This window comes from Eubalaena glacialis, chromosome 10, assembly GCF_028564815.1.
Source record: "Eubalaena glacialis isolate mEubGla1 chromosome 10, mEubGla1.1.hap2.+ XY, whole genome shotgun sequence".
Taxonomy (NCBI): Eukaryota; Metazoa; Chordata; class Mammalia; order Artiodactyla; family Balaenidae; genus Eubalaena; species Eubalaena glacialis.
Window position 1 is genome coordinate 77,172,251 of NC_083725.1, and position 104,637 is coordinate 77,276,887.

General features: G+C 41.6%; 2 protein-coding genes and 1 pseudogene across 2 annotated transcripts; all 3 read left to right on the forward strand.

Annotated features, from left to right (window-relative positions):
* Positions 1-2,892: 2,892 nt before the first annotated feature.
* Positions 2,893-85,820, forward strand: LOC133099889 (ferritin light chain-like; annotated as a pseudogene).
* On the forward strand, positions 84,396-85,563 carry LOC133099393 (ras-related protein Rab-9A-like). Its single transcript, XM_061203011.1, has one exon. The coding sequence runs from the start codon at positions 84,640-84,642 to the stop codon at positions 85,243-85,245; it is 606 nt and encodes a 201-aa protein (XP_061058994.1). The 5' UTR covers positions 84,396-84,639; the 3' UTR covers positions 85,246-85,563.
* An 8,690-nt stretch (positions 85,821-94,510) lies between the features above and the next one.
* LOC133099890 (programmed cell death protein 5-like) lies at positions 94,511-104,103 on the forward strand. Its single transcript, XM_061203737.1, has 2 exons — positions 94,511-94,546; positions 103,675-104,103. The coding sequence occupies exons 1-2, from the start codon at positions 94,511-94,513 to the stop codon at positions 104,023-104,025; spliced, it is 387 nt and encodes a 128-aa protein (XP_061059720.1). The 3' UTR covers positions 104,026-104,103.
* The last annotated feature ends 534 nt before the right edge of the window (positions 104,104-104,637 follow it).

The following is a 104,637-nucleotide window of genomic DNA, read 5'->3' on the forward strand; positions in this document are numbered from 1 at the left end:
AAGAAAAAGAAATAAAAGGAATCCAAATTGGAAAAGAAGAAGTAAAACTGCCACTGTTTGCAGATGACATGATACTATACATAGAGAATCCTAAAGATGGTACCAGAAAACTACTAGAGCTACTCAATGAATTTGGTAAAGTAGCAGGATACAAAATTAATGCACAGAAATCTCTTGCATTCTTATACACTAATGACGAAAAATCTGAAAGAGAAATTAAGGAAACAATGCCATGTACCATTGCAACGAAAAGAATAAAATACCTAGGAATAAACCTTCCTAAGGAGACAAAAGACCTGTATGCAGAAAACTATAAGACACTGATGAAAGAAATTAAAGATGATACAAACAGATGGAGAGATATACCATGTTCTCAAATTGGAAGAATCAACACTGTGAAAATGACTATACTACCCAAAGCAATCTACAGATTCAATGCAATCCCTATCAAGCTACCAATGGCATTCTTCACAGAACTAGAACAAAAAAATTTGCAATTTCTATGGAAATACAAAAGACCTCAAATAGCCAAAGCAATCTTGAGAAAGAAAAACAGAGCTGGAGGGATCAGGCTCCCTGTCTTCAGATTATACTACAAAGCTACAGTAATCAAGACAGTATGGTACTGGCACAAAAACAGAAATATAGATCAATGGAGCAGGATAGAAAAGCCAGAGATAAACCCAGGCACATATGGTCACCTTATCTTTGATAAAGGAGGCAAGAATATACAATGGAGAAAAGACAGCCTCTTCAATAAGTGGTGCTGGGAAAACTGGACAGCTACATGTAAAAGAATGAAATTAGAACACTCCCTTACACCATACACAAAAATAAACTCAAAATGGATTAAAGACCTAAATGTAAGGCCAGACAGTATAAAGCTCTTAGAGGAAACCATAGGCAGTACACTCTATGACATAAATCACAGCAAGATCCTTTTTGACCCACCTCCTAGAGAAATGGAAATAAAAACAAAAATAAACAAATGGGACCTAATGAAACTTAAAAGCTTTTGCACAGCAAAGGAAACCATAAACAAGACCAAAAGACAACCCTCAGAATGGGAGAAAATATTTGCAAACGAAGCAACTGACAAAGGATTAATCTCCAAAATATACAAGCAGCTCATGCAGCTCAATATCAAAAAAACAAACAACCCAATCCAAAAATGGGTGGAAGACCTAAATAGACATTTCTCCAAAGAAGATATACAGATTGCCAACAAACACAGGAAAGGATGTTCAACATCACTTATCATTAGAGAAATGCAAATCAAAACCACAATGAGGTATCACCTCACACTGGTCAGAATGGCCATCATCAAAAAAATCTACAAACAATAAATGCTGGAGAGAGTGTGGAGAAAAGGGAACCCTCTTGCACTTTTGGTGGGAATGTAAATTGATACAGCCACTATGGAGAACAGTATGGAGGTTCCTTAAAAAACTAAAAACAGAACTACCATATGACCCAGTAATCCCACTACTGGGCATATACCCTGAGAAAACCATAATTCAAAAAGATTCATGTACCACAATGTTCATTGCAGCTCTATTTACAGTAGCCATGACATGAAAGCAACCTAAGTGTCCATCGACAGTTGAATGCATAAAGAAGATCTGGCACATATATACAATGGAATATTACTCAGCCATAAAAAGAAATGAAATTTAGTTATTTGTAGTGAGGTAGACTGACCTAGAGACTGTCATACAGAGTGAAGCAAGTCAGAAAGAGAAAAACAAGTACCGTATGCTAACACATATATATGGAATCTAAAAAAAAAAAAAAAGGTTCTGAAGAAGCTAGGGGCAGGACAGAAATAAAGACGCAGATGTAGAGAATGGACTTGAGGACACGGGGAGGGGAAGGGTAAGCTGAGTCGAAATGAAAGAGTAGCATTGACATATATACACTACTAAATGTAAAATAGATAGCTAATGGGATCAGCTGCATAGCACAGGGAGATCAGCTCTGTGCTTTGTGACCACCTAGACCGGTGGGATAGGGAAGGTGGGAGGGAGATGCAAGAGGGAGGGGATATGGGGATATATGTATACGTATAGCTGATTCACTTTGTTATACAGCAGAAACTAACACAACAATGTAAAGCAATTATACTCCAATAAAGATGTTAAAAAACAAAGAAGGGCAAACCGTAAGGTGTTGTAGGGCATAGCGTATGTGAAAGGAGTCACAATAGCAAATGCTTACACAGTGCTTACTGTGTGGCTTGCACTATTCTCTGTGTGTGTACATTTATTTTATTTTTACTTTATTTTATTTTTTTTTATTTACTCACTTGATTCTCATAGCAACCTAATGAGATAAGATGATCATCCCCATTTTACAGATGAGAAAATCAAGTCACAGGCAGTATAAGCAACTGCCGCAAATCACACAGCAAGTGACAGAGCCAGGATTTGTACCAAGACAGGCTAGCTCTGGAGCATACACTCTTAACTGCCACGCTCCACTACCTTTGTGATAGATTATTGCAACAAGCCATGCTTAAGGAGATTCGATGTTATCATGGAGGGCAAAGGGAGCCACTGAAGAATTTTATACAGAGAGAGGCACCATCACACACAGAGTAGAGGGGGCAGATTTAAGGGTAGGAGTAGCCCTTAGAAGATTGATAGTAGAACGAGAGAAAGAAAAGTCTGAACAAGGGTCATTGTACTAAGGGTGGAAAGGAGAAGATGAACTTGAGGAAAATTCTGGCATTTGTATTAACAGGACTTTGTGATTGATCAGAATTGGGCATATGGGGTGGAGTCAAGAATGTCACCCAGAGTTCTAATTTGGATGGAAAACAGAGTTAAGGGGGAGGGATGATAGTCAGTTTTGGACAGGCTGAGTTTGGGGTGTCTGTGGGCACCAGCGGGGATGGAGGGCAGTCAGCCGGACGTGTGGACACTTCTACAGTGGCAGTGTGGTCAACAGCTTTGTGTGAGTGGAATGGAGGAGGGGGTGAGGATAAATGCTAAAGTAAGTCCCATAGCCTATGTATCCCCATACCTCTGAGTACCTCTCCACAAAATGGGTTGTCAGCATCTATCACTTGTCAGCCTCTCCAAGGTACTGACACATTCATTTTTAGCCGACATTCAGCTATTTCTCTACAAGCAGGCAAAGTTAGATTTTCACTTATCAAACTCTATTCATTATTCTAATTTAACTTCTCTGCAACCAGAGTTAGAAGCTGTTTTTAAGTGGAAGGTTATGCTGATCTGAAAGACACAATTGCTTCATACCATCATGACAGGTCAATTTAAGAATGCAAGAGGCTGATAGCATAATTTCCAGGCTCATTTCTGAGAGCTCAAACTCATTCCAGCGGTTTGGGGCCTCTCAGGCAGTTTGGTTAAGTAGCAAAACTCCTTTGACTGCTGTTGCAGATTCAGGTCAGGGCATCTTAGCCAGAGAAATGGCTCCCAAATACTGATTACCTCCTGGTGTTCTCTATAGCTTTCCCCATTTCAGTGGAAGACAGGAAAAGTGGCTTCTCTGCAGTAGACAGGTCTGTCATGTGCTCCATTCCCAAAGCCAACCCCAGGAAGCCACTTCCTTCCGAGTCGGCCTCCAATCAGCTCAGCCACTCCATCTCATCTCCGTCTGTCACCCTTTTAGTCCCCACTCATCACACCAGGAAAACAAATCAACATTAATCCTGCCACTGAAAACCATGGTATCTCATCTTGTACCACAAAACTCTGTCATTGGTTCAGCCTGACCGCTCCCTCACCCATCTTTATTTTTAAACAGATGTAGGAACACTCAAGGTGGTGGGAAGAAGGTAACATTCTATCAGGTGTATCGTTACAATGATTGCTAGTTTTCTACACAATAAGCACTCTCCCTTCCTGTTCTGCAGGGGGCAGCAAAACGCCCAGCTAGCAGACTGGAGGGGTCTCAACAAGAGGTAAGTGGCCACGGTTTCTTACTCAGCTGATAGTAAATACCTTTTGTCCCTTCATCCTTTCTCTTCTTCCTGCTGGCATATTGAGGTGACAGCTGGAGCTCCCCAGCCCTAGCTGCTGACCTCCAGACTTCTTTTACAAGTCAGAAAACAACCTGATAATGTGTTTAAGCCAGTGTATTTGAGTTTCGGTTCCTAGCAGCTCTGCTACTATGAGTCCCTCTGAGACCATGGAAAATAAGGAGACCTAGAATGGCCTTCCCCAGCCTTGGCAGATGTTTCTTTGAGAACAGCCACTAGAGCACTGCACTGTCATTACCATTATGTGTGCTTGTCTTCCACCCTAAATAGTGAGTTCCTTGAAGGCAAACACTTACTCACAATTATGTAGCAGCACCTTGCAAGGTGAGAAGTCTGCAAATGTATGTTGAATGAACAAGCGGAAACTGCACTGGGGTCTTGTATTGATGACTGAGTCCCGGGAATTGGCTAATTGATGACGCTATGCACCGTCAGCCTTGTATGCAGGATGCTGCCATTGTTACCAAAATGCAAAAGCCACCAGGCCCATTATCTCCACGCAGTGGTTGTTGAATCAATACATCCTTGGGATGAGAAGAAACCCCTCTTAGGCATTCAAATATTCTGCCATGGTTAGTCAACTCAACAAAAGTGCATTATATATCTTTGCAGACTAGTCCATTTTCATTAAATTTTTATGGAGGATCTTCCAGCACATGATAATTAAGCTTAACATCTGCTTTGTGAGTTAAATGTCCTCATTGCCCCCATTTTACTGATGAGAAGCCTGAGATCCAGAGGTTGAAATGACTCGCCCAAGGTCATGTGCCATTCCAGGTAAGGCAGGGATCTGAACCCAGCTCTGTCCACACTATTCCTAGTTACCTTGCTGCCTTTCTACTTCATAGCCGTTTTAGATCTGAGGCTGAGATGGTCTCAGTTCCAAAAGGGAAAACATGGGGCACGAAAGGAGGCCTTTGCTTCTGGCCCTGTGATCTCTAGGCTCTTCCAGCCCCAAGTGGAAAAACAGGGGTGGGGAAGGAGAAAGGCCATGAGCCACTGGCAGTCCAAAGCCTCAGAGTCCCTCCTAAGACCTGAAAAATGTGTGCAATTACCCAAATTAAAATCAATATGCTGCCTGGCTGGAAGGCTGCACAATTGTTTTTGAAGCTGGGTATATTATGTTCTAAATGTTTAATCTGGCAGAGGCCATAAACGACGAGTTCCAGTCCATTTGGAGTTTATATTGCCAACAAGATGGTCTAGGAGGCAGCTAAAACCAAAAAAAATGACAGCAATCCCAACAGAGTGGCACAGACAAATTGATCTGGTTCAGACATGGATGCTAGGCAGCAATTTGGGGTGAAAGAGACTCCTTCTTTGACAGGAGAAAGGCAGTGATAAAAGCAAAATTGTCGGCCGTCAGATCTCGCTTCCTGATGCTTGGGGAGGCTTCCCTGAGATGGCAAGAAAACTCATTATAGCCAAGGCAGACGTGTTGATTTTTGGCACCAGACAATCAAGAAAGGCAATCCTACCCTCCAGATATTAAGAGATGACCATTTAGCTTATATAAGTCTGATGCACGGCACGCCCCAGAGGGCACATCCTCCCAACCCGAAGCCTGCAGCTGAAATAAACACATATATATTCCCAGCCAGGGATTCTCCTCTCAAGGGGGAATGTATAGTATGGTGGCTAAATGCTCAGGCCTAAGTGTCAGAGAGATGTGGATTCAAATCCCAGCTTTTCTACCTACTGAGCACACGCCTCTTTGTACTCTGTCTAGGCCTCTGTTTCCTCATCTAGTCTATTCCTCTGAGGAACAGAAGGAGTACTGGTCTACCAGCACTGCGGTGAGAATTAAATCAATAATTGGCACCGTCGATGGTATAGAGTTAAGTGTTGAATAAATGTGAGCTGTTCATACTGTTTCTCAGTGCGCCACAGAGCACGGACCAGGCATAACAATATTTAAATGCCAGGCAAGGTCACAACCCAGCTTCTCCTTTCTGTACTGCAGGAATTAGGCACATTCTTGGCAATGGACTGGCATCTCTCAGTTACTATTATGCCAAGGGTGTGGCCTGAGGGCTTCAGAGCAGGGCGGAACTTGAGCTTGAAACAAGCTCACTGAAATGTACTCAGGGTTTATCAGATTGAACCCTCCTTCCGGAAATATCCTCAGGGGATGAAGACCATCACAGACTGTACCCTCATTACATGCCAGACACTATATCAAGCACTTCACAGCTATTTACACTGATTTCTCACAGCACTGTGAACTAACTGAGGCACAGAGAGGGTAGGAAATTTGCCCACGATCACACAGCAGCCTTGGAAGGAGGCAGAAACCACGAGTTTTCCAAATTTGGATTTCTAAATCCAGTATTCTTTCCACCACATCACAGCTGTGCCTTTATTTATAGAAGCATAAATAAGATTGCAAAGGAAATGTTTAGCTTGCTTAAGAAAGCCAACAGTTTTTGAGTCTATAAAATTAATTTAACCCATCTGTCTACAGAAACTTAGCATTAATTACAAATGTTGTTACCTGTTCAGTTAAAAAAGAACAAATATGTAAAATTGCTACTTGTAATGTGATATTATGTCAATAGTGCACATCACCTAGTTTTTTTCACTGAGAGACATCACTGTGTAGTAGAAAATATGGGAGCTTTGAAGTCTGAAAATGGGTTCAAATCCTGGCTCTACCACACACCAGTTCTGTGGTTTTGGACAAGCTCCTTAATGTCACAAAACCTCAATTTCCTCATATGTAAAAGGCAGTTATTAATACCCATTTCAGTGTTGCTTGGAGGATTAAATGAGATAGTATACCTAATTAAATAAGGCATCTAATACGATGCCTGGTACCTAGCCGATTCTAAATAATGGGAAGATATCATTATTCCTAAGAAATAACAATACTTCTGTAAAATATCCTCCAATTCAGACATAGTACTAGTTCAAATAAGCAAGTTTCACTAAAAGCAGCCTTCTGATAAGCCAGAAATTCTACTTCCAAGAATCCAGTCAAAGGAAATGTTCACATCTGCAGAGAAAGATATGTGTATGATATTAATTACACATGGTTTATAACAGTGGGAAAATGGGAAACAACCTATTTATGTATCAAAAGAGGAATGGTTAAACAAATTTTGATTTATCTATATCAGAGCAAACTTTTCCTATAAAGAGCCATAAACAATTTTAGCCTTTGTGGGCCATATAGCCCATGTCACAACTACTCAGCTCTGTTGTTGTAGCACTAATCACTCATAGAAAATGCGTAAAAGAATGGACATGGCCATGTCTTTAAAAAAAAAACCCACTTTATTTACAAAAACATATGGAAGGCCAGATTTGACTTCAGTGTTTTCTGGCCTCTGATGTGTATGATTGAATACTATGCACCACTGAATAATAAATAAAGTAGACCTGCATGTATTTAGACAGAAAGATATTCACAAGGACTCCTACAAATCATAATCATAAGAAAAAGGTAAAAATGCAATAAAAATTGGGGGAAGAATATGAACAGGCAATTCATAAAGGAGAAAATGCAAGTAGCCAGCTTGAAAAGTTGTTCAGCCATCTAATTGATTAACTTTTTCAAATGCAAACTAAAACAAGAAGATTCTATTTTTCACTCATCAGATCTGCAAGAATTAAAACACTGACAAAATCAAGTGTTGATGATACTGTAGAGAAAAGAGTACTCTCATACACCACTGGGAGAAATATAAAGAGGACAATCACTTTGGATAGTTCCTTGGCAGTCTATTAAAAACTGCAAATGTGTATATCCCATGATCCAGCTTTTCCTCTTCCTGGGTCTCTACCCACAGGGAACCAGTTTCACATGTATGCAAGAAGACTGGATAAGAAAACTAAGTGAAACATTATAATAGCAAGAAATTGAAAGTGACCTAAAGGTTCACCAGTAATGGAATGGATAAATATGCAATACACTCACGTGACAGAATGCAATTCAGCAGTTAAAAGGGATAAACCAAATCTATGTTCATGAATGTAGCTAGATCTCAGAAATACAATACCAAGTTTCAGAACAGTCCTTGCAATATGACACAAATTGTGTAAGCACTTGGACACAAGCAACAAACAACACTGCACATTTACCATGGGTACATGTGCATGTGTGCAAATGTATTTAAAATCTGGAAAGATACACACTAACTCACGCAGTGGTTATCTCAAGCCATAGAGAAGAAGATCAGGATTAAAAGTGGTGGTCAAAGGAGACTTTAGCTTTACCTATAATGTTCAAACTTTTTGAAAAGAATGTATCTATGTATTATTCAATAACTAAAATAAATTTAACAAAAAAGTTGTTCATGATATATTACATGAATAGCAAGTTACAAAACCATATATATTTTATGATGGCATTTTATTTTTAAAAGTATTATGAATTGTGTTTGTGTGTATGTGTCTGTTTGTCTGTCTATCTGGAAGGGTATATACCAAATAGGTAACAGGTCGTATGGTTGTGGAATGGGAATTGGGGTCTGGGGAAGGAAAATATATTAGTCGTTTTGCTCAGGTTGCTATAACAAAACACCACAGACTGAGTAGCTGAAACAACAGAGATTTATTTCTCACAGTTCTGGAAGCTGGAAGTCCAAGATCTAGGTGCCAGCGAATGCGGTTTCTGGTGAGGGTTCTCTTCCTGGCGGGTAGGTGGCTGTCTTCTTGCTATGTTCTCACATGGCCTTTTCCTTATTGCGTGCTCCCAGCAGAGTGAGGGGTGAAACAGGCAGAAGGATGGAGCTCTGAGGACATTAATCCTATCTGATTAGGGGCCCACCCTTATGACCTCATTTTAACCTTAATTAACCTTGGAGGTCCATCTCCAAATACAGCTATGCTAAGGATTGGGGCTCCAACATATGGATTTTTGAGGGAACACATTCAGTCCATGATAGATACTTTCCCTCTATTGATGAGAGTACAGTGTGGAAACCTACTGCAGCTGGATTGGCTAGGACCTAACCCCAGCTGTGCCACTTCAAAGCTGCATGGCCATGGGAAAGTCAACCTCAGTTTCTTCATCTGAAAAATCAGGATAATAACATTATCTAATATGGTGCTTACTATGTGCCAGGTACTCGTGTATATATGTATTACCTCATTTAACCCTCACTTTAACCCTATGAGGGGGGATCTTATCCCCATTTTAGAGATGAGGAAACTGAAGTTCAGTGACTTACCCAAGTCACAACGCTAGAACATGGCAGAGCTGGCTCCAGAGACCACAATCTTGAGTCATAATCAGTACTCTAAGTGTAAGTTATTGCTATTTTCACTTTATATAATATATACAAACATGTATAAATTTTCTAATCCTTGAATTTTATAACTTACAAGATATGTGTATACTGTGTATGTATACATATATATATGGAGTATTAGTTTCCTATCGCTGCTGTAACAAATTGCCACAAACTTAGTGCTTAAAACAATAAAAATTTATTTTCTACAGTTATGAAGGTCAGAAGGTCACCACCGAGGTGGTGACATCACTGTTTTCCTTCTGGGGACTTTAGAGGAGAATCCGTTTCTTTGCCCCTTCCAGCTTCTAGAGGACACCTACATTCCTGACGCATGGTCTCTTTCTCCATCTTCAAAGCGCATCACTCCACCCTCTGGCTCCGTCACCACATCTCCTTTTTCTGACTCTGACTCCTCCTGCATCCCTCTTGTAAGGACTTTACCATTACATTGGGCCTACCTGGATAGTCCAAGATCATCTCCCTACCTTGAGATCCTTAAATTAAACATCTACAAAGTCCTTTTTGCCATGTAAGGTTACATGTTCACAGATTCCAGGGATTAGGAAGTGATCATCTTTGGGGGCCATTATACTGTCTAATATTTCTATATACATATACACACATACATATATATATACAGTTTAGTGGAGGAAATCTGACATATAATCCACATTATATAATATATACTGATTAACAGCACATATGCCTTCACAGCACATTAGACATAAACTATATTTCCATATATATACTTTTTTAATGGACGAAATCTGAGTTCAAGAAAAGAGAATCTGGCTGAACCTCCTGCCCAGGAGATAGGGGGGCCCCAAGGAGCTCAGGTCTCATGTCTGCCCGTGTGGTTGGGAATCACTGATCTAACCCAACACAGCAAGTCAGAAAAAAGTGGTGACTCACTGGACACACAAATCCCCTGGCCCCAAAGCACTGCAGATGTTTGATTTGGGACGATAGGAGTCCACCTTCACCAGTGGGCCCGGCAAGCAGATGCAGATAGAGTCCAAGGGCGGCTTGTCCAGACTGGTCCCAGGGCTGGATCTGCATCAATTCTGACACAGCTCTCCGACATCTCGCTGCTCAGGCTTTGGCAATGTCTCCTAACATAGCTTTACTCTAACCAACCTAAGCACTAAACCTTCTGCTCCAGAACAGAAGAGAGCCTTGCGGTTTCCTTGAAAAATCCTTGCATCTGGTGTTCAGCTGTAAGAGACTCAATGCTGTCCCTTAGTCGATTCTATTTCTTCCTGAAAACACTCCCCATGCAATCCCATGCATTTTAATTTCCAATCAGCAATGCTTTGTCAAGGTAACCGTGGTGCTGTTGAGTGACAAGTCTCAGCGGCTGCTGTACAGACCGTCAATTACCTCCCAGTTGAGTCTGTTTCAAGAGACCGTCTACAGTTCTGAGTTATACATGCCCCACCCCCCCACCCCATGCTGTGTTACCTGGACTGACCCAGCTCCCTCCATGCATGAGCCCCACCAGGATATTCCTCTGCTCTGACTTTCAGTCTCTGCCAGACCATTTTCCAGTAGTTGAAGAGATAAATATGGTAGATCGGTAAACATGGTCAACTCACAGTCTGTCACTCTAGCTGCACTGGGCAGATGAATCCAGGCCACAACAGGAGGGCAGAGGGGGAAGGTCAGAAGCCAGAGAAGCCAATCTTCATGCATGCCCTGCTGCTGCCAACTGGTCAAGAGAGAGGCAGGTGACACCCAAGTGCCATCTGGGGCATGAGCCTTGAGCAGACTGAGACAATGTCCCTGTCACTAACCCTGTCACCACACCTTGAGCAAGCCACTCCTATTTACTGAGTCTGAGTCTCCTTATTAGATCAGTTTATGGGGCAATTAACATCCTGGGTAACAGCCCATGGCACTGTCACTTGCATTTATTACAGATCATCATTAAGATTTCTTCCAGCTCAAAGAATCTACAACATTTTATTGAGGTAGCTCTAAATTATGCATGGAAAAAAAAAAAAAGAACCTAGACCATGATTTTTTTAATCAAAATTGTTCAAAATGAAAAGTTTGCACCACTGACAATTTTCAGTGTTGGTCAAGAATGTGATTGTTTAAACATGTTTTCCATTCCTTCATTCTTACACAAATCTTTTAAAGGAAATGGGTGTTGAAAACTGACAAACAGTATATTCTATCTGAAGTCAACTTGGAATTCCTGTCTTGTAAGACATAACACACCTCTGGATACTATAAGCCATGTGACTGAGGGTTTTTCTTCCTTATTTTAAATATGATTTGGATCTATCAAATGTAACAGTTTTTCACAGGGCCCAAGACATAGCAGCATAGAAAAGAGAAGGAAGGGCCATGCATTAAGGAAAGGGAAATGGCTACTGCAGGGGTCCCCAGCCCTTGGGCCGGGGACCAATACTCATTCGCGGCCTGTTAGGAACCAGGCCGCACAGCAGGAGGTGAGCAGCAGGTGGGCGAGCTGCTCCCCATCGCTCGCATTACCGCCTGAACCATCCGCCCAGCCCCGTCCATGGAAAAATTACCTTCCACGAAACCGGTCCCTGGTGCCAAAAAGGTTGGGGACCGCTGGTCTACTGAACACCTATTGTGTATCAGGTGCTATACCAGACACTTCCTATGAGACAGATGTTACCCTTAAATCCCAAATGATGAAACACACTCAGAGATATTATTAAGTGACCCAGGTCACACAGCTAATTATGCAGATGTGGGATTCATAATCTATCTCTAAATTCCATGCTATTCTTTTTATATCATGCTGTCTCTCCAGCATGTTAAAGCAGGATAAGTTTTCAAGCAACCACAGAGAAGAGGATGTTGGACGTGACCATAAAATCTGCAAGTGAGCAATATAAAAGATTATGACAGATAGAGTTAGTTAATCATAAAACTGAACTTCAGTTCTCTCAGCATTTAACTGAACATTTATATTACCCAAGGGAGAGAGTCCAAACTTGTAAGCCTATTCTTGGAATTGGGCTGTGGAAACGAAGTCAAAATTCAATTTTTTTTCCCCAAAATACCCAGAGGTTTTTAATGCCTCCCATAAGTCTGTTTCTCCACCTCCATCTTTTTCCCCCAAACAGCACAGGCTCAGCCTATACCTTTCAGAGTCTTGACAGCTGAAGAGCTGGAGGCATCACAGGGGACAGTGAGAAGGAGCTTGGCAATGACTTGCGACTGAGTAGCATCATCCCCAAGAAGGTGCCAAGAGGTGGAAGAAGCAGGGTTTGTGTGGATCCTCGGTCAGGGCTCCATTTCACTGCATCATCCACACTTGCACTGCTGCCTTCCCAGGGCTTACAGGACTACAAAGAACTCAGCATTGCAAAGAATGGCCCTACTCTCTTTTCCATACTACTGTGTCTTAGATCCTGTCAAAAAAATTGTTATGTTTGATGAATACAGAACATATTTTAAATGAGGAAGCAAAAAAACTCATTCAAATATCTTATGGTATCAAAAGGGATGCTACCTCTCACAAGACAGGAATTGACTCTAGATTGAGGTGTATTAACCTTGTGATTAGTGACATTTTAAGCCAGATAATTCTTTGTGAGAATTACAAAGTGGAGTGGTCTGTATCCCTCAATCCCAACCCCCTTTCCCTGGTTAACTCCTACTCATCCTTTAAGTTTCTGTTTAAATATCACTTCCTCTGGGCGGTCTTCCCAGCCTTTCTGAAGTTTGGATGACATACCCCTCCAACGTGCTCCCCAAACACCTTGAACTTCCCCCACATGTTGTAATGGTCTGTTTACTTAGATGATACCGCCGAGAATTTATATAATGTTCTGATCCATGGTCTTCTGTTTGTCGCTTTCCCAGTCTAATTCCTCATTCATTGGTTTTGTCCCCCTATAGCATCTTTGCCAAATTGTCATCAAGCCTCTACCTTCATGCCTTTGATAATGGAGAACCCACTACTTTTCAAGACCTCCATCTTATGCTAAAGAGTTAAAAGTGTGTACTTATAGTAACCCCCAGTCTTTCTTTTTTTCATCTCTTCTTGATCCTAGCTTTACCCCTAGGGGCCACCACTTTCAGAATGACAGGTAGATGTAGGCAACTCAGAATTGTTTAGTATTCTCAACTCAAGCTGGCCTCTGCCAACCATCCAATCGCTTTTGAGCTCATATCTGCTTGGCCAGTCAGCTGTGCTTATTCAGGGAATACAGACTCTTGCTTTCTGAATGAGATGTGCAATGAGAAAGGCAAACCCCAGAGGGATGAATAAATGTCTTCCAGGCCCAGCCTCAGAGATTGGATCTGGGTCTGGGTCCCTGACCCCACTTAGCAGGGAGCAGAGTATCAACTATGCAACATCTGGAATCAGATGGAAGCCCCTCTGGAAGCCCCTCTGCTCCTGCCTGAGTTTTATGAATGCTCTCGAGATACCAAGTAGAAGCAAACTCTGCATATACCTTTGGGAAATCCAAAGGTGTGTACCAAACCTCAAATCTGGCCATTTGCTCAGTGCAGGTGAATGTTTTTATCCCCCCCTCAAATTCATATGTTGAATCGCTAACCCCCAGCATGATGGGGTTTTTTGTAAATGGGGCCTTTAGGAGGTAATTAGGGTTAGAGTAGTTCATGAAGATGGAGGCCTCATGATGGGAAAAGTGGCCTTATAGGAAGAGGAAGAGGAGAGAGATCTCCACACGCACTGAGGAAAGGCCACATGAGGACATCGTGAGAAGGAGGGCATCTGCAAGCCAGCAAGAGAACTCTCACCAAGAATCAAATTGGCTGGAACCCTGATCATGGACTTCCCAGCCTCCAGAATGGTGAGAAATAAATTTCTGTTGTTTAAGTCACTCAGACTATGGCATTTTATTCTGGCAGCCTGAGCAGACCAATACAGGGAACCCAGAAAGAGGTTCATGCATATAAAACAGCAAAGTCATTGAGTCAGCTTTCTCACCTCAAGACTCACCCCGCTCGGGTCACCATCAGCCCACCTTCATACACACAGGCTGCTCAAGTAAACAGATTTCTCTCTCCAAATGACAGTTCCCCTGGTACTGTGCAAGGCTCTTTGCTTTCCCTGAAGCCAATTTCAGACCTTCCAGCACCCTGCACCCCAGAGATCCCCACCATTTCTCAGAACAGAGCAGTTAGATGTGCATCTGGCCAGCAGCACCCGTATTACTTTAGATGCAATTTCAGGGTTTCGTGGAAGAAAACCTTATCTTCCCCAGGGGCTCCTGTCTTCATTCTTCCTCCCTCTAAATTATTCTCCACACTGCTGCCGAAGGGGTCTTTCTAGAACACAAATCTGATCTTGCTACTGCCCTGCTTAAAGCCCTTTGAATGACTGCCCACTACATTTAGGGTAAAATACAAACTTCATTATCAGATTCCTTTGTACTCTCCCTGCCCTCTTCCTGGGCAGTCACAGCTGACCACTCACCATGTGTACCCTATATTACACGTCTCACCCATCTGGAAATTCCCTAAAGGTACATGCTCCCTAGTACTGTTGTACCCTTGTCTGTGCCGGTCCCCCTGTCTGGGATGACACCCTCCCCGCATCCTCTTCACCTGGAAGAATCCTTACTGGTCCTTTAAGAATCAGCTCCACTTCTCTGGGAAGTATTCTGCGACCTGCCCACCCCACTTCCTACCCACCAGGCTGAACTTGTTGCCTCTCCTCTATATTCCCACAGCTCGTATGCTTCCCCTAATATAAAAACACGTCACAAACTTCTGTATCTGTCTTTTAATCTGCTCATTTCTCCACCTCACCTTCAAACCCGGACAATGGTTAGTCTTTATTTATAGCCTTCGTGTTCAGTGCAGAGCCTGGAACATAGTAGGTGCTCAATATATAGGTTTTGAATGAATGAATGATGACTGAGATAATGAATAGTCTCACCATTACGATAATTCCTGCACCCAGACCGCAATCTGGTTAACACTATATTAACATCTCTTGTATATCCCCTTCCAACTGAATTATGCCTCTCTACCCAAAGCGGGTGGATACTCATCATCACCATCATTATCATAATGATAATCACTAACACTTAGGTAGCATTACTATATACCAGTCACTGCTCTAAGCCATAAGCTGTATACATATGACTCATTAATCAATTACTTGACAAATATGACAGCATTTCCCAGTGACCTAACACTAGTATTTCTGTTCCAGAATTAGGGTACCTTGGAAACCTGCTTTAGAAGTCCAGAAGTTGCCTGGGGGGCACTGACTGCTGTAGTGGACATCCATGGCGTATCCAGTACTCCCACATCACCTTATCCAATTTACATAGTTCCTACGGCAGCTGCTGAGCTCTTGCATTTACACACCATGCTCGCTTTCTCCTCAGGACTTTATTTTTTTTTCTTTTTAAATTAATTTTTATTGGAATACAGTTGATTTACAATGCTGTGTTAGTTTCAGGTGTACAGCAAAGTGAATCACTTATACATATACATGTATCCCCTCTTTTGTAGATTCCTTTCCCTATAGGTCATTACAGAGTGTTGAGTAGAGTTCCCTGTGCTACACAGTTCCTCAGGACTTTCTTGAACAACCCTCTGATTTTCTGCTCTACTGAATGGTCAATGATGGAAGGGGCTGTGTCTGTTTTCGTCACTTCTTTATTCCCAGGGACTAGCAAAGTGTATGCCATACAGTTGGTGCCCAATAAATATTTATGGAATGAATTCATGAGTCAGCACATCAACAGAAATGGTAGAGTTCTGAAGAACTTCCCACCCAACCACTGTGAGCATCTGCGAAACATTCCAGCCTACAACAGAAGGGCTTCTCTAGGGCAAGAATACTCTGTCTGCCTGGTTTTCAGACCCTCTTCCTCTGACGATGCTGAGCACTCAGTGACAAATCTGGTCATAAGGGGCTCCCCGCTGCAAGCTCATCGCAGACCAGCTTTCCCTATTAGCAAGATCCAGCTGCCATTAGGTTTCAGCTGCAGCCAAGCTAATGCACATAAGGATGTGAGATTCTCCAGCTTGACTGAGGCTTGATAGACTTGATACTCCGAAACTCCTCTTTACTGACTGCCTTTTACTAGGCATTTAGTAAAATGCCCATTTTATGAACTCTCGGGACATTTCTAGAGAGTGTAGGTCTCATTCCATGACATTTTTATTCGTCTTAATTCCACTCATAGAAGGTAATCTTGACTTAAAGGTCTAAGGTTTCTGTGCCTGTACTCACTCATCATTGGAATCCCCATAATTGAAATAACTACACCAGCAGCATCAGCGGAGGCGGCCACAGCCCCAGTGATGGGGTCAAGACCATCAATAGCCCTTCTTCCACAGTGGCAGTAGCAAAAGCAAACTCAAGATAGGGTGGAAAATAACAGTTCATTGAGATCTTTTTGTCTTCTTCATCATTTAAATCCATGCAGACTTCTTTTATCTACCCTCCTCCTCTTTGCCCCCTGCCCTGCCCTCTCTTCACTTTCCTGTGCTCTCAAGGTCACCGCTAAGGTGGCATTGGAGGTTGTTGGGGATCAGAGGAGAGGAAGGAGAGGTCACAAGGGAAAGTGCTTGAATCTCTCCTCTCTCCTGCACTCAAGTGTTCTCTTTCCCCAGGTCCCACTACTCCCCTGCCCCCGCTCGCCCCCCATCCCAACCCTCCTTCAGCAAGTTGGCACATGGCTTCTGGCTCCCCTGGCTCCAGCCCAACTTCCAATGTCCTGCTTTGATGCCAGATTCCTGGGCTTTGCAGCTGACAGTTTGGAGCCCTTGGCTGGCAGCCAGGGTGCTCCATTTCTCATTACTTTTCTCACTGCAATTCATTTCTTTGTGATTGGAGACAATTAGGATGCCAGCAAATGGCTGGCCCAGCTCTGGTTGGCAGTTACATAACCACAAACATGTGTGCCCTGCCCCATCAGAAGCAGCGGAGTTGCTAAAGAGGAGGGTTAATTACAAAGTGTGGGTCACCCCAGCACAGCCCCTCACTGCATTTCACACAATGTTGGAGAGAGGCCAGGCACTGAAGCCTCGGCTGCAAGGACCAAAATAACTGAACAGTGGTCCTTTTGAGGAGAGAACTGCCGAGCCCTGTTTATGGGGGCAGAAATGGGTGGGGAGGGGCACAGCTCTCTAACATGCCCTGTCCCTGAGAACCCTGTGGCATAATCCCCCAAGGTTACCCCAACAGCTGTAGAATCACAGGCTTTGGACCTCTTGGCCTGCTTGCTATACTCTTCCTCCTTAGGTTCCCCTGAATGACTCATGGCTTTGAGTCCCTACTCTTGTTTCCTGCTTCAAGATACTGAAATACATCCTAGGAGTGTCTTTGATGTTGTTCAATTCTCCCACACCTCTTAGTGGACTGTGCCCTAATGAATCACTAGCCAGGCATACTGAGTGTCCTGAAAAAGCAATGTAAGGGCATCTCCATTCAACACCATCTGTGGACTCCTAGCCAGATCTTTTCCAGCCAGCCATATCTGTGCTTAAAGTTTTCCCTTTGACACCTTTCTATAAAAACCTAAACAAGAGCAGCTTCTTTGATTCCTTACTTTCTCCCGCTCCAAGCTGCCACAAGTTGTGTCAACCATCACTTTTGACATCAAAAATGGAAGACATGTCCCAATGTCAGAAGTTGAAAGAATTAGGGGAATTCCCTGGTCGTCCCGTGGTTAGGACTCCATGCTTCCACTGCCGGGGGGCCCGGGTTCAATCTCTGATTGGGGAGCCAAGATCTTGCAAGCCACGCAGTGCAAAGAAAGGAAGGAAGGAAGGAAGGAAGGAAGGGAGGGAGGGAGAGAGGGAGAGAGAGAGAGAGAGAGAGAGAGAGAGAGAGAGAGAGAGAGAGAGAGAGAGAGAAAGAAAGAAAAAGAAAGAAAGAAAGAAAGAAAGAAAGGAAGGAAGGAAGGAAGGAAGGAAGGAGAGAGAAAGAAAGAAAGGAAGGAAGGAAGGAAGGAAGGAAGGAAAGAGAGAGAGAAAGAAAGAAAGAAAGAAAGAATTAGCAGAAAATCTTTGTTCTGAGCATGAGATGAATTGGGCATGTGGCTCAGAGTTAAGGCTGTAAACAATGTGAATCGACTGGAAGCCCACTTTGTAATGGGGAGCAATTCTGATGGCCGCAGGAATCTACCAGACCTTGGTTCCTATTTGCATCACTTGAGAGTTTTTGTATGATAGCAAAAATCTTCTTCTCCAGTTCATTTTTGTCCATTCCCCCCTCACACATGGACAAGATGAGACTAATCCCTCCACGACTTCTTTCTTAGCCTCCAAAACTATCCCATTTTCCAATGTGCTTGCTGTACTTTTGATTGACTAATAATGTACCAGTAAACGTTTTCAGATTTATTATCGTGACTGTGTCTATTTTTATCAAATGCTAAGAAATATACTTTTCTAAAATACTATAAATGTTATCTATTAGCAGGAATCTGATGGTCCCACCATATTCCCTTTGGCTCTTCATTTTCAGTTTACAATATGAACTTGGTTCCTTCTCCCACAAGGATATGACCTCTGGCCTTGTAAGAAAAGTATTTATATATTTCAGTTATCTATGACTCAAATGCTTCTAATGGTGGGAAGTTAAATCAGTTTTAAAGGTAAGGACCAGATCGTATACTGTGAAAGGCAGGGAGTGGCAGAGAATGAGCTTGATGGAGTAAGTGGAGGCCAAATGATGATGGCTAAAAAATGTGTACCCTATCTTGTAGACAAGTAGAATGCTTAACATCTTTTTTCTGTAGACAAATGATGACACTGTTCAGATGCACAATGACAAAGGCATATCCAGATTTACACACGATTCCCCAACTACTAGCTATAAATCCCCCCTTCCGCTCCCCATCAAGGAGCACCTCACTGCCCAAGTGATTTAGCGTAAAGTTATTGTAGAAATAAATATGTATCCACTATAATAATCAAACAGATAAATCACTCACAATCTTCAGGACTTTAACTCTTATTACTAACAAGTTTCTGACAACATGCAGAGATTTTTGTCTATTTTGTTTATTGATGTACTCCCCAAATACCTACAACTGTAACTGACACATAGTAGCTGCTCAATAAATATTTGTTAGATAGATGGATAAGTCTGCCTTACAACTGATGTGACAAACCGGTGTGTTATGACACCAGAGGCTGAGAACACTGCCACTGAAGGCTTTTAAGTAAAGGGTTGACAGGATCATATGCATGTTTTCGAAAAATCACTCTGCCTGCTGTGTAGAGGAAGAGCCCAGCAGCAGGAAAACCCATTAGGAGGTGATGCAGTGATGCATGTAGAAAATGATGAATTCCTGAACCATGACAGTGGTGATGGGGCTGGAGAAGAAGGAATGGATTCAAGAAATATTTAATAAAACTGAACAGAACTTAATCAAAGAAACTCTTTCCCACTGTGTCTTTGAACAGGACCAATTATGTAGTACAGAGCCAAGCACCAGTAATGCTCATCATACTCAAATCATAATGACAAAGTCCAAAAACCATTATGTGTAGATACAGTAGGAAGTCATCTCTATATTAGAATGTCAGGAGCACATGGAGGAGCCACAATCCAAAAATATCTATTCCACCCACTGCCTGAAATTACACCATGAAAGCTGCATTCCTTGGCTTTAATCCTTACCTCTGTAGATGACTTTAAAACATGTTAATATACTCGAGAAGGGGGAAGAGGAAAGTTTATTGAGTGCAAACAATATGCAAGGCACTCTGCATACTTTTAGTGAATCCTCACAAGGATCTTGTGATTTTAATATTGTTAAGGGGAGACTGAAGCTCAGAGATACACAGGTAGTAAGCGATGAAGCTGAGATTTGAACCCACGTCTTTGTAGTTTCTTTTCTTGGCTGAATCCTAACCAATACCATCATTATTATTAATTAACTATTTCGATTTTGTTCCTTTTACAAATATGAGAGTAAAGGGCCTAAGAGAAGAGGAAGTGGTGGAGGCTCTGAGAGGTGTGTATGATGCAGACGAGATAGAATCAGTTCGTAGATAACAAACTTGTTCAACTTCACAACTTGCCCTAAGACTACACTTGGGTGCAGGCCTGGATTGGGAAGTACCCAGAAACAATCAGAGCCAGACAGACTGGTGTGGTCTGGGATCCCGAGCACACTCATTCTCATGAGCTACAAGCTAGCAAATCACAGCAAAATCTCTCAGTAGAAGATTCCCGTGATCTTGAAATAATATAATTAATCATCAATAATAATAATAAACCCAGAGCAGGGAGCTGAAAATGGAGACAAAGAAGAGTAATTTCCTCCATTTCTACCAGAATAACGGAAGGAAACTAGCTGGCTCTGACCCTAAGAGGGATGCTCCCCACATTTAGAAATTTACTTTTCTTTTGCAGATCTTCTCATTTTACTAATTCTACCTTACTTCTCTCCTCCAGAACTCAGTATTCTTCTACATCTGAGCAGTCCTCCAGTCCCACTTCAAAGCTCCCAGAATTTTGCTGTCTTCTTATTTTTTCACCTGGACACCTATAACATCTAAAAGAGTTGGACTGTAATATCACACTTCATCAGTAGGATCTGCCAACTATGCTGACGTAAGGTTGTCCGCAATGTCATCAAACCTAAAATAAATTAATTTCAGTTTATTGACACGAAGAGGTACCCTTAATGGTTCTTAAGTTTGAAATCTGTGCATTGAGTTTACTGCGTCAAGACACAGAATGAGAAAAAGGGAGATGGGACATTAAGCTGAGAGGGAGGAAGGGCCAAGGTCAGAAAGTGGAGAGAAAGTAGGCAGGACCAGCTGAGTATCCTGAGTGAGAGCAGAGTGAGAGCTGGGTCAGAGTCAAACAACGGACTGAGGGTCAGTGAGAGACCAAGGTGCATCAGACACTCAGCTGGTTAAACTTGTCAGCTCTCGCAGAACTGATCAGGTTCAAGAGCTCTAATTCATGCCAGCCAAACTTATGAGACACTGATTGATAAACCAAGTGCTACGCCATTCATTTTCAGAGAAAAATGTAAGTGATAATTGGTCTGGAACCCAGGACCTCCCCTGGACAGTGCTAGAGATAAGCTGACAGTATCTTGGTCTTTGGCTCTCAATTTTTCTAGATCCTTTAAAACTCTTTCCCGCTGTGAGCAATACTAAACAGACGCTGCATGCTGGTACGGCTGGCAAGGTTAATGCCCTTTCTAGCCAACACATTCTAGAAAAACCTTCCTGAGACTAACCTGAGTTCTCATAGCAGTTACATCCATCCTTTCTTTCTTTCATTCAATTAAAACTTATCAATGACTGCTATATGCCCAGCAATGCGCTAGCAGCAGGGGATATAACTGGTAAATGAGAGGTGTGGCCACAGTTCTTGTGAAACTTGCATGAGTTTCAAGAAGACAGACTACCACAGGGAAACAAAATCACCACGAAGTGTGTGAGGGGTATGAAGGCATAAGATATTGCAGAAAAGGATAATGGAGGGCCTCCTTAGATAGGATGTAAACGTAAATTTTAACTGGAGACCTGAAGAAGCCAATTTTACAAAGAAAGACAGAGAACATGGGGTAGGGGCCAGGATTCCAGGCAGGGATAAGACATGTACAAAGCCTCTGAGCTGGGGAAGAACTTGGTATGAAAGATGATCAGTGTTACTGGAATATCATGAGCACGGGGGGGAGAGTGGCATGAGATGAAGCTGGAGAGAAAGTCGGGGACGGATCATTCAGAGCCTCGTGTGCTCTGATAAGGAGTTTGGAATTTATCTGAAGTGAAATGGAAGTCATGGAAGAATTTTAAGAAGTAGGGTGATGTGATGTGAGTTGAATATTTAAAAGATCACCCTGGCTGCTCTGTGGAGAATGTATTTTGCCTTAGGTGAGTGTGGTGTCAGTCTAGATGGAGGGAGGTAAATTGAACTGAGAGACTGTTGGGAAGGAGAATTGACAGACTTATGCATGGATTGGATGCAGAGGAGGAAGAAAAGATAAAAATGACTCTTAGGTTTCTAGTAGGTGGCGAGATCTAAGAGAAAGACAAATTATTTTCTAGGAAATGTTTCTTCTACTAAGGTCAATGCTTTACGCTCTCAAAATTCTGGAGGCAAGCCTCTGTGTACTACTAGAGATTCTCCCTAAAGAATCTCTGGATCTGTTAAAATCAACTTAAAGAGCCTGTAGCTAGTAGGTGGCGATCGTGATCTTCCTAAAGAAACATCAGCTCGAACAACAATGTTGAGGACCAACTCATTCCCATTTTAACCTCTTAAGTATGATGGAGCAATGCAGCACATTTTAAATTTACTGTCTCAATTAAATCATAATATTAAGGTCACTCTTTAGACACACAGACACATTATTAAATCCTATCCACTTATCATTATTATTGTTGCTGTTATTAAAACTTTATAGATGTCTCTGGAGACCTTTGAATGAACAGCAAATTCAGAGGAAATTAAATCTTATTTTTATGAAAATAAATTTTGCTATTCAAGAACTAGAATTGGATAAATTAACCATAAAGAATAATTTTCAATAGTTTTCTTTACTTATCCACCATTTACTGATTTCCTACTGTGTTCCAAGCACTGCTAGACCTTTACAATCCCTCCCTGAAGTATCATTGTTCTTACTTGAAGCTTGAGAAAATTGAGGCCCACAGAGGACATGACTGAGCCAAAGTCACGAGCAGCGATTGCACTAGGGCACCTTGGACACAATAGCCATGCTCTTTTTTCACTATGCTCTTCTGAATGTACTTCTATTTATGATTTCCTCAGGATTATCAGCAACCTCATGCATAAATGACATCATTTTAAGTATCAGGAAGAAGGAAGCCATATGCCAGGGATAGCAAAGTCAAGTGCCTACTGGACTCAGGCAGTTGCTATTAATTAGTGAACAGGCCTGATAGAAGGAAACACTGGGAGTCACAGGGACTGCGGCAAACTGGGCAGTAAAAACCCCTTCCAAGGAAGGCAGCCCCTTCCCATCCCCACACGACGGCCTCTGCTGGGAATGTGGCCCATGCAGCCAGACCTTCTGCCTTATCAAGGAAGCAAGAAATCCAGATTTCCATGTGAGCTCTCTCAAGTTGTAAAAGTTTGCAACAAAACTCAAATATTCTTAAAAATACTGGTGTGCCAACACCAAACAAGCCTAATCAATGGGTATGTGGGCAGAATCCAGTCTACAGGCTGCCAATTTCTGACCTCTACTGTACAGATTATTGAAGCACTATTTGTGATCTGGAAGAATTTTAAACAATCTTAATGTCCAGTGATGTGAGTTGGCTCAGGTATCTGTGATACAGCCATCTGATTGAATTTTTAAAGCCTTTAATAGTCAGCAGTATGAAGACCATATAGCATACTAAAAAAATTCTTAGGATAAACAGCAGGGTAGCATGATTCTGATATGACATTAAATTTAAAAAGCAAACTAAAAAATGCTACCCAGTCAAGTGTTTTATATCTTGAACTGGGGTGTGGTTACAAAAGTGAACACATGGAAAATCATCAAGCTATACAGTTATGGGCACTTCACAGCATGGATATGTCATACCTCAATAAAAAAATTAATGATGCCTGAGTTATGATTACCCTTCTGTACATTATTGCATGAATACGAACAAGAATTTCTAGGAAGCATGGGCAAAGAAAACAATTTGATTGTGTTGTTTCCGGGATAATGGAACACTCTTTTTGCTCTTTCCTACATGTTGATTTCTATCTCTATTACTGTAATACAGTATTTCTTTGGTTGGGGGGGGGGAATCCTCAAAATATATTATTTAAGAAGAGTAAGAGTAGAACATAAACTGATTAAAAATAAAGAAGTCAGTAAGTAAACTTTCCCATTTCAATGTAAGTTGAAAGCCCAAAAGAGAATTCACTGTTTACTGTTTGATATGGGTCATTCTCCATCCTTTCCCAACTAGACAAACTGAGGGCCCCACCTGCTGCCTCAGCTGCATCCCTGAGCAGGTCAGAAGGTAAAACTGGAGCCCCAGCCCTACAAAGTAACTAAGGGACATGATGTTACCTGCCCACAGGCCCTTTTACTGGAAAGCCTCCAGCAAGCCAGAGGCACCTCTATACCCACTGAGCATCCACTATATCCCCTGTATCATTAAGGATGATATCTGCTGCAAGTAATAGAAAATGCAACCAAATGGCTTAAATATTGGAAAAAGTTCATTATTTCATGTACTCAGAATTCCAGGTAGGGTACAACCCAGAGAACCACAACGAGCAACTCAATGATGTCAGCAAGCACTCAGGTTCTTTCCATGTCTCTGTATTTTCATGGCTGTCCCCTCAAATCTCACAGCAGTAGTAGTCAGACATACAAGTAGTCCGAAAGACAGCAGCCAAAGAACAAGTTCTTTGTTCACATCCAGCCAAAGAAGTGATGTTTCCCTCTGTGGTTCTCTATTTAAGAGGGAATTGGGGGCTTCCCTGGTGGTGCAGTGGTTGAGAACCTGCCTGCCAATGCAGGGGACATGGGTTCAAGCCCTGGTCCGGGAAGATCCCACATGCTGTGAAGCAGCTGGGCCCCTGTGTCACAGCTGCTGAGCCTGAGCTCTGGAGCCCATGAGCCACAACTACTGAGCCCACGTGCTACAATTACCGAAGCCTGCATGCCTAGAGTCCGTGCTCCGCAACAAGAGAAGCCACCCAATGAGAGGCCTGCCCACCGCGATGAAGAGTAGCCCCCGCTCGCCATAACTAAAGAAAGCCAGTGAGCAGCAACGAAGACCCAATGCAGCCAAAAATAATAAATAAAATAAATAAATTTATTTAAAAAAAAAAGAGGGGGGCCTTCCCTGGTGGCGCAGTGGTTGAGAATCTGCCTGCCAATGCAGGGGACACGGGTTTGAGCCCTGGTCTGGGAAGATCCCACATGCCACGGAGCAACTGGACCCGTGAGCCACAACTACTGAGCCTGCGCGTCTGGAGCCTGTGCTCCACAACAAAGAGAGGCAGTGATAGTGAGAGGCCCGTGCACCGCGATGAAGAGTGGCTCCCGCTCGCCACAACTAGAGGAAGCCCACACACAGAAACGAAGACCCAACACAGCCAAAAATAAATAAATAAATAAATAAATTTATTAAAGGAAAAAAAAAGAGGGAATTGGGATTGGTTCAAGATGGCAGAGTAGAAGGATGTGCGCTCACTCCCTCTTGCGAGAGCACCGGAATCACAACTAACTGCTGAACCACCATTGACAGGAAGACACTGGAACTCACCAGAAAAGATACCCCACATCCAAAGACAAAGGAGAAGCCACAATGAGATGGTAGAAGGGGTGCAATCACAATAAAATCAAATCTCATAACTGCTGGGTGGGTGACTCACAAACTGCAGAACACTTATATCACAGAAGTCCACCCACTGGAGTGAAGGTCCTGAGCCCCATGTCAGGCATCCCAACCTGGTGGTCCGGCAATGGGAGGAGGAATTCCTAGAGAATCAGACTTTGAAGGCTAGGGGGATTTCATTGCAGGACTTCGACAGGACTGGGGGAAACACAGAATTCACTCTTGGAGGGCACACACAAAGCAGTGTGCGCATCGGGACTCAGGGTAAGGAACAGTGACCCCAGAGGAGACTGAACCAGACCTACCTGCTAGTGTGGGAGGGTCTCCTGCAGAGGTGGGGGTGGCTGTGGCTCACCGTGGGGACAAGGACACTGGCAGTAGAAGTTCTGGGAAGTACTCCTTGGCATGAGCCCTCCCAGAGTCTGCCATTAGCCCCACCAAAGAGCCTGTAGGCTCCAGTGCTGGGTCACTTCAGGCCAAACAACCAACAGGGAGGGAACCCAGCCTCACCCATCAGCAGACAAGCAGATTAAAGTTTTACTGAGCTCTGCCCACCAGAACAACAACCAGCTCGACCCACCACCAGTCCCTCCCATCAGGAAGCTTGCACAAGCCTCTGAGATAGCCTCATCCACCAGAGGGCACACAGCAGAAGCAAGAAGAACTACAATTCTGCACCCTGTGGAACGAAAACCACATTCACAGAAAGATAGACAAAATGAAAAGGCAGAGGACTATGTACCAGATGAAGGAACAAGATAAAACCCCAGAGAAACAACGAAATGTAGTGGAGATAGGCAACCTTCCAGAAAAAGAATTCAGAATAATGATAGTGAAGATGATCCAGGATTTCGGAAAAAGAATGGAGGCAAAGACCGAGAAGATGCAAGAAATGTTTAACAAAGACCGAGGAGAATTAAAGAACAAACACCTAGAAGAATTACAGAACAAACAAACAGAGATGAAAAATACAATAACTGAAATGAAAAACCCACTAGAATGAATCAATAGCAGAATAACTGAGGCAGAAGAATGGATAAGTGACCTGGAAGACAGAATGGTGGAATTCACTTCCACGGAACAGAATAAAGAAACAAGAGTGAAAAGAAATGAAGACAGCCTAAGAGACCTCTGGGACAACATTAAACGCAACAACGTTCGCATTACAGGGGTCCCAGAAGGAGAAGAGAGATAGAAAGGACCAGAGAAAATATTTGAAGAGATTATAGTCGAAAAAATCCCTAACATGGGAAAGGAAATAGCCACCCAAGTCCAGGAAGTGCAGAGAGTCCCATACAGGATAAACCCAAGGAGAAACACGCTGAGACACATAGTAATAAAATCGACAAAAATTAAAGACAAAGAAAAATTATTGAAAGCAACAAGGGGAAAACGACAAATAACATACAAGGCAACTCCCATAACGTTAACAGCTGATTTCTCAGCAGAAACTCTACAAGCCACAGGGGAGTGGCACTATATATTTAAAGTGATGAAAGGGAAGAACCTTCAACCAAGATTACTCTACCCGGCAAGGATCTCATTCAGATTCAACAGAAAATCAAAAGCTTTACAGACAAGCAAAAGCTAAGAGAATTCGGTACCACCAAACTAGCTCTACAACAAATATTAAAGGAACTTCTCTAAGTGGGAAACAGAGAAGAAAAGGACCTACAAAAACAAACCCATAACAATTAAGAAAATGGTAGTAGGAACATACATATCGATAATTACCTTAAACGTGAATGGATTAAATGCTCCTACCAAAAGACACAGGCTCGCTGAATGGATACAAAAACAAGACCCATATATTTGCTGTCTACAAGAGACCCACTTCAGACCTAGGGACACATACAGAATGAAAGTGAGGGGATGGAAAAAGATATTCCATGCAAATTGAAATCAAAAGAAAGCTGGAGTAGCAATCCTCATATCAGGTAAAATAGACTTTAAAATAAAGAATGTTACAAGAGACAAGGAAGGACACTACGTAAAATGATCAAGGGATCAATCCAAGAGGAAGATGTAACAATTATAGATATATATGCACCAAACATAGGAGCACGTCAATACATAAGGCAACTGCTAACAGCTCTAAAAGAGGAAATCGACAGTAACACAATAATAGTGGGGTACTTTAACACCTCACTTACACCAATGGACAGATCATCCAAACAGAAAATTAATAAGGAAACACAAGCTTTAAATGATACAATAGACCAGATAGATTTAATTGATATTTATAGGACATTCCATCCAAAAACAGCAGATTACACTTTCTTCTCAAGTGCACACAGAACATTCTCCAGGATAGATCACATCTTGGGTCACAAATCAAGCCTTGGTAAATTTAAGAAAACTGAAATCATATCAAGCATCTTTTCCGACCACAACGCTATGAGATTAGAAATCAATTACAGGGAAAATAACGTTAAAAACACAAACACATGGAGACTAAACAATACGTTCCTAAATAACCAAGAGATCACTGAAGAAATCAAAGCAGAAATCAAAAAATACCTAGAGACAAATGACAATGAAAACACGATGATCCAAAATCTATGGGATGCAGCAAAAGCAGTTCTAAGAGGGAAGATTATAGCAATACAAGCCTACCTCAAGAAACAAGAAAAATCTCAAATAAACAATCTAACCTTACAGCTAAAGGAACTAGAGAAAGAAGAACAACCAAAACGCAAAGTCAGTAGAAGGAAAGAAATCATAAAGATGAGAGCAGAAATAAATGAAATAGAAACAAACAAACAAACAAAAAAACAGTAGCAAAGATCAATAAAACTAAAAGCTGGTTCTTTGAGAAGATAAACAAAATTGATAAAGCTTTAGCCAGACTCATCAAGAAAAGGAGGGCGAGTACTCAAATCAATAAAATTAGAAATGAGAAAGGAGAAGTTACAACGGACACTGAAGAAATATAAAGCATCATAAGAGACTACTGCAAACAACTGCATGCCAATAAAATGGACAACCTGGAAGAAATGGACAAATTCTTAGAAAGGTATAAACTTCTAAGACTGAACCAGGAAGAAACAGAAAATATGAACAGACAAATCACAAGCAATGAAATTGAAACTGTGATTAAAAATCTTCCAACAAACAAAAGTCCAGGACCGAATGGCTTCAAAGGTGAATTCTATCAAACATTTAGAGAAGAGCTAACACCCATCCTTCTCAAACTCTTCCAAAATATAGCAGAGGAAGGAACACTCCCAGACTCATTCTATGAGGCCACCATCACCCTGATACCAAAACCAGACAAAGATACTACAAAAAAAGAAAATTACAGACAAATATCACTGAGGAATATAAATGCAAAAATCCTGAACAAAATACTAGCAAACAGAATCCAACAGCACATTAAAAGGATCATACACCATGATCAAGTGGGATTCATCCCAGGGATGCAAGGATTCTTCAATATATGCAAATCAATCAATGTGATACATCATATGAACAAATTGAAGAATAAAAACCATATGATCATCTCAATAGATGCAGAAAAAGCTTTTGACAAAATTCAACACCGATTTATGATAAAAACTCTCCAGACAGTGGGCACAGAGGGAACCTACCTGAACATCATAAATGCCATATATGACAAACCCACAGCAAACATCATTCTCAATGGTGAAAAACTGAAAGCATTTCCTCTAAGATCAGGAACAAGACAAGGATGTCCACTCTCGCCACTATTATTCAACATAGTTTTGGAAGTCCTAGCCACGGCAATCAGAGAAGAAAAAGAAATAAAAGGAATACAAATTGGAAAAGAAGAAGTAAAACTGTCACTGTTTGCAGATCACATGATACTATACATAGAGAATCCTAAAGATGTCACCAGAAAACCACTAGAGCTAATCAATGAATTTGGTAAAGTTGTAGGATACAAAATTAATGCACAGAAATCTCTTGCATTCCTATACACTAACAACAAAAGATCAGAAAGAGAAAGAAAGGAAACAATCCCATGTACCACTGAAACAAAAAGAATAAAATACCTAGGAATAAACCTACCTAAGGAGGTAAAAGACCTGTACTCAGAAAACTATAAGACACTGATGAAAGAAATCAAAGATGACACAAACAGATGGAGAGATATACCATGTTCTTGGGCTGGAAGAATCAATATTGTGACAATGTCTATATTACCCAAAGCAATCTACAGATTCAATGCAATCCCTATCAAATTATCAGTGGCATTTTTTACAGAACTAAAACAAAAAATCTTAAAATTTGTATGGAGACACAAAAGACCCTGAATAGGCAAAGCAGTCTTGAGGGGAAAAAACGGAGCTGGAGGAAGCAGACTCCCTGACTTCAGACTATACTACAAAGCTACAATAATCAAGACAATACGGTACTGGCACAAAAACAGAAATATAGATCAATGGAACAGGCTAGAAAGCCCAGAGATAAACCCACGCACCTATGGTCAACTAATCTATGACAAAGGAGGCAAGGATATGCAATGGAGAAAAGACAGTCTCTTCAATAAGTGGTGCTGGGAAAACTGGACAGCTACAAAAGAATGAAATTACAACACTCTCTAACACCATACACAAAAATAAACTCAAAATGGATTAGAGAGCTAAATGTAAGACTGGGCACTATAAAACTCTTAGAGGAAAACATAGGAAGAACACTCTTTGACATAAGTCACAGCAAGATCTTTTTTGACCCAGGTCCTAGAGTAATGGAAATAAAAACAAAAACAAACAAATGGGACCCAATGATACTTAAAAGCTTTTGCACAGCAAAGGAAACTATAAACAAGGTGAAAAGACAACCCTCAGAATGGGAGAAAATATTTGCAAATGAATCATCAGACACAGGATTAATCTCCAAAATATATAAACAGCCCGTGCAGCTCGATATTAAAAAAGCAAACAACCCAATCCAAAAATGGGCAGAAGACCTAAGTAGACATTTCTCCAAAGAAGATGTACAGATGTCCAAGAGGCACATGAAAAGCTGCTCAACATCACTAATTATTAGAGAAATGCAAATCAAACCTACAATGAGGTATCACCTCACACCAGTTAGAATGGGCATCATCAGAAAATCTACAAACAACAAATGCTGGAGAGGGTGTGGAGAAAAGGAAATCCTCTTGCACTGCTGGTGGGAATGTAAATTGATATAGCCACTATGGAGAACAGTATGGAGGTTCCTTAAAAAACTAAAAATAGAATTACCATATGACCCAGCAATCCTACTACTGGGCATATACCCAGAGAAAACCATAATTCAAAAACATACCTGCACCGCAATGTTCATTGCAGCACTATTTACAATAGCCAGGTCATGGAAGCAACCTAAATTCCCATCGACAGACGAATGGATAAAAAAAATATGGTACATATATAGAATGGAATATTACTCAGCCATAAAAAGGAACGAAACTGGGTCATTTGTAGAGACGTGGATGGATCTAGAGACTGTCATACAGAGTGAAGTAAGTCAGAAAGAGAAAAATAAATATCGTATATTAATGCATACATGTGGAATGTAGAAAAATGGTACAGATGAACCGGTTTGCAAGGCAGAAATAGAGACACAGATGTAGAGAACAGCATATGGACACCAAGGGGAGAAAGTGGTGGTGGGGGGTCGGTGGGATGAATTGGGAGATTAGGATTGACATATATACACTAATATGTATAAAATAGATAACTAATAAGAGCCTGTTGTATAAAAAATAAATAAAATAAAATTCAAAAATTCAAAAAAAAAAAAGAATCCACCTGCCAATGCTTGGGACACTGGTTTGAGCCCTGGTCTGGGAAGATCCCACATGCCGCGGAGCAACTAAGCCTGTGCACCACAACTACTGAGCCTGTGCTCTAGAGCCCGCGACCCACAACTACTGAGCCCACATGCCACAACTGAAACCCTCATACCTAGGGCCATGCTCTGCAACAAGAGAAGCCACCTCAATGAGAAGCCCACGCACCACAACAAAGAGTAGCCCCGGCTCACTGCAACTAGAGAAAGCCCGTGCACAGCAATGAAGAGCCAATGCAGCCAAAAACAAAAAGAAATAAAATAAATAAAAATTAAAAAAAAATCTTAGTATAATAGGTCCCAATCATTTGGCAATCAATAGTATCTATTTCTAATAAAAATATAATTCCTTAATAAAGTTAAAAAAAAAAAAAGAGGGAATTAACTTTTCCCCCCAAATCTCCCACTGGACTTCTCCTCATTCTCAGAATCAAAAAGGATTGTCACATGACCATTTAAAAATGCATCCCCAGAAAATAGGATGATGAAATTTCCATGAATATCTTGCAATAATCATCTAGATTGGGGCTGATGGGGGATATCAACCCCAATGTCCCTGATACCCCTTATTAGTTTACCTCCTAAAAATATCTTAAATGTGTCCAGCGCATTGGTTTCCAAGTTACCGTAATCTCTTACCTGGACTATATCAAGAGCTTCCTAAATAATCAACCCATCCTCATGGTAGGGACTGTCATTGTACACCCAGCTCAATCAATCTGCCTAATAAAACACAGGAAGTGGAGGATCAGGGCAGAGATAGAAAATGAACTGGAAATGGAAGAAAACTTTATTTTACTGTTGAGTCCTGCTTCTCTGCATGTGACACTGCACCGAGATTAGGCTGTGGGGTACCTTGGCTCATATATAGGTTATAATGTGATTCTCAGGACTAAATGTACTTAGCAATCAGCAAGTGTCTCCTGGAAGTGCCAAGTTTAAGTTCAGAAAGAACCCCAAGGCAGAAAAAAAAAACAAGAAGGATATTCATTCATCCAATGTACTTTTGAGGACTTATTCTACCCGAGGCGCAGTGCTCGACACTGTTGATACAAAGGTGAATAAGACTGATACAGTCTGCTCTCTCAGGGCTAACAGTATAGCGGGAAAGGAAGTCATTAAACAAATAATTACAGACTAATTATTTAATTGCAGTTTTGACAAATGATATTAATAGAAAAATATAGGAGACTGATATCGTATAATGGTTTGAGGTGGGAGGCGTATAATCAGAAAATGCATCCCCCAAGGAACTGACATTTAAACTGAGTGAAATTTAGCCCAGAGAAAAGGCAAGGGACATGTATGCAAGGCAGAGGAAATTGTGTGTACAAAGACCCTGGGTCAGAATGAGATAGGGTAGGACTAAAAGTCAGTGTGTCTAGAATATAGAGAATAAAGAGAAGACAGGTACACACTGAGCTGGGGGAGGCAGGGGTGGAGGGGATTGTAAGCAGGAAAAGACCAAAAGGATCTTTTGCACTAGAGGTTTAAGTGAGCGATATGATCAAAAGCCAGAAGGTGACAAGCAATTGAAAAGAGATCATCGGAAACAGAAGATAAACAAGTTGTTTCCAGAATTCTGGGAGAAAGAGGGCTCTCTGGTCGGTCGATGGAGCTCTGATTAATCTAGCTTGTTTGTGTCTAATTCACTCTCCTAGCCAGCTGTCATACCATAGTCACTAGAAAGCCACAGATCTCAGTGAAAGACAGGGTGTTCCCTTTCCAATGCCCTTAGGGCTAATGAGGCCCAAGGGCAGGCTGGAGATATTCCTAGAAACCTAGGACAGGTGTCTCCCCCTTGCCCTGGCCCTAGAGCCAGCCTCCTTCTTACGCCAAGATTTTGCATTCTGAACAGGAGCCTATTCCCCCAGCCTGGGCTGTGCAGAGGGGTTAATTTGCCTGTTAATTTTCCATGTGAAGTAATATGTACAATGAAGCACAAACGAGAAGCAGGACATCAACACCGTCTCCAGCTGAGAAATCGATTCATACTTTAAATTACTCTTGGTAACCCCACTCACCACTGGGTTCCTATCTTCATCTATCCTGATTTGTAGAAAGTTGTCCTCCTGGAGCGTGCAGCCCTCTAGAGTGCCCTGGGAGGTTTTGGGCTGCACCCCAGTGGCACGCTAATGGCCCAGTGAGGGCACAAAGATTGACAGCAGAGCGTCCCCAGGGCAGGCAGGCAGCACACACTCCACAGCTCAGTGACAAGGCCTGCTGGGCCTGTGCCACTGCTCTGAGTCAGAAGCAGCACCCGCAAGCCTGAGGTCTGGCAGGCAGATACTTGGAATTCAGAGGCTACTCCCCTCTCCCCAACACCTGATATCTCAGCTGATTAACTACCTGGACCATTCATCCATTTCCTAAACATATACGTGAGTGTCAGATACTCTGCTTTGTTCAGAGGAGAAAGATGAGAAAGATCCCCATGTATTTTAACACTGGAGATTAGAAGAAAAAAACAAAAAGCAACCTGGGTGTAAGTCCCAGCTCTTCCATTTGATATATATATGACCTTAGGCCAGCTATATAACCTCTCTGCTTTAGGTTCCTCACCTATGAAACAGAGACTATGTCTATTTCCTGAGTGGTCATAAAGGTATACGTATAATAGAATTAAGTTTCCATGCACTTGCTTGTCACTGCATGACATAAAATAGGCAGCATGGCTCGTCACCAGATGTGGAGATTGTGACTGGCATGGTCTCACATAAAATATAAGCCATGTGAGAAGACCACATACTATATGATTCCATTTATATGAAATATCCAGACTAGGCAAATCCATAGATACAGAAAGCATATTAGTGGTTGCCAGGAGCTGGTGGGAAGGATGAATGAGAAGTAACTGGAATGGGTACAGGGTTTCTTCGGGGGGTGATAAGAATGCTTTGGAGTTAGATCATGATGATGGTTGTACAACTCTCTGAATATACTAAAAATTACAGAATTGTATACGTACTTTATTTTTTTTAATTTTTACTTTATATTGGAGTGTAGTTGATTTACAATGTTGTGTTAGTTTCAGGTGTACAGCAAAGTGATTCAGTTATACATATATCTATCCTTTTACAGATTCTTTTCCCATATAGGTTATTAGAATTGTATACATACTTTAAAGAGATGAAGTTAATGGTATACAAATTATATCTCAATAAAGCTATTATTTTTTTAAAAATGTGTGTGGGTGTGGGTGTGTGTGCACGCCATGTGGCTTATATAAAATTCACTTTGGAGATATCTCAGGAGGAGATACATGCAATATGAATCAAGATGATGTAGATGGAAGAAACAAACGGTGGATTTGAACATGAGCCAGAGCAAAAGTTTCGAGAACAAGCAATAGTGCTCACAGGTGTTAACAGACAACCATGATGCTTCTCGCATAGGCAGCCCATCTCAGATTGGACGGCCTGCACTTCAAGTCTCGGTAGCCACCTGTGGCTAATGGCTATCATATTGGACAGCACAGTTTAAGAAGGAAGACTGAAGAGAAAAGAAAGGAAGGAAAGACACACGCACTAATCCAAACCATGCTCTCCAATTCTACCTCTTCCGCCTCACCAAGCCCAGCCAGGTTGATGGCACAAACTCCATTTTGATATTTGAGCAGCTGAGGCTTAAAGAAGTTAAGCAAGCTTAAGGAAAAGGGAGTTTTATTTTTAAGTTGAGAAGAAGGTACCTGAAGAGAGGGGACAGCTAAAGTAAAAAAAGAGGGAAAAGATGATGGGCAGAGGAAAGTCCCAGAGGATGTGTGTGGAAGGTCACGCAAGAAGGACAAAATCCCACAGGATAGATGTATTTTACACATCACGGCAGAAGGCGCGGAGTTAGTTTCACGTTGCGGAATTCCCCCATGCCAGAAGCATAAGGGCAGGTGGAGAGCTGATCCATCATCAGCTGGGGCCGACTTGAACAGGAGCATCAACCTGTCTCCACTCAGCAGAAACTGAGATCCCAGCTGCAAGGCTTTGTCCCTGATCACAGGAAGCAGCCCACACCGTTCACTTGGCATCTCCTGTCTGCCTTCTCCCCCTGACCGTACCAACACCCCAGAGATGTGGCACCATGGTTACAGAGTGCTGACCGTAAAGTTATAGGCAGATTTTCAACTGCATGGAGGGTCGGCACCTCTAACCCCTACATTGTTCAAGGGTCGACTGTATAGCCATCCCCACTCTCTCTTTTGGTTACCATCTCTGTAGATGGTAACCAAAACATCTTTTTCCATCCCTCCACTTTCAGCCTCTGTGTGTCCTTAAATCTAAAGCAAATCTCTTATAGACAGCATATATTAGTATATTGGTTTTTTATCCATTCAGCCACTCTATATCTTTTGATTGGTGAGTTTAATCTGTTTATATTTATAGTAACCTTTCATAGGTAAAGACTCACTATTACCACTTTGTTAATTGTTTTCTGTTTTGTAGTTCTTTATTCCAGTTTTATTGAGAAACAATTAACATACATCACTGTATAAGTTTAAGGTATAAATCATGATGGTTTGATATACATATATTGTGAAATGATGACCACAATAGGTTTAGTTAACAGCTATCATCTCATATAGATAAAACAAAAAGAAATGAAAAAAATTTCTCCTTGTGATGAGAATTCTTAGGATCTACTCTCTTACAACTTTCCTATACATCATATAGCAGTGTTAACTATAGTCACCATGTGGTACATTACATTTCTAGTACTTATTTATCTCATAACTGGAAGTTTGTACATTTTGTTCACCTTACTCCAATTCCCCTTCCCCCTGCCTCTGGTAACCACAAATCTAATTTCTTTTTCTGTGAGTTTGGTGTTTGTTTTATACTTCTTTTTTTCCTCTCTTCCTCTCTTTCTGTCTTCTTCTGTGATTTTATATATTTATAGGTAGATAGATAGACAGATATAAATATTAAATATATATATTTGATGTCATTTGATGTTTGATATATATATATAGTGACATACTTTGATTCTTTTCTATTCATCTTTTTTGTATCTACTGTAGGTTTTCTCTTTGTGATTACCATGAGGTTTGCATAAAACTTCTTATAGTTATAAGTCTATTTCAAACTGATCACAACTTAACTTCAATCATATACAAAAACTCTACACTTTTACTACCCACACAGACACATACTTTGTTATTAATCTCAGAATTTACTTCTTTTATATTGTGTATCCATTAACAAATTTTTATGGTTATAGTTATTTTTAATACTTTTGCTTTTTAATTTTTATCCTGGGGTTCAAAGTGATTTATGCACCACCATTACAGTATTACATTATTCTGCATTTGTCTATACATTTGCCTTTATCATTGAGATTTATACTTTCATCTGTATTCCTGTTGCTGTTTAGCATATTTTCATTTCAACTTGAAGAACTTCTTTTAGCACTTCTTGGAAGGCAGGTCTACTGGTGATGAACTCCCTCAGTTTTTGTTTGTCTGGAAAAAACTTTATTTCTTCTTCATTTTTAAAGGGCAGTTTTGTGAGTATAATATTCTGAGTTGGCAGGGGTTTTTTCTTTTTTTTTTTTTATGATTTTCTAAACACATTAAAGTTGAAAATCTCTGATTTAAGGCATTTTAAGGACAGTAAGATTAATTTAACAGATAAAACAATACCTCACTGAAGTTTTTATTTTTTATTATTTTTTAATATTTATTTATTTATTTATTTTCCTTATTAGTCATCCATTTTATACACATCAGTGTATACATGTCAATCCCAATCTCCCAATTCATCCCACCACAACCCCCACCTCTGGCCGCTTTCCCCCCCTTGGTATCCATACGTTTGTTCTCTACATCTGTGTCTCAATTTCTGCTCTGCAAACTGGTTCATCTGTACCATTTTCCAGGTTCCACATATATGCATTAAGATATGATATTTGTTTTTCTCTTTCTGACTTACTTCACTCTCTATGATAGTCTCTAGATGCATCCATGTCTCTACAAATGATCCAACTTTGTTCCTTTTTATGGCTGAGTAATATTCCTTTGTATATATGTACCATATCTTCTTTATCCATTCGTCTGTTGATGGGCATTTAGGTTGCTTCCATGACCTGGCTATTGTAAATAGTGCTGCAATGAACATTGGGGTGCATGTGTCTTTTTGAATTATGGTTTTCTCTGGGTATATGCCCAGTAGTGGGATTGCTGGGTCATATGGTAATTCTATTTTTAGTTCTTTAAGGAACCTCCATACTGTTCTCCCTAGTGGCTGTATCAATTTATATTCCCATCAACAGTGAAAGAGGGTTCCCTTTTCTCCACACCCTCTCCAGCATTTGTTGTTTGTAGATTTTCTGATGATGCCCATTCTAACTGGTGTGAGGTGATACCTCATTGTAGGTTTGCTTTGCATTTCTCTAATAATTAGTGATGTTGAGCAGCTTTTCATGTGCTTCTTGGACATCTGTACATCTTCTTTGGAGAAATGTCTACTTAGGCCTTCTGCCCATTTTTGGATTGTGTTGTTTGCTTTTTTAATATTGAGTTGCATGGGCTGTTTATATATTTTGGAGATTAATCCTTTGTCGATTTGTTTGCAAATATTTTCTCCCATTCTGAGGGCTGTCTTTTCATCTTGTTTATGGTTTCCTTGGCTGTGCAAAAGCTTTTAAGTTTCATTAGGTCCCATTTATTTATTTTTGTTTTTATTTCCATTTCTCTAGGAGGTGGATCAAAAAAGATCTTGCTGTGATTTATGTCAAAGAGTGTTCTTCCTATGTTTTCCTCTAAGAGTTTTATAGTGCCTGGTCTTATATTTAGGTTTCTAATCCATTTTGAGTTTATTTTTGTGTATGGTGTTAGAGAGTGTTCTAATTTCATTCTTTTACATGTAGCTGTCCAGTTTTCCCAGCACCACTTATTGAAGAGACTGTCTTTTCTCCATTGTATATCCTTGCCTCCTTTGTCATAGATTAGTTGATCATAGGTGCGTGGGTTTACCTCTGGGCTATCTATCCTGTTCCATTGATCTAAATTTCTGTTTTTGTGCCAGTACCATATTGTCTTGATTACTGTAACTTTGTAGTATAGTCTGAAGTCAGGGAGTCTGATTCCTCCAGCTCCGTTTTTCCCCCCCAAGACTGCTTTGGCTATTTGGGGTCTTTTGTGTCTCCATACAAATTTTAAGATTTTTTGTTCTAGTTCTGTAAAAAATGCCAGTGATAATTTGATAGGGATTGCATTGAATCTGTAGATTGCTTTGGGTAGTATAGTCATCATCACAATATTGATTCTTCCAATCCAAGAACATGGTATATCTCTCCATCTGTTTGTGTCATCTTTGATTTCTTTCATCAGTGTCTTATAGTTTTCTGAGTACAGGTCTTTTACCTCCTTAGTAGGTTTATTCCTAGGTATTTTATTCTTTTTGTTTCAGTGGTACATGGGATTGTTTCCTTTCTTTCTCTTTCTGATCTTTTGTTGTTAGTGTATAGGAATGCAAGAGATTTCTGTGCATTAATTTTGTATCCTACAACTTTACCAAATTCATTGATTAGCTCTAGTGGTTTTCTGGTGACATCTTTAGGATTCTCTATGTATAGTATCATGTCATCTGCAAACAGTGACTGTTTACTTCTTCTTTTCCAATTTGTATTCCTTTTATTTCTTTTTCTTCTCTAATTGCCATGGCTAGGACTTCCAAAACTATGTTGAATAATAGTGGCGAGAGTGGACATCCTTGTCTTGTTCCTGATCTTAGAGGAAATGCTTTCAGTTTTTCACCACTGAGAATGATGTTTGCTGTGGGTTTGTCATATATGGCATTTATGATGTTCAGGTAGGTTCCCTCTGTGCCCACTGTCTGGAGAGTTTTTATCATAAATCGGTGTTGAATTTTGTCAAAAGCTTTTTCTGCATCTATTGAGATGATTGTATGGTTTTTATTCTTCAATTTTTTCATATGATGTATCACATTGATTGATTTGCATATATTGAAGAATCCTTGCATCCCTGGGATAAATCCCACTTGATCATGGTGTATGATCCTTTTAATGTGCTGTTGGATTCTGTTTGCTAGTATTTTGTTGAGGATTTTTGCATCTATATTCATCAGTGATTTTGGTCTGTAATTTTCTTTTTTTGTAGTATCTTTGTCTGGTTTTGGTATCAGGGTGATGGTGGCCTCATAGAATGAGTCTGGGAGTGTTCCTTCCTCTGCTATATTTTGGAAGAGTTTGAGAAGGCTGGGTGTTAGCTCTTCTCTAAATGTTTGATAGAATTCACCTGTGAAGCCATCTGGTCCTGGACTTTTGTTTGTTGGAAGATTTTTAATCACAGTTTCAATTTCATTGCTTGTGATTTGTCTGTTCATATTTTCTGTTTCTTCCTGGTTCAGTCTTGGAAGGTTATAGCTTTCTAATAATTTGTCCATTTCTTCCAGGTTGTCCATTTTATTGGCATAGAGTTGCTTGTAGTAGTTTCTTAGGATGCTTTGTATTTCTGCGGTGTCTGTTTAACTTCTCCTTTTTCGTTTCTAATTTTACTGATTTGAGTCTTCTCCCTCTTTTTCTTGATGAGCCTGTCTAATGGTTTATCAATTTTGTTTATCTTCTCAAAGAACAAGCTTTTAGTTTTATTCATCTTTGCTATTGTTTTCTTTGTATCTATTTCATTTATTTCTGCTCTGGTCTTTATGATTTCTTTCCTTCTGCTAACTTTGGGTTTGGTTTGTTCTTCTTTCTCTAGTTCCTTTAGTTGTAACGTTAGATTGTTTATTTGAGATTTTTCTTTTTTCTTGAGGTAGGCTTGTATAGCTATAAACTTCCCTCTTAGAACTGCTTTTGCTTCATCCCATAGGTTTTGGATCGTCGTGTTTTCATTGTCATTTGTCTCTAGGTATTTTTTGATTTCTGCTTTGATTTCTTCAGTGACCTCTTGGTTATTTAGTAACGTATTGTTTAGCCTCCATGTGTTTGTGTTTTTTACATTTTTTCCCTGTAATTGATTTCTAACCTCATAGCATTGTGGTCGGAAAAGATGCTTGATATGATTTCAATTTTCTTAAATTTACTGAGGCTTGATTTGTGACCCATGAAGTGATCTACCCTGGAGAATGTTCCCTGTGCACTTGAGAAGAAAGTGTAATCTGCTCTTCTTGGATGGAATGTCCTATAAATATCAATTAAATCTATCTGGTCTATTGTGTCATTTAAAGCTTGTGTTTCCTTATTAATCTTCTGTTTGGATGATCTGTCCATTGGTGTTAGTGAGGTGTTAAAGTCCCCCACTATTATTGTGTTACTGTCGATTTCCTCTTTTATAGCTGTTAGCAGTTGCCTTATGTACTGAGGTGCTCCTATGTTGGATGCATATATCTTTATAATTGCTATATCTTCTTCTTGGACTGATCCCTTGATCATTATGTAGTGTCTTTCCTTGTCTCTTGTAACATTCTTTATTTTAAAGTCTATTTTATCATATATGAGGATTGTTACTCCAGCTTTCTTTTGATTTCAATTTGCATGGAATATCTTTTTCCATCCCCTCACTTTCAGTCTGTATGTGTCCCTAGGTCTGAAGTGGGTCTCTTGTAGACAGCATATATATAGGTCTTGTTTTTGTATCCATTCAGCGAGTCTGTGTCTTTTGGTTGGAGCATTTAATCCATTCACGTTTAAGGTAATTATTGAGAGGTATGTTCCTATTACCATTTTCTTAATTGTTTTGGGTTTGTTTTTGTAGGTCCTTTTCTTCTCTTTTGTGTTGCCCACTTAGGGAAGTTCCTTTAGCATTTGTTGTAGAGCTGGTTTGGTGGTGCTGAATTCTCTTAGCTTTTGCTTGTCTGTAAAGCTTTTGATTTCTCCATCAAATCTGAATGAGATCCTTGCTGGATAGTAATCTTGGTTGTAGGTTCTTCCCTTTCATCACTTTAAGTATATCATGCCTCTCCCTTTTGGCTTGTAGAGTTTCTGCTGACAAATCAGCTGTTAACCTTATGGGAGTTGCCTTGTATGTTATTTGTCATTTTTCCCTTGCTACTTTCAATAATTTTTCTTTGTTTTTAATTTTTGCCAATTTGATTACTATGTGTCTCGGTGTGTTTCTCCTTGGGTTTATCCTATATGGGACTCTCTGCACTTCCTGGACTTGGGTGGCTATTTCCTTTCCCATGTTAGGGAAGTTTTCGACTATAATCTCTTCAAATATTTTCTCTGGCCCTTTCTCTCTCTCTTCTCCTTCTGGAACCCCTATAATGCAAACATTGTTGCGTTTAATGTTGTCCCAGCAGTGTCTTAGGCTGTCTTCATTTCTTTTCATTCCTTTTTCTTTATTCTGTTCTGTGGCAGTGAATTCCACCATTCTGTCTTCCAGGTCACTTATCCGTTCTTCTGCCTCAGTTATTCTGCTATTGATTCCTTCTAGTGTATTTTTCATTTCAGTTATTGTATTGTTCATCTCTGTTTGTTTGTTCTTTAATTCTTCTAGGTGTTTGTTCTTTAATTCTTTTTGGTCTTTGTTAAACATTTCTTGCATCTTCTCGGTCTTTGCCTCCATTTTTTTTCCGAAGTCCTGGATCATCTTCACTATCATTATTCTGAATTCTTTTTCTGGAAGATTGCCTATTTCCATTTCATTTAGTTGTTTTTCTGGGGTTTTATCTTGTTCCTTCATCTGGTACATAGTCCTCTGCCTTTTCGTCTTGTCTATCTTTCTGTGAATGTGGTTTTTGTTCTACAGGCTGCAGGACTGTAGTTCTTCTTGCTTCTGCTGTCTGCCCTTGGTGGATGAGGCTATCCAGTTTTTTTCTTTCAGCACTTTATATGTATCTTTCCACTCTTTTCCTGGTCTGCAAGATTTCTGCTGAGAAATCCACCAATAGCCTTGTGAGGGTTCCTTTGTATATGATGAGTCAGTTTTCTTTTGCTTTTTTCGATATTTTTTCTTTGTCTTTGTTTTTGACAATTTCACTACAATGTGTCTCCATGTAGGCCTCTTTAGTTCAATCTATTTGGGGTTCTTTGGGCTTCATGAATCTGGATGTCCATTTCTGGGAATTTTTCAGCCATATTTCTTTAAATAAATTTTCTGCTCCTTTCTATTTCTCTTTTACTCCTGGGACTCCTATAGTGCATGTATTTCTTTAGTTGATGGCAGCCCATGAGTCCTGTAGGCTTTTTTCATTCTTTTTCATTCTTTAATCTTTATGTTCCTTTGACTGAATAATTGTGAATGACCTGTCTTCTAGTTCACTGATTACTTTTTCAGCTTGATTGAGTTTGTCATTGACAGTCTCCATTGAATTTTTTAGTTTAGTCATTGTCTTCTTCAGTTTCAGAATTTCTGTATGATTCCTTTCAATGGTTTCTATCTTTTTGTTAAACTTCTCATTTTATTCATGTATTGTTTTCCTAATTTCATTTAGTTTTCTCTCTGTGTGCTCTTATAGCTCACTGAGTGAGTTCCTTTAAGGTGATTATTTTGAATTCTTTGTCAGGCAGTTCATAGATCTCCATTTCTTTCAGGTAGGAGTTTTATTTTGTTTCTTTTTTTGTTTTTTGTTTTTTTGTTCATTTGTTTTGTTTTATATTTTTCCTTTTGGTCCTAGCTTCTGGTGTCATGTTTTCCTGATTCTTCACGATCTTTGTAGCCTTGCATTTGTGTCTGCACATTTGAAGAAGCAGTCACATCCTCCAGTCTTTACAGACTGGCTTTGGCAGTGAACACTCTCCACCATTCAGCCTCGCCAGAGATTCTAGGAGGGCCAGGTGCCAGGATCCACTGCAGGAAGGTCTACCAGGGGCTGCAGGCTGACAATTGAGATCCATACCTACTGGTTGTTGAAAATCCCCACCCCTTTTCTTTGTTCTGATTCCTTCCATGTTCTGAGTGAGGCATGACAGAGGTGGGACTCTTGGGTAGTACCTCAAAGGCCTGAAAAAGTTGGACATTCACTTTGCTCTCCATCTTTCCCTCTTGGAAGAACTTATGGACTGAAGGGATTTCTCTCAATGCTGCACCATGCTAGCTTGGGGGAGATGTGACATAGGTCAGAAGTCCCCAACCTTTTTGGCACCAGGGACCAGTTTTGTGGAAGACAAGTTTTCCACAGACCAGGGGTGGGGGGATGGTTCAGACGGTAATACAAGCGAAAGCGGGGGATGGTTCAGGCAGTAATGCAAGCAATGGGGAGCGATGGGGAGCAGCAGATGAAGCTTTGCTAGCTCACCTGATGCTCACCTCCTGCTGTGCGGCCCGGTTCCTAACAGGTCGCAGACTCATACCAGTCCATGGCCCAGGGGTTGGGGACCCCTGACGTAGGTAAAGTAAAACTGTTCTTCTTACCCTTTTCATTATGTTTTTTCTCATTTTTGTGCTCCCCTGGGGTGCTGTAACCTCTCACCTGGGTTCTGAATTTCTTGTGAAGGTATTTTTGACTGTGGATGGTTGTTAAATTGGTGTTTCTGTGGGGACATAAGGGCTGAAATCACATTACTCCCATTCTTATTCAACACAGTAGTAAGTTCTATCCAGCACAATAAGGTAAGAACAGTAGATAAAAAGGAAAAATAAATAAAAGTATACAGATTGGAAAGGATAAAATAAGTGTCCCTATTTTCAGATGTAATGATTATTTGTATAGAAAATCTCAAAGAATCTACAAAGAAAATCCTTTAATAAGTGAGTTCAGCAAGGTCACAAGATACAAGATGAACATACAAAAATCAGTTGTATTTCTACATATTAGATATAAAAACGTTGAACATAAACTTTTACATAAAGTATCATTTGCAATGATTAAAAAGTAAAATAAAATACTTCGGTATAAAACACATAGAGGACTTATATGCTAAAGACTACAAAAAGGAGATCTAAATAAATGGAGAGAGATATTGTGCTCACAGGTTTAAAAACTCAACAAAAGACATCAATTCTCCACAAAATAACATACATAGGTTTAATGCAGTTCTTACCAAAATCCCAGCAAGGTTTTTGAGAACATAGACAAGCTCATTCTAAAATTTATATGGAAGGGCAAAGGAACTAGAATGACTAAAAAAGATTTTGGAAAAGATGAATAAAGAGGAAGGAATCACTCTACCCAATTTTAATACCTATTAGGTAGCGACAGTAATCAAGACTATGTGGTATTGGTAGAGGAAAAGACACAAAGATCAATGGGACAGAACAAAGAACCCAGATACAAACCCACAGAAATATACCCAATTGATTTTCAACAAAGGTAAAAAGCAACTCAGTGGAGGATTTATCTTTTCAACAAATCATGATGGAGCAACTAGATATTCACAGGCAAAAAAATAAAAACAACAACAAAAAAACCCTCCACCTAAACCTCATGCCTTATACAGAAAATAATTCAAAATGGATCACAAATTTAAAAGTAAAATGTAAAACTATAACACTTTTAGAATAAAACACAGGAGAAAATCTTCAGGACCTATGTTTTCCTAAAAGTTTATTAGTTTTATATTTGATCGAATAACTGGGAGAATTTAGCTGGAAGAATACTATGAAATGGACATTGCCTCCCATCTGTGCTCCAATTTTCATGAGACAATGTCCTTTGTAGCCCGCCCTAGCTGGAAACATATCAGAAAAGGAACTCTGGAAAATTATATTTCAGGCTAGGCAAATTAACACATCAAAAGCCATCACAGATAATATATATATGGAAAAACTTATGGTGACACCATACAATACATTACCACACCACACACAATACCAAAAAATCAATTCTGAATGTATTATATATCTAAATATTAAAGGCACAGCAATAAATCTTCTAGAAGAGAACGTAGATAAATATCTTCATGACCCTGAGGTTGCCAAATATTTCTTAAACAGGGCACAAAAATTACTAATCACAAGGGAAATGACTGACAATTTAACTACATTAAAATTTGGAAGTTCCACGTGTGGAAAGACAAGACACAGACTGGGAGATTAAGAGTATGAAAGCAAGCCTCAGGCTAGTAAAATATATTTGCAAGATGTATATATAACCTACAAAGAACTGTATCAATAGTAGATAAAAAGAATGTCTAAAAAACTGAGAAAAAGGCAGAAAAGTAGAAAAAGAGGATTTCCAAATCACCAATAAACATATGAAAAGATGTTCTTCAAAGAAATGCCAATTAATATATCCAGAGAAAACCATAATTCAAAAAGATACATGCACCCCAATGTTCATTGCAACACTATTTACAATAGCCAGGACATGGAAGCAACCTAAATGTCCATCAACAGAGGAACAGATAAAGAAGACGTGATACATATATACAATGGAATATTAGCCATAAAAAATAACGAAATAATGCCATTTGCAGCAACATGGATGGACCTAGAGATTGTCACACTGAGTGAAGTAAGTCAGACAGAGAAAGACAAATATCATATGATATCACTTATATGTGGAACCTAAAAAAAGGGTACAAATAAACTAATCTAAAAAACAGAAATAAAGTTACAGATGTAGAAAATAAACTTATGGTTACCAGGGGGTAAGGGGGAGGGAGGGATAAATTGGAAGATTGGGACTGACATATACACACTACTATATATAAAATAGATAACTAATAAGGACCTACTGTATAGCACAGGCAACTCTACTCAATACTCTGTAATGGCCTATATGGGAAAAGATTCTAAAAAAGAGTGGATATATGTATATGTATAACAGATTCACTTTGCTGTACAGCAGAAACTAACACAACATTATAAATCAACTATACTCCAATAAAAAATTTTAGAAAAGAAGAAATGTCAATTAAAGCCACAATTAAATATCAAGTTCCACCCAACAGAATGGCTAAATTTTAAAAAGCAATATCAAATGTTGTCAAGGAAATGGAGTAACTAGAACTTTCAGGTCCTACTGTAGGAGGTGTAAATTTGTACAACCAGTATAGAAAACTGTTTGGCAATGTCTACAAAAGTTAATTGCATTTATAACCCATGATTTAGCAATTTCCTCAAAAGATAGAAACAATCCAAATGCCAATAATAATAATAATAATGCCACTAATAGAATGGATAAATTGCAGTCCTTCATACAATAGAACATAGCAATGAAAATGAGTGACCTCTTGCTATATGTAACATCGCTGTTGAATCTCACAACAGAAAATTGAATGAAAGAAGCAAGGCACAAAGAATATTGGGTGATTCTATTTATACAGTAATACAGTTCAAAATAAGTTTAAAATCTATGATGTTAAATTCAAAGTAGTATTTATCTTTAAGAAGGAGAGTGGGAATAACGACTGAAAGGTAGCATTGGGTGTCTTCAGGGATATTGTTAATGTTCTATTTCTTGACCAGGTTAGTGGTTACAAGAGTGTGTTCCTTTTATGAAAATTCACTGAACTCACTTAAAATTTATCTACTTTTCTTTTTAAATGTTACCTTTCAATAAAAATGTTATTAAAAAGTTAAATTTGAAATGGTGATGATCAACAAATACTAACACAAAAGGGGCAGAAGCTTTTAGATATAGATTGCCCTGGAGAGGATACCAGGATATACCAACCATGCAGGGAACCAGATGCCTGGAAATGAGGAACTTATCAGGAATGAGTGCCAGGAACCAAGAGCAGGTGAAGCCAGGAAAGAAAGCCAAGATACCAGACCTGGAAGAGATGAAACTAGAAGATCCCTGAATTACAGTGGCTGAAATACAAGATCAAAAGCTGAGGGCTTCCCTGGTGGCACAGTGGTTAAGAATCTGCCTGCCCATGCAGGGGACGTGGGTTCGAGCCCTGGTCCGGGAAGTTCCCACATGCCGCGGAGCAACTAAGCCCATGTGCCACGACTACTGAAGCCTGTGTGCCCTAGAGCCAGCACTCCGCAACAAGAGAAGCCACCGCAATCAGAAGCCTGCACACAACGACGAAGAATAGCCCCCAATCGCCGCAACTAGAGAAAGCCCGCGTGCAGCAACAAAGACCCAACACAGCCAAAAATAAGTAGATAAATTTATATATATATTAAAAAAAGCTGAAAAAATCTTCACCTTCAAAGGTGAAGGAAGTGGTGCCCAAGTGAGCATTCAAATAATGCCAGCTCAGGCATTACTGAGCAATGAGATCATCTGAAATAGTGACTTGTTTAACCTTTTATCCTAATTATTTTTTAGTCTTATTGTCTTGGTTCCCAACTGACACAGGTCACCTTGCAATCTTAGATTATAGAACTTAATTTCTATTTGACAATACTCAAAGGATTTCAGTGGAGGAGGGGAAGGGAGTTCTCACTATGATATATACTAAATATTCAGAACCACCCTTTCTCTGTCTCTCCTTGGTCTTTGAAAAACCAAGAATGTTTATAAAACAATAATGAAATAAAAATAAAGTCATTCATCAAGAACCCTGTATTTATTTTCTTTACGTCTGAAGGTTGTTAAATCCTAATTATCCTGAACTATTTTCATACTGCTAAGCAGCCTCCACTTATGAAGTCAGTAATTAATATTCAATTTGCCTAGAGCTTTCAGATTTGCATGTTAATTATTGATTTCTTAATCACCATGATGGGTATTTGAGAGCTTTAGAGAACACTGACATTTCAGTAAATGTTACAGAGTGATCATCTCTGTAGATTGGGGTTTTTAAGAAAATATTTTGCAATCTTTTATTTTCAGATTTCCTCTCCACCTGCAGCTCTGATTCTTATCCTGAGGCATCTGCGTAAGCTTTTCACTGGTGTTATTGATAGAATTATGAGTATGAATCTGGAAAGGGGCAATGTTATCCTTTATGGTCTCAGCCTGACCATACTTCTACTATTGTCCTCTCTCTAGCAGGCGCAGATTTGGGAAAGTTAATTATAGCTAGTAGCTTTTAAATTACCTACATGAATTCACTTTTTAAGCAACTTTATACAACATTTTAAACTTATTTATTTATTTATTTTTGGCTGCGTTTGGTCTTTGCTGCGTGCGGGCTTTCTCTAGTTGCGGCGAGCGGGGGCTACTCTTGGTTGCGGTGTGCGTGCTTCTCATTGCGTTGACTTCTCTTGTTGCGGAGCACGGGCTCTAGGCACGTGGGCTTCAGTAGTTGTGGCACACGGGCTTAGCTGCTCCGCAGCATGTGGGATCTTCCCGGACCAGGGATCGAACCTGTGCCCCCTGCATTGGCAGGCAGATTCTTAACCACTGCGCCACCAACGAAGTCCCTAAACATTTTAAACTGAGGGCGTCATGCCTGCAGTTTTCCCAACTCAAGAGGAAGCCAGATGCTTGACCGTGTATACCTCCATTATCAGCTTTATATTCTACTCCATCCTTTTCCTGAAACATTTCTGCCCCATACTGGGATCTAAGCCTGACTTTGAAGTGGTCCAGCATAAGCCTGATAGAGCAGCCGCTTTTAAATGGCTCACCCAGTGCTCAATCCTGACCCTCTTCTCACTTACCTGCTGTGGGAGATTGTATTGATAGCTCCAATTCTTCATCCTCCCTGGATCTGTTCCCTTTCTTTGTGATGTTTCAATCTCTCCTATGAAAAAGGTAAATAATATTCCTGTGCCCACTCCCACTCTGCCTCCAGCTTGGGTTCTGTCATGTGACTCACTTCATCAAAGTGAATGTGAATGGGCCTGAGTGAACAAATATTTGAAAAGTGCTTTTTCTGCACTTGGCTAAGAGGCACCGTCTGGATCTTCTGAATCTCTGACATGCCCTCAGCTAACTCCCACCTCCATCTAAGGAATATAAAAAAATTCAAGTTCTTATCCCTCTTGGGGCAGCAGGAATTCAGTAGGGTTTTCTATGGTCTTCTCTGCCCTGATACCCATATTTTATTTTCCTGCTTCCACACCATGGCAGCAGGGGAATTACTGAAAAGCTGCCATCCTCTAGGATTCCCTTGACTCTCAGATGCCTCATATTTTCTAGAGGTTACAGCCCCTTCACAAACAGTTTGGAGCTAACACTGGTGTCAGTTGAAAAAAATGCACAACCTAGAAGTTGAGAGTTATGTTTTATTCAGCAGACAAAACTGAGGACTGAAGCCCGGGACTCAGCATCTCAGATAACTCTGAGGGACTGTTCCGAAGAGGCAGGGGAGGAACCAGGATATATAGGAGTTTTTGCCACAAAGACCAGGTAGTTGGAACATCAAAAGATTACTATTAATTAAAGAAAAAACCAGATATCTCAAGGTAAGGAATTTAGCACTTTTCTATGTACGGGAAGATGCAAAGTCTGGGCTCATTGAAATCATTCCTTTGATGGGCACCTCAGCTATCTGGGGCCAGTATCCTGTGCTTCTCACCCTGAGTCTCTTCCGAGTGCACCATCTGGGGTGGCTGCAGTGGCTGACTGCTAGATGGGGGGCAAATCCTGCCTCCATCCTGAGTTCCTTCAGGGCTCACCACCAGGGCAGCTGTAATGTGATGGCTTGATGGCTGCCACATCCTTTGTTTACTGATATGGCAGTTGGCATTTTTAGTTCACACTGGGGACCCCTTTCTCAATGACCCTCACCTGCATACACTCTCATCCTTCATTCCCAACTCTTTTCTCTCTTCAAGTACAGAAATTTCTCTTTTCCTCTAACGGTAGAAATACAGAGAAAAGGGAATTGGCTAGCCAAGTATACTTCCAAACCAATTTCTTATGTCAAGATAATTCATTTTGCTTTTGTTTTCTTTCCATGCTATGACCTCCCTTCCCTGAAGGCCAAGGTCTAGTTTCAGTGATGGGAAGGACAATAAAACAAACAAGGGAACTGAGGCAGCAACAGCAACAGCACCAGCAGAAATCAATTACTACCCCATTTGTTCATTTGTATGACAAATAAGTGCCAACTCACAGACAGGTGTGATCCAGGTGAATTGGCAAGTCACCTGAAGTATCAAGCCCAAAACAGGAGCTCAAAAAGAGTATCAAGAAGTGGACATCAAAGTAGAAGAAAGATACTGGTAGAAACCCCAAGCCATAGAGACATCAAAAGAAAGAGTCAAGTAAGAGAAGATAAAATAGAAAGATCCGTGCTGTGGCAGGGGTGTAGGATTCAGGAGAAGGCAAATTGAGGCTGTGGTTATACTGTGCATATGCAAGGGCGGGCCAGAGAGATACCATCATGGCCACAGCTTGCTATTTCAACACGCTCATGCCTCAACTGTGCTGAGACCACACTTTCTCCTTCCTAATGCAGCTGTGTTCATAAGCCACTGTCTAACAATCTTGAGGAGTCTGGAAAGGATCTGCTTTGGTCCTCCAAATGGAACATGAACCAGCACTCATGGTTTTTTTGAGTTTTGCCATATTCACGTGTCTTAGGGATGCTTTGGTCATATAATTATAGGTACAAATATTTCTATCCCACCACTCTCACCCGTTATGAGTCCTCTCCCTTTAACAGAACCACCCTGATATTTTGAAGGTTTCAATGATTAGAAACAAGCATTTCTGATATTAATATATTTATCACTTCTACATCAATATAATAAAAGATGGAAGCAAAGCCATATCCAAGCTTACAAGGTCCAACACATAAAAGGATAAAATAGGATCCCCTTCCCCTTCCAAGCCAGCCTCCTATAAGTAGCTGAGGTTTTTCCTTCTTTTCCTTTTCTCCCCAAATTAGTCCTTAAATCCTTGTCCACTTTTCCTAACTTGGATCTCAGGACCACTCCCAAGCTGGGTCAGATGCCTCTTCCTTCCCTGTGCCCCATGATACATCATGCATCTTTCTGTCACACTACTTCCAATTGTTTTTAAACTCATTGTTTATAAGCCTCACTGGACTGTGAACTCCTACAATGAGGGACTATGGCTTTTCGTCCCTTCTCTACCTCATTCATCTCTGTAACCCCAGGACCAGCCTAGCACAGGGCCTGGCATAGATTAGATTTTAGGAATATATAGTGGTGGTCAAAGCACACTTGAAGTAATTGCGGTGTCTCTGATCTTTGTCCAAAAATCTGGATCAGGGGACTTCCCTGGCAGTCCAGTGGTTAAGACCATGCTCTCACTGCAGGGGGTGCGGGTTCAATCCCTGGTTGGGGAACTAAAATCTCGCATGCTGCGTGGCATGGCTAAAATTTTTTTAAAAAGGAGAAAAGGCAAAAATCTGGCCCATGACTTTGGTTGGGGACCTCCTTGGTACAGCTGTAAGAATCTCTTAGTGATTTCCTGCTGTTGGCCTTTGCCCCATTACCCTGACCATAAACGGAAGCTCCCATGTACTCACATGGTTCTAGTATTGACCTGGACTAGCTCTACTCAGCCATGAGTCTCAAAACCCTAGAAGAAATATCTGGAGAAGAGGAAAAGGGAAGTATTCGAGTAAGCACAGCCTGAATACCAGTCAGAGACAAGCTGTGGAAGAATAAACATCTTCCATCTAAAAAATGATGTGCAAGCACTTTGTGCTGCCTCAGCTGTGAGGCAAGTGCAAGGTGCTGTCTGGGTCAAGGATAATCATTATTTCTGCTGTCTGGCCCACTGGAGACAGGATCCATGACCCCAGTGCATCTTTTCCATCTTTGACATATATTATTCTATGAATTTTTGATGTTTCAATCTGTGTACTTTGGGGAGAATAGTGGTAATTACAAAAGAGTACTTTCCATTCTCTCGGGCGTGTGATAGATGGCTGGTTTCCAAGCATGTTTCCCTGCAGTAGGGGGACACCGAGGGGGCATTATGCTAGCTGTGAGCAGTTCTTGCAGCCACCACTTCTGAAAGACAAACTAAATCCTTTCAAGATAGAAAGGTGTGGGTTTGCCTCTTCCCCATCCTGGCAATTATCCTTTGGCTGCTCCATTTCATACAGTTATGGAGTGGTTATTTGGGATTAAAGGAGCAATTGAATCTGTATCAGAAATAAGTTTGAGATTCCTCGCCTCCCTGACAAACGTGTTATTACTGCCTGCGCAAAGGGGCATTTACCTGCCTGTCAGAAATACACTTTGTTTTCATTTTGTGTGAAATTCTCTTTTACCTCTGAAAATGCATCTGTGAAATAAAATGAAGGCTTCCAGCAGACATTTCCCAAGGGGACGCACAAGGCTTCACCCTGCTCATGTGGGTCCTGGCCTCTGAGCAGCACCATTTGCTAATGAAATGCAGTCTTGGCCCACGTGCTTTAAAAATAGAACCCCATGGATTGCCTTCATTTCCAAGGTCCCCACTGCTGCCCTCATTCACACGCTATTTAAGAGATTCCTTTCCTGAATGTTCTCCCTAGTTTTTCCGGAAATAAGTACTTTGCATTTAAAGGGGGGAAGCAGTGGTAGCTCTGTGACTACCCTACCTGATTAAGATCCCGGGGCGTGGGTGCTCTCTTGTTTCTGAAATGTGCTCAGAGTTAGCAGCGCATCATCCTCTGGGTGAGTCATCCAGTTTTCAGGCTATCATCTCTCACGCTTCATGAAAACCTTGAAAGTGTGTTGTCAAGAGCCAGCTCCAGTATGAGTGGTAATACCTACCTAGAGCTTTCGATTTGCAGACTGCTTTCACATCCACTACCTCTTTTGAGCCTTTTCACAATCTCAGGAGGTGATGTTTTCCCACTTTCCAGATCAGAAAATGAAGGCTTGGTGAGGATAGGGGTCTTGCCAAAGTAAAGAACACTATGGATGGCCTAACCCAGCTCTCCTGAGTCGATAGCCCAGGCTTCTTCCACCGCCAAAGAAAAACCATTACTAATTAGACAAAAGTTATGGGACTGGGGCCTGGACCCAGGTATGTGTTGGGCATGCCCACAGTTTCCTGGGGGTTCTAACATGACAGGGCTGAGGCCAACTGCATTCCCCCATACATCCCTCCTCCAGACTCAGCCCTGGGCTCAGGGATCACAATGGAAGCAATCACTTTTCACGTCAGAAGAGGCTGGGGCTTTGTGTATGCGGGTGGGTGGGTGGGTGGGTGTGTTGGGGGAGGGGACAGGAGGGGGGTCTAATCTGCATATGTACCATAGGAACTCTGAGAAGTCAGAGAAATGGGGTCCCTCTTCCTTAAGTATCTTATGCTCACTAAGAGAAACAGTGAAGGGGTTTTGGAGAAAGGTGATCAGATTATAACCACAAATTTGACTGTCTTTGCATATTGTACATTGATTTTATGTCAGAGTTTCTCAGCCTCTGCACCATTGACATTTGAGAACAGATAAGTCTTTACTGTGGTGGCTGTCCTGTGTATTTTAGGATGTTTGGCTACATCCCTAGTTTCAACCCATTAATGCCAGAAGCAGCCCCCTCTTCCCCAGTTGTGACAGCCAAAAATGTCTCCAGATATTCCCAGATGTCTCCAGGGGAACAAAATCATCCTTCTTTGTTGACAACTACTGTTTTATTTCATTGTTAAATGTACACATATCTGTCTCCCCCTAATTGTGGGCCACTTGAAGTCGGGGGCTATGCTGTCTGTACTCGCCTCTCTAATCCCCCAACCTGGCAGCATACAGTAGAGACCTTTCAATTCACAGTGGCCACTTAAATTAACCTGTTGTTCCCAGGGTTTGTACTTCACAGTCCTGGTCCCTTGGCCGTAGTTTATTAGAGAAAAGGTGATGCCTAATTCAAACTCAACCGTCAGATTCTCCCTCCTGTTGGAACCGAGACTGATGGACTCTATGTCAGCATGGGCTGGTCTTTTGCACAGATGAGTTGGGAGCTGGGAGCAGCCTCTTGCACTATCACATGAACTGAGACACAGAGAAAGCAAATCTTCCAAGACATAAGAATTAAACCTATTCAAGCAGAGGCTAGGGACTAGACAGAGCACCCCTGGGTCCCTGATGGTTTTTCAGACACTGGCTGCATTGCTGTCCTTGGGTTCTAGGAAACATCCCTCCATCGTTATGACAAACTCCCTTTTTGTAAGTAAAATAGCTTGACTTGGATTTTGATACTTGTAATCAAACAAACCTTACTAATAAGGTTACTTACTAATAAACCTTACTAAATACATGGGATCTGGCACTGCATAGATAGCCAACAAATTTTGTTTAATTAATTGGTGAATAAATCAATGGGCCAGCAGCCAAAAACAAGAGGTAGTGAGAGCAGCAAGGCTTTCTCAGTAGCAATAGCACCACTGGTCACCAGCGGTCCACTGGGACGGAGAAATGGCTCTTCCCTCTAGACGTTGCCTGGCCCTGCCTGGAAGCAGAGGCAGATCCAGACACTGGGAGAGGAGGAGTTCCATGGTAGAGTGAGATGTGCAGTAATAAAACCCGATAGGGTGTCGACAAGAATCCAGTCCTCTGGGATTCTAATTCAAACCATTGAGTCTTTCCAAGCTGGGCTCAGCCTGGGGTAATGGGGTTCCAACTGGCCTACAAAGAATCTAATCATTTACTCAGCCACAGCTGCGGCTCCTAAAGCATTTCAGGGAAACTCCCATTTCTTAGTCACCCACACCACAATGCAATTTTGTTCCCAGAGCCCTAAGAGTCTCCCAGGATGAGCTGAGATTCCTTCTGGATGTGAGTCTGCCACAGACTGGGATCCGAGGAAAGCTCTCCCAACCTCCCGTGGGCACACCAGGATGGCATTCAGCTCTAAAAGGTAAAGGGCACCCAGTGAGGGGACCAAGCTGAGGTCCTGTGTGACACTGAGGGCAAGCAAACACACCCCTGCATGAGGTCAGGCAGGAGAGACACAGAAGGTCCCTGGCCTGCTGAAAGATCAGCATATGAGTCTAAGTGGTGGGATCGATTTCAGTAGTAACCAGCAAGGCTCCACATTATTAAGTAACAGTGGCTACTGACTGTGGCATCAGATAAGTGAAGTCAAAACCACAATGGCTATTATTCAGAATAGCCAAAAGATGGAAACAACCCAACTGTCTATCAGCAGATGAATTGATAAACAAATGTGACATACACACACAATGGAGTATGTATAGAGTATTCCCCCTTAAAAAGGGATGAAATTCTGGTACATACTACAATATGAATGAACCTCAAGGTCAGCGAAATAAATCAGTCACAAAGAGAAAAAGTTGTATGGTTCCTCTTAAGCACAGTACCTAGAGTAGTCAAATTCATAGAAACAGAAAGTAAATGGTGGTTGCCAGCGGCTGAGAGGAGGGGGTAATGGAGAGTTGTTGTTTAATGGATATAGTTTCTGTTCGGCAGGATAAAAAGAGTTCTGGAGATTGGTTGCACAACAATGTGAATGTACTCAACACTGCTGAAATGGTTAAGTGGTAAATTTTATGTTATGTGTATTTTACCACAATTTTTAAAAAACAACCATAGTGGCCAAGAGTGTCACCAACATGCCAAGGCTGGAGAAACTAGACAACTAACATCTGCTCGCTGAACAGATAGCTCTTTGTGAAAGGCTCTTAGCATAAGGCAAACAACTGCCAGCTGAGTTTCAGGAAAGGGACTTCTCTGCCTGGGTAGTTTCTCTTGGACAATGTTTCCCTGTAAAACCTCCAAGGCATTTGCACGGCATGTTTCTGAGTCCATTCTTGCTGATCTGTTGTACCATCTGAGGCTGTCTCGGGAAGCTGTGACTCAAAGGCAACCCAAAGAGGGTATGTAATCCTCTCCATTAGCCTTGTAGGCATGGGCTATCTCTGTCACCAGAGGATCCTCGGAGTTGGGGGTCACAGAGCAGAGACAGACAGATAAGTGAACTTTGACAATGAAAGTGTTGGATACCACTGAGATCCCAGGGTATCAAGGTAGATGTTACCGTTTCTGTATATTGAGGAGATAAATTTTGGTTGTGAAAGCAACCTTTGGTAGCTTGAAAGAGGAACCCATAGGAAAGTGGATGGTCAGGAAGAAAACACCTCCTTGGTAAGGACTACCATCCAGAACCATGACGGTGGGCAGCCAGTGGAATAAACAGTCTCCCACAGCCCCACTGAAGCCTAGGCAGGAGGATCCCTCTAGGAATTCCTCCTCTGCTCAGCCTTCCTGGGACACCCCCAGAAGAGTGAGCCACTCCTTCCCCGGGACCCCAGCACTTCCAAATTCAACAGCATCTGGCTTGTTCCACAGGAGGGCCTCCCAGACGCAGGGATGACAGGCACGAGCTCTATACACGTTTGTTGCAGGAATGAACCACTGAGGAACACAGGTCCTGACAGCGAGGGACACGTCTTGGGGGGTCTTTGTCCCCTGCCCCAGCTCCCACAAAGGGGATTACTCCAGCTGACCCCAGAGAAAGCCTGAAGGCCTACAATGCAATTTTGACATAAGCATTTCTAATGTGGCAAGTGATCTATACAATGTGGCATCTCTGCCCCAGCATCAAAGCTAAGGGAACCAACCATTGAGCCAAGCATGGCACAGGAAGTCCCCAACATCATTACACAGAGTGTTCACAAACCCCTTCAGGTCTTGGACTAATAAAACTGAAACTGAGCTCCGTGCCCTTTTATAAAGAGGGTTATAGCAGCACCATGCTCTACATATCGAGGGTTCCTGGTAATGAAGACTCTACATTCCCTCCCAAGGGCCTGTCTTTCCAATACAGCATCCTAGGAGCCTGCCCTAGGGAGGAAAGTTGAGTCTCCCATCCTGGTCCACAAAGAAGCTGGTCTTTTAGAAGAACAATCACAATAAGGCGGTGTGCCGCATTAACTCAAAGCAATGACTTTTGGAGTGAGACAGCTGGATTCCACCACTTACTGACTCTATGAACTTGATCCTCTCTGTGTCTCAGTTTCCCCATGTGTAAAATGAAGATAATAATCCCAACTTCCCAGAATTTCTAAGTACATTGAAAGAGGGCTTGCATCAAGCCTGGCATATAAGACTCAGCAAATTTCAGGTTCCCCCTCCTCCTCTGGGCTGACTCTCCCTCCTCCCACCCCCTGATGTGGACCCCATATGGTCCTCTAGAGCACCCGACACAGGCTTCCTTCCCCTACCAGGATAGTACTTGTTTCACTGAAACTCTAATTTCCCCAGTTTCTGTCAACAGATAACCATCAGGACCTGAGGCATCCTTGGGACCACAGGTCTGTGAGTCCTCAGCACTTATCTGTAGACCCTCCCCCCCCGCCCCCCCCCCCCCCCCCCCCCGGCACATAAACAGGAATAGCCCAGAGGAGGATGCAGGGGGTGTGGAATTCTGATAAGGGAATACTGGGGATAAGGAGACATTCAGAAACTCCCAGGAACAGTCTCCCACCCCATAAGCACAACAGGACAGCCCTTCAGCAGTGAATCCACAGCTGAAAACCCTTCCACTGACAGGCTAAAGTGATCAGTTTTTCCTTAATTCCCCCTCTCCCATCCTCCTTCTTCCAAGACAGCACTCGAGGGTGGATGAGTTGCCTATTTGCAAGGTAGTGCCTCCGGTTTTATTGCAAATTAAACATGCGCACATTGTAAACAAACAATAGTTGCTTCTAGAGCAAATATACAGCTTTCAGACCCTTCATAAATTCTTCAAGAGGAGCTCTTTGCAGTTTATAGCCTCAATACAATTTTGAGTGAGTTACAGCCCTGTGGGGATGTCAGGAAGGAGACCGCTCACTCAGGGGGCGCTGAGAGTGAGATTCTCCACTCTCCCGTCTTACTGCCAACTTGTTCAGGGTTGGAGTGTGGTGAAGGTCCAGTCTCACCCTGGCCCACACTCACTTTTTCTCCATGCCTTTTGATTTCTTATAAGATTCTCTTTCTCTAGCAAGCTCAGAATTCACCCCTGCTCACCAAATACCAGGATTCTGGGACTAGGAAAATTGTATCCACTCACCTACTGTTATTGCTTTGAAGTCTCACGTAGGGAGACCAAGGCCCAGAGAGGTTAAGAAACTTACCAACAAGCGGCAGAGCCAAGACCAGAACACAGATCTTCTGACTCTCAGCTCAGTCCTCCTCCTCACACATTGTGGATCCAGGAATCTGACTTAAATGAAGGGGCTTTTAAATACTTGGAATACTCAAAACTCTGGATAATCGTGTGCTGTAAAGGGCAGGAAATCAGAGCAAGAAGCTGAAGCCTAGCTGTGGCAGATAGAGTTAGGATGCCAAAACAAAACTCAGGAGCTAATTGGAGGGAACAGAACAGGATGGGGTGTGGCCAGGTTCTCATTCCTGAAAGAGGACATAGGAAACACGTGCAGGACCAGCTGCAAGCAGGGCGATGGATAGGAAGCGCAGGGCGATGGATTCCCAGCGCTGAATCCGGGAACGAGTTTACACTTAGAGCATCCCTCACTTCCATGGACTGAGTTTAGTGTCCTTGTAGAATCTGTACCTCACACCAACAATTTGCTCTGCGTCCTAGAGCAAGTCAACAGAAGCACCATACAAGCAGGTCCTAAGCTCAAGTGGGAGATTCCCAACTCAGGACACTCTGGGAGGTTGCCCCATGCCACACAGAGAGTGGCATCTCGAGGTCTCCTGGGGGCCTCATGTGACCTTGGCAGGGGCAGGCTCCAGCAGAGGTTAGGTAGGTGCTTGGATAGTAGCTCTTCCCCTACCTTGTTCAGATGAGGAAACCAAGACTCAGAGAGGCCGGCTTGCTGAAAATAACACAGGTGGGAACCAGAAGACTCCTTATTTAACTCTGGCCTTCAGACTCCCATTCCAGTGCTCCTCCACCCCACCAAGCTTCCCCTGAACTACCTCCATGGCCTTGCTGCTTTCCTAAACTACATGTTATAGGTGACGATGTTTTTTTAATTAATTCAGCTTTATTTTTTGAGGATGTTGTCAGTGTCACAACACCCCTTGAGAACATTGCCAAAACTCTAGAAGTCGTCTCTCTCTAACCCTTATGTGCATAGAGTCTGTGGAGAGGTGAGAGAAAACAGGCAGTGGTAGAGAGTGGAGGTCAAGGTGAGTGAGTGACTTTCCATGCATTGTGGTTGCCTAGCCTTTCCCCTGCTTCTTGTGGGATTACCTCTTGTGGGAGGTAGGAAGCACCATGGAGATAGCTCCTTTGTCTATTCTTGTCCCCTACCCTGGGTATCCCCATTTGACTCTAGACAGCTAAGACTATCTTTCCATAAGGAAATAATCTGTAATAGTGAAAAAAGCAAAAAGAAAGAAAGGATTCTAAATGACCAAGAGTCAAGAAAAGCATATTATTTTATTAGCTAGGATAATATGTAGCTATTGTAAGTGGCATTTATGGAGTTTATAATGTGGGAAAATACAGTCTGCAAAGTCTTCAGTAGAGAATGTAACAAATACATGAGAACTAGAAACAGAACTCTGCATAGGGAAAAGGCTGGGTTAGAAGCATAACTAAGTATTAACCATGGATTGTCTGAGTAGTAAGACTATAAGACATTGTCACGGACAGAATGTTTGTGTGTCCCTCCCCCCCTCCCCTGCAAATTCGTATGTTGAGACCCTCGTGTGATGCTAGTAGGAGGTGAAGCCTTTGGGAGGTGATTAGGTCATGAGACTGGAGCCTTCAGGAACGAGATTAGTGCCCTTATAAAAGAGACCCCAGAGAGTTTTCTCACCCCTTCCTTCATGTGAGAACACAGCAAGAAGATAGGCATCTATGAACCAGAAAGCAAGCTCTTACCACATGCCCTATCAGTGGATACCTTGATCTTTGACTTTCCTGCCTCCAGAACTGTGAGAAATAAATGTTTCTTGTTTGAGCCACTCAGTTTATGATGTTTCTGTCATAGCAGCCCTGTCATATTTTTTCTCTACTTTCTGTTTCTCTAGTTTTCAACTTTCTATAATGAATATAAATTTTATAACAAAAAAATTGACTTTAGTTTTTAAAATTGTCTTTCCAAATGGTGCCAAAATTTTAGAGAACATAGAGTATAGTGATTAAGACTCGGCTCAGATAGACTTGTTTGACTCCCAGGGTTAATTGCTTGTTGTTTATCCCTCTGTGTCTCCATTTTCTCTTTCATACAGTTCGGATAAAAATAATGCCTGCCTCATGTTGTCATCATCAGGATTAAATGGGACAAAGTATGAAAAGCACCTTTCCCAACACCTGGCATGTAATAGGTTCTTCATAAGTGTGTAGCAACTATTACTGTTGTCGTTCCTATTGTGCTAAGCCCAGGGCACAAGCTGGCGGTCAAGAGCACACAAAGGGTCAAGAACAGCCTGGGTCCCCCCTCTGGGTGGACTAGACCCTGAGGATAGTAAGTGAAGATAGCAGTGCTAGAGCAAGCTTTGAGCTTTTCAATTCCTAAAGAGCTACCGGCTGGTCTGCAGTGAGAAGTTCCTGTGCAAAGGACATTGGCCAGTTAGCAGAGTCACCGTTCCGCTTCACTGTGAGTTTCCTGACTCTAGACCTTCTCAGGACAGAATTACACTTTCTGGGTGGTTTAACTGTATATAAAATTTCCCAAGGAGGAAGATCCCCCCAAGTTGTTTTCCAAGCACATACGTGTTCTTTTGATTGGAACCTAAATTCTTACATTATAAGGACTGTTCCTGCAGCCAGAAGCATTCAGCAATAAATGATGAGAGACTGGACAGGATAACAATAGAATTCCAAATAACAATTGCATTTCTCTGAAGAACATGACTATTCCGTGTCCAAGAAGTTCCATTAGCTCTTGGCATTGAGGATATGTGACTTGGAAAATATCAGCCATTTTTTCCAAAGTGACAGATTTCCTTAAAATAAATGAATGGATTCCCTTTATCCAGGTCCTGAAAATCCTATCTAAGCAGATTCTAGACCATCACCTCTCTGGTCTGATGACTGTATTATTCATTTACAGACAGTCTTGGATTATTCGATGCATAGAAGGTTCTCCATGGGGGCAGACCCTCCTTGCTGCTTATAGACCTTAAGTATAAAACTGGTATCTAGAGTGAAGATAAAAATCAGAGGATTTATACCGATAAAGCACCTGAGCAAGGCCTGTGGAGACCTATGGGATAGAAAGTTACTGTTTGCAAGATATGTTGATGACATGCTGTTGGTTTAAAATAACTATGAGTCCACTGAGCCCAGTGCTTTCTGCCATTTTTTAAGCTTAATGGTGAGAGGATCCTCCAAATGAGCCTGCATTCCTTCAGAGGTATCCAGGACACTTCGTGCATATGTCAATCAGTGGCGCTCCAACCCATTATTAGGCTGATCCGTCTCTGTGGGAAACTGAGGGAGCAAAGTACCAGAGACTGAGGACTGCACATGTCACCTCCTTGTCTTGTTTCCAGGTGGCAGCATCTCTGGATACATAACCTCCACTATTTCTCCCATTTCCAGTGCTGATGGAATAAATGTTTATGAAGAGTAGAATCCATTTTATGGAGTGCAGGTTTTAATGAATACAGCTGTGTGTTTACCCCCAATTTATCCTCTGGTTTTTGGCAATAAAATTTGAATGCATCTGAAGGAGATTTTCATAGTTCTATAAAGAAAGGCAGCTTATGGCATAAAAAGCTTACAGCTTTTCAGAGAAAAAAGAAAAACTGAAGCTGGGAGTGGTTTAAAATATTTTTCTTATATCTCCTATAAGAAATGAACTATCCTATCCATGCCCAGGGTCTTTGAGGTCTGTAGCAGGAAATCCTCCTACTATTTGACGATCCCATTTCCGCAGTGACTGGCACGTTTCAGAAGCAAAGTGATTGCTTTTCTTCTAGATTTCTTTCCAGCATTATCGTTATTATTGCCATCACTGCTAGATTAGGCACTAGTTTTGCCTAAAGCAACAGATCATCAAAAATGCATAGCCTTCAAGGCTCTCCCTAAGTTACCAGTATACCTATAATGAATCTTATATTATCATTGTTGCATTTTTATTTCTATCAGACCAGGACTCTCCAGGGATCTGAAAAACTCCCTCCACCTTTGTGAGCAGAAAAGCATTTCAAGGCTCCATAGATTTCTCCCAGAAAAATGAAAATAGTATTACCTGGAGAATTCAGACCCCAGTGTTGGTTTTGCCTAAACTAACAAGAAGATTTCATTCTACATTGCCTTTAATCCTCCTCCCGGCTATGAGAAATTCTACCATACTGGAATGGAGACCTAGATGCGATGTACAGTGGGCCCTCAGTAATGTGGGTCAACCAGCAGAGGGACAAGTCCTGCTGTGGGCAATACTGTGAGCTTGTGGAGGTAGGGACCCAGACTCACTTGTTCTCCATCCTCCAGCACCTAGTAGAGGATCCTTGAATGCTTGTTGAAACTCAGCGAGCTCAGTTAAAGAGGCTGGTTCTGGTAAGAGCAACTAGATAGTCCAGGACTCAGGGTCTGACAGGTAGAGTTTGTTTCGCACTGACTTAGGCAAGGCCAGGCCATGATGGAGTGTGATGTGTGGGAAACAGGACAGGGCGTGATGAGTACCGAAATGGAAGAGCTTGGTATTGGGGGAGACGCATACAGAGAGGTGATGGCAATTCTCATGATCCCTCTACTCCTAGCAGGACTTCAGCCGGTAATTTGGAAGAAAGGAGATTTCAGCACCTCTCCACCAGCACCCCTAGCTGAGAGGGGAGAAATGAACTGGGTGTTAAGTTCCAGCCACAGAGAGTTTAAGTCGGGCCCCAGTCACGGAGAGAGATTATAACACAGGGCATGACAGCCAGGCAACTACATCCGATACTGAATCAGGCAGTGCCAGGACTGGTGGCCTCTCAAACAAGCAGAGTTCATTCTTGGCCCTCATATGTCAAGTCTGGAAGTGTGACTTAACTCCAAGCCCCCCAGGGATGGATGTCAGGCTACTAATGTAAGCTGTGTCCTGGTCAGGAATGGCTGAGGATTTATGAGGTCTTGGAACTGCATGTAGGAGGAGCTGAATGAGGCCAAGACACAGCAGAGAAAAACTTGCTGTTCCTCCCAGTTTCTACCAAGGGTTCAGAGGCATGATAGTTTAGGCTCAAATTGAACCAAAACAGTACATTCTGGCAGAATGATTATTAAAAGATGACCTTGGCCTGATTTCTTTTCTTTGTTATTTGAAGGAAAAGAGCAGGTTGTACAGTATCTTTTTCTAGGTAGCAGATCTAAGGTCTTGATTCCTTAAGTGTCTGACACAAGGCTTAGGGAGGTCGGTGAGTAGGTTGGATGTGTCTTACATTGGGGAATCTTGCCCAGTGTTGGCTGTGCCCCCTCAGTGTAACCAGGCAACCAGATGACTTTATCAAGACGGCAAAGGCAGGAAAACTGGTCAAGTTCCACATATGAGTGCTCTGGGGAAAGGTATGCTGGTGGCTTCCAGGAGTAGATGAGGAGAGGAAGGAGGAAAGAAACCACTCACAATGACCATGGCACAGAGAGTAGGAGAAAGAGAGGACAGAGGTCATGATGGAAAGAGGAAAGGAGACTTTCTCATTCAAGATCCCAGGTGTCCAGGGATTAATGATGTATATGCCTCTTGCAGCCAACTGAAGTCTAAAAAAAGGACACAGAATCTTTATCTTTCTCTCCTCCCACCATCATCCAACTCTGAGTTTTTAAAGATGATATTCTACACCCATTGTATCAGTTGGGGTTTAATCAGAAAAAGAGAGTCCTCCCGGTTTTCCAAATAGGGAAGTTTTTAACATAGGGAATTAGACACATACACAAACAGGAGCAAAGATCGGGGTAGCAGCTGCCAGAGTTCATGAAATCAAGAAGTGGTCAAAGTGGGAAAGTAGCTTCAGACAACCTCCGCTGTCCACAGCTCAAAGCAAGTGACATAGGAGATTTCCCAGGGGTGCTGCTAACTTCAGGAATTACAGAGAAGCCTCAATCTCAGCCACCTGCAGCAGGTGGGTCACAAGAACTCACTTGGAAGTTTCTATAAATCTCATTTTTGCCCCCTTCCCATCTGTCCATGACTGTGCCAGAGAATAATGGCTTCTCCTGCTCTGCTGTCCTCCAACTGTCACATGAATTTACAGAATCTAACCCAGACCATTCCAGAAAGGAATTCTAGGAAATGTACTTGCAGACTTCTCTGTAATGATGATGTAACGATGAAGATAACGTAGAAGCAGACAGAGAACATGCAGAGTTAACAGCAGACAATCTGGCACACCCACTGAGGATGGGGATTTTGCCAGTTTCTTTATCCTTGGCGTGTAACTTGTAGATTTGAAATTTATTGATTCCGTTTTGAGTCTATCTCCTTCCACACTGGGTGCTTGAAAAAGTGTCAGAGATGACTAGCTTATTTATTCACTCATTCCCTGAATATTTGCTGGACCCTTACTCTGTGCCAGGTGCTGGCCCTGCCCTCAGAGGCTTATACTCTAATTAAAGAGTACGTGACCATAATAAACACACTGAAAAAGGTAATTTCTTTTCTCACAGCTCTACTGAGATATATGTTACATATCATAAAGTTCACCCATTTTAAGTGGGCAATTCAATGACTTTTAGTAGATTTACTGAGTGGTACAACAATCACCATAAATCAGTCTTAGAACGTTTTCATCCCCATAATAAGATCTCTCACGCCCAGTTAATCCCAGTTCCCACTCCCAGCCCCAGGCCACCAAGAATCTATTTTCTGTCTGTATAAATTTGCCTTTTCTTAACATTTCATATAAACGGAATCATATTGACCATTTCAATTTGAGATAAATACGTGATTTAAATGAACCAGAGAGATGTGATAGAGTAGCTGGGCAGTAGAGAGGTGCACCTTCATTTTGGATGGTGGGAGAAGGCCTCCTTGAGAAAGACCGACATTTGAGTTGAGATATACCTTTTCAGATACACCAGGCATATATTGTCAAGAGCATGAGGTAGAGGCTATGTTAATTGGTATAAACTACACTAAATACATTCAAAAACACCAATACACTAAAATCATGGTTTGGAGATGATGTGAGGTTACGTGGCAACACTTATGCCCAAGGAGGGTGTGGAGGGCACATACTGGTGGAGAGAACTCAGGAAGAGGTTGAGCGACTCAGAAGAAAAGGGACAGAGGGCTCTATTTTCTTTATAAATGACAAGGTCCTTAGATTCCACTGACAAATGTGGCCCAACACCTACTAGAATATTCAGACATAAAAAGAGAGGGAACCAAACAAAAGCGTCTCCCTCAACTCCTCCTTTGCCCCAGGGGCTAAGCCAGGAACAGCAAACTTTCAGCCCTCAGAGCAGCATGGGGGAGCCAGGGGTTAAGACTTTGGAAGTAGAAGTTTTTCCAATCTCAGTTCCTACACTTCCTTGCAATGTCATTTGAGTTGTTGTCTCCTCATCTGCAATATGGGAATAAAAACTCATCTTGTTGGAACTTCGGGGGGATTAAATATGATAATATAGGCAAGTGATCAGCCCAATGCCTAACACATCATAAGGCCTCAATAAATGATATGATTTGTTATTTTGAAGGGAGGGGCTGCAGGCTCAAGATCCAGGTAGGTAAAAGGCGATGTGAGGTTATACACTACTTGGTAGATCAATTTTGTTTTAACTACTTTAGCCACCACATTTACATAAAAAGACAGATACTAGTGCTGCTACCAGGCAGAACTTAGTAAAAAGACTTGTCTCTTGGAAGCAGCCAGGGACAGGTGAGACTGAACATAATTCTGCAAACGTATGAGCTTAGAATACAAGGTGACCATGAGCTTGAGAAACCCCAACCCACCCAGGGAATGGAGGTCTACTGGGTATCTACTGAGATGGGATGGGGGCTGGAGCCAATCTTATCTTAAGGGTAAGAGACCCAACAGATGTCAGGGTTAAAGCACTTGTTGTTGTTGTTTTTGTTATTATTATTATTACTACTCATTATTTTCATTCCCCCACCCCAGCTCAATTTGGCAGATGAGAAAACTAACCGATAAAAGCTAGGCAGACAAGGAGATTGAAGGTTCAGGAAGCTTCAGACTATGAAAAGCTAAGAAATGAGGCAGGGGGAGGGGGGCAAAAACCAAGAGGCCCCAAAACCTGGGGAGTCTGGGGCATAGTCATCACCACATTCATCACCATTTCCCCAAATTCCCTTCCAGGACTTTTTCTGAAAACAGAGATAAAAACCCTAAAAGGATTGTCCTCAGCTAGTAAAACCCAGTAACAGGATGAAAATAGTACCTACAGTTTCTGCAGTGGGTCATTGCTTGCATAGAGTCTTATCTCAGAATTCTACTCAGCAAACAATTCAAAAGAAATAAATACAAGGAAATATCCATCACTTAGCCCCAAGGGTTTCCAAAGGTGATATTAATTAGTACTGACAAAGAAAAACCAGCCTAAGAATCTGCCTGCCAATGCAGAGGACATGGGTTCGAGCCCTGGTTTGGGAAGATCCCACATGCTGCAGAGCAACTAAGGCTGTGCGCCACAACTACTGAGCCTGCGCTCTAGAGCCCGCGAGCCACAACTACTGAGCCCGCGTGCCACAACTACTGAAGCCCGCGCACCTAGAGCCCGTGCTCCGCAACCAGAAGCCACCGCAGTGAGAAGCCCGCTCACCACGACACTCGCCGCAACTAGAGAAAAGCTCGCACGCAGCAATGAAGACCCAACGCAGCCAAAAATAAAGAAAGAAAGAAAGAAAGGAAAACCAGCCACCAACTATCTTTCTGCTCCATTTTCCAAGGGGACTGTTTTCATTTCTTTTCCAAGTCTGGAGAAAAGACTTGGAAGGAGTCTTTTAAGGAGGCCTGCCATGTAAGATTGTACCCAACTGAGCCTAGCCCTAAAGGAAGATAGCACTGGCCTCCTCTGAGAGGGGAGATAATTGGAAGATGTTCCATGAATAGTAGACACAGAAGAGCGTGTTATCCACTTTCAAGAGCAAAGCCTCCACAGGCATCAGAACCAGGTTTAAATCCTGGCTCTACCACTTAATCAAGTGACAATTTCTCTGTGCCTCATTTTCCTTCTCTGTAAAGTGGGACAAATAACAGTTTCTGAATTATAGGGTTGTAATGAGAATTAAAAGAGATGATTTATGGAGAGGTGTGGCCAAGATGGCAGCGTAGGAAGACACTGAGCTCACCTCCTCCCACAGGCGCACCAAAATCACAACTATTTACAGAGCAACTGTCAATGAGAATGACCTGAAGACTAGCAGGAAAGATTTTCCACAGCTAAAGATGTAAAGAAGGAACCACAACAAGACTTGTAGGGGGTCAGAGATGCAGTATAGTCCAGACCCACATCCCTGGGAAGGTGACCCACAAATGGGAGGATAATCACAACTGCAGGGGTTCTCGCCAACAATCAAGGGGCTCAGGCCCCACATCAGGCTCCCCAAACCAGGAGTCCTGTACTTGGAAGACAAGCCCTGAGAAAGGCTGACTTTGAAAGCCAGTGGGGCTTGCATACGGGAGAGCCAGAGGGCTGTAGGAAACAGGAAGTTCACTCTTAAATGCACACACAAAATCTCACGTGCTCTGAGTCCCAGTGCAGAGGCAATAATTTGAAAGGAGCCTGGGTCAGACTCACTTGCTCATCTTGCAGAGCCTCCCAGAGAGGCAAGAGTCAACTGGGACTCCCCCTGGGAATATAGACACTGGCAGCAGCCAATCTGGGGAGCTCATTCTACCACGAGGACACTGGTGCTGGCAAGTGCCATTTTGGAGTCCTGTTAGCACTTACCCGCCCATCAGCGGGTTGGTACCAGCCTTGGGCCCCCCAGGCCCCACAGCAGCTACTCTGGCACCCAGCTTCATCTACCAGTGGGCTGGCACCAGCCCTGGGAGCCCACAGGCCATGCAGCCAGCCATGTCGGGACCAACCCCACCCCACCCCCATCAGCAGGTTGACAGTCACTGCATGAGGTGGGCCCTGGCAGCCAACTGGGCTGAGACCCAGCCCCACCTACCAGTGCACCCACAGCCCCCATCACAACAGAAGGGCCCACTCATCCCACATAGGTGGCACTCACTCCTACAACATACGGCTCTGGCAACCAGAGGTGGGTGAGCTCCTGGGCCCCATAGGACATCTCCTTCATAAGACCACTTTTCCAACATCAGGAAATGTAACAAACCTACCTAATACATAGAAATAAACACAGAGAATTAGGCAAAATGAGGAGACAGAGGAATATGTTCCAAATGAAGGAACAAGACAAAACCCCAGAAGAAGAACTAAGCAAAGTGGAGATAAGCAATCTACTCAATAAAGAGTTCAAGGTAATGATCTAAAGGTGCTCAGCAGACTCAGGAGCCAAATGGATGAACACAGTGAGAAGTTTAACAAAGACTTCGAAAATATAAAGAAGATCGAACAGAGCTAAAGAATACAATAATGGGGATGGGGGAAGAGTTTGCCGGTGGTCGAGGGAGGGAAAGGAATGATCCGTGCAAAGCTATGGAGACAGGAAATGGCGAGAAGTTGGGACTGGCTAAAACCTGGTAAGGTAGGAAAGTGGGAGGAGAAGAGATTGGAGAAGCAGGACAGGAAAAGATGATAAAGGTCCAAACTAGAGCAGTGGTGCTGAAGGTAAGGAGGAAGAAAAGAATGTGGGAGACATTTCTGAGGTTGCATCATCAGTTCTTAGCAACCAAAAGACTGGTTAGCAACCAAAAGGCATTGGTTAGCAACCAAAAAAAGGGATGAGGAGGAGCATCAAAGAGGGCTCTCTGTAATCAACCTGGAGGACTGAGTAGGTGGTGGCTCCATTGACGGAGATGAAGCCCTAGTAGGAAGAGCAGGTGGGGACCTAAATTTTCAGCTTAATCTGGCATGTGTTGAATTTGAGATGCATGTGGGGACCTTTCCAAGCCACGGTAGGTTCCCAGACAAAGATATGTCTAATATGTAACTCTATTGGAGCTCTGGGACCATGCTGGCTAAGGTTTACGTCCTTCTTTCTGATAAGTGACCATGTCCAGTAGCCAATAGACCTGCAGATGTGCCTGGGCTGGACAGAGGGTTTGAGCTATCATCTTCAAAATGCAGTCCCTAAAGTCATAGGGTGGAAAAGGCATTCCTTGTACCCCATAGCTCCCAGCCAAGCGAAGAGCTTGATGAATCACAGCTACTGGGTTGACTGTCCTGGTACTGCTCTCCTCCCTACCCACCTCATCTTTTCTATCATGTTCATATCTTTCTTCCTTTCATCTCCTCCTGCTTCTCCTTTGCAGCTCCCAGTGAATGCTTGACGAATCCTGGCTTAGCGAATAAACTAAACCCTCCACTTAGAAAACAAGCCTTAGCTTTTATCTTCCTCTGTGGGTCTGGGTTTGCTAGAATCAAAGTAACATTAGCATGATATGTTTGGATTAGCATGAAGACTCCTAATCCGCTCCTTTGCAATATTCCATATTTTAATAACTTTAGTAATTACTCCTTCCTTTTTTTAATTAAGAGCTTAGAGACAGAGCCCTTGGAGAGGGACCAAAACAGTGGAGTTTAGTATTGTGGAGAATAGGAAGAAACATTTGCATAGCAGAATCGATATTCAGAGCCAGCTAAGAAGCATTTGGATTTTATTTAATTCTGTGAGCATTACTGTGGACAAAGCCCCAAATGCTAGAGATACAGATGTAGCAGGAGATTCTTTCATCCTGTTTGGGGTCCAACTAGGATGCCCCAGGTTGCACTCTGACAACAGGAGCATAAATTCCATAACCATATCCTCCTAGCAATGTTCCTAGCAGTCTTTAGAGCTTAGGAGAAGCCCAGACCATCCTGGCTTACCTTACCGTTCCAGCTTCAGGGAGGGGCACTAGTGGCTGAGCCGAAGTTCCTGTTGGGGAGTTGCTTCCACCCACAAAAGTGGCTTCAAGTCCTCAGCTCCAGTAGCAGCCATGTGTTTTAAGTAAGGTATGTCTTCTCCACTGGACGCTAACCTAAAGGGCCTAGCTTAACCCTCAGGACCCTCAGGCTAACCTTTTCCCGTTTCCGTTTCCCAGCTCTGCAGAGGTGTGGAAGCCATAACAAAGGAAAGCTCTAGCTTCTGGGCACAGGGCGGGGGTGGTGGTGGGAGCCCGGAGGCTTCACAGAGGAGAGCCTTCAGAGGGGCACAGTGCTGTGCCTGCTGGCACAGGGCTCTCTCTTGAAGCCAGATTAGAGCTCAGAGGTGGAGGTGGGCCTTCTGCTTCTTCAGCTCCTGCTTCAGCCCAGCACAGACACAGTCCTTACACAGCATGTCTTTCTGTTTGCAGCCCTGATCAGGAATAAGCTGCTCTGGGATTGCTTCTGGGGTTGCCCGCCTCTTGGACCCAGAATCACTTTCCTCTTCCCTCCTGGGACCCGTCTTCAAGAATTGAGCAGCTTTGGTTGAGAATCTGCCTGCCAATGCAGGGGACACGGGTTCGAGCCCTGGTCTGGGAAGATCCCACATGCCGCAGAGCAACTGGGCCCGTGAGCCACAACTACTGAGCCTGCGCGTTTGGAGCCCATGCTCCGCAACAAGAGAGACCGCGATAATGAGAGGCCCGCGCACCGCGATGAAGAGTGGCCCCCGCTTGCCACAACTAGAGAAAGCCCTCGCACAGAAACGAAGACCCAACACAGCCCCCCCCAAAATTAATTAATTAATTAAATTTTAAAAAAAAAAGAATTGAGCAGTTTTATTTTGAACTCTCACGCTCAGAGTTTTGTTAAGCCCTTTTCCCTCAATCATACCATACCTACTCTTTAAACAAAATCTATCTTGAGTGACTCCAGGGGGCTTTGCCTTTCTCAGAGAGACCCTTCAAAGGATTCCACTGCCACCCTGCTAAGGAATGCTAGCCTCAGAGAGTCAGAGGTGGCTTTCTGCATCCCTCCCACTGAAGAAGAGAAAAAAAATGCACAAATTCAATCTCTAGTGAGGTGTATCCCTGGCAGGGATTCCAAACCCCAGAGATAAATCTGATGCACCTCTGTCTCAAAAAATCACAATCTTTTGAGGAATCTGACATGGGCAATAACACATTTATAAGGTAAGCTGACTAAATGCTAAATATAGGTTCAAAAAGTCCTCATTAATTCTAACTTGTTGAATTGGGGAGAGTTTCACAGAGGAAATATTTGACCTGGTTCTTTGAGGATAAGAAGGATTTAATAGATAGATAATAAGGGAAGCAGCATTCTAGGATGGGGGTGCAGGATGAGCCAGCCAGGGAAGCTTGAAAATATAAGCTTTACTTAGGGAACAATGAAGGGTTCAGTGTTGATAAAGAGCAGGGTTCATAGCAGGCAGGACAGGAAAAGAAGCTGAAGTGTCTAATGACACAGGGCCTTCGGTGCTGTGGGAAGGGGTTGGGTCTTTATTCTGGAGGGGTTGGAAAAGCTCCATGGCAGGTTTCTCCAGAGAGGACTGATCTGATCCTTCCTCAGATGAAGGAGCTTTAGGAGGATCAAAGCTCATCCATGGGAAGGATGGAGAAATTAACAACAGGCCACCACCTTGAAAGCTATTGCTACTGGCTCTGAAATGAGAGACAAAACCAAGATAAGAGCAGACACACAAAATTCTGCATATCATTTTGGGAGAATTTAAAGGCTCCCTTGAAGCCTAACTAAGTCTTAACCAAGTTAAGACTTCTACTAGAAGTCTAGAACATGTGTTTGCTAGAAGAAGAAAACAGTCTCTGACTTCAAGAAAATATGCAGTCTGGTTGGGGGCATAAAATACGCATATAGGAGAAAAAGAATCTACTTGACAAAGGGACAAGGAAGTGTGTGTTCAAAGCAAAGTAAATTATTTAGATTAGGGGAAGGGAGGTCATAGGAATTCTGAGAAAAGAGCTGCCACTGTGTAAGGTGGAGCATAAAAAAGGGGTCAAAAGAAAGAAATGGCATGCTATGCACCACATACACTCACACTTAATGTAATTTCCTTTCTTCTAACAATTAGGGAGTGTGCCAGATATGAGACCAGGTCATTTCATATATATTTTCTGTTAATCCTCACAACTGTAATTCAGGTAGGGATTATTATTCTCATTTCATGAATGAGGATGACTGAAGCTCAGAAAGAGTAAATAACCTTCCCAGAACACACAGCTATGAAGTAGCTGAGCCAGAACTAAAGCCCAGGTCTGCCTGACTCCAAACACTAAATTCTTTTCACTTCACACAGTGTCCTTACAAGCTATTAGGACAATGTAGATGAACCCCAAAATTATTATGCTAAGTAAAAGAAGCCAGGCACAAAATGTCACATAGTGTATGACTCCATTTATATGAAACATCCAGAACAAGTAAATCTATTGACACAGAAACCTAGCAGTTAGTTGCCAGGTGCTGGGGGAGAAGGGAATGGGGGGTAATTGCTTAATGGATATGGGGTTTCCTTTGGGGGTGATGAAAATGTCTTGGAACTAGATAGAAATGATGGTGGCACAGCTAGTGAATGTACTAAGTGCCACTGAATTTACACTTTAAAATGGGGAATCATTCATTTTATGTTACGTGAATTTTACCTCCATTTTTAAAAGCTACTGGGAAAGAGAATTCAAGGAGACAAAACTAAGGAAATGAAAACCCACTCAGCATATCTGGGGAATAGTGAGCTGCCTGAGCCAAGTGGAACAGCATGATGGACCAGAATTTTCTTCTCAAGTTAAGGATTTGGATAAAGGTGTGAGTCTCTCTCCTTAGTTCAGAGTTAAGAGTTTCCAAGCACAGACACCTGTGTTTCTCAATCACGGTAGACAGAGGTGCCCAAGACGGTTCAAAATGACCCGGAGAGCATTTTGGTGTTATGAGGGGTAAAGGCCACCCCTATTGTCAGTGCCCTGAATTCAGAAGACACAATATTCTGTTTGATCATTCTCAAGTGACCCCACAGGTCCATGAAATATGGTCATTTCTAGGTTGCTTAGGAAAAACTGAGTTTCTGTGAATCTGAACTATATGGAATAATCTCTTAGCTAATGACATAGCCAGTCACCCAACCTCCCACCTCAACTGGGCTTGTTCTTGGCATTGAGGGTATAGAAACTCTCATGAAGGGCCTTAGGGGTCACTTGAGATTTTTGATTTGGATTTACCTCCTTTTATGTGGGAAGTGATAGGCATTAAGGCAACCCATGAAAATGGGGGCTTAGACACACCCCCAGGCAAGGGTCGCCATCTAAGCAGCAGTGAGCCTGGATGCAGGACCTATCTCAGAGGTTCATTGTCCTTTCAGGCACTTTGGGAAAGGCACTTTGGGCACTTCACTTCACATTACCCTCAGAAGTCTTTGTGCTATTGACAGTGCCTTCTATTGATTTGGAGTTTCACACAGCAAAATGACCCTTTCAAACCCTTGCAACCTTTCCAGGAGCAAGAAGATGGTGAGTGTGAGTGGGCACTACAGTTCCCCTGCCCATCCTTCCTCACTGCTACAGTCAGCTCAGGGAGCCCTGCAGGAAAAGACATGTTTACCCTGGTAGACTTGTAGCTGAGTCTCCTCCATAGCACAGGCTCCCTTCCTCAAAGGGCCATTGAGAGGGGCTGGATGCAAGAATTAAACTCTTCAGCTGCCCATTTCTACCCATTATTGGGGTCGTGAAAGTGCTCAGAAAGGTGCTCTTCCTAAGGATCAGCTCAGAGTTGTGCAGGGTGCCAACTATGACACTGAAAGTCACATTCTGTGTGCAGTGTGGTGGCGCACAAAGGATTCCATCTACAGCCTCATGCATTACCTAGTCAAGTGCTCCACGCAGTAACTGCCCTGAGCCCAATGAGGTACAATGTGTTGCAGCCTGGGGAACGCCTGAGAGGACCTCAGCCATCCCAAACGTAATACCTGCTCAAGTGTTCTATGCCATGCTCAGCAAAACTCCCCCTGAAGTGCTCTGAGCAGCACCCAGTGAGAGGTCCAAAACGGTGCTAAGTATAATGTCTAGTGCCCAGCAAGTGGTGCCCAATGAAAGGCCTTCAAACCCCAGAGGAAGCCTCTCTCCTGCCCACAACACCCCAGGCAGTCCCCTAGGACTGCCCCGCTGGCCTCCTGATGACTCCAACCTCACTGCAGCCTCTCCATAGCATCCTGGGGTCCTTAAAAAGCCACATAATATCATTTGATCAAAACAAGCAACTTGTTCCAAACCTGAAGACAGCCAAGAATATATAAAAACCCAGATACTAATGTAACAGACTTTTGTTTTATTTTGAGATTCTTTTTTACATTGTTTTAAAAATAGCATGCAATAAATACTCATTGTAAAACAAAACAGTACAAGCACAGAGTACAGAAATCAAGCATAAAGTGAAATTCCCTGTTTCCTTTCCTCTCCCTCCCATCTCCCATCAAACCTTTCTAGAATTAGCCACTGTTCATTTGGTTTGTGTCCTTTCAGATATGTTCCATGCATTGTTCAAACATATATATTATATGTATATAATTCTCTCTTTTTTTTTTAACACTTATTGGATAATACAGATTCATTCTTCTGAAACATGTTTTTTTTAAATTTAATATAATGTGGTCACCTTTCCACATCTCTGCATAAGTATTTGCTTCATCATTTTTGATTAATGCATATTATTCCATAGTAGAGAGGTACTATTATTTATTAACCAGTCCTCTGTTGATGGCATTTAGAGCAACTCCACTTTTTCACTGCTACAAACAACACTGAAATGAACGTCCTTTAAATTTTGACAATACCCTCCAAAAAGATTATAACAATTTACACTTGACACAATTGACAAAAGCGATGCAAATCTTTCCATTGCTCCTGGAAAACCATCAGTCAACTCCACCTTAGAAGTTCTAGGAGGCAGGAGACTCACAATGCAAGTTTCAGGCTGAAAGTGGAGGCGTCCGTTCTCGTTCTAGTTGGGACTGGCTGTCGCTTTCATGTCTTGCAACATGTAAGCTGGAGTCCAGTTCTTGGCACTTTCCCTCAGCCTGGGTGTCCGACCCCCTCCTAGCTGCCGGCAATGAAGGCCTGCCCTCAGTGCACGGGAGGCAGGCTTGACGCACACGGCCATCAGGATTTGCAGGGCTTCTGCTGCCCCTAGCCCTGTCTCCGGAGAGCCTATGAGTGATGGGGCCTCCTTAAGCGAGCACAGAGCCAGAGCCATCTCCAGTTCCCACAGACCAGTCTTTCTATCTGTCTAACAAGCTTCTGTTCTGGTCCCTGGCTTTCTCTTCAGTCCCCACTTGGAAGGGAAGCCAGCTGGCCACGGCTCCTCCTTCTTCTCCTTGCTCCTCCCAGCCCTGCTTCCTGTCAGCCCAGCCTTAGCGCCAGCATCTTCACCACCAATGGTCACGCTGAGATTCCTGAGATGCCCACTCCTCTACCTGCTGTCTTGGATGGATCGGAATTCACCTCATCTCTAGAACTGAGGATGTGGACAACTGACTACTCTGCCTTTTATCACAGCTGCCCAGGCATCCCTCAGCCCAGACATCCCTCTGTGCTCCCCTCCCTCCTGCAATGCCAAGGCCTCACCTCACATTTCATTTATTCATTAAACAAATATGTATTATGTGCCATGCACATTTTCTACCAAATTGCAAAATTCCTAAAATAAGTTACATACACATCAAGCTCTGTATTTCTATTGCAATATGGATTTCAGGTTATTGAAATTTTATAAATGTATTACTATAGACTAGATATAATCAGTCCTTTTTCTGGAATAGATGCACTCCTAGGCAGTTACAATTATATGTATATGTATATTTTATAAATGTATTACTATAGACTAGATATAATCAGTCCTTTTTCTGGAATAGATGCACTTCTAGGCAGTTACAATTATATGTATATGTATATTTTATAAATGTATTACTATAGACTAGATATAATCAGTCCTTTTTCTGGAATAGATGCACTCCTAGGCAGTTACAATTATATGTATATGTATATTTTATAAATGTATTACTATAGACTAGATATAATCAGTCCTTTTTCTGGAATAGATGCACTTCTAGGCAGTTACAATTATATGTATATGTATATTTTATAAATGTATTACTATAGACTAGATATAATCAGTCCTTTTTCTGGAATAGATGCACTCCTAGGCAGTTACAATTATATGTATATGTATATTTTATAAATGTATTACTATAGACTAGATATAATCAGTCCTTTTTCTGGAATAGATGCACTTCTAGGCAGTTACAATTATATGTATATGTATATTTTATAAATGTATTACTATAGACTAGATGTAATCAGTCCTTTTTCTGGAATAGATGCACTCCTAGGCAGTTACAATTATATGTATATGTATATTCCCAGTTACAATGGGAATTACATCCCATTCTATTGATATTGTATAATAATAGCCAAGATGTGTTAAGTGCTCAGTTTGTGTTGGTCTAAGATGTGTGCATGTGTTAATAATCCTCACCACAAAAACCCCGCGAGATAAGTACTACTGTCATCCCCATTTTATAGGTGAAGATCTGAGGCTAAATGAATCACCTAAGTTTACCCAGGCTGTAATTAACAGAGCCACTGTCCAAACCCAGGCATTTGACACCAGAGCCTGCACTCTTAACCGCTATGTCATTCTGCCTCTCTGTAGCAGTTTTCTACATCAGATCCTTGGGCAAAAGTCCAAAAAGTTCATCAATGGCAGCTTTGGGGAAGCCTGAAAGATGAAGGGTCCAGGGCCTAAAATGAGAGCAACAGCCCTGGGCTCTGGCCAGTGGAACCCCTTAGCAGTTTGGTGATCTACAGGCAGTGGGCACCAGTGTGTCTAGCATGTTCCAATGATGTGATGAGAGAGATACTCAGAGGCTGATGCTGAGGACACAGAGCTCTCTGTGGTGTCCTTCTTCCAGGGGTCCTGCTGATGAAAGGTGGCTGTTCAGACTTATTTCAAGCCTTGTCATCTTCAAGCTTCACTGCATGGTGGTTAAGGGCACACATAAAATTTAAGGGCAAGGACTCTGGGGTCAGAGTGTCTTGTCCATCCAAATCCTGGCTCTACGACTTTATAGATGTGTGACCTTGGGATAAGTTACTAAACATATCTATGCCTCAATTTCCGGTGTGCAAAATGGTGGAAATAATATCTTTCTCAGAGAGTTGTTGTGAGGGTTTAGGTGATGGAATTCATACAAAGTACTTAAAAAGTACCAATAAATGTGAACTATTTCAATATCATCGCAAAGACTGGCTGACCACTTTGGAGCAGCTGCGGCAGTGAACATAAAGCCACAACAAAAAGATTTGGCCTTATATAAGTGTGAGGCAAGGTGCATTCAGCACGGGGGAATATGGCAGTAGAATGGCAATTTGAGTGAAAATAACTGTATTAGTCTGCTAGAGCTGCTTAACGAAGCACCACAGACTGAGTGGCTTAAAGAGCAGAAATTTATTGGCTCTTATTTCTGGAGGCTGGAAGTCCAAGATCAAGGTGTCAGCAGGGTTTGTTTCTTCTGAGGGCTGTGAGGGAAGGATCAGTTCCAGGTCTCTCTCCCAGGCACAGATGTGTCTATGTATATCATCTCTCCTCTATGTATGTCTCTGTGTCTAAATTCTCCCTTTTTATAAGGATACCAATCATATTGGATTAGGGTCCACCTTAGTGACCTCAATTTTAACTTGATTACCTCTAAAAGACTGTATCACCAAATAAGGTCACATTCTGAAGTCCTGAGAGCTAGTATTTCAACATATGAATTTTCAGGTGATATAATTTAACCTACAACAATGACTAGTGAAAATAGTTGTCATTTATTGGGTGACTGCCATGTCACATTATAAACTCTGACTCATTTAAAACCCACAGCAATACAAACAGCTCATGCAGCTCAATATCAAAAAAACAAACAATCCAATCAAAAAATGGGTGGAAGATCTAAATAGACATTTCTCCAAAGAAGACATTCAGATGGCCAAAAAGCACATGAAAAGATGCTCAACATCACTCATTATTAGAGAAATGCAAATCAAAAGTACAATGAGGTATCACCTCACACCAGCCAGAATGGTCATCATCAAAAAGTCTACAGGGCTTCCCTGGTGGCGCAGTGGTTAAGAATCCACCTGCCAATACAGGGGACACGAGTTTGAGCCCTGGTCCAGGAAGATCCCACATGCTGTGGAGCAACTAAGCCCGTGCGCCACAACTACTGAGCCTGCACTTTGGAGCCCGCGAGCCACAACTACTGAGTCCGTGTGCCACAGTTACTGAAGCCCGCAAGCCTAGAGCCCGTGCTCCACAACAAAAGAAGCCACCACAATGAGAAGCCCATGCACCGCAATGAAGAGTAACCCCTGCTCTCCGCAACGAGAGAAAAAGCCCACGTGCAGCAATGAAGACCCAACACAGCCAAAACTAAAATAAATAATACAATACATAAATTTTTTTTAAAAAGATCTAAAAAAAAGTCTACAAACAGCAAATGCTGGACAGGGTGTGGATAAAAGGGAACCCGCCTAAACTGTTGGTGGGAATGTAAATTGGTACAACCATTATGGAGAACAGTATGGAGGTTCCTTAAAAAACTAAATATAGAACTATCACATGATCCAGCAATCCCACTTCTGGACATATATCTGGAGAAGACCATAATTCAAAAAGATACATGCCCCCCAATGTTCATTGCAGCACTATTTACAATAGCCAAGACATGGAAGCAACCTAAATATCCATCAACAGAGGAGTGAGTAAAGAAGATGTGGTACATATGGAATATTACTCAGCCATAAAAAAGAATTAAATAATGCCATTTGCAGCAACATGGATGGACCTAGAGATTGTCATACTGAGTGAAGTAAGTCAGACAGAGAAAGACAAATATCATATGATATCACTTACATGTGGAATCTAAAAAAAAAAAATGGTACAAATGAACTTATTTTCAAAACAGAAATAGAGGACTTCCCTGGTGGCACAGTGGTTGCGAATCTGCCTGCCAGTGCAGGGGACATGGGTTTGAGCCCTGGTCCGGGAAGATCCCACATGCCACGGAGCAACTGAGCCTGTGAGCCACAACTACTGAGCCTGCACTCAAGAGCCCACCAGCCACAACTACTGAGCCGGTGTGCCACAACTACTGAGCCCACGTGCCTAGAGCCTGTGCTCTGCAACAAGAGAAGCCACCTCAGTGAGAAGCCCACACACCACAATGAAGAGTAGCCCCCGCTCACCACAACTAGAGAAAAGCCGGCGTGCAGCAACGAAGAACCAATGCAGCCATAAATAAATAAATAAATAAATAAATAAATAAATAAATAAATAAATAAATTTTTTAAAAAACAGAAATAGAGTCACAGATATAGAAAACAAACTTATGGCTACCAGGGGGGAAGGGGGGAAGGGATAAATTGGGAGATTGGGATTGATATATACACACTACTATATATAAAATAGATAACTAATAAGGGCTTACTGTATAGCACAGGGAGCTCTACTCAATACTCTGTAATGATCTATATGGGAAAAGAATCTAAAAAAAGAGTGGATATATGTATACGTATAATTGTTTCACTTTGCTGTACACCTGAAACAAACATTGTAACTATACTATACTATACTCCAATAAAAATTATAAAAAAATAAAAAAGAAATAAAACTCACAGCAAATCTTTAGCTATCTTCTAAGAAAAGAGAGATTCAGATTTTGCTCAAGATTAACCAGTGGAGCCAGAATCTGGATCAGAACTGTCTGATTTCAAGTTCATGCTCTTTAAATGCCATATAATAGTGTTCTTTTTCATTGGTTCCTAACTAGCCAGTGACTTGGGATCATTCCTGTGAAGGTGGAAGGGCTTATCTAATCCCTGTGCCCACCTCTGCAGCTCCTTTGCATGGAAGGGGGCTTAGATATGTTCGCATACAGATCCATGGGGACTCCAGAAAGTGATAGACTGCAGAGCAGGAAGAAGCCTGTGATGTCATTCAATCCATCCCCTGCTTTATCAATGAAGAATGAGTTACTTGCACAAGGTCACACAGGAAGAGGGGAACAGTACTGAATCTGTTCTCTACCCAACACTGCCTTAAGCCAGAAAAAAATCTGAAATTTGCTAGTTGATCTAATTTATTTAGCAAATTCTTTAACAGACTTAAGTCATTTATACAAAATCAGGAGATTGATCTTTTTTAATCAAACACAGTCTGACACTGTACGAAATAGCCGAGGGTAGGTCTGTCATGCAAACATCCTCCAACTTTAATTACCAAATGGCTGGAATGATGGCCAGCCCCTCGCATTTATCACAAGAAATATTAAACTTCTTAGATAACGTATTTTCTATGCCAATGTTTTGAACAAGAAGAAGAAAGGGAAAAGGTAATCTGTTCTGGTCACAGGAATTTTTACTTAAAAAAAGGAGAAACACATCAAATTTCTACATCCATCCTCCAGACCATAAATGTGGTGTTTCTCCATAATAGCATCCACCTTCTCTCAATCACCAGCTCTGGGGCATAACCACCTAGCTGGCATCTAGGGCAAATGTACTCTGCCACGCTGGCTTTCTCTGTCCCAGAACACAGTCCAAGTTTCTTAAGAGCATCAATCAGGCAAAACGTCAACAGATTTGAGACAGCAACACGACTACAAGGCTGGTAGTGACAGGTGTGATTTCATGAAAAGAGTCAAAGATCTAGTTCCAGACCCAACTCTGCCCTGGGCAGATTCCTTTAGCCTTCTAAAACTCAATTTCCCCATCTTTAAAACAGGAGAAATAATTGCCTGCATGACAGGCTGTGAGGCTTAAACAAGATGACTGTTGAGAAAATGCACAGCCCAGAGGCCGGCATATAGTAGGGGCTTAAATCTTTTTTTAAATTGAAAGCGTATGGCAAATAATTTTCTTCCCTCTAAAATTGATCTGTATATTCATATACAAATAAGGAAGGAATTGAGAATATCATGGGTTCTAACATAGCCAATCTTTGTTCTAATGCTGCCACCTGCTGCTGGACAGCCAACATCCCATGCTACTATTTCAAGGGGGTGCCCTGAAATACATGGGGGAGTCTACGGGGTGCAACTAGACAAATCCCTCCCCAGCACACTTCCCTTCATCTCTATCCTTCAGATCTGGACCAAGGTCACACCTGACTTATCTGACCCTGGGGTTACAGCCAAATTTCCTTGGCAGGAGGGACTTTGCAGACAGAGGATGACATTTTCCTAATAGATCACATTTTCCAACACTGGGAACATGAGGACAGCCCTGGGCTGAGCCACACTTAAGTCAAAAACTAGTATGCATAGCACGGGGAGATCACCTCGGTGCTTTGTGACCACCTAGAGGGGTGGGATAGGGAGGGTGGGAGGGAGGCTCAAGAGGGAGGGGATAGGGGGATATATGTATACATATAGCTGATTCACTTTGTTATACAGCAGAAACTAACACAACATTGTAAAGCAATTATACTCCAATGAAGATGTTAAAAAAAAAAAAGTAGTATGCATCCTGCAGACGTGTTTCACTGAAACTACATAATGTTGGCCCATTATATGTTTCATAAAATTCAAATTATCCACCAATGCTTAAATATCAGATTTCACCTGAAAATGTGAACTTTCAGATTGTTAAAAAATCTAAGGATATGGCAACACGGGACCCACAGTTAGCAGGAGCTGAGTAGCAAACGTCCCTTTAGCCTGGAGCTTTACCTCCAGGTCCCACTGCATCTCCTGCTTGGCCTGCCTCACTTAGTAAGGGTACCTTGTTGACCCCTGGCCTGGCTCTGCACAAACTGTCGTCTCCCTAATCTCAACCACAAACCCTGAAGAGAGTAGGGTGGCTAAATAGAGTAGGATTGATTTACACTTTCAAGTAATAATAATTAGTAATTACCAAGCATTTAGTCTACATCAGGCACAAAGAAGAGCATTTTGACCCTAACTTTCGACCTCAAAGATATTTTCATCCCATTGTGCATTTAGATCTGACATCCTTGCTCTATGTATTTGCTTTGTGCTCTGGGCCAAGAAATATAAAGTCACTAACACATCCAATTCATAATAAATATTACTTGCAGAAATAATCTATCTAAAACAAAAACTGCAATGGCAAAAGCTTCAAACAAGAAAATCTATTATTGATTTTTAAATGACTAAAAGAATCACATCTTTTAGGTATTACTGAAACCAGTAAAATTTGAACTCAAAATTTTGATCTGATAATTTGATCCAGGAGAATTGTACTTATGAAAAGTAATGGCCTTGGGAATTCCCTGGCAGTCCAGCGGTTAAGACTCAGAGCTTGGACTTCCCTGGCGGCCCAGTGGTTAAGAATCCACCTGCTAATGCAGGGGACACAGGTTCGAGCCCTGGTCCGGGAAGATCCCACATGCCGCAGAGCAACTAAGCCTGTGCGCCAAAACTACTGAGGCTGCGCTCTAGAGCCTGTGAGCCACAACTACTGAGCCCGCATGCCACAACTACTGAAGCCTGTACGCCTAGAGCCCGTGCTCTGCAACAAGAGAAGCCGCTACAATGAGAAGCCCATGCACCACAATGAAGAGTAGCCCCCGCTCACCGCAATTAGAGAAAGCCCGGGCGCAGCAACAAAGACCCAATGCAGACAAAAATAAATAAATAAATAAATTTAGGAAAAAAAAAGACTCAGCGCTTTCACTGCCAGGGGCCCTGGTTCCATCTTGGGTGGGGGAACTAAGATCCCACAAGCCCTGCAGTGCGGCCAAAAAAAAAAGAAAAACAAACAAAAAGTTATGGCCAAAAAGAAAACTCACAGTAGCAAAAGTTATAACCAGTCAAGCTAGGTAGGAAAAAAATCGCTCATTAGTTGAATCTTTGTTGAAAAATATATTTGAAAAAAAAATTGACCTTCATACAAATAATTTCAGTAAAATAAAATTTTTAATTGGAAAAAGTAAATATACTGCACAGAAAATTGTTGATGACATTATATTTGGTTTACTAACTTCCCCTCTCTATGCAATACCACAGAAAATTCATGTCAATAACCTAGCATGAATCTGTCCATGTATTTCTCCATATTTATATAATCTCACACATTCATATTCAGAGTGGGGGAAGCTTTTCATTGTTTCTCTTATAAAAATTGAATCATATTATCTTTTTTTGACTTTTTTAAATAGTTATTTATTTATTTTTTGGCTGCATGGGGTCTTTTTTTTTTAAAGATTTTTAGAAATTTCATGGAATGTCTGAAACATTTATATTAATGTATTTCCATACAAATAACCCAAAGAAAGTTTAGTATTAGTTGTTTTTTATGTTTGTTTGTTTGTTTATACTGCAGGTTCTTATTAGTCATCAATTTTATACACATCAGTGTATACATGTCAATCCCAATCGCCCAATTCAGCACACCACCATCCCCACCCCATCGGGGTCTTCCCCCCTTGGTGCATGGGGTCTTTGTTGTGGCACGCGGGATCTTTCGCTGCGGCACGCGGGCTCCAGAGCACACGGGCTCAGTAGTTGCACCCGAGGCATGTGGGATCTTAGTTCTCCCACCAGGGACGGAACCAGCGTCCCCTGCATTGCAAGACGGATTCTTAACCACTGGACCTCCATGGAAGTTTTCTCTTATAAAAATTGAATCATATTATCTACATATCCTGGCACCTTGTTTTTCTCACTTAGCAATATCTTAGTCTTGCAGTGCACTCGGCAGTGCCCCCGGCTCTGTCTCTTGCTTCCACGGTGTTTGGCCAGAACAGACCCAGCAACGCCCCTTCCTCCAGCCTCCAACCACCCTCCAACCTTTTTTCCAGTTGCAGCCTCGGGAAGCAGCCACTCAGCTATCCTCGGCCTCCGGGACCAGCTAACGCCATTTTCTGAGCTTAGCTCCTTATTACCCGTTAACTATGAGCTCCCAAATTCAGCAGAATTTTTCCCCTGGGGTGGAAGCCGCTGTCCATCGCCTGGCCAACATGCCCCTGCGGGCCTTCTACACTTACCTCTCTCTGGGCTTCTATTTTGACCGCGACAATGTGGCTCTGGAGGGCATGGGCCACTTTTTCCATGAATTGACAGAGGAGAAGCAGGAGGCCGCTGAGCGTCTCTTGAAAATGCAAAACCAGTGCGGCTGCCACGCCCTTTTCCAGGACGGGCAGAAGCCATAGCAAGATGAGTGGGGTAAAACCCAGGACGCTGTGGAAGCCGTCGTTCTCAGGGAGAAGAACCTGAACCTGAACCAGGCCCTTCTGGATCTGCATGCCGTGGGTTCTGCCCGCGCAGACCCCCACCTCTGTGACTTCCTGGAGAGCCACTTCCTAGATGAGCACGTAAAAGCCGTCAAGAAGATGAGCGATCGCCGGGCCCCGCCCCGTCGCCATGTTGTTCCCTCGGTGCTGGACGGGAGCAGCTGTAGTCGGACCCAGGCAGTGCCGCGGACGTCTGCTGCCCGGCGGGTCCTCGACCCTCTCTCTTTCCTTACTGCACCCGGACGGGCCGGCCCGGAGCTCCCGGGCTTCCGTGTGGCCGCGAGAAACTCCCTGCACTCCTATAACGAGCCTGGCACAGTGGTGAACCGCTTTCCCTGTTGTCCGTGTCCAAGTGGATCTTCCCGCCAGCCCTAGAGCTTTCTTTATAGGGTTTAGCTGATTGCTAAAGTCATGTTTTAGCTTGGGTGAAGATTATTGCCTTTGGGCAGTCCTTCTAAACTGGAGTATAAAAGGCCTTCATTTTAAGGGTTCCAAAATCAGAGATCTTGAGATTAAAAATGGCAGGAAAATCATCGCTTTTTAAAGTAATTCTCCTTGGAGATGGTGGAGTTGGGAAGAGTTCTCTAATGAAGAGAGATGTGACTAATAAGTTTGATGCCCAGCTCTTCCATACAATAGGTGTGGAATTTTTAAATAAAGATTTGGAGGTGGATGGACATTTTGTTGCCATGCAGATTTGGGACACGGCCGGTCAAGAGCGGTTCAGAAGCCTGAGGACGCCATTTTACAGAGGTTCTGACTGTTGCCTGCTAACTTTTAGCGTCGATGATTCTCAAAGCTTCCAGAATTTGAGTAACTGGAAGAAAGAATTCATATATTATGCGGATGTGAAAGAGCCCGAAAGCTTTCCTTTTGTGATTTTGGGTAACAAGGTTGACATCAGCGAGCGGCAGGTGTCTGCAGAAGAAGCTCAAGCCTGGTGCAGGGACAACGGCGACTATCCTTACTTTGAAACAAGTGCAAAAGATGCCACGAATGTGGCAGCGGCCTTTGAGGAAGCAGTTCGAAGAGTGCTTGCTACCGAGGATGGGTCGGATCACTTGATTCAGACAGACACAGTCAGTCTGCACCGAAAGCCCAAGCCCAGCTCATCTTGCTGTTGAAGTTCGAGAGGTTGCACGTGCGATCTAACCAGCTCACACACATGCACAGATAAGCACAGGGTGGAGACGAGAATTCGTGTTTGCAGCGATGGATCATGTACTCATGATATTAAACTAGCCATATTGCTGCCTTGTTAGTGGGTGGGAGAAGGGGCACATCCACTCACAGGAGAATCTCTTTACTCAGTAATGGCACCTTACCTTTATAAGTTGTAACGGTTGTCTAATAATGTTTAATTTAAATATGTATGTCACAGAGCTAATAAATGAGATGACCAAGACTTTATAATTAAAACAAAACACTTGAGTATTCTAGGAGTTACTGTTTTTTCTCCGGGAAAATGGAGAACTACTTTTTCTATGTGTATATTTTTATGTAATTAGCACTCTGTTCCTGGTTCAGGGAAAACATGTCCTAAAGCAATAATGTTAGATATTAAAGATTAAAATCCAGTGCAAAAAAAAAAAAAAAAAAGAATATGAGCGATCACCTTACCAACCTCCGCAGGCTGGCTGGTCCCCAGGCTGGGCTGGACGAGTACGTCTTTGAAAGGCTTACCCTCAATCATGACTAGGAGCCTCTGGAGCTCAGTGGCCTTTGAGGAGCCCCTCTGGTGTCAGGGCTTCTACCTGAAGCCCCTCTCTGCAGCTTCTCACAGCTTTTTAACCACCCTGGAGCCCTCTCCCAAGCCTTGGACCAAATGGGAAAAATAAAGCTTTCTGCAGCCAAGAAAAGAGAGAGAGAGAGAGAACAAAAAAACACAGTATCTTACAGAAATCCTTTCAAATCAGGATGGGTTCATTTGTATAAAAGAAAGTCTTCAAGAGGGAATGCTAGGTTGAAGAAAAGATATATTTTTATTTTTAGAAGAAGTTGCCAGATCTCTTTCCAAAAGGACTGAAATAATTCATATTTCCTTTGGCAAAGTATGCAAGTACCTTTTTCTCTACGTCCCACCACCAGTAGTTGGCACTACTGTTTCTTTCTAACAATCAAGTAGAGGTAATGAATAACCTCATTATTACTTTAATTTGCATTTCTCTAACTACTAATGAATTTGAGCACCTTTTCGTATGTTTACTGGCAACTGAATTTTCTGTTCCACAGAATGCCTATTTATATGACTGGGCCATTTTTTATTAGATAGTTCATCTTTTGCTTACCTTGTGTAAGAGTTCTTGGTATATTTTCATAACAAATCTTCTACCTGTCACTTGCATTACAATTATTTTTTCCAAATTCATCATTTGTCTATTGACTTTGCCCATGATATCTTCGCCATACAAGAGTGAATTTTTATATAGTTAAATATGATTAAGCGTCTGCTTAAAAGGGTCTTTCCTCATCACTAGCAATTCTCATAAAATCCAGGAATGTAGTCTCCCAGAATATCTTGCAAGATATTATAGTTTAATTTTTTTTTATATTTAGTTTTTATGTCTATCTTATATTTAGTTTTTACATCTATCTTTATCTATTAAAGATAGATATAAAAACTATTTATTTATTTATTTAGTTTACTTATTTTATGTTATTTTATTTTTTATCCAAAATGTGTTTATTGGGATGGTTTCCCATTCATCTTGATTCTGGGGGCTTTTAGTGCTGCTTCATACATAAGATAGGGGTCCAAGTTTTTCTTCCAAATGGATAGCCAGCTTTGCCAGGATCATTCATCATAAAATGTATCCTTTTCCCACAGAACTAAACTATCAATTTTCTAATACAGAAGATGCTTATACATTTCAGGATCTATTTCCAGATTATTTTATTCTATTGATCTAGTTACCTATTCCTATGCCAATACAACATTTAATTTATAGTATGTTCTGACATCTTATAAATCCTCTCTCACTAGTCTTTTTATCATATTTTTCTGCACCATCTTTGGGCATTTATTTTTCTATATAAACTTTAATATTATTTTATTGAATCCTCCTCACTCCAAAGCCACTGGAATCCTAATTGCATTAAAAAAAATTGCATTAAATTCATATATTAATTTTGGAAGAATTAGCCATTTTAATATTGTCTTCCCATCCAAAAACATGGTATTTCTATTTGTTTATATCTTGTTTTATGTCCCTCTATAAGACACACATCTTCTAATGAATTATTTGCTTCATATAAGTCCTATACCTTTCCTGTTAAATTTCTTTTTATTTTATACCTTTGTTGTTTTTATTTTTTTAACATTTCCATTTGTAGCTGTTTATTTTTATAATAGATAAAAATTGCAGCTAGACAGCTAGCCAAATTATCTTATTAATTCTAAGAAATTTTTTACTACAGCTTCCTGGATTTTCCATGTATATAATCATACGGTCAGAAAAAGAGATTGTTCTTCTCCTCTTTCCCAGTATTTTTACCGATTATTTTATCTATTTATTATATTTGCAAGAACCTCCAAGACAATGTTAAATAATAATGGGGAGAGTAGGCATTCCTGTCTAGTTCTTGGTTTGAACTGAAATGGTTTTACTACTTTACCATTTAGGATAATATTTGCTGTTCATTTCTGGTAAATAATCTTTGTTTTACTCAGAGTATTTTTTAGGAATAGTTGCTAAATTTTCAAATGTCTTTTCAATTGATAAGTTGATTTCTTTTTCTTTAACTTGTTGATTAATGGATTATGCTGATAGATTTCCAGTACTGAACTATATTTGCATTCTTGGAATAAACTGTACTTGTTTTACTACTCTTAGATACATTAATAGACTCTATTTGCTAATATTTTAGAAATTTTGCATCTACATTCATACGTGATCATTGTCTATGACCTAGACTAGTTTATAAAACATTTGAACTATGTATTCTTTTAAAATAAGGAAAAAAACTCGACTGTGAATCTGTCTGGTCCTGTTGCCTTCTTCAATCTTAGCTTTGTAGGGTTTCCCTGGTGGTGCGGTGGTTAAGAATCCACCTGCCAGTGCAGGGGACACGGGTTCGAGCCCTGGTCCGGGAAGATCCCACATGCCACAGAGCAACTAAACCTGTGCACCACAACTACTGAGCCTGCACTCTAGAGCCCACGAGCCACAGCTACTGAGCCTGAGAGCCACAACTACTGAAGCCCGTGCGCCTAGAGCCCATGCTCTGCAACAAAAGAAGCCACCGCAATGAGAAGCTTGTGAACCGCAACAAAAGAGTAGCCCCCACTCACCGCAACTAGAGAAAGCCCGCGCACAGCAACGAAGACCCAACACAGCCAAAAATAAATTAATTAAATAAATAAATTTAAAAAAAAATGATGACCAAAATACTTAAAAAAAAAAAAAAATCTTAGCTTTTTATCACTTTTCCAACATCATGTTTGGTAATTGGTACATTTATATTTTTCACTTCAGTTTATTCCTTTGGGGGATTTATATGTACAGTTATTATTATTATTTTTTTTAATATTTTATTTATTTATTTATTTTTGGCTGTGTTGGGTCTTCGCTTCTGTGCGAGGGCCTTCTCCAGTTGCGGCAAGCGGGGGCCACCCTTCACCGCGGTGCGCGGGCCCCTCACTATCGCGGCCTCTCTTGTTGCGGAGCACAGGCTCCAGACGCGCAGGCCCAGCAGCCGTGGCTCACGGGCCCAGCCGCTCCGCGGCATGTGGGATCCTCCCAGACCAGGGCTCGAACCCGTGCCCCCCGCACCAGCAGGCAGACTCCCAACCACTGCGCCACCAGGGAAGCCCCTACAGTTATTTTAATCTCCATCATTTCCAATTTTACATACTTTTTCCTCTCTTTTTTCTTTAATCTTAGAACCAGGGTTTGAACTCAAGTCTTTCTGCTTCCAGCCTGAGTCCTCATGCCACGGCTTCATACTGTGCCCTTAGAGGTTAATTAAGGCTGAATCCATAAATGTAAATTATTTTGACTTGTTTGATTAAAACAATCAGTCAATTGCAAAAGTTAGATTTATACAAAATTTAAATTATTCTAATTTTTACTTAAGATAGCTATCTTGGCATAAGTAGAATCATCAATAACATGGTGATGCTTGGCAAGATCTCAGGGAATTTGAATTGTCTTCATTTAGCAAGGAGGCTCCTTGTTTCCTTCATCCTAAAACTAGTTTTTGACCAGCACCAATAATTTCCATAGAAGAAAGTGAAACCCACTTTATCTGAGACTATGATTACTATTTAATTCTTGAAAATGATGTTCAAACTAACATGAAATTTCATTCACTTTAATAAAATACTACCTAATTAAGAAGAAGCTTTACTGTTATCTCTAGGGATATATTAATATCATTAAAAAGAACATACAGTTGAGAACATTGCATGTACATTTATAATTTTGTTCCCTTCTGAATATGAAAGACTATTTAATTAAGATTATTACTATCTTTAAAGCTTTTTCTCAAAGGAAATGTTCTTCATTCTAAGCTACATATCTTCTTTGGGGGGAAATAAAAGGAATTTTAAAAGAAATCCTGAAATTCTCTGAGTGCATATGCTCTGTTTATACCCAAAGGAGGACTTTGTTTCTCCTTCCCTCGTTATATTTCTGTAGTATAATATAAATCAGGGTTGCTTGCATGTGCTTGCTTGCTTTCTCTCTCAGTGACAATTTTTTTCATGAGCCAACTGGAGAGATAAACCAATTCTTCATATAATCCAGGCAAAAACAAAAGAAAAGAGTGGGGGGCCAGGCAGGAGGGTACAGAAAAGTCCACCCTCTGGACTTGGACATGGACACATGTTATTGCTCAGACATCCGTTTTGCTTTGTCCTCAATATAAACATTTTCTCTGCCCTCACGGTCAATCTACTTCAATTTGTCCCATGCTCTTCTGTTACCCTTCCACCACTGAGTTCCACTTCCTGACTTCTATTGTCCTATGTATAATCTGGTCTCTGCTGAAACTGTTCTTCCAAAGGCCACCTTCCCTGTGGCAAGTGGAACTGTGCCCCACCCTCCCAGAAAAATTCATATGTTGCAGTTCTAACCCCCAGTATCTCAGTATGTGACCTTATTTGGAAATAGGGTTGTTGTAGATATAATTAGTTAAGGTGAGGTCATCCTGGAGTAGGGTGGGCCCTAATCTAATATGACTGGTGTCCTGATAAAAAGGGGGAATTTGGACACAGGCATGCACACAGAGAGAACGCCATCTGATGACAAAAGCAGAGATTGGGGTGTTGTGTCTACAAGCCAAGGAATGGCAAGATTGCCAGCAAATCACCAGAAGCTAAGGGAGAGGCATGTAACAGATTCTTTCTCATACCCTCAGAAGGAACCAACCCTGCCAACACCTTGATCTTGGCCTTCTAGCCACCAGAACTGTGATTCTATACATTTCTGTTGTTTAAGTCACCTAGTTTGTACTACTGTCATAGAAGCCCTAGCAAACTAATGCTTTCTTCTTCCAAATTTAATGGTGTTGGGCTTCCCTGGTGGCCCAGTGGTTTAGAATCCGCCTGCCAATGCAGGGGACATGGGTTCAAGCTCTGGTCCGGGAAGATCCCCCATGCCACGGAGCAACTAAGCCCCTGTGCCACAACTACTGAGTCTGTGCTCTAGAGCCCACGAGCCACAACTACTGAGCCTGCGTGCCACAACCACTGAAGCCCGCATGCCTAGAGCCCGTGCTCCTCAACAAGAGAAGCCACCACAATGAGAAGCCCGCGCACTGCAACGAGGAGTAACCCCCGCTCGCCGCAGCTAGAGAAAGCCCACACGCAGCAACGAAGACCCAAAGCAACCAAAAAAAAAAAAAAAAGTAATGGTGTTTTCTCTTTACTCATCTACATTAACTTCTCATTTCAATTGATAACAGTGAAACTCTCTCCTTATGAAACCAAGTCCTTGTGAAACTCTCTCCTTATGTTACAAAATCATTATCCATTGATCTTCCATTGTTTCTTCCTATCTTCTTCTCTGACTTCTCTTCCCCCACCCCCCCAAAAATGTCAGTGCCCCCAAGTGTCTGTCCACAATCATTCCCATTATTAGTGGTAATAAATTCTTTGAAATATCTAGCTTTTATTGAACATATGCCAGGTACCATTCTAAATATTTTACATATATCATCTTATTTAATCCTCACATCTCCTCCAAGGAAAATGCTATTTTCTATCCCATTTTACAGATGAGTAGACTGAGGCTTAGAGAGGTTAAGTAGCTTGCCCAAGGTCACACAAAAAGTATGTGGCAGAGCTAGGGTTCAAACTCAGGTCTCTCTGACCCCAGAGTACAGAGTTGTTTTCACACTGGTTCTCATTCTTTCTCCATAAAGAATAGACCTCCCTCCTTCCTCTGAAATCTTATGAAATTCTACTGCTTTGTTTTCTATTCAATACAGACAATCTTGTATTCTACATCTCCAGAGCCATTTCCCTCCCATACTCTAAAGTCTGAATTTCCACCTCAAACTCCTCTTGTCCAAAACTGAACTCCTCCCATTTCCTTCCAAATATGCTTTGCCTTCTGTACCCGCTATTGGTTCCACAATCTCCTCAGCCACCCATGCTTGGAAACTTCATAGTATTTTTTTTTATATTTATTTATTTATTTATTTGGCTGCACCGGGTCTTAGTTGTGGCATGCAGGATGTTTAGTTGAGGCATGCAGGATCTAGTTCCTTGACCAGGGATCGAACCCAGGACCCCTGCATTGGGAGGGTGGAGTCTTAACCGCTGGACCACCAGGGAAGTCCCCATAGTATTTTTGATTCATGTCTGTCCCATGTTTCTTTCTATAATCAGTTGCAAAGTTGTGCTAATTCTACCCAAAACTTCTGTCCAGGTTGCCCACTCCTCTCCATCTCACCAGCCTGAACTAACCTAACAACTGCATAATGTCCTCCACATCCCATCCTTTCCATCCTCCTGTCCTACATTCTACATCAGCTCCTCTTAAAACACTCATCCCATCAGGTTGCACTGCTGCTGCACTGCTCACTGCCTGCAGAATAAGGTCCAAACTTCTTACACAGACCATAACGACCCCTACGATCTAGTTTCCATCTATCTTTCCAATCTCTTTTGTGCACCAAACAAAACTTGTGGCAGTTCTATACACACCCAGGCTTTTCTGCCACAGTTCCACCTGGTATGCCCTCTGCATCTCTAATCCTTTAAGTTTAGTGCAAATTTCTTGCTCTAAAATTCAGCTCCAGATCTTTCACTGGCTGTTGAATAGTTCTCCCTCCTCTGAAATCGCTTTACAGTTTATTTATATTTATCTTGAATCATTATCACTTTCCACCCTCTATTTCAGTTATTGATCTAGAGGTCTGTTATCCCCCACCAGACTATGAGTTCCTAAAGGGCAGGGACCGTGATTCATCTTAGAATTTTCCACAGCACTTAACTCAGTATTTAGCATATGGTAGGTATTCGGTAGGTAATCACTGGCTTAGTTTTTAAAGTCTCTATGTAAATGAATGTATTAACCAAACTGACTCTTAGACTGTTTGAAATTCACAGAGCTCAGAGCAGGTAAAGCCTGAGAGTATATTAAAATCACCAGGAGAACTTGCTCACCTGGGTCCCCTTCTGATCCAGTCTGCTTTGTGTTCCTGTGGAACACTCCAGGCTAAACCATGTCACTGGCCCCAAAGCCCTTTCCTCACCATTCCCACCACACCCTGGAAGTTCATAACATGTCATTATCCTTCTTCATGTCTCAAAGTCTACAAGATGCTAGGTAGATGCCTAAACCCCTTTGCAGTGATAGCAAGACAACTGGTGTCAAAGTGCTTTGAACTCAGCAGGACCCATTTACCCTGTTGTTATGAGCATCCCTCTGCCAAGAGGCTGCCTCTTGGAGGCTTCTGCAAGTCGCTGAAGCCTGGTTGTTTAGCAAGTCCATGGGAAAGATCGGAGAAAAACTTCAAAGTTTTCATTTCCAATCCCAAGACATGGGAAAGCTGGGTAATCTCAACTGACCATTCACCTGGATGTACAGCCAGGGAGAGTCCCAGGGCCCGATGAGAAACAAGAGCTTATCTTGTCTCTGCAGATTTGAGAATCATGGGGTGAGAGTTATGTGAATGGCAAAGTTTCCAGGCAGGACAGAGAAAGAGCTAAATCGGAGGATCAGAGAATCAGAGCTGGTAGTTTGAATTTTTAACCGGATCTGGTTACTTTCCCCAAGGCAAGCAGTCAAGAAACTATCAGAAATCCTATACTAGCTCCACAATATTATTATATAGTGTCGTTGTTAATAGTCACATGGCTAATAAAAAAATGTAGTTTGTTGAGCACATGCTGTATACTGGGCATGTACTTTATTCTCTATATTTTATACCAATTGGCCCTCATGCTGCCCCTGTGAAGAATTATGACTATTAGGAAACTAAGGTTCAAAAAAATAAGTAATGTCCCAAGGTCACACAGCTTCTAAGGGACAGACATTCCAAGGCAGCGTGGAAAGCAAGAGCAAAGACACAGAGATGAGGAAGAGCAAAGTATTCACAGAGACCTGCAAGTAGTTGGGTGTTCCTGGAGAATAAAGCATGAGAAGACCATGGAGAGAGGAGTTGCCCTTGTATTCTATGTTAGGCAAATGACTATCTTGCAGATAATTGGGAGCCTTTGAACAGTTTCAAGCAGGAGAGTAACACATGAGACTTGTGATTTGAAAACTGAGGTGGAGAATGGATTGGAGGGGACAGCTGGAATGCAGGGAGATCAGCTGGAAAACTGTGCAAGTAAACCTGGAAAGAGGTGAGGACACCTTTGCACCTTCTCCATCTCTTGGATGATGGAGGGAAAGCGGTGGAACAGAGAAATACTTGGAAGATAAATCAGTAGTCTTGGGAAAGTATTGCATAAGGTTTCAGCTGATAACATCTCCCACCTCTTCAACTGCGCCTCAGACTCTCATATCCAATGTCCTGTGGATGATTCGTGAGTATTATGTCCAATTATGCAGGGGACACAAGAATGAACAAAACAAGGTTTCTGATCACTTTCTAGTTGGGACAGATAATGCCAATCAACACAAAATTATCTGGTAGATAAAAGTGTTATGCAGACAATTAAAAAAATGTGATATGATAGGGTTTGGGTACCTTTAGAATGAGTGGTCAGGGGAACCTTTATGAAGAGATGCCCTTTAGGTTTGCTAATGAAACAGGAGGGAAGGGGGCAGGGCACAACCTTTAAAAGAATGACATGGCCATAGGACATGACAAAAACTGTTTAGAACCAGCTAGGTCCAAGATGGCAGAAGATTCGACTTCCAGTGGACCTTGAGCCTCATTATACACTCATTGTAATACATTAGCATGCTAAATGACACACCCACCAGTGCCATGACAGTTCTGAGGCTGACCATCAAAGTCCAAAAAGTGGGCAGTGGCCCAATTCCTGGAAATCCCTGGCCATTCTCCGAAATAATTAGAATAATCCTCCCACTCATTAGCCTATGAAATTAGCCAGCCCATAAAAACTAACCACACCATATTTCAAAGCTCTCTCGCCTTCTGAGAGGCCCACACTCTGCCTGTGGAATGTGTTTCTCTCTAAATAAATCCATGTCTTACCTGTCACTTCATCTCCGAATTCTCTCCTAATGAAGCAAGAACCTTAAATTCACCGGGAACACTAAGGCCACATGAAAAATCAAGGGAAAGAAGTGGCTTACTGGGTTGGAAGAATCCAAAGCAGGCCAGTGCAGCTGGAACAGAATGGGCAAAGAAGAAAAGGGAACAAAACTATATCAGAGACGTAGACGGTGTCCAGGTCACGTAGGACTTTGAAAGTAAGGTTAAGGAATTTAGATTTTATTTGAAGTATCATGGGAAGCTGGTGGAAGGTTTGAATCAAGGGACTATTTTTACCTAATTTAAGTTGCTAAGTGATTACTCTGGCTTCTTGTGGAAAATATAGGCAGGACAGATGTGAAAGCAGGCAAATTTTGTAGTTGTTCATTGAGAAATGGTGGTGGCTTGGAGAAAAGAGAATGGATCAAGGATCTGTTTTGATAGATTAAATGTGGAAGGTAAGAAAGAAAGAATCAAAAGTGACTCAGGGATGCAGAAGACTGTGAAGGAGAAGTTTGGCAAGAAATCAACAGCTGGGTTTTCGACATGTTGAGTCTGAGATTTCTTTTAGAGATCCAAATGCTAAGTAGGCAGTTGGAAATACAAGTCTGGAATTCAGGAGAGAATCTGAGGCTAGAAATGTACATTTCAGAATGATCAGCCTACAGATGGTATTTAAAGCCATAGGACTGAATGAGATGTCTTAGTGAATAAGAAAGAACAAAGAGGCCGAAACAGAGCCTGGAGACACTCAAACATTTAGAAGTCAGAAAAAAAGAGGAGCGACAGAAGGAGGACATTGAGACGGAGCAGCCAGTAAGTGGCAAGAAGCCAAAAAAGAGTGTGATGTTGAAACTGAGCAGGACCCTGTGGAGTCCTCCCAGGGTACAAATCCTTTCTGTGTCTCCCATTTCTTGTAGGAAATAGCCTTCCTTCAGCTTCCTTGACCTTACCTGAGTTCCAAAGGGCAGATTCAAACAGTTGCTTATCAGTGAAGGGAGGGAATGTAGAAACAAAGGAGGAGCAGACTTGAAACTAGAGTGCAGCCTCGGGGCAGGCTCCTGGGTCCTCCTCAAGGAATATTCATAACAGTATCTTTGAGTTCTTCTGCAGAACTAAGCCCCCCACCCAGGTGGAGGATGGCAACTTCAGGCTGAGAGCAAGATTCCTGGAGCACCGCCCTGTTACCTCAACATCAACCAATCAGAAGACAGTCACACACTCCGCAGCCCTCACCCCAAATTTTTCCCTGTAAAAACTTCTCTCTGAAAACCACCTGGGAGTTCAGGTTTTTGAGCACTAGCCATCCTTTTTCCTTGCTTGGCCCTGAAATAAACCTTTCTCTGCTAAAAAAAAAAAAAAAGAAAAGAAAAGAAAAAGTGAGAGGAAGAATTATTTTCTCTGCATATCTTTTTATATGATTTGAATTTTTATCATGTGCCTGCATGACTTCCATTAAGTGAGATCCAAGGAAATACTCTGCTAAAAGGCTGTACAAGTAGAGACCCCTGTGGCACTGCCATCTCCCCAGCACAGAAGAGGGCCATCTCACACAGAGGGGTCCTCTGGGCAGCCATGGAAGAGGACAGGGGGTAGTTCTCTTGTGACTTCCACATCCTCTCTCTACATCTCTCCCACCTCTGCTCCTTCCCTGAACAGTCTTAGACCATCAAAGGCTGCAGATTACGACGTTCCTAAACTGCCTCTGACACAGAGCTCATGAGCTGCAGGATGTTCTGCACTGAAACTTTCCTTTGACCAAACTGAGTAAAAGTAAGACTGCTTCCTAGGGATCAACTTTTCTTCTCAAACGAAAAGAAAAAAAGCAATCGTCGGGAGAGGACCTTACTTTTATTCAGATACATGGCACATTCTTCTTGCTTTCTTTTTTTTTTTTTAAACATCTTTTTTGCAGTATAATTGCTTTACAATGGTGTGTTAGTTTCTGCTGTATAACAAAGTGAATCAGCTATACATATACATATATCCCCCAATCTCGTCCCTTTTGCGTCTCCCTCCCTCCCACCCTCCCTATCCCACCCCTCTAGGTGGTCACAAAGCACCAAGCTGATCTCCCTGTGCTACGAGGCTGCTTCCCACTAGCTATTTTACATTTGGTAGTGTATATATGTCCATGCAACTCTCTCACTTCGACCCAGCTTACCCTTCCCCTTCCCCTTGTCCTCAAGTTCATTCTTTACGTCTGTGTCTTTATTCCTGTCTTTTCCCTAGGTTCTTCAGAACCTTTTTCTTTTTTATTTTTAGATTCAATATATATGTGTTAGCATACGGTATTTGTTTTTCTCTTTCTGACTTACTTCACTCTGTATGACAGTCTCTAGGTCCATCCACCTCACTACAAATAACTCAGTTTCGTTTCTTTTTATGCCTGAGTAATAATCCATTGTATATATGTGCCACATCTTCTTTATGCATTCAACTGTCGATGGACACTTAGGTTGCTTTCATGTCATGGCTACTGTAAATAGAGCTGCAATGAACATTGTGGTACATGACTCTTTTTGAATTATGGTTTTCTCAGGGTATATGCCCAGTAGTGGGATTGCTGGGTCATATGGTAGTTCTGTTTTTACTTTTTTAAGGAACCTCCATACTGTCCTCCATAGTGGCTGTATCAATTTACATTCCCACCAACAGTGCAAGAGGGTTCCCTTTTCTCCACACTCTCTCCAGCATTTACTGTTTGTAGATTTTCTGATGGTGCCCATTCTAACTGGTGTGAGGTGATACCTCATTGTGGTTTTGATTTGCATTTCTCTAATGATTAGTGATGTTGAGCATCCTTTCATGTGTTTGTTGGCAATCTGTATATCTACTTTGGAGAAATGTCTATTTAGGTCTTCTACCCATTTTTGGATTGGGTTGTTTGTTTTTTTTGATATTGAGCTGCATGAGCTGCTTGTGTATTTTGCAGATTAATCCTTTGTCAGTTGCTTCATTTGCAAATATTTTCTCCCATTCTGAGGGTTGTCTTTTCGTCTTATTTATGGTTTCCTCTCTGTGCAAAAGCTTTTAACTTTCATTAGGTCCCATTTGTTTATTTTTGTTTTTATTTCCATTTTTCTAGGAAGTGGGTCAAAAAGGAGCTTGCTGTGATTTATGTCATAGAGTGTTCTGCCTATGTTTTCCTCTAAGAGTTTTATGGTGCCTGGCCTTACATTTAGGTCTCTAATCCATTTTGAGTTTATTTTTGTGTATGGTGTTAGGGAGTGTTCTAATTTCATTCTTTGACATGGAGATGTCCAGTTTTCCCAGCAACACTTATTGAAGAGGCTGTCTTTTCTCCATTGTATATTCCTGTCTTTTCTATCAAAAATAAGGTGACCATATGTGCATGGGTTTATGTCTGGGCTTTCTATCCTGTTTCATTGATCTATATTTCTGTTTTTCTGCCAGTACCATACTGTCTTGATTACTGTAGCTTTGTAGCATAGTCTGAAGTCAGGGAGCCTGATTCCTCCAGCTCCATTTTACTTTCTCAAGATTGCTTTGGCTATTCGGGGTCTTTTGTGTTTCCGTACAAATTGTGAAATTTTTTGTTCTATTTCTATGAAAAATGCCATTGGTAGTTTGAAAGGGATTGCACTGAATCTGTAGATTGCTTTGGGTAGTATAGTCGTTTTCACAATGTTGATTCTTCCAATCCAAGAACATGGTATATCTCTCCATCTGTATCATCTTTAATTTCTTTCACCAGTGTCTTATAGTTTTCTGCATAGAGGTCTTTTGTCTCCTTAGGTAGGTTTAGTCCTAGGTATTTTATTCTTTTTGTTGCAATGGTAAATGGGAGTGTTTCCTTAATTTCTCTTTCAAATTTTCATCATTAGTGTATAAGAATGCAAGAGATTTCTGTGCATTAATGTTGTATCCTGCTACTTTACCAAGTTCATTGATTAGCTCTAGTAGTTTTCTGGTACCATCTTTAGGATTCTCTATGGATAGTAACATGTCATCTGCAAACAGTGACAGCTTTACTTCTTTTCCGATTTGTATTCCTTTTATTTCTTTTTCTTCTCTGATTGCTGTAGCTAAAACTTCCAAAACTATGTTGAATAATAGTGGTGAGAGTGGACAACCTTGTCTTGTTCCTGATCTTAGAGGAAATGGTTTCAGCTTTTCACCATTGAGACCAATGTTGGCTGTGGGTTTGTCATATATGGCCTTTATTATGCTGAGGTAAGTTCCCTCTATGCCTACTTTCTGGAGGGTTTTTGTCATAAATGGGTGTTGAATTTTGTCAAAAGTTTTTCTATATCTATTGAGAGGATCATATGGTTTTTCTCCTTCAATTTTTTAATATGGTTTATCACATTGATTGATTTGCGTATATTGAAGAATCCTTGCATTCCTGGGATGAACCCCACTTGATCATGGTGTGTGGTCCTTTTAATGTGCTGTTGGATTCTGTTTGCTCGTATTTTGTTGAGGATTTTTGCATCTATGTTCACTAGTGATATTATCCTGTAGTTTTCTTTTTTTGTGACATCTTTGTCTGGTTTTAGTCTCAGGGTGATGGTGGCCTCGTAGAATGAGTTTGGGAGTGTTCCTCCCTCTGCTACATTTTGGAAGAGTTTGAGAAGGATAGGTGTTAGCTCTTCTCTAAATGTTTGATAGAATTCGCCTGTGAAGCCATATGGTCCTGGGCTTTTGTTTGTTGGAAGATTTTTAACCACAGTCTCAACTTCAGTGCTTGTGATTGGTCTGTTTATATTTTTTATTTCTTCCTGGTTCAGTCTCAGAAGTTTGTGCTTGTCTAAGAATTGTCCATTTCTTCCAGGTTGTCCATTTTATTGGCATAGAGTTGCTTGTAGTAATCTCTCATGATCCTTTGTATTTCTGCAGTGTCAGTTGTTACTTCTCCTTGTTCATTTCTAATTCTATTGATTTGAGTGTTCTCCCTTTTTTTCTTGATAAGTCTGGCAAATGGTTTATCAATTTTGTTTATCTTCTCAAAGAACCAGCTTTTAGTTTTATTGATCTTTGCTATTGTTTTCTTTGTTTCTATTTCATTTACTTCTGCTCTGGTCTTTATGATTTCTTTCCTTCTGCTAACTTTGGGGTTTTTTTGTTCTTCTTTCTCTAATTGCTTTAGGTGTAAGGTTAGGTTGTTTATTTGAGATGTTTCTTGTTTCTTGAAGTAGGCTTGTACTATAAACTTCCCTCTTAGAACTGCTTTTTCTGCATCCCATAGGTTTTGGGTCATTGTGTTTTCATTGCCATTTGTTTCTAGGTATTTTTGATTTCTTCAGTGATCTCTTGGTTATTTAGTAGCATATTGTTTAGCCTCCATGTGTTTGTATTTTTTACAGATTTTTTCCTGTTATTGATATGTACTCTCATAGCATTGTGGTCAGAAAAGATACTTGATACAATTTCAGTTTTCTTAAATTTACCAAGGCTTGATTTGTGACCCAAGGTATGATCTATCCTGGAGAATGTTCCATGAGCACTTGAGAAGAAAGTGTATTCTGTTGTTTTTGGATGGAATGTTCTATAAATATCAATTAAGTCTATCTGGTCTAATGTGTCTTTTAAAGCTTGTGTTTCCTTATTTATTTTCATTTTGGATGATCTGTCCATTGGTGAAAGTGGGGTATTAAAGTCTCCTACTATTCTTGTGTTACTGTCAATTTCCCTTTTATGGCTGTTAGCCTTTGCCTTATGTATTGAGGTGCTCCTATGTTGTGTGCATAAATATTTACAATTGTTATATTTTCTTCTTGGATTGATCCCTTGATCATTATGTAGTGTCCTTCTTTGTCTCTTCTAATAGTCTTACTTTTAAAGTCTATTTTGTCTGATATGAGTATTGCTACTCCAGCTTTCTTGTGATTTCCATTTGCATGAAATATCTTTTTCCATCCCCTCACTTTCAGTCTGTATGTGTCCCTATGTCTGAAGTGGGTCTCCTCTAGACAGGCTATATACGGATCTTGTTTTTGTATCCATTCAGCCAGTCTATGTCTTTTGGTTGGAGCATCTAATCCATTTACATTTAAGGTAATTATAGATATGTATGTTCCTATTACCATTTTCTTAATTGTTTTAGGTTTGTTATTGTAGGTCTTTTCCTTCTCTTGTGTTTCCTGCCTAGAGAAGTTCCTGTAGCATTTGTTGTAAAGCTGGTTTGGTGACGCTGAATTCTCTTAGGTTTTGCCTGTCTGTAAAGGTTTTAATTTCTCTGTCAAACCTGAATGAGATCCTTGCTGGGTAGAGTAATCTTGGTTGTCGGTTTTTCCCTTTCATCACTTTAAATATGTCCTGTCACTCCCTTCTGGCTTGCAGAGTTTCTGCTGTAAGATCAGCTGTTAACCTTATGGGGATTCCCTTGTATGTTATTTGTTGCTTTTCCCATGCTGCTTTCAATATTTTTTCTTTGAAGCTAATTTTTGATAGTTTGATTAATATGTGTCTTGGCATGTTTCTCCTTGGATTTATCCTGTATAGGACTTTCTGAGCTTCCTGAACTTTATTGACTATTTCCTTTCCTATGTTAGGGAAGTTTTCAACTATAATCTCTTCAAATATTTTCTCAGACCCTTTCTTTTTCTCTTCTTCTTCTGGCACCCCTATAATTCGAATGTTGGTGCATTTAATGTTGTCCCAGAGGTCTCTGAGACTGTCTTCAATTCTTTTCATTCTTTTTTCTTTATTCTGCTCTGTGGTAGTTATTTCCACTATTTTATCTTCCAGGTCACTTATCTGTTTTTCTGCCTCAGTTATTCTGTTATTGATTCCTTCTAGAGAATTTTTAATTTCATTTTTTGTGTTCATCATTGTTTGTTTGCTCTTTAGTTCTTCTAGGTCCTTATTAAACGTTTGTTGTATTTTTTCCATTCTATTTCCAAGATTTTGGATCATCTTTACTATCATTACTCTGAATTCTTTTTCAGGTAGACTGCCTATTTCCTCTTCATTTTTTTCATCTGGAGCGTTTTTACCTTGCTCCTTCATCTGCTGCGTGTTTCTCTCTCTTCTCATTTTGCTTAACTTACTGTGTTTGGGGCAACCTTTTCCCAGCCTGCAGGTTCATAGTTCCCGTTGTTTTTGGTGTCTGCCCCCAGTAGGTAAGTTTGGTTCAGCGGGTTGTTTAGGCTTCCTGGTGGAGGGGACTGGTGCCTGTATTCTGGTGTATGAGGCTGGATCTTGTCTTTTTGGTGAGCAGGATCACCTCTGGTGGTGTGTTTTGGGGTGTCTGTGAACTTATGATTTAGGCAGTACATGGCACATTCTACGCCTATTAGCTTCACACCTTTTTTGCCCCATGCTTCTCTGGTTTTTTCTACTGTGGTTCTGTGATGATGCTGATCCTGGGGGCAATTTATAGGGGATGATACAGCTTTGTCAGAAGGAAAAGATATCCTCCTCTCCAAATGCTATTTAGCAAGCCTTTGCCGGCAAAATAAACAGGAGGGATAAGACCTGTCTGACACAGGGAGAAGGGGCTTCTGAGGGTGTAGCATTGTTCTTGTCTTTGGCTGACACATTGGCCAATCATCCATGCAGCATAGAAGGAGAGTGTGGGTGCCACTGTTCAGTGTTTATGGCACATGCACACATAACCAAGTACGCCCACCTAAAGAATTCTTCGCTGATTGTAGCTTTTCACTTTTCACATATGCCAAGGCACTCAAAGGCTATGTGGACAAGGGGAAATCCAGGCAGAGTAAGCATTTCTACCTTGGAATGACTGTAGAGGAAAAGAAAAGGAAGAGGAAAGACCCACAACTTTATCTCTTTCACAAGCTTCACTTCAAATGAGGTTTGACAACTAAAGTCATTATTAAAATTTTGGAAATTAGTGTTTACCATAATCAGAGAGTTGCTTCTAAATTGTATGAAAAGCCAAAAAATCTGACAAGTAATATGTTCTACGAATTGAAAGTGCTTTAGTCAGTTTTCCAGTGAGCTCACAAAAGGAACATTTGTGCCCACCTCTAAAGTGTTTTCGTGTTTATGAATGAGAACAGAAAAATATTGTATATTATGGAAAACAAAAACCATATTTAAGGGACTTCCCTGGTGGCACAGTGGTTAAGAATACGCCTGCCAATGCAGGGGACACGGGTTCAAGCCCTGGTCCAGGAAGATCCCACATGCCGTGGAGCAACTAAGCCTGTGTGCCACAACTACTGAAGCCCGTGTGCCTAGAGCCTGTGCTCCACAGCAAGAGAAGCCACCGCAATGAGAAGCCCACGCACTACAGCGAAGAGTAGCCCCCATTCACCACAACTAGAGAAAGCCTGTGCACAGCAACGAAGACCCAATGCAGCCATAATAAATAAATAAATTTATTTTAAAAAAACCCATATTTAAAAAAAAATAACTTTCCAAAAATAGTTAAGACTATATGTGATGATATATCTACTCACACATTTGTCAAGGTAGCTGTAAAATATTGTTCATTATAACACATGAATAATGTACATATAATATTTAAGATCCCACATTCCCAAACAGTGAGCTTTGAATCTTTAAAGAAATATTTGGAGTAACATAAATTTTACTGCTTAAACAGCAGCAAAAAAAAGCCTAGGCAATGTAATCAGCAATTTAAGCAACCGTCTATTTGTCTAAAAGTGCTCATATTTCTAAACTGCATAATGTTTTCAAATAAGCACAGTATTTAATTCGATAGCTAAGGATCAAACTCTGAGTTTTGTTTGAATAAGTATTTCTCATATGGTAAAGAAACCTAGCCCCTCTCCCCGCCGTGCTGGGTCTCGGGCGGCCAGCGGACCACGTGCTGCCCCGGGCGGGGGGGTGGGGGGGGCCCTGTCCCGGGCAGGGGCTGGTTCTCACCCGGGCAGGCATTGGTCCCAAACAGAATTCTCAGCCCCTCGGGTCTCTCGGTGTCCTTAGCTCGTGGATCTAGCCTGCTTCGACTAGCGTTCCTGCCGAATGTTTTCTAGAATTTAATTGTTCCGACCCAAGGGTCTGCTGTGTGCCAGGACCCTGGCGATGTAGCACAACAGGAAGCAAAGCAAAGGGAAGCAGAAATGAGAAACAGTATCTTAGCCCAAGTTCTGGATCAGTCAGCCCGGGCCCGATTAAGTAACTTAGCACTTGTAAAGCCTGAGAAAACTAAAGCAGTAGAGAATTACCTTATACAGATGGCACGGTATGGACAACTAAGTGGGAAGGTATCAGAACAAGGTTTAATAGAAATCCTCGAGAAAGTAAGCCAACAAACAGAAAAGAAAACAACAGTTAAGTTCAGCAGAAGAAAAGTAATGGACTCTGATGAAGATGACGATTATTGAATTTAAGATGTCTAGAGACTGGGACTTCATGGAGCAATTCTAGGACAGATAATACTTGGCAGAAGTTAAGATCTTGATGGGATGTTTACTTTGTTTACTGTCTATATGCCTTTTAAAAATAAACTTGTTATGCAAAATAAAAAAAAAAAAAAAAAAAAAGAAAAGAAACCTAAACCCAGGCTGTCTACAAGACACCAAAATTTTTAGAAAAAAATAAAATATGTTGATTTTTATAAAAATCCCTCTTTGTAAATCAACAGTGAACAAATTTTTTTACTATTCACTTAATTGTTTCCTAGAAATAAACATTCACACTGAGGATTATTACTTAAAAAAAAAACACACACAACTTTTTTTTCTGGAACAGTAGACAACTAAACTATTTTCTATTCTTACTGAAGATGGAGTTCAGTTGACATTGCCTTATCTAGATTTGCTGATAACTCAATGTTAACATCCCAAGAAATTGTTGTTTCCCTAGTTCTCCAACCCATTTTCTTCCAGTTAAAGCAATAACAACAAAAACCATGCTAAAATTCAAAATTATATATGTATGTACTTGCATGTGTGTATATCATGCTAGGAATTTTTTGTTTTCATGGTACAAATATC

What these genes read in the sequence shown, in the direction of transcription:
- LOC133099393 (XM_061203011.1), top strand. Translation starts at nt 84,640, where the DNA reads ATGGCAGGAAAATCATCGCTTTTTAAAGTAATTCTCCTTGGAGATGGT.
- LOC133099890 (XM_061203737.1), top strand. Translation starts at nt 94,511, where the DNA reads ATGACAGTTCTGAGGCTGACCATCAAAGTCCAAAAA. An exon ending in TGACCATCAAAGTCCAAAAA is followed by an intron (nt 94,547 to 103,674) that starts GTGGGCAGTGGC and finishes AATGTTTTCTAG; the next exon opens with AATTTAATTGTTCCGACCCA.